This window comes from Capricornis sumatraensis, chromosome 6 (assembly GCF_032405125.1).
Source record: "Capricornis sumatraensis isolate serow.1 chromosome 6, serow.2, whole genome shotgun sequence".
Classification (NCBI taxonomy): Eukaryota; Metazoa; Chordata; class Mammalia; order Artiodactyla; family Bovidae; genus Capricornis; species Capricornis sumatraensis.
This window is the reverse complement of record NC_091074.1, coordinates 18,234,546-18,373,623: the sequence shown is the minus strand read 5'-3', so window position 1 is coordinate 18,373,623 and position 139,078 is coordinate 18,234,546. Positions and strand designations below refer to the sequence as shown.

Here is a 139,078-nt window from a genome sequence, read left to right as displayed (position 1 = left end):
AGAGTTTGCTCAATTCATGTCCACTGAGTTGGTGATGCCATCCAACCATCTCATCCTCTGTTGCCTCCCCTCCCCTCTTGCCCTCAATCTTTCCCAGCATCAGGGTCTTTTCCAAGGAGTCGTCTCTTTGCATCAGGTGGCCAAAGTAGTGGAGCTTCAGCTGCAGCATCAGTCCTTCCAATAAATATTCAGGGTTGATTTCCTTTAGGATTGACTCATTTGATCTCCTTGCTGTCCAAGGGAGTCTCAAAGGTCTTCTCCAGTACCACAATTAAAAAGCATCAATTCTTCAATGCTCAACCTGCTTTATGATCCAATTCTAACCATTGGACAGCCAGGGAAGTCCCTATGTCTGCCTTCATTGGATTAAAGCACTCTAATTTCCATGAGGGGTTATTTTTCCCTCATTGTTCAGGGTCTGCTGTGTTGGTTAATCAAGGTGGCCTCCCCTTGCCCAGTCATGAGACTAAGCTAGGCCAGGTAACTGATCATGGCTTATCCTTGCTTTACAGCCAAGGTGATCATTCAGAGTACCATAGATGCTCTGAGTAGTAGACTGTTAAACTGTTCTTAGACTCTTCTTATAGGGGCTTCCTAGATGGCGCTAGTGGTAAAGAACCTGCCTGCCAATGCTGGGAGACCTAAGATGCAGGTTTGATCCCTGGGTCAGGAAGATCCCCTGGAGGAGGCCATGGCAGCCCACTCAAGTATTCTTGCCTGGAGAATCCCTTGGACAGAGGACCCTGGTGGGCTATAGTCCACAGGGTCACAAAGAATCAGACACGACTGAAGCAACTTGGCACAGCACGCATGTCCTTTTTTATCCATTTTGTGTGCCACCTGATAGCCTTGCAATAAATTTCACCTACATTAGCTAGAAGACTCTTCTTGTAGGGGCTTCCCTGGTGGCTCAGATGGTAAGGAATCTGCCTGCAATGCAGGAGACCTGGATTCGATTGCTGGGCTGGGAAGATTCCCTGGAGGAGGGCATGGCAACCCACTCCAGTATTCTTGCCTGGAGAATCCCCATGGACAGAGGAGGCTGGTGGGCTACAAAGAGTTGGACACAACTGAGTAACTAAGCACACAGCACACACACATTAGCTAGAATCTATTTATATTGTTTGCAACCAAAACTTTTTACATTACACAGCTTGGATCGTGGCTCTAAAACTCATTAGCTTTGTAACTTTTTGCAAGTAGTCACTCGGTCATGTCCGACTCTGCAACCCCATGGACTGCAGAGATGGCCAGGCTTCCCTGTCCTTTACCATCTCCTGGAGGTTACTCAAACTCATGTCCATTGAGTCAGTGATGCCATCCAACCATCTCATCCTCTGTCATCCCTTTCTCCTCCTGCGTTCAATCTTTCCCAGCATCAGGGTCTTTTCTAATGCGTCAGCTCTTTGCATCAAGTGGCCAAAGGATTGGACCTTCAGCTTCAGCATCGGTCCTTCCAATGAATATTAAGGACTGATTTCCTTTAGGATTGACTTGGACAGGTACACACTGCTATATTTAAAATGGATAAGCAACAAGGACCCACGATATAGTACAGGGAACTGTGTTCAGTGGCAGCCTGGCTGGGAGGGGAGTCTGAGGGAGAACGGATACATGTATATGTATGGGTGAGACCCTTCACTCTTCATGTGAAATGACCACAACACTGTTAATTGGTTATACTCCAATACAAAATTAAAAGTTAAAAAAAAAATAGCATTACCACAGACTTTCTTAGAACTTCCTGTTGTTTACAGAATTCTTCAAAGCCTGTCCTTGAAGGGGGCCCAACAAAATATTTTAAGGTGAAAAATATTTAAAACAGATTAATGGCATTTTCAGTATATATCCTCAGTGTTTCTGTTTGTTTGTGCCTTCTTCCTCTCTGAAGGTATGTTTCATATCCAAAGCAGTGGTGCTGAGTTAGGGACTGCACAGGATTTGCCTGACGACCCAGGGCTCCAAAAATTATAGCAGCAAATATAAGACAACTTTTTAAAAATATTTATTTTTATTTATCTGGCTGAGCCAGGTCTTCGTTAGGGCATGTGGGATCTAGTTCCCTGACCAGGGATAGAACCCAGGTCCCCTGGACCACCAGAGAATTCACTTGGACAATTTTTTGATCCCACATGCCACAATTAAGACCTGGCACAGCCAAATGAATAAATAAAAATAAATATTTTTTAAAATTAAAAAACCATTAGTTTTTGACTTACAGAGGATTCCCCCAGATGCTAGATCTGAAATTTTGTGACTCTCTCTTGACATGTAATATTCCCTCTCAGGTTTAAATCAGAGCTGAAGATAAAGTCAATGTTTTAAAACCTCAGGGTTTTAAACCATAGATAATATTTCCTGCAGTTGCCTGCTGATACCACTCCACTGGAATAAGGGGGAATTAAGGAGGTTCAGTGGAGAAGGCAATGGCACCTCACTCCAGCACTCTTGCCTGGAAAATCCCATGGACGGAGGAGCCTGGAAGGCTGCAGTCCATGGGGTTGCTGAGGGTCAGACATGACTGAGAAACTTCACTTTCACTTTTCACTTTCATGCATTGGAGAAGGAAATGGCAACCCACTCCAGTGTTCTTGCCTGGAGAATCCCAGGGATGGGGAAGCCTGGTGGGCTGCCGTTTATGGGGTCGCACAGAGTCAGACACGACTGAAGTGACTTAGCAGCAAGGAGGTTCAGGTGAGCCCTCACATTCTTAGCTCCTAACAGCTAAGTTGCAAAGGTGTACAAAATTATTTCATTACAGTATTATTAATTGGCTGCTATAGAAATACACATGAACAGGTGAATATATAAAGCACGGTCACTGAGTCTAGATCTGCACAGTTAAACATCACATATTTCCTTTTTTATTGCTATTTATGCATGTTTGATCTTTCTTCTATTTAAACTGATTGAAGTTTTGTGTTTTTACTTTTTAAAATTTTATTTATTTGTTTAGGTGAGCCACTCGGCTTGCAGAATCTTAGTTCCCCAACCAGGGATTGACCCTGGCCTTCGGCAATGAATGTACGGAGTCCTAACCACTGGACGGCCAGGGAATTCCTTAAACCAGTTGTTTTTAATCTTTTATTTATTTTTATTCAGGGCCATAAAACTCTTTCAGGATATGATGAAAACTATGAATCTTCTCCCTAGAAAAATGCATATTAGCGTTACATTTTGCTTACACCAGGTTAAAAACTTCTGTTGTAAGCTGCTACTGCTGCTGCAATATTACTGCTGCTACTGCTGCTGCTAAGTCGCTTCAGTCGTGTCCGATCCTGTGTGACCCCATAGATGGCAACCCACCAGGCTCCTCCATCCTTGGGATTCTCCAGGCAAGAATGCTGGAGAGGGTTGCCATTTCTTTCTCCAATGCATGAAAGTGAAAAGTGAAAGTGAAGTCGCTCAGTCGTGTCCAACTCTTCGAGACCCCATGGACTGCAGCCCACCAGGCTCCTCCATCCATGTGAGTTTCCAGGCAAGAGTACTGACTGGAGTGGGTTGCCATTGCCTTCTCCAGTTGTAAGCTGAGAAATTCTCTTCTCCCAGTTTGAGTAGAAAACAATCTGACTGATTCTAAGCACGATTTCTGATTAGGACAAAGTAGCTTTTCCAGGGCCTGTCTAAGGTTTTGCATTGTTTCGGTTTTTTTTTTTTTCTTCTTGGTTCCTCAGAGCTAGAAATTATTTGAATTAGACTTTTTTCAAATCAACTTGAATAAAGTTTGGTTTTCAGGAAATGGGCCTGGCTGAGAAAAAGAGCCCTCTTGGTAACAGTCTTTCTGAAGCAAATGGAAGTATCCTGCCCTGGTTTTTGTCATTATCCTTTTACAGTTTTTTCCTCTGTCCATTCTAGAAGACGGGCAGTGTGCATATCTGCATGCCCACAGTGGTTCACAGAATAGAGCACTCACTTTCATACAACATACAAAATAATAACAAGACAAAGCAAGTTGCCTTCCCTCCTTCTACATACAAAGCTTGCTGTTGTTTTTTCATGACCTCTTTCCCCCTTAATGGCTGTCCTTGCATGTTCCCCTTTAATTTTTCTTTGGATAAAAGGGCTTATGGCCCTTACCCCCAATGTGTGCTTCTAGTGTCATGTTTAAAGGCAAGGATAGGTCCTCTGGTAAAGTTCCAGTGGTTACACACCTCCAATCCCATCTTCAAAGCTATTCTTCACACTGTCACCATTGCACAACTTCACTAAAGACTTATTAGGTCTGTATTAGAGGTATAAAGACAAGTCTTGACTATAATGGAGGTTACAGTCTACTGCAAGAGGGGTTTTTTTTGGTAACAAACAAAAATGTATATATTTAAGGTGATGTTTTAATACATGTACACATTGTGGAATGCTTACCACAATCAAACTATGTAACATATCCATCACCTCCCGTAGTCACTCTGTGTGTGTGCATGTGGGCATGTGTGTGCATGTGTGCGCTTGTGTGTGTGTGATTACCCTTGAGATCTACTCTTCTAGAAAATTTCAAGTATATAATATATTATTCTTAACTATAGTTGCCATGATCCCTGGGCAGGAAGATCCCCTGGAGAAGGAAATGGCAACCCACTCCAGTATTCTTGCCTGGAGACTCCCATGGACAGAAGAACCTGGTGGGTTACAGTCCATGGGGGTGCAAGAGTGGAACACAACTTAGCGACTTAACTACCACCATCACCACCACATGGTCACTGGGCTGTGCATAAGGTCTCTAGAAGTTATTCATTTTATAACTGAAGGTTTGTACCCTTTGATCAATATCTCCACACTTCCCTGCTCCCCAGCTTTGGCTAACCACTACTCTACTCAGGAAGTATTTTTAAAAAGGTATGTTAATCATTTTTCAGCTCGAAAACCTTCAGAGACTTGATAATGGCTACAGAATCCTTAGCATGCTAATCTAGGTACACCGTGAGTTTACCCCCACCTACCTTTTCGGCTCATCCTCCTCTCTCTCCCTTCATGCGCTATCTGTACAGACACACTGAACTTCAGATAAGAGAATGTGGTACAAAAATTGGTGAGTCTTTGCTCATGCAGTTTTCTGAATGTGCTCATCTGAATCCTAAACTCAGTAGTACACAGTAGGTGCTCAATAAATACTTGTCTAAATCAGCCGAATGAATGAACACAATAGTGGAGGTGAGGTGGTTTAAGGATTAAAGCTAGTGGCAAAGAAGGTAAAACTCAACGTTAGGAACTGAGCTTTGGGGTTGCTGCTGCTGCTGCTAAGTCACTTCAATTGTGTCCGACTCTGTGTGACCCCATAGATGGCAGCCCACCAGGCTCCGCCGTCCCTGGGATTCTCCAGGCAAGAACACTGGAGTGGGTCGCCATTTCCTTCTCCAATGCATGAAAGTGAAAAGTGAAAGTGAAGTCACTGAGTCGTGTCCAACACTCAGCAAACCCATGGACTGCAGCCTTCCAGGCTCCTCCGTCCATGGGAGTTTCCAGGCAAGAGTACTGGAGTGGGGTGCCATTGCCTTCTCCGGAGCTTTGGGGTTAGACTCAGGATAATCGGTTTTTTATTTGGCGTTTACAGAGCAGAACAGGGTTGCATTTCTCCTCTAACACACAGCTCACCCATCGTACACTGCAGTATCATCAGAGGAGGAAATAAGAGATTACCAGGAAATGATCAGGAAATAGGGTACGGTTAGATTTAAATATGAATTCATCTTATATTCAACTAGATGGAAACAAAGAGAAACTATAAGACAATGCAAAGAGCTAGTGCTTTGATAGGCATAGAAATAATTATTTGTTGGTTGTTAATTTCACATATATGATGCACCTGGTAATTTAACTGCTAACACAGAGCAAAATGTAATTCCCGGGGCCACTGCCAAGGCTCGTGAGAAGCCCAAGAGGACCTGAGAGAAGTGCTCTCAAAAGAGTCCCCATCTTTCTCATGCAGTCATCACTGCTCTCACCTCTTCAAGGCTTTCTCTTCAGGTCTTCCTCCTCAAGCCTCTAGCGCTGGTGTTGCCATAGCTCCTGTTTCTGTGACTCCGTCTAGCACCCCCCTTCCAGTAGTCCAATCACTACCTATAAATCTTTCCGCTGGCATCCGGGGTCTCTTAGGCAACAATGTGTGGTCTCTTGATTGGCCGGGAGATCCTAGAGGGCTGGTTCCAAAATTGGGCACACGGACAAAATGGAAAAGTGGGAGCGCCCAGAGGGTGGGAAAGGCTGCCATCCCTCAATATAATGCTAGGACGAAGATGCAGTCAATCCTGAAACAAACAGCATTAAATGCCCCCATTCAAGCCATAAGTGTGTTCCAAATCAGGCCAACCTACTGAGCATGCCCAGTTACATCGTTCTGGTCACTCCAGGGTAAACTCCGTTTCTCCGGGTTTTAAGAGTGGCCAACAGGTAAAAGAAGGTTTCAGGAAAAACAATTCTGGAGAGGTTCAATGAAAGAATAGCACCTGCACACAGGAAGTGGAAGAACGTGGGAAAATTGCCCAACACACAAACTCAGCAATGCTTCAACATGATTTTTAATTTATTGGATTAAGGAATTCAGGCCGACCAACAGATACACCAGGGAACCAGCAGATGGCATGCCTGAATAAGGATAACTCCAAATTTGGGATATTTTACGATCTGGTCTAATTTAATTAATTAAATTTATGGAGCATCTACCATGTAATGAGAGGCAGAGTGAGAATGCAAGAATAAAAAAAGAAATCTAATGAGGAGGATTTGAAAATGCAATGTAGAAATAACTACTGTGATAGAACTATAATGCTGGAGAAAAACAACATTTCAAAAGGGATCTCTGGGAAGTGTAAAACAGTTCTTATGGGCACCAGCTAACCAAATTAAAAAAAAGAAGACTTTTCTCATTATCTCATGTTTCCTAAAATAAATAAAAATGTACTCTCTTCCAAGGTAAATAAATGTAAACCCTATGTTTATATTGTCTCATTGTTTTGAAATAGGCAGCATTCGTATATCTCCCATTTAAAAAGAAAATGAAAAGTAAAGCTCACAGAGGTTGCTGCTTTCTTTCGAGCTGACAAAGGATCATTAAGTGGCCAAACTGAAATTAGAACTTATGTTGTCTAAATTCCAGCCTAGTGGTTTTATGTATGTTTCATGATCAGGTTGTATGTAAGATGAATAAACAAAGACTTTTGCAGGGGTGGAGGCCTGGGGGAGGTAAGTAGATGCAATACTAAATTACCATGTATTACCAGTTAAACATTGATGGTTTCAAAACGGGTTCATCCAGAAAGAGACCAGTTTTAACAACTCGCTGGGAGAGTGTTGGGTCTCGGTGAAGTTCCTGCTCATTAAAGACTTTCTATTGGTGGTTATAACATTGAATGAAAGAAAGATGGGATTAAAGAGAGCCTGACACTTTATCCCTCTTAGATCTGAATATTTTTATCCCTGAAAATAAGGTCCCTTTCATTGATCCTCTCAACTAGCATCCTCTGGACCTCTCCTTGTTCAGCCCTTCATCAGTCTGACTGCTGATCCCCCACGTCTGAACACCACCATTCACATTGTGTTCACAGTGAGCACACTGGCTCAGTGTACTTGAAAATTTAACATTGCTTTTATCTAAAATTTTTAAAAGTTCCTTTTAAAAATATTTACCTATTTGGCTGCATGGGATCTTAGTTGCAGCACACAGGATCTTTGATCTTTAGTTGCAGTATATGGGACCTAGTTCCCAGTTGTTCTTCAGTCGCTAAGTCGTGTTTGACTCTGCAACCCCATCAACTGCAGCAGGCCAGGCTTCCCTGTCTTTCACTAGTTCCCAGACCAGGGATTAAACCTAGGTCCCCTGCATTACAAGGGTGGAATCTTAGTTACTGGACCACCAGGGCAGTCCCTCAACATTATTTTTAAAGGAAACATTTCAACCATAAAGAAACGTTTACAGACTTGCCTAAGAAACACTCTTTTCTCCCTGCAGAAATTTTTAAAAATGTTAACATTTTGCTTCCTGTGTGTGGTTAACAGTTGAAGCCTCTTGTACATGCTGCCCAGATCTCATTTTCCACCCTGCCTGCCTAGAGGCATCCACTGTCATGAAATTAGTGTGCTGCCCACTTGTCCACTTTGTATGCTTATTATATATACATGTTTGGCCTCATACAGTGTGACTGTTTTAAAGAGCTGTCATAATTTACATCTTTGCAGTTCGCTTCTTTCAGTCAGTGGTCTATTTCTGAGATGTGATCATGTTGATACATTCAGTGATAATTTCTACACCATTCCCACCTCCCACTAGGAGCCAAGATATGTTCTATGCCTGACAGTTTTCACAAGACCATGTGTAAGTTGCATAAAAATGTGACAGCAGCACATCTCTAGAGGATCTGAAGGTACAAGGGATCTAGAAGTACCTGAAGCAGGTCCACAATGATTTTCATAAACGCTCTTAGATGCTCACTCACCTTCAGGAGAGTCAGTGTTGGCTCCACAGGACACAATGACTTGATAAGAATCAGCTTAAGGATCAACATTACTTTTCTAAAAAAAAGTAGTACTGCATTAGTATTTATTAATGAAATTGAATATGTCCATTTCATATCTCTTTTATGATGCATTTCCCATAGTTCATCTTCTGATGTTAAACGGTATTTATGACTGTCTAAGCTCAGTATTTATTATCATTTAACTAAAGAGCCTCTTGATGAAAGTGAAAGAGGAGAGTGAAAAAGTTGGCTTAAAGCTCAACATTCAGAAAACTAAGATCGTGGCATCCGGTCCCATCACTTCATGGGAAATCGATGGGGAAACAGTGGAAACAGTTGCTTACTTTATTTTCTGGGCTCCAAAATCACCGCAGATGGTGACTGCAGCCAGGAAATTAAAAGACACTTACTGCTTGGAAGGAAAGTTATGACCAACCTAGACAGCATATTATAAATCAGAGACATTACTTTGCCAACAAAGGTCCGTCTAGTCAAGGCTATGGTTTTTCCAGTGGTCATGTATGGCTGTGAAGAGTTGGACTATAAAGAAAGCTGAGCGACGAAAAATTGATGCTTTTGAACTGTGGTGTTGGAGAAGACTCTTGAGAGTCCCTTGGACTGCAAAGAGATCCAACCAGACCATCCTAAAGGAGATCAGTCCTGGGTGTTCATTGGAAGGACTGATGTTGAAGCTGAAACTCCAATACTTTGGCCACCTGATGCGAAGAGCTGACTCATGTGAAGAGACCCTGATGCTGGGAAAGATTGAGAGCAGGAGAAGGGGACGACAGAGGATGAGATGGTTGGATGGCATCAGACTCAATGGACATGGGTTTCGGTAAACTCTGGCAGTTGGCGATGGACAGGGAGGCCTGGAGTGCTGCGGTTCATGGGGTCGCAAAGAGTCGGACACAACTAAGCGACTGAACTGACCTGAACTGAGGGAGCACCTTTGAAAGATTGTTTCACTGGTGGTCAAACAGTAAAGAATCTGCCTGCAATGCAGGAGACCTGGGTTCCATCCCTGGGTCAGGAAGATCCCCTGGAGAAGGGAATGGCAATCCACTCCAGTATTCTTGCCTGGAGAAGTTCATGGACAGAGGAGCCTGGTGGGCTACAGTCCATTGGATTGCAAAAAGACAGAGCTGAGGGACTAACACTTCCACTTTTCTTTGTATAAAATAGTTGGCTATAATTAAAGATGCCACAGAGATGTGTCCCAAGGGTTTGGAGAAACCACAGATTATATGGCTGTTTTTGGTCAGTCTCCTAACATGGGGTGGCAAAGATTCAGACAGAAAATTGTATTCAAATACACCATCTTAACCAAGTGTATAGTTGAATAATGTTAAATACAGTCATACTATTCTCCAAGATCAAAATATTTCTTTAAGTCCTTTGTGCTACCAGAGAACAAAATGATGCCTGTGAAGTCTAGGCTGAAAAGGGAGGAAAAGGAAGAGAAAGGAAGGTAGGTAAAATGATGGAGGCAGAGGTAACAGCTTTGGCTTGGAATGAGTGAATCCAGACTCAGCCCTTAAAACGCTGCCTGGCTTTGGGTAAGTCTTTTTAACCTTTCGGGGCCGTTCTTTTCCGCGCCTGAATAATGAGAGGTTATAGGTTTAGATGATTTCTAAGGACTCTTTTTAAGTTCTGAAATAGCTTATGTAGAAAAAAATAAAATAAAATCACTTATGAAGAAAAAGAAGAAACATTTCCCAAAGAACAGAAGATGGGGACTGCCACCAAAAACCTCATGCCCCACCTGCTCGCTGAAGTGGGTGTTGATAAAGAGAGTATCTGCTCTGCTGCTTCAGCCTGGAGCTCTGCAATATGAAAGCTGACTACCTCCATCTGCACCCAGTACCACCCTCAGCACCCGCCTCTTAACCAATTCCAATCCCCGGGTCCCCAGGGGGCACGCTGGTTCTCGAAACAGGTTTTGGTGGTCTCGCAATAATAGCGTTCCAGGCTTGAGTGATGAGAGCCGCTGCACTGTCTCAGTAGGGAAGGGAGGGAGAGCTTTGCAAAGGGGACTGAGGGCATTTAAGAAAACCTTCCAGAGCTTGGAACGACTCCGTGGGGGCAGGACAGGGCCAGGCATCAGCCTCTGCGCGAGGTAAAGAACAACGAAAGCCGCGGACGCGTATCCAGAAGCTGCGCTCAAAATGGGAGCGCTCGGCCGAGCGTGCCAGCGCGCCTGCGCCGTACGTGCGCGCGCATGCCCCCCCGCCCCCGCCGGGCCGCGCGCCCGGGCGATCGCGAAAGCTCGCGGTCGCTCCGAGGCGCGCACCGGCCGTCCTCGCTGGCTCCGTTTACCTGAGGGACCCGCGGCCGCCCCCGGCCGGCGCCGCAGCCCCCCGGGAGCTGGGCCCCGAGGTGTGAGGTGAGCCCCGCGTCGTGCAGGCCCCTTCCCGTCCGGCTCAGCGGGAAAAGGACTCGGGAGTGGGGACTGAGGAGGTGCCGCCGCGGCTGCCCGCTCCTCGGTCTAACCCTGTGCCGAAGAGCCACCAGCAGCCGCGGCACCTCCTCCTCAGGGATCGTTATTCTCGTCGCCGCCAAAACAAAAGCCTTGGGCGCCGCGCTGTGGAAGGGTGTCTCGGGGCTTTCTCGGGCTGGGCGGCGGGCCGGCGGGGCGCGGGGGAGCCCGAGTTTGGGGCTGGGGGCTGAGGCGGACCGATGCGCGCGGACTGGATTAACCCTCTCGGTCCCGAGCCCGCGCCGAGCAACCTGTTCGAGTGTGGCCCGCGCTCCCTCCGCGCCGCCCCCGGCCCAGCCCAGGGGCTCGGTCGGCGCCGCGGGGGCGTGGGGCGCTCCCGGGCCGCTGGGGGCTGTGGGTGGAGGACGCGGCCGCTGGCTGGGAGGACAATGCACCGAGGGCTGGGCGCGGGGGCGCCGGGGGCCGCCGGGACCCGCCTTGGGGCGTCCCGGGGCCCGGGCGGCGTCGCAGCATCTGGACTGCCTCCTGTTTCTACTCCTGAAAGTTGTCCCCTCTCCTCCCTCCCGTCAGTTTTGCAAAGTCTGCATATTCCTCCTCGAGGCTTCCCCTTCTGTCCCCTTGGACGCTCCGTGTGTTTGCCCTGGGGTACCGCGGGGAGAGGTTCATCCATAGCCTCTGAAATAAGGTGCTGTTAAACATTTCAAGACATTTTAGCATCTTCCTAGAGGCCGTTTTCACAGTTAGGTGCCTTCATCAATAAGAGAATAAAGGGTGTTCTTTCTTTCTTTTTTAAAAGAACAAAAGCATATGCCACTAATTTAGGCAGAGGAGTCAACTTGAAGTTGCAAAATATCTAGGAAGGAGGACGAAAGGTCTGGTTTTTGGCCCAGAATATATGAAATTTTGAATTTTGGTTCCCTTCTGAATGTAGGTAGACAGAGCAGCCGAGCAGACCAGCAGCTATAGAAATAAAGGACTGCTCTATAAGGTTGGTCAAACAAGATCTTATTTTATAAAAGTAGTTTGGCGAGACCTGTAATGTTAATTTACGGCAATTGGGTTACTTGGCAAAGCCAATACCGCAGGAGCAAGTAAACAAAGACTTGACAAGGGGGATGTTACCTCCCTCTTGAGCCTTCTTTTAGCCTTTAGTGGTGTGCTGACAGGCAAAGGGATAGATAAACCCGTAGTTCTGTTATTAAGAACCATTTTCTCCTCAAGATAATGCTTTCCATCCGTACTTTTAAGCAAATCAATATCTTCTTTTTCCTCCAGAAGAAGAAGAAAAAAAGTGTGTGTTTGAAGTACCAAACCACAACATAGAGGTAATAAGATAGGAAAGTGATGTAAAAGCTTAAGTGGGCAGGCTTGCAAGGGGAGAGCTGAAAATGAAAGATAATTGAGTTGCAATTCTTCTTACAGTGTTGCCTTTTATTTAGTGAAATAACAGGTTCCTCCTCTACCCCCCTCCCCCCCAAGTGCTTTGAAACTGTCAAGAAAATAAGGTAATTAGTAAAGCCTACCGTCCTGCCTTCTCTTTCTTCCTTCTCCGTTTTTTTTTTCCTCCCTCATCCACTAATATTCCCTGCCTCTGCATCTCTCCTAAATCTACCAGTGCCCTATTAATAGAAGAAGAAAGGACTATAGGTTCTTTCATTCCTTTTTTTCGTCTTAGGTACTGTATTCCTCTGAGCTTTATTTTGTGCTTTGAACATTTAGGTGGATTTTTCTAGAGAGATCCCCAGCCATAATTGAGATATTTGAAATAGGGAGGCTTGAGGTGAAGATAATAGTAAAGTGCACATTCTTTCTTTGTATAGCACAATGTTGTGAGAGCGTCATCATTGGGCAAAGAGAGGGGGTTTTAAAGTCATGGTAAGTCCTCTGTTGCCCACTTGACAGGAAAAAAATCTCTTTCCCCAACTTAAATTTCGTATGTGTTAGTAAAACTGTGAGATTTCATATTGAAAACTTATTCAGAGCATGTTAGTTTGTTGATGTTAGACTACTGTTGACTTTATTTTCTTCAGGAGACATGTGATAGGAAACAGTTCTTACTGCATCTTTACCTTCTTTCACGGGGAAGAGCAGTGTTGGCCTCAAGTGTTTTTTAACCCCTAAATTTCTAGAGTTAGAGACGTTCAAAGCTGCAGCTGCCCACAAAAAGAGCAGTAGTGCAAATGAAAAGCAAGACTTTGAAATATGTATGAGAGGAATTGTTCAGTATAGATTTGGGAGAAGAAGGGTCACGGCGTACTGAGGAAAGAAATGAAGGTTTTTAATAGTGGCATTTCCAGGTTAGGAATGAATGTTTGAAGAGTAACAACTCCTCTTTGACTAGAAAGCAGTTTTAACTGACTGTTGCATCAGAAATGGTGAATCTATCTTTGAGTTACAATTTGTTATGCTGAGAACTAGCAACAGTTTTGGTGCATCCAAGGAATGCGCTGTGAATGAAGTTTAAGAAAAAACAACTAGGCTAGTAGGCCTAAAAAAAATGCTGGTCCCAAAGTTTATCTCATTAAACTAATTTTGTAGTCAAAACATGCAGCCATGCTAAAGGGGGAAAAAAATCAGGAGCTTGATATTAGAGCATTTTCTGAACACATTTTAATGGAAAAGGGAGACCAGGCTGGAATTTCAACCTGATTTTTTTTTTAAGTCCAGACTCTGGCCATCTTTAACTTTCCAGTTTTGTTTTTAGTTTTAAAAGATCTGCTTCTGCTTTCTCTAGTCTTAAAAGTTATGTATAATTTGTAGGATGGACTGGATTTTGATGCCTACTATTCATTTTAATTTTGAACTTTGTTTTTCCTGTATTTTTTTTAAGCCCCATCACTCAGCACACTGGAAGATAAGATTATCTTTTGTAATCAGTAGATGACTAGACGGACTTTAAAAATTAGATAAAGTAGCAAAGTGATATACCTTGAGATTAGTAAGAATCTAGGCCCTATGAATTAAATATGGAGCTACATAAACTTTAGCAACCAGAAAACAGTATCCTGAAAATGAATTTATTTTTTAACTAAGATATGGAAAACAAAAGGCCAAAACCCACATCAGTTTTAGGAAAAGGAATCTAGCACTTTAAGCAGTGATATGCTTTCAGTGTGTACTTTGCTCTCTAACAAGATGATAATTTCCTTGAGAGAAGAAGCTTCAGAGGTAGTGATGGCTAATCCTTATAATGCAGTCTTGGAAAACTCTGAAAGAAGACAAAAGAATATCCTCCTGTTCCCACTGTAGCCAGTGTGTTTGAGGCAACCTTTAATTTCTGAATTGGAAAAGCAAAATGTTAGGTACATTTATAGTGCGTCAAGATAAGTAAATCTAAGCTGAGAAAGATGAATCGCTTTCTGTACAGAAGGTGTGAATTGGAATAAAATTGCTAGCATCTTTTGTTGCAGGGCCCTGCTGACAAGCCCCCAGGGCCCACTTTTGTCATTGTCTCTTCTGGGATTCAGCCTGCTTTCTTTCCTCTTCACAGTTGCCATCTCCTGATTTTCCCACCTGAGTTCTTTGGGTCTGGCTTTGTAGCCAGCCTCTGAAGACAGTCTTCCAAGATTGCATCCCCTTTATTGCTGTTCTTCAGGATAAATACTCAACTTCTTTTAGAGGCTTTTACTTTTTATCATCAAAAGAGAACTGGTAAATTGGAAAATATCAGATTCCTGATGTTACACATTGATAAAAATTAAAGTGTAGGGTTAAATGTATCTAGTCCTTTTTGTTCTCTGATGAAGTAATCATCAGGTCACTTAATCTGAAATTAGTTTTCCACATATCTTAGATTGCTCTGTAAAGAAGTGAATGTCTCTTTTCTCAGGGTTAGGGCATGAAAAACTATTGCCAGACCCCTCATTTTTTACTGGTCCTTGGTACCCGAGACGGTTCCCTACAGTTAATCTAGCAATTCCCTTTAGTCAGCTGAGATTCTGCAGATGCCTATAGTAAAAGATATAATGTCAAAAAGAAAGCAAAAAAATCTTTTAACCTTTATGTAGTCAGTTGCTGTATTTTGTCAGTATTTCCTGGTTTCCTCAATCATCTGTGTCCTGTTGTCTGAAACTTGCAGCTTCTTCAAGGATGGTTCTCTTAGGAGAAAGGACTGTTGCTGTCCATACTCACGTGATCCTCATTAGAAGCATTTATTTTATCATGTTATTGAAAAGCAATTTAGAATATATACTGAAAGTTTTTTTTTTAACTGTGTAATAGTTGATTCAGCTGAGAGGTGATCGGATTTTTTTTTCAGTATTGAAAATCAATTTTTGACCCATTCTAAGTTATTCATCATTTTTTTTGCTTTTCTTGTTACCTGTAGTAGGGCATTTTTGTGTCCCTTGGCTTGTTACTTTCAACACCCAGTAAATCATTGATTCAAGTAGTATTATTGTCAGCACACATTTATAGATTTAGCAGACTTAATTTTCCCATACACAAATAACATACAACAGATATTAAAATAACATTTCAGCATTTATAATGCTTTACTATTTTGGGGTTTTTTGTTTGTTTTTTGACCATGCTGTGCAGCTTGTGGGATCTTAATTCTCTGACCAGGGATCAAACTCTAGCTCCCTGAAGTAGAAGTGTAGAGTTCTAATCCCTGGATTGCCAGGGAAGTCCCTATTGTATTTTTAAACAATTTAGGTAGTTTTATTCTGTTCCATGTATATGTATTTTTGACAAAAGTGGGAGACTATATGCTGTTTTGTAAACCATTTAAAATTTTATTTTTCACTTATTATATTGTTACTGTCTTTTCAAGTCAGTATATACAGATCCTGCTCATCATTTTTAGTGAGTGTGTAATGTGTTGGTTGTACCCTAGTTTAACCAGTTCCTTGTTGGTAGATTTTCAGATTGTCTCTGGGTTTTTATTGTATAAACAGTATTGTACTAACATTTCAGTTATACATCATGTGTACTTGTGTTTACTTTCTTAGAATAAATTGTAATAGGTTTGCTGAGTCAAAATTTTAAGGACTTTTGATATCCATAGCTATTTTTTTGAAATACCAACTAGTTTGCTTTTCCTCCAATAGTATTTGAAAATGGAGAATTTCCTGCCAGTCTGATGGTTAGACACTTCACTGCCCTGGCCCGGGTTCAGTCCCTGTTTGGGGAACTAAGATTCTGCAAGCCGTGTGGAACAGCCACAAAAAAAAAAAAAGTATTTCCAAGTGTTGGAATGTTGAATATATCCTTTTTTCCACACCCTCTCCTGTACTGTGTTCTGTTATTGTTCCTTTGCTCATCTGTTTGGCAAAAATGTTATATATCATGTTTGTGTGTTTTTATTAGTAAAGTTGAATATCTTTTCATATGTTTGTTGGCCATTTGTATTTCTTTTGTAAATTTATGTCCTTCCATTTTTCTGTTAAAGTAGTATTCTTTATCTGCGTTTAAAAAAATTCATTTTATATATTTCCTTTGCTAAGCACATAATTATGTGCAAATATCCTATACTGTTTTAAATTATTCTATTTTAGGATAGCATTTCTCAAAATATGACTTATAGATCACTTGTAACAGTACTGAGATAATCGTTAGAATACACGTATATCATTCATTTTCCAGAGGCTCAGATTTCTTAGACCTATGGGGTTTCTGTGAATCTGCTGCACATTAAAATTAGGGAACCTCTGATTTGGAGGAAATATAAATTCCTTAATATTTTTGGTGTTCCTATTTTTCTTTTTGTCTCATGGCATTCTACTATTTTTTCTTATTTTATCTTAATAATCATAAACTACAGTCTTAATGTATTAGGTTTTATCCTACCCCAGCCTAACATAATAATTTTACAAAAATGTTTTGATATATGGAAATTTGAATGTCAAAGTACATAAAGGAAAGCACTTTCGTAAGTTTGTGAGAAGCATTGTTTGTAAATGAGGCAAAAGGAATAACTGAGAGAAAAACAAGTAAAATAGGGTAGATGAAAGTGTAAGGGGGTTTCTCATCTAGTTTAAAAAACTCAATATTACTTTGTTTCTTCCTCAAGTTTTGTATGGTAATCTTCTTTGAACCGTAAATTTGGAACCCATACTGCCTGAAAAATAGTCGAAATGAAATTTTTGGAATTCTCATTGTTAGATACATATTCAGTAGGGAGCAATGTTCCCTTAATTTTTTTTAAGTTGCAAGAAGATGAACATGCTGCATAAGCAGCAAACTACAAAAATGGAACTTGTATGGATGTTTTGATACTGTAGCCAAATAAAGCTTTCAGGGCTTATTTGACACATTTAATGATATGCATAATTGTTACTGTGCTGTATGGTAATTAAGCTTAAATATATGTAACTGTGTTTAGTATCACTTTTCCATAGCCAGACATTACATTTCTGGGCCCAGCTTGAAGGAGGAAAAAATATGGCAGGCCAAGAAGCTTTAACAAATATTTCTGATTTAGAGATTTCAGTGTTATAGAGATTAGACGTTTCGGGCAGAGGTTGCTTGTAACTTTGGTGTTCCTAATGCCTAAGGTTGTAGACTTTCCTTTTCCCTTCTCCTACTCAAGACCATATTCTTGGGGGAGAAATTGGGACGATTCAGCCATGGCTTTTCTTTCTCCAGTAGTTTTTTCTGCCCAGTAATTAAAGCTTGGGATGTAGAGGTCCCTCTCGTTGGTAGTGCACAAAGTACAGTTTCTTTCTCTACTTTAGCCAAGCCGGTTCAGGTTCTCAAGGGGGTCTAACCTGTCATGGGTCCTAATATCTATTTGAGTTGTCCTGTTAACCTGGGTCTCTGAGGATTTCTGCACCTGACTTTCTCATGTTTTCCCAGCCGAGGTTGTGTACTTCAAACAGAAATATTTGACATCTGTGAAACGAAAACAAAGTAAAAGCAGACTTAATAACAAAACCAAATGGAAGTCTGATAGTTTTAGAATATCCTTTTTTCCTACCAAACCTGCCTTCCACTCTGCCTACCCCACCAGCCCCAAAAGAGATGCGTAGTTTTGTCCCTAGAAAAAAACGTGAAAGTGAAAGCTGCATCCAGCTCTCTGCACCCCCATGGAGCCTGTCTGGCTCCTCTGTCCCTGGAATTCTCCAGGCAAGAATACTGGAGTGGGTTGCCATTTCCTCCTCCAGGGAATCTTCCCAACCCAGGGATGGAACCCATGTTTCCAGCATTGCAGGCGGATTCTTTACCGTCTGAGCTACCAGGGAAGCCCCCAGGAAAGGCAGTGTCAAATCAGACTCTGAAACTTGGTAGAAACTCTTAACTGGAAATCATTCATATCCCACGCTGTAACTTTCTAGGGTTGACTCTTCTCTGCAGCCTGACTGTGTGTAATGAAGCATTTGTTGGTCAAACGTTTTCTCTATCTGTGTACTAAATTTTTGTACTATCTAAAAGGATGAAGCATTGTTGGGAAAACGTCCTGATACTAGTTTTAGAATCTTCTATTTGCCAGTTCAGTATTGGTTGATAGAAGTAAGTCTTTGTATCTGCTGTAATTCAGCAGTAAAACTACCTAAAGTTTGATGTTGCTTTACCTTTTATAGGGTACATTATTTTATAGTTCACTCATATACCATCTTTGATAGGGAGGTGCAATTTTTAGAAAGGAAAATTCTGAGCTCAGAGAAGTTAAGTGATTCACATAGTTGGGAAGAGGCTTGAATCCATATCTTTTGATTTCTTTATATTTTACACCTTTCACAGATACCATCTGCTGAATCATTTAATGATTAAAACATATATAATAAAATTTAAATAACTTGGTATTAAGTGTGGCAGATATTTAAATAAAATTTAGGACAACAGCTTGCAAGTTTTTCAAAATGAATTAATTATGTCTTGTGGCAAATGAAAAGCTACCATTATAGATGGGAAACTAAACTCTATGTTATATAAACAACTGAGGGAGGAAATAGTGCCTTTAAATGCTGTTTATGGATTCTCTGGTATATCTGTAGCAAGAATGATAAGGTAGAAAAGCTATAGTATTTTTTTAATGAAATACCCATGTATTTTATCTGTAAGGCAGTATTGTATCTCTCAGCAAAGTTTGTGATTGTTGTTGTTGTTAGCCACACGCCCAGCATTTGGAATTTTGGTTCTCCACCAGGGAGTGCACTGGTGCCCCAGCAGTGGATGTGTGCAGTGTTAATCACTGGACCACCAGAAAGTCCCACAGGCAGTATTTTAAAATTTCTCTTTCTAGTAGCTGATTGTTAGTGTGTAGAAATACAACTGATTTTTGTACACTGATTTTGTATCCTGCAGCTTTACTGAGCTAATCAAAGTTTTAATATCAACCCTATAATATTTTAAGAGGAAATTGCTAATTTCTCCCATTTTTTAAAAAAAATTATTTTTCAGATATTTCAATCAAAGGAAGAAATAGCTCTTCTCCTAAGATGGAATCTGTTGTTTGGGAATGTGGTTGATCAACTTGACACGTTGGCCAAATGGTGCCCGATGTAATAAAATGAAAAGAAGAGGCAAGATGATGTCATTTTCCCATGTTGTGAAACCAAAAACAAATGCCTTTTGTGAGACCAAGCTAACAAACATCTGACGGTGCGAAGAGTATTTCTGTTTGAAGAACTTAACAGTAAGATAGAAGAAGTACTTTCAAGCTGAGACCTGCAGGTGTACAGAGATCTAAAATACATATTGAGTAGGCCTGATCATCTGAATCTCGTTCAATCGAGGAAGCATGGCTATGAGTAGGATCGTCTTCTATCTGTGGCCCTTGACTATGTTTGTGGGCCATATAGGTGGGCACAGTTTGTTTTCTTGTGAGCCCATTACCTTGAGGATGTGCCAAGATTTGCCTTATAACACTACCTTCATGCCCAATCTTCTGAATCACTATGACCAACAGACGGCAGCTTTAGCAATGGAGGTAAGACTTCATCTATTATTTGGCATGTCATAGAAAACTACTCTTGTATTGCCCTTTAAATCAGTCTAATGAATGTCTCTGATAAACAATAGGAAAAACTAATATGCTATTTTTAACTGCATCTGGTACATTAAAAAGTTATGTATTTAGGTTCAGACTCTGATAGATTAAAGATTTCATATTTGGGGAATGTTACTCATCTTAGTTTTCAGATATTATTCTTTTGTGAAGAAATTTGAAACATTGGAACTGGGGAAGTAATTGCCTTTCAGAAGTTTAAATTGTCCAAGTTATGGTTACATCTTTTCTGTTATTTGATAATAAGACTTTAAAGAGCAGACTATAATAATAATATTCATAATTCACTTAGTAAAGATTGAAGGTAACATGATTTTGAAAATGGGTTCTTTGGTTCAGCCTTCAGGCTGATGGGTTTACAGTATTTACATTGTCTTAAATACTTAAGATGGTATCCTGGTCTTACTATCTTCACATCAATTTAAGAACAGTAACTCCCAAGCAGTGATAAAGGTTTTGTTGTGTGATTTATCTGTTCTTGACCTCTTAAGACTTCATGAAAATCTGTAGCCTTACTTGAATTTTTCTAATGATAATTCCTTAGGCACTTTTTAATTATTTTACTTTAGAAGCTATGACAAATTAATGAATATAGTTAGTAATAGGTTTAAATAATTTTGTATGTGTTTTAATAATGGTTTTATTTTTTATTTTTATTTATTTATTTATTTGGCTGTGCCAGGTCTTAGTTGCAGTATGTGGGATCTAGTTCCCCAACCAGGGATTGAACCCAGGCCCCCCTGCATTGGGAGGGCAGAGTCTTAGCCACTGGGCCACCAGGGAAGTCCCTAATAATGGTTTTAGAATTGTGGACAAAGATATGTTTACCAGATAGGAATTAGGAGGCAGTTGGAGAAGGAAATGGCAACCCACTCCAGTATTCTTGCCTGGAGAATCCCATGGACGGAGGAGCCTGGTAGGCTATAGTCCACAGGGTCGCAAAGAGTCGGACACGACTGAATGACTTCAGTTCACTTTCTAAACTGACAGTAAGAGTTAAAAGCTTTGGAGTTGTATAAACTGCAGCAGCAGCTACCACTTTCTATCTGTATTACTTAGGGCAAGTTATTTGAACTTTCTTACCATTGTCACTTGTAAAATAGAGTTAACGTTTTGGAAGGTACAAAATGAAGTGTTTATAAAGTACTTGGTACAGCACTTTTGGAGTAAGTTCTCTTAAAGTGATAGTTTTTACCATTTTCCCATATTCTGATATTAATGTAGCTATATCGTACATAGAATTTACAGGTTTTTTTTTTTAATTTTAGTCTTTAATCCTTTGTTACAGTGCTTTCAGCAAATTGAATACTACGTGTTTTGGAATCTTCATTTTATAGTAAAATTCAAAGGTTTAGTACTTCCAAGTAAACTAACAGAAATCTGGGAAATTTTGTAGAAAGATTATTATTCATAGATTTTGAAACGTAGAGGACAACTTGTAGAGTCCAAATACTTGGAAATATTGTAGAGGTTGAATAAAATATTTCTGCTCTCCCACTGACTATACAAAGTCTAATTGGTAAGGAGACATTTGGTATAGACTGTTAAATTGGGTATATGAAAATGGGTATTGGTTTAATATAGGAATTTGGTTCCAGGCATGGTAGTCCCTGTTGGGTATTAAAACTACCCAGTTCTTTCACCAAAAAAATGAAGAAGTAGGAATATCTTTGGTTCTGATATTATTTTAAGTCAGTATAACTCCTTTGGAAAGCAAATAGAGTTGTAAGAAATAAGTCATAAAGGTTTATGTACTGATTTTGGTTTAACTTTTGCCTCTTCCATGTAGCAGCTTTCAGACTTTGAAATTAAGTCACCTAACATCTCTGTGATCTGGAGAAGGAAATGGCACCCCACTCCAGTACTCTTGCCTGGAAAATCCCATGGACGGAGGAGCCCGGTAGGCTACAGTCCATGGGGTCAGTCGGACATGACTGAGCGACTTCACTTAAGCATCTCTGTGAAAATCATTTGTGAAAAGGCACTAATAACAAAAACACTTTGAATGGCTATTAGGATTAAATGAGATATTTAAATGGCTAGTACAATGCATGATGCAGACTAGATGATCCACAAGTGATAATGCTGTTCCAAATTTCATTTGTAAGTGACCCTAGAGAAAGTACTAGAAAGACGATGTATTTGTTTCACATGAACTTGCATCTCTCGTTGTGGGCTCCTGGGGCTTTCATAATGGTGCCATGGTGAGCTGCCTCTGTCCTCTCTTCAGACACACCCATATAGGCTAGACATTTTGCTGGCAGTGAGACTGCATCTTTTTGAATTTCACTCATTCTAGGGAGAGCACCTAGATGAGTAAGAGAAAGCTCTAGTGATATGAAGTGATGCTGGGGATAGTTGGCTTGGTTGTCATACCAGGACAGTGATGTCACTGACAAAGTCTCCTGACAGTCTGAGAGTGTGAAGTTTCTGTAATAGCAAAGGATATGGAAATACAGCAATCAACACAGCACTCTTGCAGATAGCACACTTGCACACTTGCAAATAGAAGTAAGGATTCTTAGATCCTTACAAGGACTTGTCTGCTGATGACACCCTCCTGTCTCTGATCCAGGAACTTTGTATCAGCTTGCCAGCTTTTAGCGGGAGCAGATAATTGGAACAGGTAACCCTAGCACATTTCATGCAAAGATGGGCTTGATAAAGGACAGAAATGGTATGGACCTAACAGAAGCAGATTAAGAAGAGATGGCAAGAATACACAGAAGAACTGTACAAAAAAGATCTTCATGACCCAGATAATCACGATGGTGTGATCACTCACCTAGAGCCAGACATCCTGGAATGTGAAGTCAAGTGGGCCTTAGAAAGCATCCCTACGAACAAAGCTAGTGGAGGTGATGGAATTCCAGTGGAGCTATTTCAAATCCCGAAAGATGCTGCTGTGAAAGTGCTGCACTCAATATGCCAACAAATTTGGAAAACTCAACAGTGGCCACAGGACTGGAAAAGGTCAGTTTTCATTCCAATTCCAAAGAAAGGCAATGCCAAAGAATGCTCAAACTGCCTCACAATTGCACTCATCTCACACGCTAGTAAAGTAATGCTCAAAATTCTCCAAGTCAGGTTTCAGCAATACGTGAACCGTGAACTTCCAGATATTCAAGCTGGTTTTAGAAAAGGCAGAGGAACCAGAGATCAAATTGCCAACATCCACTGGATCATGGAAAAAGCAAGAGAGTTCCAGAAAAACATCTATTGCTGCTTTATTGACTATGCCAAAGCCTTTGACTATGTGGATCACAGTAAACTGGAAAATTCTGAGAGAGATGGGAATATCAGAGCACCTGACCTGCCTCTTGAGAAACCTATACGCAGGTCAGGAAGCAACGGTTAGAACTGGACATGGAACAACAGACTGGTTCCAAATAGGAAAAGGAGTACGTCAAGGCTGTATATTGTCACCCTGCTTATTTAACTTATATGCAGTGTACATCATGAGAAACGCTGGACTGGAAGACGCACAAGCTGGAATCAAGATTGCCGGGAGAAATATCAATAATAATAACCTCAGATGTGCAGATGACACCACCCTTATGGCAGAAAGTGAAGAGGAACTCAAAAGCCTCTTGATGAAAGTGAAAGTGGAGAGTGAAAAAGTTGGGTTAAAGCTCAACATTCAGAAAACAAAGATCATGGCATCCAGTCCTATCACTTCATGGGAAGTAGATGGGGAAACAGTGGAAACAGTGTCAGACTTTATTTTTGGGGGCTCCAGAATCACTGCAGATGGTGACTGCAGCCATGAAATTAAAAGACGCTTACTCCTTGGAAGGAAAGTTATGACCAACCTAGATAGCATATTCAAAAGCAGAGACATTACTTTGCCGACTAAGGTCCATCTAGTCAAGGCTATGGTTTTTCCAGTGGGCATGTATGGATGTGAGAGTTGGACTGTGAAGAAAACTGAGTGCCGAAGAATTGATGCTTTTGAACTGTGGTGTTGGAGAAGACTCTTGAGAGTCCCTTGGACTGCAAGGAGATCCAACCAGTCCATTCTGAAGGAGATCAGCCCTGGGTGTTCATTGGAAGGAGTGATGCTGAGGATGAAGCTCCAGTACTTTGGCCACCTCATGCAAAGAGTTGACTCATTGTAAAAGACCCTGATGGTGGGAGGGATTGAGGGCAGGAGGAGAAGGGGACGACCGAGGATGAGATGGCTGGATGGCATCACGGACTCGATGGACATGAGTCTGAGTGAACTCCGGGAGTTGGTGATGGACAGGGAGGCCTGGCGTGCTGCGATTCATGGGGTCGCAAAGAGTCGGACATGACTGAGCAACTGAAATGAACTGAACCTTCGCACATTCTTGAGTGTTCTTTGTGGGACTGGATGAGTTGAAAGACATTTCCTAAGTATGGTATGTTTCAGCAGACCCAGGGTTCAAGCCTGCCTTGGGTTTATTCCTGTACTGATGTTTGGTGAAATCAAAATGAGTGCTTCGAATGAAATAATATATGATATTGAGCCAAAGATGCCAGGAGAGAAATTGCAGAATTTAGGTTATTTCTAATTTGCTTATTATTGTTCACAGTCAACAAGTTGGGTGTTCTTTCATTGTATATAGAGAATTCCTCCTCAATACTTCCATTGAAATTGAAACATGTTCAAATAAATAGGGTGAATGTCTATTTATTAAATTGGAAAAAAGATGTTTGTTAGTATGTTAGTATGTTTATTTCTCTTACTTTACAAAAGATGCGTTTATATACAAACACACACATTAAATTTTTCTTAAGTTCTTAACTTGATGTCTGTCTTTCCCCCAAGTATTGTGGCTTTTGATAGAAAAAAGATTGCTCATTCCTGAGTTTCCCACACCATTTTGAGCTGTCTGAATTGCCAAGTAAATTTTTAGGAGCTATCCAACATGGACAACAAATTGTCAGTAACTATTTTTAGAAACCTGTGTTACCAGGTATTTATGACTTCCTTGGTAACGAAAGAGATCTGAGCATTTTTTTTTATATTGAATAATTAAGCCCCATTGAATAGAATGGGTACAGTTTATTGGAAGAAGCACTAAAACAGGAATAGAAGGCTTGTATTCTGCCACTACCTAGTCTTGTGACTCGCTTGTGTTGGTTTCTTCTAGGAAGTATTTTCCCTGTCCCTTTTACAAAGTTTTTGTTAAGATCAAATGGTACAATTTATGTGTATTTTAAAGAACTTTAAAAAGTTAAAATGCTCTTCAAATACAGAGCATCATTCTTTGCTGCCTGTCAGTCTGTTTAATTTTAGTTAGATTGTGGAATGAGCAGTCTTTAATTTCTTTGGGAGGTTGATTGCTTTTTTTTTTTAAACTAAACCTGTGTAGGATAATCAGAGGAAAAAGCTCCCAGAATGGTTCCTACTTGCCTCCATTTCCTGTTTTCTTTTGTAATTCTCATTAAAGATTTTGTTACAGCATGAGAAACTGGCAGGTGCATAGATCCTAGTGGAAACAGAAATCTTCAAAGCCTAAACATTTTTTGTATCCTTTATGGCTCATTAAGAACAAAGCATGTTTGAACTAGTTTCCCAGTTATCCAAGCTCAAATTTTAGCCTTTTCTCCCCACAGCTTTTTATTATGGAAGATTTCAATTATGTGGACATATATGGAACACCATATACCCATCATCCAGCTGCAAAAATTATCAACTCATACTAGTCTTGTTTCATTTATGACTGTACTCCCAGCTGGGTTACTTTCAAGCAAATGCCACACACTATAATTTCATCCATAAATATTTCCATATATATCTTTATAACGTAAGGACTCTTTCAAAATATGTAAACATATCACTTCCTCAGTAATTTCAAATATATACTCAAATATATGTTCAAATATATTTTCAAATATATGTTTCATATTAATGTTCAAGTTACCCCTGTGCTGTTCTCAGTCTCTCAGTCGTGTCCAACTCTTTGCAACTCCATTGGCTGTACCCACCAGGCTCTTCTGTCCATGGGATTCTCCAGGCAGGAACACTAGAGTGGATTGCTATGCCCTCCTCCAGGGGATCTTCCCAACTCAGGGATTGAACCCAGGTCTCTCAAATTGTAGGCAGATTCTTTACCATCTGAACCACCAGGGAAGCCCAAATTACGCTTAGAGTTTCAGTTTTTTAATAGTTGGCTTTTCAAATCAGGGTTCGTGCATTACATTCAATTGATATGTCTCTTAGTTTAGTTTCTCCTTCCGTTTTCCTTCTTCCTTTTTTCTTGTAATGCACTTGCCCTACAGATTTTCTCAAATTTTATTTTGCTGTTTGCATCCCTGTGGTGTTACTGACCGTGGTCCTCTGTTTTTGTTTTGCAAGAATACTTCCAAGGCACTGTAACATCCGCTTGTTACTCTGTGTAATGTTAGCAGCCATCAGTCATTCCCTAGGTCAAGAATTTCATGAGGGGTTTGTAAAATGGTAATATTCTGTCATTCTTCATTTCTCAGCTAGAATACTTTATAAACAGAAACTTCCTCATTTTGATTACTGGACTGTTGAGTTACTCTTATGTTCAGTTTATATAAAAAAGACAGTAAATACGCAACTGTTCTCCTTTGTTAGTTTTTAGGATAATAAATTGATTCACAAAAATCTTTCAAAAGTAACTAATGAGATCTTTTCTCCTTTTAAGTTTCGTTGTTCTCCTTTCAAGTATCATTATGAACGCATGGATTTTTACCGTATTTTATGTGTTTCAGTCCATTGCAGTTATGACTTTGTTGTGGCTCAGTCTGTTCTGCCTTGGGTAGTGAGCACCTCTTCAAGATAGCTCCTAAGTGTTTTTGATACTACCCTAGTGATTTCTGATAGCTTCCCTGCTTTCTGGTGTGATCCAACCTCATTTCATAAAATTCTGCCTCAGTACTTGAATTATCACTTTCTTTAGGGAGTGCTGGTTCCTTTTATTTGTAAAGAATTTTCCCAGGTTTTCACAGACTGCTATCTGGGTGCTATGCTTATTGATACTAGGTTAGTAATTTATAGGTCTCTTCAAAGATGGAGCTAGGAAATGCTTTTTTTAAAAAAGGAAGTTCAGCATGAGTTTATACTGATAACTTATAATTAAATAATATTGGAGAGTTTTTATTTAATATTTTTGAATTTTTGTTTCTTCTCATACTGAAACCTTATGATATATAGACATTACATAATTTCCGAATATCAGTATTACTACTAGCAGTATCATTACTGAAAGCGCTGCAAGATTTCTTTGTATTTCTTATGTCCTTAGGATGTATTTCACCAAGGATATCCAGTCAGATTACTGTGTTTTAGAGTTAAGTACTCCTCTATTTGGTTTAACTCAATACACAGTTTAGGTTTGTTTTTCATTTTGATTTTGAGGAACGACTTAAAATTTTTTTTGTTTAAATTTATTTTATAATCATGTTTAGAAACTTGATATATATGACAAGGTACATTCAGAGGAGTCTAGTTTCTGGACTGTGTGCTTAGTCGCTCATTCGTGTCTGACTCTTTGAGACCCAATGGACTGTAGCCTTTTAGGCTCCTCTGTCCACGGGGATTCTCCAGGCAAGAGTGCTGGAGTGGGTAGTCATGCCCTCCTTCAGGGCATCTTTGCAACCCAGGGATCGAACTCAGGTCTTCCGAATTTCAGGCAAATTCTTTACCATCTGAACCACCAGGGAAGCCCATGAATACTGGAGCCTTTCCTTTCTCCAGGGGATCTTCCGGACCCAGGAATCGAACTGGAGTCTTCTGCATTGCAGGTGGATTCTTTACCAGCTGAATCCTAACCTTATTCTTTTCTTCCCTTGAGGGTAGTTGTTTTTTAAAGCTTTTTGTTTATCTTTCCATTAAAAATTATAGTAATTATAGAAAATGTCTGCATAATATCTGTCTATAGCTATGGATTCTTTCACGCCCTTTTGATATAGTGTCATACTGTTTGTTTTCTCTACCTTGTTTTTATACTTAACAGTATATCCTGGCTATTTCATAGTATCACTTATAGATAATATTCCTCAGAATTTTTTTTTAATTGTGGCAAAATATACATGTTGCACTAATGGTAAAGAAACTGCCTGCCAATACAAGAGATATGGGTTTGATCCTAGGGCCAGGGAGATCCCCTGGAGGAGCACATGGCTTCCCAATCAAGTATTCTTGCCTGGAGAATCCAATGGACAGAGGAGTGTGACAGGCTACAATCCATAGTGTTGCAAAGAGTTGGACATGAGTGAAGTGACTTAGCATGCATGTATGCAAAATATATATAACATAAAATTTACCATTTGAACCTTTTCTTGTTTGTTTTTTGGCATACCATGCAGCTTGTGGGATCTTAATTCCTCAACCAGGGATTGAACCCAGTCCCGGCAGTGAAAGTTTGGAGTCCTAACCATGAGACCACCAAGGAATTCCCCCATTCCAATCATTTTTAAGGGTGCAGTTCAGTGGCATTAAGTACAGTCACCTTGGTATGTCATTACCACTGTCCTTCTTCAGCACTTTTTCAGCTTCTGAAACTGAAACACTATACCTATTAAACAATAATACCCTGTTCTCCCCTCCCTCAACCACCATTCTACTTATTTTCTTTCTCTCTGAATTTGACTACTCCAGTACCTCATTTAAATGAAATCATAAAATATTTATCCTTTTGTGTTTGGCTTATTTCACTTAGCACAATGTTTTCAAGATTCATCCACGTTGTAACAAATGTCAGAATTTCATTCCTTTTGGACTTCCCTGGTGGCTCAGACGGTAAAGCATCTGTCTACAATGTGAGAGACCTGGGTTTGATCCCTGGGTTGGGAAGATTCCCTGGAGAAGGAAATGGCAACCCACTCCAGTACTCTTGCCTCGAAAATCCCATGGACGGAGGAGCTTGGTGCAACCTGTTATCCATGGGGTCGCAAAGAGTTGGACACGACTGAGTAACTTCACTTCGCTTGATTGAATAATATTTCACTGTATATTTATGCCCAACATTTAGTTTAATCATTCATTCATCAGACACTTGAGTTCCTTCCACTTTTTGGCTATTATGAATACAGCTGCTATGAAGACAGATATATAAATATTTGTTCCAGTCTTTGCTTTAAATTTTTTTTGGGTATTCCCAGAAGTGAAATTTTAGGATAGCATGATAATTCTGTTTAATTTTTTGAGGAACCGCCAAACTGTTTTGTGTAGCAGCTGCTCTGTTTTACATTTTTGCTAGTGCTGCACAAGGGCTCCAGTATCTATATCCTCACCAACACTAGTTATTTTCTGGGTTTTTGTTTTGGAATAATAGCCATTGTAATGGGTGCGAACTTGGCCTCATTTTTTAGTTCAGGTCCTACCGAAGGACATTTGTTTTTGAAAGCAGAACTTGCTGTTAAGGTCCTTATTAGTCTTTGTAGGGCCAGCAGCTAATATAGTACCTAACACATAATAACTGCTAAATAAATGTTTGAGTGAGTTAATGAACTTTATAAACTGTGAATTCCGGAAGAGGTGATGGTAGTCATGGTGGTGGTTACAGAGCTGGACCTAAGCACATGATCTCCTGGAGTTGTAAATAGTTGTGGGTTTGTTGGGGATAGTAATGGTCGTCCTGACAGGAGTACCAAAGATACCTGAACACTAGTGTTTTACTTTGCTCTTTTTTTTTGGGAGAGGGGGATGGTCAAAGTGACTTGAAGCTTTCAGCATTATGTGTTTACACTTATAAGTGGTATAATAAAGTAAAGGAATAAAACAAACCAGCTTTCTTATCTCTAGACCTCTCATTCTCTGTCTAAATAATCTCATCTCCATCTTTGCCTGTCAAATTCTAATGGTTGTACGTGATACAGCCCGCCAGGCTTCTCTGTCCATGGGATTTCCCAGGCAAGAATACTGGAGTGGATTTGCCGTTTCTTCTCCAGGGAATCTTCCCCAACCCTGGGATTGAATCAGTGTCTCCTGCTTGGCAGGCGGATTCTTTACTACTGAGCCACCAGGGAAGCCAAACTTGATACATTAATTAATAGGACCAAAATAGGAATAGATAATATATGTGGTATCATCCTGTTTTTGTTGAAGAAAAGAAGTATATTCATGTTCATGTAGAGTAAGTGAGTGATCTGGAAAGATTTTTGTCAAGACCGACAGTGATGCACAATTTATTTGTGTTTTCTATGTTTTTCATTTAATGTTTGTGTTTTCTGATTTTTCTGTAAGAAACACATTGTGTTTTTAAAAAGTAAGATTAGTACAGAAACTTTATTTTTAAAAATCCCAGCTGTCCTTTTTCGTCTAGCTCCCAGTTGCAGTGTCTAACACTTAGTATTTATTAAATATGTTTTTATTTGAATGACTGAAACTTAAGGAAGAACTTGGTAAATGCCATAAATAGGCATAAAGTGCTGAGAGGATTCAAAGAGAAAAGGATCATGTGTAGAAAGGACCAGTTGCAGATGATGTTTGAATTGACCTTGAAAGGCAGGGTTTTGTTTTGTTTTTTTAAGAGGATACTATAATTTAATACCCCTTTCTACCAGTGATTAACATTTTGTGGATAAGCATTTGAGGAAATGAAATTTCTTTGATTGTATTTATTCTTTAAATTCATGGCTTATATTTTTAGGATACATGCATTATCCAGCAGACTGACTTACTATCTTCTCTTTAGGTTAGTATTAATAATGTGGTTTCCCCTAAGCAAACAACAGCCTGGTGAAGTAGATTGAAGAGCCTATCGTGTGATAGGGAAACCAGCCAGGAATTAGGAAACTTCTCAATTGAAAAATGTGAAAAATACACAAGTAGTGGAGAATTGATTGCATTTAGTTATTTCTGACTTTAGGAAAAAATAAGCTTTTAAAATTTTAATTGATTTTCTTACATGATAGATCACTTTAAAAGAATGCCTTAAAATGCTTATTTTAAATTAAAGTATTAAGTGTGATGAATTTGGTTTGTGAAGTTTTATCTTTTGAGACAGACTATAATTCACAACCATTCATGATACTTGAAGTGTTAAAAGTTTACTTCCTGAAGAAAAGTCAAATTTTATGTGCTGTTCCAGGAGCTCCCTTTTGACTTAAGATAAATATACTCCTGTGATAAAGTCATATTTCTGAAACTAGCTCACTGAACTAATATTGGAAAGTATTTAATATGCTGCCATAAGACATTAACAAAATAAACTTGTAAAAGAAAAGCAAATCTATGGAACTAAAGGTACTTTACAAATGTAAAATTTTTTTATATATATAAAATAATTCTTAAAGTTTTAGACCTTTTCTCTTTAGAATTTTATTCTTACAAAAAAGTTTTTAAAGGTCTTATTTTACATCACTTAAAATTATTCTAAAAAGTTTGTTGTTGTTTTTTTTAAATAATTTCTTACTCTAATTTGGATCTAAAATAGAATGAATACCAGTTTTGAATTTTCAAGGCTGGTCCACATTTGGTTTCACATTTAGTGAATTTAGTCATAATATTCCCAAACCCAGTAGGATACAGTTTCTATGGTTATCAGACCCTTTGTAGAGTGACAAAGATTGGAATTCTGATTCTCATGAGTCAAATATTGGCCTTTGACTCTGTCCCCCTTTCACACTCCTTGCTAAGCTTGGGCTGTTGCTATGCTTGAAGGCCTGTCAGTGAGCAGGTTCCTATGGTAACAGGAATGGAAATTTCAAAGAAGAAAGAGAATAGGAGCACAAAGGCTTGGTTGATTTGAATTTGAACAAAGAATAGAAGGTTCCCTGTCTTGCATCTTTGCTGAAGAAACCAGAAATTTAATTTTAGAAAGTTATTTTTCAGTTTGTAAACTTCATATACCCTGGTCTTAATTTAGTGAATAAAAGTACTACTGCTTAGGGGAGTACTCAGTAAGAATCTTTAAAAAATTCGATCAGCTGAAGATTCTTTTTTCCTACTTTATAGAGCTTTGATAGTCTATGTTCCTTATATATATTCTCAGCTTGGCGGTATGCTGGCTAACTCATTTAATTTTTACTTTGCTGAAGTTAAAAATTGTTAGAGTTATAATCAGGGCAGCTTGCTTATTTGAAAAATATTAATATTTTTTGTTTTTACATAACTATTGAGGTATGATTTGTATATAGTTAACTGTACCCATTTAACAGTGTTCAGCTTGAGTTTTGACAGAAGTATATATCTGTGAAACCATTATCACTATCAAGATGTCATACATTTTCATCACCTTAAAAGCTTCCTAGGGATCTTCCCTGTAGCTCAGACAGTAAAGAATCTGCCTGCAATGCAGGAGACCCCTGTTTGATCCCTGGATCGGGAAGATACTCTGGAGAAGGGAATGGCAATCCACCAGTATTCTTGTGTGGAGAATCCCATGGACAGAGGAGCCTGGTGGGCCACAGTCTGTGGGGTCGCAAAGAGTCGGACACAACTGAGCGAGTAGCACTGCTATACTACAAAAGCTTCCTTGTGCCCATTGTAGCCCACCCCTCTGAGTTGACTCCCTGCTGTAAGCAACCACTGATCTGCTTTCTGTCACTGTGGATTAGTGTTCATTTTCTAGAGTTTTATATGAATGTAATCATATAGTATCTACTTTTTTATGTCTGGTTTCTTCCACCCAGAATCGTGATTTAGAGATTAGTGCATGTTTTATTTTGCTTTTAAAAAACACCATTCCAGTTGACAGTTGACTTTTTCACTTGGCACTTGAGCATAGGGAATTGAGCAGGGTTCCTGGTGCCCATCAAATAGGCTTTCTGCAGCTTTATTAATTTGTAACTCTTTCCTAATCTCTTTTTAAGCTGTCATTTACTAGGTGCTGTATCCTATTTTATATATTCTTATTTGTATATATTGTTGTTCAGTTGCTTAGTTGTGTCCGACTATTTGCAACCCCATGGACTGCAGCACGCCAGGCTTCCCTGTCCTTCACCATCTCCCGGAATTTGCTCAAACTCATCTCCATTGAGTCTGTGATGCTATCCAACCATCTCATCCTCTGTCACCTCCTCCTCCTCCTCGCCTCAGTCTTTCCCAGCATCAGGGTCTTTTCCAGTGAGTCAGCTCTTCACATCAGGTGGCCAAAGTATTGGAGCTTCAGCTTCAGCATCAGTCCTTGCAGTGAATATTCAGGGTTGATTCCCTTTAGGATTGACTGGACTGGTTTGATCACCTTAATACATCTATATGTATTCAGTTCAGTTCAGTCGCTTAGTCATGTCTAACTCTTTGCGACCCCATGAATCGCAGCACGCCAGGCCTCCCTGTCCATCACCAACTCCCGGAGTTCACTCAGACTCACGTCCATCAAGTCCGTGATACCATCCAGCCATCTTATCCTCTGTCGTCCCCTTCTCTTCCTGCCCCCAATCCCTCCGAGCATCAGAGTCTTTTCCAATGAGTCAACTCTTTGCATGAGGTGGCCGAAGTACTGGAGTTTCAGCTTCAGCATCATTCCTTCCAAAGAAATCCCAGGGTTGATCTCCTTCAGAATGGACTGGTTGGACCTCCTTGCAGTGCAAGGGACTCTCAAGAGTCTTCTCCAACACCACAGTTCAAAAGCATCAATTTTTTGGCGCTCAGCCTTCTTCACAGTCCCAACTCTCACGTCCATACATGACCACAGGAAAAACCATAGCCTTGACTAGACGGACCTTAGTCGGCAAAGTAATGTCTCTGCTTTTGAATATGCTATTTAGATTGGTCATAACTTTTCTTCCAAGGAGTAAGCGTCTTTTAATTTCATGGCTGCACTCACCATCTGCAGTGATTTTGGAGGCCCCCAAAATAAAGTCTGACACTGTTTCCACTGTTTCCCCATCTATTTCCCATGAAGTGATGGGACTGGATGCCATGATCTTTGTTTTCTGAAAGTTGGGCTTTAAGCCAACTTTTTCACTCTCCTCTTTCACTTTCATCAAGAGGCTTTTTAGTTCCTCTTCACTTTCTGCCATAAGGGGGGTATCATCTGCATATCTGAGGTTATTGATATTTCTCCCGGCAATCTTGATTCCAGCTTCTGCTTCTTTTAACACCATTTTATAGAGGAAAAACTGAAATTTAGAGAGGTTACAGAGAACAAACTGGTTAATAAGCTCAAGGGCTCTGGATAAGAATGCCAAGGTTTAACTCTTGGGACTGTCTTTGTAGCTATGTGATCTTCGGCAAGCTACTTAACTTTCTATGTCTTTTTTTCTTCACATTTATTATAAAATGGTATGACTAATAGTGCCTACCTTATGGGATTATTGAAAAGATTAAGTTAGGTTGAAAAGATTAAGCAGCTAAGCACTTACAACACTGCCCAGCCTGTAGTGCGTGTCCATCAATGCTAGCTGAGACACAGCACAAGATACGTACAGCTAGTAAGTGACAGCAGCATCAACTTAAAGCCTTATACTCAGTGCAAGCAGCACAAAATAGTGACTCAAGTCAGGTTTATAATTCATGACGGGGCTCACAGATGGAGGTTTTACTAACATGGTAACGCATCAATATCAGATTGGTATTGTATAGTTGAGGACTAAGCAAGTCTGAGACTTACTTAAGGCATACATATGCTTGTATGTACGGCTATATATACATCAGCATGTGAATATAATGCATTTTCAAGCTTTGAATGTTTTTTTTTGCTTGCACTGAGTCTCTGTTGCTGGGCACAGGCTATCTCTAGCTGTGGTTTAAGAGCTTCTCCGTTGCAGTGGCTTCTCTTGTTTCAGGGCACAGGCTCTGAAGTGCGTGGGCTTCAGTAGTCATGGAATGTGGGCTTAACAGTTGCAACTTGCAGGCTCCAGAGCCCGGGCTCATTAGTTGTGGCCCACTGGCTCAGTTGCCCTGTGGCATCTTCCCAGACCAGGGATTGAACTGGTGTCCCTTGCATTGCAAGATGGATTCTTAACCACTGGACCACCAGGGAAGCCCTAAACTTTAAAATAATTATATTGACTCACAGGAAGTTAAAGTAGTGCAGAGATTCTATATACTGTAGGTAGTTTTACCGGGGATCTTGCTATCTTATGTAGCTATTAGTGTCATCACTGGGACGTTGGACTTCCCTAGTGGTCAAGTGGTTAAGCATCCTCCTGCCAGTGCAGGGGACACCAGTTTGATCCCTGATCCAGGAAGACCCCACATGCCTTGGGACACCTAAGCCCATGTACCACAGCTACTGAAGCCTCTGTGCCGTAGACCCTGTGCCCTGCAACAAGAGAAGCCACTGCAATGAGAAGGCTGCACACCGCAGCTAGAGAGTAGCCCCCACTCACTGCAGCTAGAGAAAGCCTGCACTCAGCAGTGAAGACCCAGCACAGCCAGAGAGATAAGAAAATTCTTTAAAGGCACAGGTGATCTAAAAAAGAAAAGGAAAGTTATCATTGGTATAATCCATAGCCTTTCATCATATCTCACCAGCTTGTACATGCACTCATTTTTGTGTCTGTATGTGCACATGTACATGTATGTTTATTGTCTGCATTTTTATCACATGTATGAGTTCATGTAGCTATCACCTTGGTTAAGATACTGTGGAAATTCCCTGGCAGTCCAGTGGTTAGGATTTTGTGCTTCCACTGCAGGAGGCACGAGTTCAGATCCCTGGCTGGGGAACTGAGATCCCACAAGACCCGCAGCGTGGCAAAAAGAAAACAAAACACCAAAACGATACAGAACTGTTTTTATCACCACATCTTCTTTGTGCTTCCTTTCTCCCTGCCACCCTTTCCTATTTCCAGGCAACCTCTAATTTGTTCTCTGTCCCTATAATTTTGTCATTTCAAGAATGTTATATAAATAGAATCATACAGTATATTATCTTTTGAGATTGACTTTTTTCATTTAGCATAATACCCTTGATATCCACTCAAGTTGCTGCATGTACCATTAGTGACTGTTTTTAATTGCTGAGTAGTATTCCATTATCGGAGAAGGCAATGGCACCCCACTCCAGTACTCTTGCCTGGAAAATCCCATGGACGGAGGAGCCTGGTAGGCTGCAGTCATGGAGTCGCTAAGGGTCAGACATGACTGAGTGACTTCACTTTCACTTTTCACTTTCATGCATTGGAGAAGGAAATGGCAACCCACTCCAGTGTTCTTGCCTGGAGAATCCCAGGGACGGGGGAGCCTGGTGGGCTGCCGTCTGTGGGGTCGCACAGAGTCGGACATGACTGAAGCGACTTAGCAGCAGCAGTATTCCGTTATAGAGATGTTCTGCAGTTTGTTTAATCATCCACTGAAGGATACTGAGTTGTTCCAGCTTTTTGCTATCACAGATAAAGCTGCTGTGAACATTCATGTACAGGTTTTTGTGCAGACATAAATTTTCCTTTCGGGGGAATACATGCCCAGGAGTGTGATTGCTGGGTTATATAATAAGCATGTATTTGAATTTTTAAGAAACTACTCAACTGTTTTCCATAGGAGTTCTACCATTTTACATTCTACCAGCAGTGTATGAGAGACATACGTTCTCAGCATTCTTACCACCATTTGGTATTTTCATTATTTTTCATTCAGATTTTCTCATGTGATGTGATATCTTACATGATTTTAATTTGCATTTCCCTTATGGCTAATAATATTGAACATCTTTTCATGTTCCATTCATATATATTCTTTGATAAAATGTCTGTTCATGTCTATTGTTCATTTTCAATTGAATTATTTTTTACTTTTGAGCTTTGAGAGTTCTTTATATATTCTAGATACAAATCTTTTGTTTGAAATGTAGTTTGTGAATAGTTTATTCTAGTCTATATCTTGCTTTTTCATCCTTTTAACAAAGTCTAGAATAGAAGTCTTAAATTTTAACAAAATCTGGTTTACCAAGTTTTCTTCCTTTTAGGGACTGTGTTTTTGGTGTCATTTATAAGAACTCTTTAGTCGGTCTGCAAATTCTCTGAAGTTTTATAGCTTTATGTCTCACATTTAAATCTGTGATCAATTTTGAGTTAATTTGTATAAAGTAAGTTTCATTTTTTTGCCTGTCAATATCCACTAGCTTCAGCACCATTTGTTGGAAAGGCTGTCTATCCTTGCACTATTGAACTGCTTTTGCTTCTTCCTCAAAAATCAGTTATCTGTCCTTGTACAGATTTATATTTGGGTTGTCTATACTGTCCTGTTGATCTTTGTGTCTATTTCACCACCAATACCACAGTGTCTTGAATTTTATTAGCTATACGGTAAATCTTAAAATTGGATAGTATGATTCCCCCCCTTTTTTTCCCAAAATTATTTCATTTATTCTACTTTTTTTTCGTAGAAAATCTAGAATAAGCTTGTCTTTAACTACTAAAAGTGTTACTGGATTTTGACAGAAATGTTACTAAATCTAGAGATCAGATGTTGAATCTCCAATCCATAAACAGTGTTGTTATGGATATATGGATTGACTTGAGTCCCCCTGAAAAGTGAAAGTGTTAGCCCCTCAGTCGTGTCTGACTCTCTGTGATCACTTCATGGCAAATAGATGGGGAAACAGTGACAGACTTTATTTTTTGGGGCTCCAAAATCACTGCACATGGTGACTGTGGCTATGAAATTAAAAGACGCTTACTCCTTGGAAGAAAAATATGACCAAGCTAGACAGCATATTAAAAAGCAGAGGCATTACTTTGCCAACAAAGGTCCGTCTAGTCAAAGCTATGGTTTTTCCAGTAGTCATGTATAGATGTGAGAGATGGACTATAAAGAAAGCTGAGCGCCGAAGAATTGATGCTTTTGAACTGTGGTGTTAGAGGAGACTCTTGAGAGTCCCTTGGACTGCAAGGAGATCCAACCAGTCCATCCTAAAGGAGATCAGTCCTGGATGTTCATTGGAAGGACTGATGAAGCTGAAACTCCAATACTTCGGCCACCTGATGGGAAGAACTGACTCATTGGAAAAGACCCTGATGCTGGGAAAGGTTGAGGGCAGGAGGAGAAGGGGATGACAGAGGATGAGATGGTTGGATGGCATCACTGATGCAATGGATATGAGTTTAAGTAAACCTCAGGAGTTGGTGATGGACAGGGATACCTGGCTTGCTGCAGTCCATGGGGTCTCAAAGAGTCGGACACGGCTGAGCAACTGAACTAAACTGAATGTTAAGTAATCCGGACTTCATAGAATTTGTTCAGATTAGTTCTCTGCTGTTTTCTGGGAGAGACTGTGTAGAATTGGTATTCTTTTAAAATTGTTAGATTTTACCAATGAAAGCATCAGGCCTGAATATCTTTTTTCAGGTTTTAAACTACAAACTCAATTTGTTGAATAGTTATAGGACTGTTCAGCTTATCAGTTTCATCTTGTGTGAGTTTTGGTAGTCTGACTTCGGAGGAATTGGTCTACTTCATCTAAATTGTCTGGTTTATATGCGTAGAGTTGTTTGTAATATTACTTATATATTTTTTAACATTTTTACTGGAAAGTGAAAGTTAGTTTTGGCTGTTGTGGGTTTTCATTGCTGCGTGTAGTCTTTCCCTAGTTGCAGAGTGTGGGGGCTACTCTTTCCTTTTAGGCTTTTCATTGTGGTAGCTTCTCGTTGCAGAGATGGGCTGTAGAGTGTGTGGGCTTCAGTAGTTGTGGCACACGGGCACGTCACTCAGAAGCATGAGGGATCTTCCTGGGCCAGGGATCGAAGCTTTGTCCCCTGCATTGGCAGGCGGATTCTTAACCACTGGGCCACTAGGGAAGTCCTTCCTTATTATATTTTTAATGTTGGTAGAGTATCTAGTGATACCCTTTTTTTCATTCCTGATATTGGTTAAGTTGTGTTTCTCTCTGTCTTTTTAAGTCATTCTTACTAGAAGCCTATCAATTTTACTGAAGTTTTCAAAGAACCAGCTCTTGGGTTGAGTGATTTTTTTTTTTTTTAATAGTTGATTTTCTGATTTCAGTGTCATTGATTTCTCTTCTTTATTATTTCCTTTCCTTTGCTTGCTTTTACTTTATTTTGCTCTTTTTGGTTATTATGAAAACACTACTCTGTTATGAACATTCATATGCACATTTTTGGTTCAGTTCAGTTCAGTTGCTCAGTCGTGTCTGACCCCATGGACTGTAGCACGCCAGGCCTCCCTGTCTATCACCAACTCCTGGAGCTTGCTCAAACTCCTGTCCATTTAGTCGGTGATGCCATCCAACCATCTCATCCTCTGTCATCCCCTTCTTCTCCCGCCTTCAATCTTTCCCAGCATCAGGGTCTTTTCCAATGAGTCAGTTCTTCCCATCAGGTGGTGAAAGTATTGGAGTTTCAGCTTCAACATCAGTCCTTCCAATGAATATTCAGGAGTGATTTCCTTTAGGATGGACTGGTTGGATCTCCTTGCAGTCCAAGGGACTCGCAAGAGTCTTCTCCAACACCACAGTTCAAAAGCATCAGTTCTTCGGCACTCAGTTTTCTTTATGGTCCATCTCTCACATCCATACATGACTACTGGAAAAACCATAGCTTTGACTAGACGGACCTTTGTTGGCAAAGTAATGTCTCTGCTTTTTAATACACCATCTAGGATGGTCATAACTTTTCTTCCAAGGAGTAAGCGTCTTTTAAATTTCATGGCTGCAGTCACTATCTGCAGTGATTTTGGAGCCCCAAAAATAAAGTCTGATACTGTTTCCATTGTTTCCCTATCTATTTGCCATGAAGTGATGGGACTGGATTCCGTGATCTTAGTTTTCTGAATGTTGAGTTTTAAGCCAACTTTTTCACTCTCCTCTTTCACTTTCATCCAGAGGCTCTTTGGTTCTTCTTTGCTTTCTCCTGTAAGGGTCGTGTAATCTGCATATCTGAGGTTATTGATATTTCTCCCGGCAGTCTTTATTCCGGCTTGTGTTTTGTCCAGCCTGGCATTTCGCATGATGTACTCTACATATAAGTTAAATAAGCAGGATTATTTTTGCTTAAACATGATTTAAAATTATTTGGTGTATATTCCTAGGAGTGGAATTGCTGGATAATGTGGCAGTTTTATGTTTAACTGCTTGAGTAGTTGCCAAACTTTTGCCATTGTGGTTGCCTCATTTTACATTTCTATCAGCAAATTTTTTTGTACTTAGTCCAACAATCTTACTCTCTTATGTAGTTGGTAGTTCATTTATATATAATGCAATTGGTGATGTACTTGGGTTAATATCTACTACCTTATTATTTGATTTCAATTTTTCCAAACTGTTTGCCTTTTTCTCTCTATCTTGACTTCCTTTGTATTATTCTATTCCTCTCTCTATTACCTAGTTAGTTGTGCATTCTTTTATTGCTTACCCCAGAAATTATGACATGTACTGTTGACTTACAGTATTTTAATAAAAATGATAACTTTGATCACCCTCCCATTAATGTTCCTCTGACTCCTGTCTTTATAATTTTATTATCACACATAATTATTTTGTATTTTATATGTCTTTTAAGGCATTGTTTTTTATTTTTACAGAGAATATTCATTTCTATTTTCCCACATATTTACCTCTTTTGTGGATTTTAATTCCTTTTGAATTTTCATCTTAAATTCCTTTTAGCTTTTAGTGTAGGTTTGGGCCAGTCATTTTTATGTTTTTGTCTATCTGAAAATGTCTTTACTTTGCCTTCACTTATTAAAGGGTATTTCTGCTGACCATAGTATTATGGTGAGCGGTTGTTTTCTCTTAGCTCTTTAAATAAATCATTCTGTTGTTTTCTAGTATTCCAAAGTCCAGCAGTAGTTGTTCTGTTGAAGGTAAGGTGTCTTTTTCCCCATTGGTTGTTTTTACTATATTTTCGTTTGGTTTTCCACAGTTTAAATGCGATATGCTTAGGTGTATTTTTTGTAAGTATTATTCTGGGGATTTGCATAACTTTTTGACTCTGTGGATTGTCTTTAATCAGTTTTGACAAATTCTTGACCCTCATCTTGTTATATATTGCCTCTGTTCATTCTTTCTTCCTTCTTTTGAGGTTCCAGTTATGTATATCCTAAACATTTTCACGTGTTTTACACATCTGTTATGCTTTTTTCTGTATTTTTCAGTAGTTTTTGGTCTGTATGCTTCTGGTTTGGATATTTTCTATTGCCTTGTTTTCTATTTTGCCAGTTCTTTCTTCTGATATAGCTAATGAGCTCTTAATTTCATCATTTATGTATTTCACTTAGAGAATTTCCATTTGGTCCCTCTTATGATCGATTCCAATTTCTGGAATCCTTCATCTTTTATTTTCTCAAACATATTTCTCACGTGCAGTCTTGGGACTGAGCTGAGTTGAGGCTGGGTTTCAGTTTTGACAGGTCTCTGCCTCCTTATCATTTGCCCCCACTGCTGAAGTGTGGTCACTCAAGGGAGGGGCTTCCAGCTCCGAGTGAGTTATACTCATGTCCCCTAGTTGGACTTGAGCCTCTAATTTATGTTTCCTCATACTGATAACACTGCCAAAATCTCCACTCTGCTTTTCAGAGGCTTCATGCTTAGCTTTTTAACCTCCTGCCCTGTGCATCTCCAGAATTTTCAAATATCTTGAAGGGAAAATTAGCTCTGCGTCAGGTCCAAACCTAGGAACTTCCGTGTTCACCCATCTGTCACTTTTGAATTTTGTCTGTAGTCTTTTTCTTTTTTCTAATTTTTATTTTATATTGGAGCATCATCGATTAACAGTGTTGTATTAGTTTTAGGGGGTACAGCAAGGTGATTCAGTTATATATATACGTACTGTCTATGGTCTTGCACGACTACCAGAGCCCTGCTGGTTTCTTGGTTCTCTAGCATCACCCTGGGCAAAACTTGCTTCCCAGTCTCTTGCCTTACACCCAGGTTTACCAGATACCTCCTTGGAGAAGTGGCTGCACTTACCAGGCCACCTCTGCATACCTCCCTGCTCTCTGATTCCTGGTCTGTCTAGTTCTTTTCCTTTAGTAGTTCTCTAGTAGCCTTCAATGGAGAAGGCAAAGGCACCCCACTCCAGTACTCTTGCCTGGAAAATCCCGGGGACGGAGGAGCCTGGTGGGCTGCAGTCCATGGGGTCGCTAAGAGTCGGACACGACTGAGCGACTTCCCTTTCACTTTTCACTTTCCTGCATTGGAGAAGGAAATGGCAGCCCACTCCAGTGTTCTTGCCTGGAGAATCCCAGGGACGGGGGAGCTTGGTGGGAGGCCGTCTGTCTATGGGGTCATGCAGAGTTGGACAGACTGAAGCAACTTAACAGCAGCAGCCTTCAATAGATACTTTAAAACTTTTCCTGTATTTTGAAGTTGTTCTTGATGGAAACATTGATTTAATTTAAAGTTATTAATTTAAAATTATTTTTTCTTGCTTGGAAGTGCTGATTGCATATAGTTTGTTTTATGTTATTATATATAAACATATGTTATATTTATTATACATAGTATATATAGATATTATATATAGTGTTATATTTATTAATACATATATAGTGATAGTGATATTAAGTGATAAAGTGATCATCACATACAGTTATGTATCAGTTACACATTTCTGATACAGTTAACTTCTTTTAACACCAGTTTCTCTAAGTGACTCTCGGTTTTTTGACTGCGTTGTGTATAGAAGGCTTCTGGAAAATGTTTTATATCAATGTAGAAATAAATTGATTGAGTCTTAGTGGAAAAGACTTGTGGTGAGAATATGTTATTAGTTAAAAATCAGCAATGACTCTGAAACTGGTTATATAAACATGAAGAAAATATTTGGTAGTCAAAAGTCCAGATGTACATTTCTTGGGATAATTGATCTATTCCTGAGGCTATGATGGTAATTTTAGTATAGTTTTATGTTTGGGGCCACTATTTTTTCTTTTTGTTTCCTTAATATCAGCTTACAGTGTTAGCTGTGTTTACATCATATGATTTCAGAGTTCAAAGAACTCTAGTGTATGTTCTTAAAATTTTCTTTTAATGTAAAAAGAACAGGAAAATATGAGACCAAAGTGATACCACTTCCTCTACCTGCCACCTCAAAACATGTACTTCCTGTGTATAATAACAACTACTCTTTGTCTCCTGTTGGGAAGGGTTGAAAGCAGGAGGAGAACGGTACAGAGTTGGTTAGATGGCATCACAGACTCAATGGACATGAGTTTGGGTAAACTGTGGGATTTGGTGATGGACAGGGAGGCCTGGCGTGCTGTGGTTCATGGGGTCACAAAGAATCAGACACGACTGAGCAACTGAACTGAACTGAACTTCCTCTCCTACCCTTTCCTTTCATTTTTTGTCCTCCTCTCCTATTGATATATGTTAGTTGACAAAAATACAGAAATTGAAGTACATAAGAAAAAGAAAATTGAAATCTCTTGTAATCCCATTACCAAGCCATAATTAGGTTTCTGAGCATTTGACACGTATCTTTTGTGGATTTTTCTTTGTAAAATGGACTGTATTGTTATTTGTTGTTCTCAGCCAGGCCTTTTCATTAATATCACCTGTGATAATTAAAATATCCATATAGATTCTGCAATACACCTCATACTTAACAAAATCAGAATCTCTAGGTGATTCTCTGTGAAGAGGGTTTTGTTGAAAAAAAGAAAAGCTTCCTTCAGAAAATTTTAATTGCCTTCAGAAGGCTTCTAAAACAGAAAAAGCAAGAATATTGCCATATTATATATGAAGAAAGCTTTAACTTGTATACAGCTCTTCATCTAATGATTTGATTTGAACTTTTCCCTAGCCATTCCACCCTATGGTGAATTTGGACTGCTCTCGGGATTTCCGGCCATTTCTCTGTGCACTCTATGCTCCTGTCTGTATGGAATACGGCCGTGTCACACTTCCCTGCCGTAGGCTCTGTCAGCGGGCTCACAGTGAGTGTTCGAAGCTCATGGAGATGTTTGGTGTTCCTTGGCCTGAAGATATGGAATGCAGTAGGTGCGGAAATCATAGATTTTTCATGGACCATTGCTTCTTTTACAGCATGTTTAAAATTGTTTTCTAGTTCGTCAGTTTTTAAGAACTTTTCGAAGTGTGTATATTACTTATAATTTTGAACAGAAGTTTCATGCCTCAGAGCTGTTCATTTCCTTAGGAATTTGGAATGAAATGAAAAAGGTGGAAAAAAAAAACATTTCTGTTTTTAAAAAATTTTTAGAAAATTTTAAAATAATTAAGAAAAACATAATCAAGATATAGATTGTTGATATCTTTCCCTTACAATTTTTTTTCTGATTATAAAAGTAATGCCATTTATAAAAGATTAGAAGATACAGAGAACATAATCATTTGTTGCCTCATTACTAAATATCTTTAATGATGATTTAATGGGACTTGAATATCTTTATAATTTCAGTGTTAATAACTATAGTAGTTCTGTCAATTCTGTTTTTCTTTCTTTTGTTTTTTCAATTTTGTTTTTTTGACCATGCACCATGTGGGATCTTAGTTCCCTGATCAGAGATAGAACCCATGCCCTCTGCACTGGAAGCACGGAGGCTTAACCACTAGACTGCCAGGAAAGTCCCTCAGTTCTGTTTTACTGTCGTGTATTAACATACTTAGACCCAGAAAATGTCAGATACTTTTCAAATCACTTCCAATATATAGACTGTAAGCATTTCCTAAAGGTTTGCGGATATTTACTTGATAGTCTTATAGATTTGTATAAGAGAACATAATTGTTAGTAATAACGTGTATGGTAGTAATACTGAATTTTTTATATTATAATGTTATACCTTTTTGTGTTCTTACATATTTCAAGGATAAAGCATAGATGAATACCTATAAAACTCTTACTGTCTAGCTTTGTCCAATAGTATTTTGCAGTGTTTGCTTCAGGTTTTTTTTTTTTTTTTCCTCTTGGCCATACCCAAGATCCCTATGGCTTGCAGGATCTTAGTTCTCCCAACTAAGGATGGAACCTGGGGCCCTGACAATGAGAATACTGAGTCCTAAGCATTGGACCACCAAGGAATGCCCCAGATTTCTTTTTTAAAGAAATAAAACAGTACAGGTGGAGCTGAAAATTCCTTCATTAGTATCCATCTTGATTTCATTTCCTTCTTTTCTCCCCAGAGATGAGATAATCATTATGTTGAATTTGTTGTTAATTCTTATGTTTGTTTCTATACTCTTACTATACATTACATATATATCCATAAGCAACATTATATACTTTTTTACATTTCATATATATATACACATACATATATAATGTTGTTTATGTATCTGTGTTTATATCTGTATCTGTGTTTATCTTTGTTAGTCTGGTTCATTCCTCTTAATTGCTGTGTAATGGCCAATTTTCTATAGTTATTTAGCCATCTTCTACTGATGGTCATTAAACTTATTTCCAAGAGTTTGCATTTATGGGCAGTGCTGCACAGAATACTTTTTTTCTCCTTCATGTTTAAAATTAATTTTATTTATCATCTATCAATAGCTCTTGGAAATAGGTAAAAAGCCCATGTTGTTACTGTCATTTGATAGATGGGAAAATTTAAAATATGTATTAGTTACTTGTAGTCAGTTCACTGACAATTTGCTTTCTCTTATTTGTCCATGCTTTTTTCCACCTATTTGACATACTCTCTTATCTGGCCCCATCAAACCAGTCATCCACTGTCTCCCCCAAACCTTAGAATACTTATAGTTCCTCTTTTGGAAATCTAAACTTCTTGGTGTTTATACCAACAGTTATGAATTACCTTGGCAGGAACCCTATTTTATGTGTGTGTCTAGCTCCTATTGTTTAGTGGTCTTTTTATTTTAATAGGTTATGTACAGCTATAGAAATGTCATTATGATCTCTGTTTTGATAGTATTAAATCTATTTTATGTCCTCACTATTTTGCCTGGAATTGCCTAACTCTGAATTCTTACTTAAATTCTGACAAACCTGATCTTTCATAATAACCTTTCATTCTTCCACATCTCTCATATCCTTGTTCATACTGTATCTGTTTTTCAGTTTCATGGACACCCCAAAGTTTTGGGGTTTTCCCTCACCTTTCCTAATAGGTCCCTTCCTGATCTGATTTCTTTTCTTACTTAGGTTAAGCTTTGTTGTCCATTACATAAAATAGTACTTTTGCTAACAGTTTCAACTTATTCCTTCTACTGTACTTGTTCAGATCTCTAGCTGGACCAGTTCAACTAATTTCTTACAAATTAATTACGCTGCATATTTAATTATTTAAACCATAGCAACTCCTTTTTTTTTCACTACAGTCCAGATTCTATCATTGTTTTATTATATTTGCTTTATCATATCTGTCCATCTCTCTGCTGATCCACTAATCTACATTATTCTTTGAGTGTATTTCAAAATAAATTAGAGTTATTGTCCTCACAAATATTTTATCAGGTCCTTCACCAAACATTTGTCTTTAGTTTTGTGTTTTTTTTCTGTTTAAAACTTTACAAGGAAATGCACAAATCTAAAGATGTGGTCCACTGGAGAAGGGAATGGCAAACCACTTCAGTATTCTTGCCTTGAGAACCCCATAAACAGTATAAAAAGGCAAAATGATAGGATACTGAAAGAGGAACTCCCCAGGTCAGTAGGTGCCCAGTATGCTCCTGGAGATCAGTGGAGAAATAACTCCAGAAAGAATGAAGGGATGGAGCCAAAGCAAAAACAATACCCAGCTGTGGATGTGACTGGTGATAGAGGCAAGGTCCGATGTTGTAAAGAGCAATATTGCATAGGAACCTGGAGTGTCAGGTCCATGAGTCAAGGCAAATTGGAAGGGGTCAAACAGGAGATGGCAAGGGTGAATGAATGTCGACATTCTAGGAATCAGCGAACTAAAATGGACTGGAATAGATGAATTTAACTCAGATGACCGTTATATCTACTACTGCAGGCAGGAATCCCTTAGAAGAAATGGAGTAGCCATCATGGTCAACAAGAGTCCGAAATGCAGTACTTGGATGCAATCTCAAAAACGACAGAATGATCTCTGTTCGTCTCCAAGGCAAACAAACCATTCAGTATCACAGTAATCCAAGTCTATGCCCCAACCAGTAACGCTGAAGACGCTGAAGTTGAATGGTTCTAGGAAGACCTACAAGACCTTTTAGAACTAACACCCCAAAACGATGTCCTTTTCATTATAGGGACTGGAATGCAAAAGTAGGAAGTCAAGAAGCACCTGGAGTAACAGGTAAATTTGGCTTTGGAATACAGAATGAAGCAGGGGAAAGGCTAATAGAGTTTTGCCAAGAAAATGCACTGGTCATAGCAAACACCCTCTTCCAACAACACAAGAGAAGACTCTACACCAGATGGTCAACACCGAAATCAGATTGATTATATTCTTTGCAGCCAAAGATGGAGAAGCTCTATACAGTCAGCAAAAACAAGACCGGGAGCTGACTGTGGCTCAGATCATGAACTCCTTATTACCAAATTCAGACTTAAATTGAAGAAAATAGGGAAAGCCACTAGACCATTCAGGTATGACCTAAATCAAATCCCTTATGATTATACAGTGGAAGTGAGAAATAGATTTACGGGACTAGATCTGATATATACAGTGCCTGATGAACTATGGAATGAGGTTCATGACATTGTGCAGCAGACAGGGATCAAGACCATCCCCATGGAAAAGAAATGCAAAAAAGCAAAATGGCTGTCTGAGGAGGCCTTACAAATAGCTGTGAAAAGAAGAGAAGCGATAAGCAAAGGAGAAAAGTAAAGTTATAAGCATCTGAATGCAGAGTTCCAAAGAATAGCAAGAAGAGATAAGAAAGCCTTCCTCAGCGATCAATGCAAAGAAATAGAGGAAAACAACAGAATGGGAAAGACTAGAGATCTCTTCAAGAAAATTAGAGATACCAAGGGAACATTTCATGCAAAGATGGGCTTGATAAAGGACAGAAATGGTCTGGACCTAACAGAAGCAGAAGATATTAAGAAGAGATGGCAAGAATACACAGAAGAACTGTACAAGAAAGATCTTCATGACCAAGATCATCACGATGGTGTGACTACTCACCTAGAGCCAGACATCCTGGAATGTGAAGTCAAGTGGGCCTTAGAAAGCATCACTACGAACAAAGCTAGTGGAGGTGATGGAATTCCAGTGGAGCTATTTCAAATCCCGAAAGACACTGCTGTGAAAGTGCTGCACTCAATATGCCAACAAATTTGGAAAACTCAGCAGTGGCCACAGGACTGGAAAAGGTCAGTTTTCATTCCAATCCCAAAGAAAGGCAATGCCAAAGAATGCTTAAACTACCACACAATTGCACTCATCTCACACGCTAGTAAAGTAATGCTCAAAATTCTCCAAGTCAGGTTTCAGCAATACGTGAACCGTGAACTTCCAGATATTCAAGCTGGTTTTAGAAAAGGCAGAGGAACCAAATTGCCAACATCCACTGGATCATGGAAGAAGCAAGAGTGTTTCAGAAAAACATCTATTTCTGTTTATTGACTATGCCAAAGCCTTTGACTGTGTGGATCACAATAAACTGGAAAATTCTGAGAGAGATGGGAATACCAGACCAGCTGACCTGCCTCTTGAGAAACCTATACGCAGGTCAGGAAGCAACAGTTAGAACTGGACATGGAACAACAGACTGGCTCCAAATAGGAAAAGGAGTACGTCAAGGCTGTATTTTGTCACCCTGCTTGTTTAACTTATATGCAGTATACATCATGAGAAACCCTGAGCTGGAAGAAGCACAAGCTTTAATCAAGATTGCCGGGAGAAATATCAATAACCTCCGATATGCAGATGACACCACCCTTATGGCAGAAAATGAAGAGGAACTAAAAAGCCTCATGAGGAAAGTGAAAGAGGAGAGTGAGAAAGTTGGGTTAAGGCTCAACATTGAGAAAACTAAGATCATGGCATCTGGTCCCATCACTTCATGGAAAGTAGATGGGGAAACAGTGGAAACTGTCAGACTTTATTTTTCTGGGCTCCAAAATCACTGCAGATGGTGATTGCAGCCATGAAATTAAAATACGCTTACTTCTTGGAAGAAAAGTTATGACCAACCTAGATAGCATATTGAAAAGCAGAGACATTACTTTGCCAACAAAGGTCCGTCTAGTCAGGGCTATGGTTTTTCCTGTGGTCATGTATGGATCTGAGAGTTGGACTGTGAAGAAAACTGAGTGCCGAAGAATTGATGCTTTTGAACTGTGGTGTTGAAGAAGACTCTTGAGAGTCCCTTGGACTGCAAGGAGATCCAACCAGTTTATTCTAAAGGAGATCAACCCTGGGTGTTCTTTGGAAGGACTGATGCTAAAGCTGAAACTCCAATACTTTGGCCACCTCATGCGAAGAGTTGACTTATTGGAAAAGACTCTGATGCTGGGAGGGATTGGAGGTAGGAAGAAAAGGGGACGACCGAGGATGAGATGGCTGGATGGCATCACAGACTCGATGGACGTGAGTCTGAGTGAACTCCGGGAGTTGGTGATGGACAGGGAGGCCTGGTATGCTGCAGTTCATGGGGTCACAAAGAGTCGGACACGACTTAGCGACTGAACTGAACTGAAAGATAGCACCTGAGTTTTAACAAAAACCTGCAGCTTAGAAAGCCAAATCCTTAGAAGGATATAGAACAGATCATTACCATTACCTCAAGCTCTCATGTACCTTGCTAGTCAGTCCATGTCTATACCATCCCCTGTAAGCAACTACTGTTTAGCATCCTTCCTAGATAATTACTTTGTATATTCTAGAACTTCATACAAATAAAGTCATACGTTGTATAAATCTTACTTTGCTTGAGTTAAGATTGCTCTTTCTTGTTCTGTTTTCAAGACTCAATGTTTGTGTGTTCATTAATAGTTCTTTCCTTTTTCTTGTCTTCTATTGTATAGATTACTGTATTTTGCTTATCTGTTCTTCTATTTATAGACATTTTAAACCATAGCTGCTCTATTTGCTCTTTGTCTTTAGTCAGTTTCCAGTGTGGTCAACAGGACAGTTTCTATTCATTCTCCTCAGCACTTATGCCAAATCTATGTCACTCACTTCAAACCTATATTTCATTTCACGTTCATTCCATATTTGACCCTTACTCCCCTCAACCTCAGTCTGTCCTCCTTTCCTGAAAATCACTTTGGCATTTTGTGCAAACTGTTGTGGTCTGCTACATCTCAGACCAGTCCTTCTCAGTTTCCTTTCTTGCATCGTCTTCTTCCTGGTGCTTCTTAGCAGTCTGTTTCTGTTCTTTTTGATTCTACATGCTTCCCCTGGACAATTTCATCTCACTGATTTTAACTGTTACTCACATGCTGATGACTCCTAAATCCAAATCTATAGCCTTGGCATCTTTCTGGTAAGTTCCAAATCTGTGTAACAAGCAGCCATTGGATATCCTAACCTGAATTTGTTTCAAGTACCTCAACTTCAACATATCTAAAATTGATTTTACTCCTTGCTCACTTTTTTTTAAAATTCCTGGAAGGCATATTCCTCCTTCATTGACCTAAGCTCCCACATCCAGTCAGTTGTAGATTCTGTTGCTTTTATTTAACTAATTTCGTAGCTGTCTCATTCTCACTGCCTTATCTGGTTTTAGTTATGTTTCATCAGATATCTCTGCTCTCAATTTTGTACAGCTCAAATGTCTTCCATACTCCTTCTAGTCATCTTTCTAATTAACTTGTATGTGTGGTGAGCTCTTAGTCATGTACAACTCATTGAGACCCCATGGACTATATATATAGCCCACCAGGCTCCTCTGTCCATGGAATTTTCCAGGCAAGAATATTGGAGTGGGTTGCCATTTCCTTCTCCAGGGGATCTTTCTGACCCCAGGATCAAACCCATGTTTCTTGAGTCTCCTGCATTAGCAGGCAGGTTCTTAACCAGTTGAGCCACCAGGGAAGCTGTTAACTTGGGTAAGGGCTATATGAATATGTTTAGTCAACAGTTATCAATTCAGCAAATATTTAGTCAACAGTCATCCATTCAGCAAATATTAATTGGATGTCTTCCATGTGCTAGACACTATTCCAGATAGTGAAGATGAGTAGTGAACAAAACATGGTCTGTTCTTATGGATCTGCAGTTCTAGTGATGGTTGTAATGGTAGGATATAAATAAATAGATAATGTCAGATAGCAGTGAATGCCAATAAGAAAGAATAGAGCTAGGTGACGTGATACACTGTGGAGACATGAGGGAAGTCCTTTTTAATCAGGAGACAGTGGAATAGGGATGTGACTGAAATGAGAGAACAAATGATACCGATATCTAGGGAAGATCAGTCCAGGCAGAAGAAGCAGAGCAACACGTGCAGAGCCTCTGAAGTGGACGCGTGCTGGTTATATTCACACAACAGCAGGGATGCCACAGAGGCTAGAGCCCTGTGAGTAAGGGAGAAGGGAAGGAAATATGATCAGAAAGCACTGGGGTTGGGGAATGTCTTTAGAGCTCCTTTTGGAATTTGGATTTGATTCTGAGTGAGTTAGAAGATTTTGAGCTGAAGAGACATGATCATGAGCACAGGGGTGGCATGTCTTTAAAGGATCACTCTGGTTCTTATGTACAAATGGAGATGAACTGGAAGCCACTCCAGAAATCCAAGGATGAGGTACTAATAGCTCAAACTGGGTGAATGCTGTGGAGGACGTGGAAAGTGGTCAGATTTTAGATACGTTGCAAAGTCGAATGACAGAAAGTGCTGGTTTCATTTTCTATTATTTTCTCCCATTCTGAGGGCTGTCTTTTCACCTTGCTTATTGTTTCCTTTGCTGTGCAAAAGCTTTCACTTTAATCAGGTCCCACTTGTTTACTTTGTTTTTATTTCCATTACTCTAGGAGGAGGGTAATAGAGGATCGTGCTTTATGTCATCGAGTGTTCTGCCTGTTTTCCTCTAAGAATTTTAATAGTTTCTGGTCTTACATTTAGGTCTTTAATCCATTTTGAGTTTATCTTTGTGTAGGTGTTAGGAAGTGTTCTAATTTCACTCTTTCACATGTAGCTGTCCAGTTTTCCCAGCACCATTTATGGAAGAGCCTATCTTTGCCCCATTGTAAATTCTTGCCTCCTTTGTCAAAAATAAGGTACCCATAGGTGCATGGGTTTATTTCTGGGCTTTCTATCTTGTTCTGTTGGTCTATATTTCTGTTTTTGTGCCAGTACCATACTATCTTGATGACTGTAGCTTTGTAGTATAATCTGAAGTCAGGAAGGTTGCTTCTTCCAGTTCCATTCTTTCTCAAGACTGCTTTGACTATTTGGGATCTTTTGGGTTTCCATATGAATTGTGAATTTTTTTGTTCTAGTTCTGTGAAAAATGCCATTGGTAATTTGATAGGGATCACATTGAATCTGTAGATTGCATTTGGTAGTATAGTCATTTTCACAATTTTGATGCTTCCTACCCAGAAACATGGAATATCTCTCCATCTGTTTATGTCATCTTTGATTTCTTTCATCAGTGTCTTGTAATTTTCTGTGTACATTTCTTTTGTCTCCTTAGGTAAGTTTATTCCTAGATATTTAATTTTTTTTGTTGCAGTGGTGAATGGGATTGATTCCTTAATTTCTCTTTATGAGTTTTCATTGTTAGTTTATAGAAATGACAGTGATTTCTGTGTATTGATTTTGTATCCTGCAACTTTGCTAAATTCGCTGATTAGCTCTACTCATTTTCTGATACTGTCTTTAGGGTTTTCTATGTACAGTATCATGTCATCTGCTAACAGTGAGAGCTTTACTTCTTTTCTGATCTGAATTCCTTTTGGTTTTTTTCTTCTCTGATTGCTATAGCTAGGGCTTCCAGAACTATGTTGAATATAGTGGTGAAATCTTAGGGGGAATGCTTTCAGTTTTTCACCATTGAGAATAATGTTTGCTGTAGGCTTATCATATATGCCCTTTACTATGTTGAGGAAGGTTCCTTCTGTGCCCATTTTTTGAAGAGTTTTAATCATAAATGGGTGCTAAATTTTGTCAAAGGCTTTTTCTGCATCCACTGAGATGATATGATCTTTTTTTCAATTTGTTAATATGGTATATCACATTGATTGATTTGCATATATTGAAGAATCCTTGCATTCCTGGTATGAACCCAACTTGATCATGGTGTATGAGCTTTTTGATGTGTTGCTGAGTTCTGTTAGCTAAAATTTTGTTGAGGATTTTTTGCATCTATGTTCATCAGTGAGATTGGCCTGTAGTTTTCTTTTTTTGTGTTGTCTTTGTCTGATTTTGGTATCAGGTTGATGGTGGCCTTGTAGAATGAGTTTGGAACTGTTCCTTCCTCTGCAATTTTTTGAAAGAGTTTTAGAAGGCTAGGCATTAGATGTTCATCATGAGAAACACTGGGCTGGAAGAAGCACAAGCTGGAATCAAAATTGCTGGGAGAAATATCAATAACCTCAGATATTCAGATGACACCACCCTTATGGCAGAAAGTGAAGAGGAACTAAAAAGCCTCTTGATGAAAGTGAAAGAAAGAGGAGAGTGAAAAAGTTGGCTTAAAGCTCAACATTCAGAAAACGAAGATCGTGGCATCTGGTCCCATCAATTCATTGGAAATAGTGGAAACAGTGTCAGACTTTATTTTTGGGGGCTCCAAAACCACTGCACATGGTGACTGCAGCCATGAAATTAAAAGATGCTTACTCCCTGGAAGGAAAGTTATGACCAACCTAGATAGCATATTCAAAAGCTGAGACATTACCTTGCCAACAAAGGTCTGTCTAGTCAAGGCTATGGTTTTTCCTGTGGTCATGTATGGATGTGAGAGTTGGACTGTGAAGAAAGCTGAGTGCCAAAGAATTGATGCTTTTGAACTGTGTATTGGAGAAGACTCTTGAGAGTCCCTTGGACTGCAAGGAGATCCAACCAGTTTATTCTAAAGGAGATCATTCCTGGGTGTTCATTGGAAGGACTGATGCTGAGGCTGAAACTCCAATACTTTGGCCACCTCATGCGAAGAGTTGACTCATTGGAAAAGACCCTGATGGTGGGAGGGATTGAGGGCAGGAGGAGAAGGGCACAACAGAGGATGAGATGGCTGGATGGCATCACGGACTCGATGGATGTGAGTCTGAGTGAACTCCGGGAGTTGGTGATGGACAGGGAGGCCTGGCGTGCTGAGATTCATAGGGTCGCAGAGTCCGACACGACTGAGCGACTGGACTGAACGGAACTGAACTGAAATAATTGATAGAATTCTCCTTTGAAGCCGTCTGGTCCTGGGCTTTTGTTTTTTGGGAGATTTTTGATCACAGGTTCAATTTCAGTGCTTGCAATTGGGTTGTTCATAATTTCTATTTCTTCCTGGTTCAGTCTTGGAAGATTGAACTTTTCTAAGAATCTGTCAATTTCTTGCAGGTTATCCATTTTATTGCCATATAGTTATTCATAATAGTCTCATAATTGTTTGTATTTCTGCATTGTCTGTTTTAACCTCTCCTTTTCATTTCTAATTTTGTTGATTTGATTCTTCTCTCTTTCTTTCTTGATGAGTCTGGCAAAAGGTTTGTCAATTTTGTTTATCTTCTCAAAGAACCAGCTTGTAGTTTTATTAATCTTTATTATTGTTTCTTTCATTTCTTTTTCATTTATTTCTGCTCAGATCTTTATGATTTCTTTCCTTCTACTAATTTTGGGGTTTTTTGTTCTTTTTTCTTCAGTTGTTTTGGGTGTAAAGTTAGGTCGTCTATTCCATGTTTTTCTTGTTTCTTGAGGTAGGGTTGTATTGTCATAAACTTCCCTCGTAGAGCTGCTTTTGCTGCCTCCCAAAGGTTTTGAGTTGTCGTGTTTTCATTGTTATTTGTTTCTATGAATTTTTTAATTTCCCTTTTAACTTCTTCAGTAACCTGTTGGTTATTTAGAAACATGTTGTTTAATCTCCATGTGTTTGTGTTTCTTAGAGTTTTTTTCTTGTAATTGATACCTAGTCTCATAGCTTTGTGGTCGGAGAAGATGCCTGACACGATTTCGGTTTTCTTAAATTTACTGAGGTTTGATTTGTAACAGAAGATGTGGTGTAGCCTGGAGAATGTTCCATGTACCCTTGAGAAGGAGGTGCATTCTTCTGCATTTGGATGGAATGTCCTGGAGATATCAATGAGATCCATCTCATCTAATGTGTCATTTAAGACTTGTGTTTCCTTATTAATTTTCTGCTTTGATGATCTGTCCATTGGTGTGAGTGGGTTGTTAAAGTTTCCTACTATTATTGTGTTACTGTCAGTTTCTCTTTTTATGTCTGTTAGTGTTTGTCTTATGTATTGAGGTGCTCCTATGTTGGATGCATAGATATTTATAATTGTTATGTCTTCTTCTTGGACTGATCCCTTGATCTAATACTATGTAGTGTCCTTCCTTATCTCTTGTAATTTTCTTTATTTTAAGGTCTACTTTGTCTGATATGACGATTGCTACTCCAGCTTTCTTTTACTTCTCATTTGCATGCAATATATTTTTCCATCCTCTCACTTTCAGTCTATATGTGTCTTTAGGTCTGAAGTGGATTTCTAGTAGACAAGCATATATATGGGTCTTGCTTTTGTATCCATTCAGCCAGTCTGTGTCTTTTGGTTGGAGCATTTAATCCATTTACATTTAAAGTAATTATTGATATATATGTTCCTATTGCCATTTTCTTCTTTGTTTGAGGTTGATTTTTTCGATCTTTTTTCTTCTGTTACATTTCTTGAGTGTATAAGTCCCTTTAACATTTGTTGTAAAGCTGGTTTGGTGGTACTGAATTCTCTTAACTTGCTTGTCTGAAAAGCTTTCTATTTCTCCATCAATTTTGAATGAGATCCTTGCCAGGTACAGTAATCTTGGCTGTAGATTTTTCCCTTTCAGTACTTTAAATATATCATGCCATTCCCTTCTGGCTTGCAGAGTTTCTGCTAAAAGATCAGCTGTTAAGTGTATGGGGTTTCCCTTTTATGTTACTTGTTGCTTCTCCCTTGCTGCTTTTAGTATTCTTTCTTTGTGGTTAGTCTTTGTTAGTTTGATTAGTGTGTCTTGGCGTGTTTCTCCTTGCATTTATCCTGTATGGGACTCTTTGAGCCTCTTGGACTTGATTGACTATTTCCTTTTCCACGTTGGGGAAGGTTTCATCTATAATATCTTCAAAAATTTTCTCATACCCTTTCTTTTTCTCTTATTCTTCTGGGGCTCCTGTAATTTGAATGTTGGTGCATTTGCTACTGGCCCAGAGGTCTCTGAGACTGTCCTCAGTTCTTTTCATTCTTTTAATTCTTCTAGGTCTCTGTTAATTGATTCTTGCATTTTCTCCATTTTGTTTTCAAGGTTTTTGATTATCTTTACTATCATTGTTCTGAATTGTATTTCAGGTAGTTTGTCTATTTCCTCTTTATTTATTTGGAATTCTGTTTCTAGTTTGCTTCTTCATTTGTGTAGTATTACTCTGCCTTTTCATAATTTTTTTAACTTGTTGTGTTTGGAGTCTCCATTTCCCAGGCTTCAAGCAAAGTTGGAATTCTTTCCTTGAAGAAAGTTGAATTCTTTCTTTTGGTTTCTGCCCTCCAAAAGACTGATGCTAAAGCTGAAACTCCAGTACTTTGGCCACTTCATGTGAAGAGTTGACTCATTGGAAAAGACTCTGATGCTGGGAGGGATTGGGGGCAGGAGGAGAAGGGGACGACCGAGGATGAGCTGTCTGGATGACATCACTGACTCGATGGACATGAGTTTCAGTGAACTCTGGGAGTTGGTAATGAACAGGGAGGCCTGGCGTGCTGCGATTCATGGGGTCGCAAAGAGTCAGACACAACTGAGCGGCTGAACTGAACTGAAGGCTGGTCCAGTGGTTTCCGTAAGCTTCGTGTAGAGTGAGATTTGTGCTGAGTTTTTGTTTGTTTTTCCTCTGATGGGTAAGGCTGAGTGAGGTGGTAATCCTATCTGCTGCTGATTGAATTCGTATTTTTGTTCTGTTTGTTGCTTAGATGAGGCGTCCTGCACAGGATGCTACTGGTGGTTGGGTGACGCTGGGTCTTGTGTTCAAGTGGTTTCCTTTGTGTGAGTTCTCACTATTTGATACTCCCTAGGGTTGGTTCTCTGGTGGTCTAGGGTCTTGGAGTCAATGCTCCCACTCCAGAGGTTCAGGGCTTGATCTCTGGTCAGAAACAAAGATTCCACAAGTGGTGTGTTATGGCATTAAGTGAGATTAAAACAAATATCCAAAAATGAGAAACCAACGATGAACCCCAGACAAATGGCAGTTACAAAATCAGGCAAATAATAATTAAAATAATGGAATATACACATATACACCCATGAGCAAAGTCAAAACAGTCCAACAAAAATACAGTAGATTGATCCGGCAAACAAAGGAAATCAAAAGTTATATTTACCAGTTAAGAACAAAACTAACTAAAGCACAAACTGGAAAACAAAACTAAAGCAAGGTGCCAAGTGGGGAATAAAGCAGTGAAAGCAAAACTAACAAATATGTTGAGAGGAAAGGAAGGAAAGAAAAGAAATAATGGATATGCAAATTTAAATAGAGATTTTATAACATTGAAGATTAACTGCAAGGGGAAAAAAACAGGAAAGGTGAAGAAAGGGCTAAATGTACAAAAATACAATGAGTTTTAAAAAATTAAAATTATAAAAAGAAAAGAGAAAAAAAAAAGGAAGAAGAAAGAAAAAAGGAAAACTCCAAGGGACTGCAAAAGCCCAATGTAGAGGCAGAGGTTTATAACAACATTAAAAAGTGTGACTGAATATACACATATATACCCATAGGCAAAACCAGAAAAGTCCAACAAAAATAAAGTACAATAGATTGACCCAGTGAACAAAAGAAACCAAAAATTATATCTACCAGAACAAAACTAGCCAAAGCACAAACTGGAAAACAAAACTAAAGCAAGGTGCCCACTGGGGAATAAAGCATTGAAAATAAAACTAACGAATATGTTGAGAGGAAGGGAGAGAAAGATACAAAAGGAAGAATAGATATGCACAGTCAGATAGAGGTAGATAAAGAAGATTTATATACGTTAAAGATTAACTGCAAGGGGAAAGGAACCGTAGGAAAAGCAAACAAAGGAGTAAATGTAGAAAAAATAAAAATAAGTTTAAAAAATTAAAAATTAAAATTTAAAAAAGAGAAAAGAAAAAAGGAAAACTCCACAGAACTGCAAAAGCCCAATGCAGAGGCAGAGGTTTATAACAACAATAAAAAATGTAACTAAGGAAAAAATAAAGCTCAAAAGCTTAATTGATTCCATAGTGCCAATAAAATTGACAGCTACAACAGAGGGGAAAAAGCGGGGGGGGAGGAAAAAAAATCCAAAAGAATCTACAGAACATGTCAAAAAATAAGAATAATAAATGTATTTCTTGAGTCATTGCTGTCAGTGTCCTTTCCCTCGCTGGGAGTCATAGTCCACGTTACCTCCCTAGGATGCCCTCCAACACTGCTGATCTCTGGACCTGCTGTGTGAGCACCTCAGATCCTAATCTGGTCCTACTCTTGTATGTTCTTGCCTCCAGTGTCCACAGCTATCAGAACTAGTGATTTTTCTTTTGTGGGAGCTCTCAATGGCCTTTTATATATTCCATAGACACAGAGTCTGCCTAGTTGATCGTGTGGATTTAATCTGCAGCTTGTACAGCTGGTGGTAAGGTTTTAGGTCTTCTTCCTTAGCCACACTGCCACTGGGTTTCAACTGTGGTTTTATTTCCACCTATACATGTGGGTCCTCCACTGGGGTTTGCTCCTGCAGCTGCCCTGGAGGACTTGGGTTTGCCCCTGTGAGGGCCAGGAGTGGAGGTGATGCAGCTGCTTGGGTTGCAGGGGTTCTGGCAGCACCAGGTACTTAGGGGAGTTGGTGGCTAGGGCAGCAGGAAATACAGTGCTCTAGAAGGGTATGGCCACCAGTATTGGCCAGTATGCTCCAGTGTTCTTGCCTGGGGAGCCCCACTCCCTGACAGAGAAGCCTGGCAGGCCACAGTCTACAGGGCAGCAAAGAGTTGGACATGACTGAAGCGACCCTGTGGGCATAGATGCAAGACTTTTTTTGCCTGTGGCAGCTCTGCCCCAGTGAGAATTGAGCGTGAAGGTGGCGCAGCTGCTTGGCTTGCAGGGACCCTGGCAGCGCCAAATGTGCAAGGACACGGACTGCCTCCGCTATAGGAGTTATGTCCCTATCAGAGTCTTTTTTCGAGCCTCTTGTAGCTGGCAATCAAAAAGCCTCTTTGGCCAGTCTGTCTCTGTAGCTCCACCTGTTCAGGCACTTAGAGGGCTACCTTGCCTGGGGTCCTTCTCTGTTGTTCGGTGTATCAGGCACATAGAGGGGGCCCCCTGGCTGGGATCCTAGTTTGTAAGTTGGCGCCTCTGGCACTTAAAGTGGCACCCTGGGTGGGGTCCTACTCTGTAGTTAAGTGTGTCAGGCGTTTGATGGGCCAGCCTCTCTATTGTTGAGCTGCTGATGCTGGCATGTGGGGAGAGAGAGGCTATGGTGATGGCTGCAGCCCCTACCTGTGAGTCAGCAATATCGCCTTGCTTCCATGGCTGCCTAGCTTTCCTCCACAGGCATTTCCCACCATGATCTCCTCCCTCATTTGCCCTCAGTCTGTCTCTTCTCCCTCACATCCCCTTAATCCATCTCTCTGCAGTCAACAGCAGCTTTCGCCCTGGGATTGCTTCACAATCCCTAAGCTCCACCTCCCAGCTGCTGCGCCTTCCAGGGGACCAGCATTCCTTCCCCGGGGTATGTATGGCTGCTGCAAGGACTGTCTGATTCTCATTCCATTTAGGCTGCCACAGATCAACTGTTTCACTCTCAGCCTTAAACGTTTCTCCTCTGACTCAGACAATTGCCCCCATGTAGGGATCAGACCCCTGCTTCAGTTCCCCCACCAGCCGAGGGCAGGTCCAGTCCTACTAACACTCCTGTTTTTCCCTGTAGTTCCTTCATCCTACCAAGTTTTGTGTGGTTCTATATATTCTTTTCCACTGGTCAGGTACTCTTGTCCACTGTTAGCTGGTGTTCTTCATGCACTTCCGTGTCTGAAGGTGTATTCCTGATGTATCCTTGGAGAGAGATGTACTCCATGTCCACCGACTCCTCCGCCATCTTGTTCTCCTAGAGAAGATTTTTACCTCTTATTTTTAAGAAAGTTCTATTTGAGTCTAGGGTAAATTGAGGACTATCTTGTAATTAAACATTAAAAAAAATAACTTGTAGCTACTATTCTACTGGTGCTTTTTATTTATGTATGTTTATTTTATATATATATACTTATTTATAGTTTGAAATCTTACTGTAAACTGTGTGTCCTAAATAAATAGTATTAATTACATTATTAATGGCTATACCTGTTTTAATAAAGAGTAGTATTTTTGAAGCCAAAACAAAATTAAGTATACATTTTTCGTTTTTTTGCCAACTGTGGAATATCTCATTGTATGACCCACAAGCAAGATATTTGCATTATTTCTTCGACATATCGTAATGTTCTCCAAGGACATAAGCATAAATAAGCCACAACTGCTGAATGTGGAAATCCAAATCATTAGGTTCCCGGTAAGTAAAGATCCTTGTCTTGTGTTTTCAGGTTCCCTGATTGTGATGAGCCGTATCCTCGGCTGGTGGACCTGAACTTAGCTGGTGATCCTACTGAAGGAGCCTCAGTGGCAGTGCAGAGGGACTATGGCTTTTGGTGTCCCCGAGAGCTGAAAATCGATCCTGATCTTGGCTATTCCTTTTTGCACGTGCGTGATTGTTCACCTCCTTGTCCAAATATGTACTTTAGGAGAGAAGAGCTTTCATTTGCTCGGTATTTCATAGGATTGATTTCAATCATTTGCCTCTCTGCCACGTTGTTTACTTTTTTAACTTTTTTGATTGATGTGACAAGATTCCGTTATCCTGAAAGACCCATTATATTTTATGCCGTCTGCTACATGATGGTGTCATTAATTTTCTTTATTGGGTTTTTGCTTGAGGACCGAGTTGCCTGCAATGCATCCAGCCCTGCACAGTATAAGGCTTCCACAGTGACCCAAGGATCTCATAACAAAGCCTGTACCATGCTTTTTATGGTACTCTATTTTTTTACTATGGCTGGCAGCGTTTGGTGGGTGATTCTTACCATTACGTGGTTCTTGGCAGCTGTGCCAAAGTGGGGTAGTGAAGCTATTGAGAAGAAAGCCTTGCTGTTTCACGCCAGTGCGTGGGGCATCCCTGGAACTCTAACCATCATCCTTTTAGCGATGAATAAAATTGAAGGTGACAATATCAGTGGCGTGTGTTTTGTTGGCCTCTACGATGTTGATGCCTTGAGGTATTTTGTTCTTGCACCCCTCTGCCTGTATGTGGTAGTTGGGGTTTCACTCCTTTTAGCTGGCATTATATCCCTAAACAGAGTGCGAATTGAGATTCCATTAGAAAAGGAGAACCAGGATAAACTGGTGAAGTTTATGATCCGGATTGGTGTTTTCAGCATTCTGTATCTTGTACCACTCTTGGTTGTAATCGGATGCTACTTTTATGAGCAAGCTTACCGCAGCATCTGGGAAACAACGTGGATACAAGAACGCTGCAGAGAATATCACATTCCATGTCCATATCAGGTAAGGGAAACCTTGTTCTAAATTTCAGAGTATTTAACAGTGTAAAGAGCTAATCTTAGCTGTTTTGTTTTGTTTTTTTTTTAACTCTTCATAAAAAACCTGAACATTAAAATTTTGAAGTGAAGTTAATGAACAAATTTATTGTAGTAAGAATGTCATACACACATTTCTGTTAACATCTTCCTTTTAAAAGATCACTTTTGTGAGTCCAGGCCGTGGGCTTTTAAGCACTTTACTTCTGTTATCACAAAATAGTTGCTTGTTGTTTGAGGGGAAGATGTTGATTAAAATACAGTGTCTGTGAAAATTTTACTGATACTTAGAATGGGAGTTTAACAGTTTTGAAAAAAATTAGAATGCATTTGTACAAACAGTTTCATCTTTTAGTTGGTCTTAGTTTTCTTTTTTGCATACTGAATATTTTGTGATTTACCTTTTAATTTAAAGAGATCGGATAATCATAGAATTTTAGATCTAGAGAGGACCTTAGAGATGATTTATTCAAGTTCCCTCTATAATTTAGAGTTCTTAAACATCTATCTCATTTGAGGGTTAGAAATGTTAAGTGACTTACTCGCTTTATTAAAGTACTTATGCATTATAGATTACTTCCGTTTACTTGGCTCTTTCCCCTCATAGACAGTGAACTCTAAACGTAAGAACATCTTTTTAATATTTTTTCAAAGCATGTTCTATAGGTTAGTAGATGATGGCATTGAGAATGGGAATGTGTAGACTGAGAAGAAAAGACATTTTTAAGAAATGATCCAGTTTTACTGGAAACAAGGAGTGTGTGATTAGCACATAGTCAATTCTCATAAATACTTGATGACTGAAAATGCCATTTCCTTTTTTATTTTGTGGTATAAATAATTCTACACAAAATTAAATTTTTATTATATAAATATTAGCTACTGGCTTTTAAAAAACCAACCTATAATTGAGAGACCAGAAAAAATGAATAATTGAAATTTTATTACACTTCTTGATAGAATTGCTTATTAAAAACTCTTGAGTTTTCAGGCTTGAAACTAAGTAATCAAATTTTGCCTCTAATGAGAGAGAATGAGATGATTGAATTACATCATATGCTTCTTTATGTAAGGTTTCTAGGATTCCAAATATATATTATCTTAGGACTATAAAAGAAATAATGTTTGGCTCTGAAAAATACCAGACCTCAAACACGTAAATTAGTAAATTGAGTAGTTGGGACACCACTATTTTCAAGACATTCCTAAGAATCTTTTAGCATCTTGAGAACCAGTTTGAGCTATACAAAAATGTGTGTGTGTATTCATTTCTTTATAGTCATAGGTTCTCTTAAGTGTTTTTTATTTCCAACTTACAGAAATAATGTTGGATTTCTAAAAAGAATAGAAAATGGTATAGTAACTGACATAGTTATTAAGCTATAAAGTCTGGGTCAGGAATCCTGGCTTCATATCTAACTCTTATTATTTACTAGTTTTATAGCTTTTGATCAACTTCACCTCTTTCTACTTCCAATTCCTCATCTGTAGAATGAGTAATGGAATCTCACAGAAATTTAAAGAGTAATTGTGTTAGATAGAAATAGTAGAATCTATCTTCTAGGACTGTCTTTAGTCATCTACATGCAGTTAGAAGTGTGCCTTCTGTATAATAAGTGCCCGAATGTTAGTTCTGCTACTCATTTTTTCATTTCTTGTTGCTGCTGTTACTGTTATTTACACACACACATACATACACTTTTTAAAAAAAAAAAAACCGTTCAGTACCAAACTTTAGTAAATGCCATGTTTAAGTTATTGAGAATATACATGACAGTATGTGTACCACGAACTTGTTCATTTTAACTGCAGTAGAGAGATTTAATGTACAAATATTTTAATTCATTTACTCATTATTTTGCTGATGGATATAGAGTTCCCAAGTGTTTTACTATTGTAATACCTATCTTCCTTGTACGTGACCAAGAATGTTCATGGGGTTTGTGCCCAAAAGTGTAGTTGTGGTATTTCAAGTGGTTATTTTAATTTACACTCGCAGTATGGAGTTGGAATTCCCCATTTCACGCCATCTTGGTGTTGTCAGGCTTTAGGTTTTTGTCAACCTTTGAAACAATATCTCAAGCCTGCCTTGATTTTTGTTTTTATTTCCCTTGCGCCTCCGGTGTTTCCATATGCTTATTGGCTGTTCGGGGTTTCTCTTCTGTGATTTGCCTCTTTGTTGCCTTTGTCCACTGCTCTGTCAGGTTATTTGCCTTTTGTTGTTATTCTTGTTTTAATTCTTCTTCAGTTACTTGGATTGCAGATATCTTATCCTGCTCTCTAGCTTGTCTTTTCACTTTGTGTTTTCTTTGCCTCTTGTGTTTTAAGAAATCCCTCCCTACCTCTCAAAATCATAAAAATGGTCTGCTGTTTTTTTTCTAGCAGTTTTTTAAATTTGATTTTTTAATTCACAGCTCTAATCTTTTGAAATTCATTTTTATCTATGTTATGAGTGACAATTTTAGTTTTTCATATGAATGGTGCTTTTTGTACCATTTATCAAATAGCCCATGTGAATAGTAATGAACAAAGTTCCATTTTTAGGCTCTCTTATTTACTGCTCTGTTTGAACAACCTTGTTTCAGTCCCACGTTTCCTCTACCTTATGCTTCTTCAAACTTATTTTAACTGTTCCTGGCACTCTTCTGTTTGAATTTTAGAATAATTTCTTCAGGAGAAACAGTTTGCATTTTGTTGAAATTTTTTCAGGTTTTAAATGAATCCAGGGAAAATTGCTGTCTTTGTGATACTAAGTTTTAGTATCATTTTGTTTCTTTATGTATTCATTAATTTGTTCCTAGGTACCTTACAGTTTTTGTTTCAGTTGTGAATGAGATCTTTTCTCTGTTACATTTTTCAATTGGTTATTGCTGATCTACAAGAATGCCACTGATTTTTATATATTGACCTTATATTGAGCATCCCTGCTGAACTCTTCTGTTAGTGCTAATTGTGTATAAATTCTCTTATATATTCTTTGTAGAAATCCTGTTGCTGCAAGTAAGGCCAAGTTCATATCTCACATTCCAGTTCTTATGTTTTATTTAAGATTTTTGTGTCTATACTCATGAGAGATATAGACTGTGATATTAATAGTTTTTCTTTTCTTGCCGTATATTTTTCCTTTTTGGTGTCAAGGATGTAATAGCTTCATAAAGTGAGGTCTTTTCCTCCTGTTCTTTGAAACAGTTTTTACAATGAATAGGTACTCTCTGCTCTTTGAAAGAGTTGGTATATCATCCTGTAAAATCCTCTGTCATGGTATCTTTGAAGGAAAGAGAAATTTCATCTTTCCAAACTGAAATTCTGCAGTTCTCCACTCCTCCCTGTCTCCTGGCCTTTGGCAGCCATTGTTCTACTTTATTTCTCTATGAATTTAACTGCTCTGGGTACTTCGTATTAATGAAACTCAAACGCTAGAATTTTAATATTAGTTTTCATTCATGATTTTACTTCAGAGGAATTTTATACAGACTTGTAAATTGAGCACTAGAGCTATTGAATGCCTATTTGAAGTAATATCCATACATAATTGTATAACATTTACTATTACTGAGCATGCCTAAAAGAATGCTTGTTAAGTTTTGATGATAATACCTAATGAGAGGTTTTTAAAATGTATTAAGCAATGATATTATCCTTGAGGTAGCCTCTGCACGTATCTTGGAGAACGTAATATTTGAATATATATTCACATGAATATCAGTGCAGTTGCTTTGTAGTCATTTCTCAAATTAATGAAACTTTCAAATATTTGAAAAATCAGAATATAAGGTCGTTGATCACATTGTTTCGAAGTACCCAGTTGGTACTTTTTAAAGTAAATTGCATGTATTTAAGTCCATGATTTGAAGAAAAGTGGGCTTGTGTAAAGTATTTTAAAATATTTAAAATGAACGTCCTTGCTGAAAACAGGAATACACTGCTTGGATTTTAAAATACTTTACACCAACTGTTTTTTGCAAGAACACTTTTTAAAAATGTGTATTAAATAATTCTTGAAAAAGTAATACCTGAAAAGAGTTGGTTGTGAAATATAGCTGAGTTTTCAGAATTATATATATTTTACAGTTTAAAATCAGTAAAGTTTATTCCTAGAATATGTTTCATATTATATATTATTTAAATAGCACAGTAATTTTCCAGGTACTTAGTGTTTTTTCTTTTAAAGTATTTCCTTCTATTTATTTAGGCACTTCTAAGAGGCTCAAAGCGTTTTATGAGAGAGTTACACATTTCAAAGTTTGTTGATATTTCTAGAAATCCATTTACATGTAACATATTTATTAAAAACATGGGGTTTAAAGTCCTGTCTGTAACACTTTGAGTCTCAGTTTCCTCATGTAAAATGCAAGGAATAATATGTTAAATATAGTAATATCTACCTCATAGGTGGCTGTGAAGATTAAATGAGAAAATAAAGTTAAGCCTCTTACTAGAACGCCTTGCACAAAGAAAAATTTCATTATTCTGTTGTTGCAAGTACATAATTCCTGAGGTTTAGAAAAGAATTGTTCTTATATTCTGTATTAGAATCATCATTTTGTCTTTTAAACATTGATTTTCAAAAGAAACTGTTTCCTTTCCTAAAGTTTCCCCTTTCATTTTTTTTCTCTTTCATCCATCTAGTCCAATGATGTAAGCCCAAGGAATTTTGATACTAGAACCTGTGTTTCAATAATAGACATGTTTCACTGTAATAGAAGCAGCTAAGACTGTCAAGTTCACATTAGAGCCATTTGTAGAATTAAAAAAAATTATTTGTGTAGAAAACAAACAAAAAACCCATTATTTCTATTTTTAGCCACAGAAGGCAGCCCGTCTGTTGTTTATCTAATCTTGATTCAGAAACATACAAAAATAGAAGAATAACATATCTAACTTACGACTTTAGATTCATTTTCTGATAAGAGTGTTTCCCCTTTACCCGACAATACCAAAAGGAATCAACATTGTTTATCAAAGGACCATAAGGAAATGGGTATGTTTTGCCCTTCCAACATTAGTGACAGCAAATAATTCTCAATAAATATATAATAAGTACTACTAATCTTTTCTTTTTTCCTGCTACTAATCTTTAAAGTGGTAAGTATACTGCCTGTGACTTCCTAGCACCAAACTGATTTTTCCTCAAAATTGTTCAGTGCCTGTAATAGAGAGAAAGATGGAGAGTTACTGAACAAATATTCTAAGTCTCTTAAAGGAAAATATTTTGAAATATTATATTTTAGAAGTATAGAATATTAAATTTATTTTTAAAGTATTCATACTGTTATGTACAGGCTGTAAAATGCTATCAAGGGGCACTTTTGGATAAATACTTTAAAATATACAAGTTATTTTGGCCTCTGCTGAACAGACTAAATAGCCTAAGCCATGAGTTCCGTTTTAGTCTTAACTGCAGATACATCTGGTGGTGGTGGTGGTGTTCATTCGTTAAGTCGTGTCCGACTCTTTGTGACCCCGAATAAACTGCAGCACGCCAGGCTTCCCTGTCCTTCACTATCTTCCGATGTATACTATCTAGTGTACAAATGGTTTATACATCTTTAGGAAAAAATTCAGTGTTCTTGCCACAGTCTACAGCAGGACACAGCAAACTTTCTCTGTGAGGTCACATAGTAGATATTTTAGGCTTTGCCAGCCATGTGGTTTTTGTTGCAACAACTCAGCTCTGCTGGTGTAGTGCAAAAGCAGCTATCAGTCAGTTCAGTCGCTCAGTCGGGTCCGACTCTTTGCAACCCCATGGACTGCAGCACATCAGGCTTCCCTGTCCTTCCCCAACTCCCGGAGCTTACTCAAACTTAGGTCTATCGCATCAGTGATGCCATCCAGCCATCTCATTCTCTGTCGTCCCCTTCTCCTCCCGCCTTCAGTCTTGCCCAGCATCAGGGTCTTTTCCAATGAATCAGTTCTTCTCATCAAGTGGCCAAAGTATTGGAGCTTCAGCTTCAGCATCAGTCCTTCCAATATATATTCAGGACTGATTTTCTTTAGGATGGACTGGTTTGATCTCCTTGCAGTCCAAGGGACTCTCAAGAGTCTTCTCCAACAGCACAGTTCAAAAGCATCAATTCTTTGGCGCTCAGCTTTCTTTATAGTCCAACTTGCACACCCATACATGACTACAGGAAAAACCATAGCTTTGAGCAAGAGAGTTGACCCAGACTTGCCTGTGAGTGTCCAGGAGTCTCTGGCGGATGTGTGGGTCGGCAGTGGCCTGCTGCAGGATGGGGGGGGCACCGAGTGTCCCAGGGCATGTGTGAGACCTTTTGAAGGAGGTCGCCATTATCTTCATTACCTCCACCATGGTTTGGTCTCAGGTGAAACAACAGGGAGGGAAACACAGCCCCACCCATGAACAGAAAATTGGATTAAAGATTTACTGAGTATGGCCCCACCCATCAGAACAAGACCCAGTTTCCCCCGCAGTCAGTCTCTCCCATCAGGAAGCTTCCATAAGCCTCTTATCCTTATCTGTCAGAGGCTGGACTTAATGGAAACCGCAATCTCAGAAATGCAGCCACAGACAATACATAAACAGGTGAAAGTGTTTCAGTAAGACTTTGTTTGCAGTGACATAATTGGGGCAGATTTGCTCTGTAGGTTATAGTTTGCCAGCTTCTGAACTACAGCAAGCATTATTCTCTATCACCTTGACTAATTCTTTCATTACAGTGGTTGGTGACCTATGGCACATTTCTTTCCCATGGAAATTGTCACGTTTGATTCTCGTTACTGCTTTTGAGGATCATCATTTTACTCTGTTCAGTTCAGTTCAGTCGCTTAGTCGTGTCCGACTCTTTGCGACCCTATGAATCGCAGCACGCCAGGCCTCCCTGTCCATCACCACCTCCCGCAGTTCACTCAAACTCATGTCCATTGAGTCAGTGATGCCATCCAGCCATTTCATCCTCGGTCGTCCCCTTCTCCTCCTGCCCCTAATCCCTCCCAGCATCAGAGTCTTTTCCAATGAGTCAACTCTTCGCATGAGGTAGCCAAAGTATTGGAGTTTCAGCTTTAGCATCATTCCTTCCAAGGAAATCCCAGGACTGATCTCCTTCAGAATGGACTGGTTGGATCTCCTTGCAGTCCAAGGGACTCTCAAGAGTCTTCTCCAACACCACAGTTCAAACGCATCAATTCTTCAGCACTCAGCTTTCTTCACAGTCCAACTCTCACATCCATACATGACCACAGGAAAAACCGTAGCCTTGACAGACCTTTGTTGGCAAAGTAATGTCTCTGCTTTTGAATCTGCTATCTAAGTTGGTCATAACTTTCCCTCTAAGGAGTAAGTGTCTTTTAATTTCATGGCTGCAGTCACCATCTGCAGTGATTTTGGAGCCTCCAAAAATAAAGTCTGACATTTTTTCCACTGTTTCCCCATCTATTTCCCATGAAGTGATGGGACCAGATGCCGTGATCTTCATTTTCTGAATGTTGAGCTTTAAGCCAACTTTTTCACTCTCCTCTTTCACTTTCATCAGGAGGCTTTTTAGTTGCTCTTCACTTTCTGCCATAAGGGTGGTGTCATCTGCATATCTGAGGTTATTGATATTTCTCCTGGCAGTCTTGATTCCAGCTTGTGCTTCTTCCAACCTAACGTTTCTCATGATGTACTCTGCATGTAAGTTAAATAAGCAGGGTGACAATATACAGCCTTGACGTACTCCTTTTCCTATTTGGAGCCAGTCTGTTGTTCCATGTCCAGTTCTAACTGTTGCTTCCTGACCTACATAGAGGTTTCTCAAGAGGCAGTTCAGGTGGTCTGATATTCCCATCTTCTCAGAATTTTCCACAGTTTATTGTGATCCACACAGTCAAAGGCTTTGGCACAGTCAATAAAGCAGAGATAGATGTTTTTCTGGAACTCTTTTGCTTTTTCCATGATCCAGCGGATGTTGGCAATTTGATCTCTGGTTCCTCTGCCTTTTCTAAAACCAGCTTGAACATCTGAAAGTTTACGGTTCATGTATTGCTGAAACCTGGCTTGGAGAATTTTGAGCATTACTTTACTAGCATGTGAGATGAGTGCAATTATGCAGTAGTTTGAGCATTCTTTGGCTTTGCCTTTCTTTGGAATTGGAATGAAAACTGACCTTTCCCAGTCCTGTGGCCACTGCTGAGTTTTCCAAATTTGCTGGCATATTGAGTGTAGCACCTTCACAGCATCATCTTTCAGGATTTAAATAGCTCTACTGGAATGCCATCACCTCCACTAGCTTTTTTTGTAGGGATGCTTTCTAAGGCCCACTTGACTTCACATTCCAGGATATCTGGCTCTAGGTGAGTAATCACACCATCGTGATTATCTTGGTCTTGAAGATCTTTCTTGTACAGTTCTTCTGTGTATTCTTGCCATTTCTTCTTAAAATCTGCTTCTGTTAGGTCCATACCATTTCTGTCCTTTATCAAGCCCATCTTTGCATGAAATATTCCCTTGGTATCTCTAATTTTCGTGAAGAGATCTCTAGTCTTTCCCATTCTGTTGTTTTCCTCTATTTCTTTGCATTGATCACTGAGGATGGCTTTCTTATCTCTTCTTGCTATCCTTTGGAACTCTGCATTCAGATGCTTATATCTTTCCTTTTCTCCTTTGCTTTTTGCAAAGCTATTTGTATGGCCTCCTCAGACAGCCATTTTGCTTTTTTGCATTTCTTTTCCATGGGGATGGTCTTGATCCCTGTCTCCTGTACAGTGTCATGAACCTCAGTCCATGGTTCATCAGGCACTGTTATCTATCAGATCTAGGCCCTTAAATCTATTTCTCACTTCCACTGTTTAATCATAAGGGATTTGATTTAGGTCATACCTGAATGGTCTAGTGGTTTTCCCTATTTTCTTCAATTTAAGTCTGAATTTGGCAATAAGAAGTTCATGATCTGAGCCACAGTCAGCTCCTGGTCTTGTTTTTGTTGACTGTATAGAGCTTCTCCATCTTTGGCTGAAAAGAGTATAGTCAGTCTGATTTCAGTGTTGACCATCTGATGATGTCCATGTGTAGAGTCTTCTCTTGTGTTGTTGGAAGAGGGTGTTTGCTATGACCAGTGCATTTTCTTGGCAAAACTCTATTAGTCTTTGCCCTGCTTCATTCCGTATTCCAAGGACAAATTTGCCTGTTACTCCAGGTGTTTCTTGACTTCTTCTTTTTGCATTCCAGTCCCCTATAATGAAAAGGACATCTTTTTTGGGTGTTAGTTCTAAAAGGTCTTGTAGGTCTTCATAGAACTGTTCAACTTCAGCGTCTTCAGCGTTACTGGTTGGGGTATAGACTTGGATTACTCTGATATTGAATGGTTTTGCCTTGAAAACGAACAGAGATCATTCCGTTGTTTTTGAGATTGCATCCAAGTACTGCATTTTGGACTCTTTTGTTGACCATGATGGCTACTCCATTTCTTCTGAGGGATTCCTGCCCACAGTAGTAGATATAATGGTCATCTGAGTTAAATTAACCCATTCCAGTCCATTTTAGTTCGCTGATTCCTAGAATGTCAACGTTCACTCTTGCCATCTCCTGTTTGACCACTTCCAATTTGCCTTGATTCATGGACCTGACACTCCAGGTTCATATGCAATATTGCTCTTTACAGCATCAGACCTTGCCTCTATCACCAGTCACATCCACAACTGGGTATTGTTTTTGCTTTCGCTCCATCCCTTCATTCTTTCTGGAGTTATTTCTCCACTGATCTCGAGGAGCATATTGGGCACCTACTGACCTGGGAAGTTCCTCTTTCAGTATCCTATCATTTTGCCTTTTCATACTGTTCATGGGGTTCTCAAGGCAAGAATACTGAAGTGGTTTGCCATTCCCTTCTCCAGTGGACCACATTCTGTCAGACCTCTCCACCATGACCCGCCCGTCTTGGTTGCCCCACGGGCATGGCTTAGTTTCATTGAGTTAGACAAGGCTGTGGTCCTAGTGTGATTAGATTGACTAGTTTTCTGTGATTATGGTTTCAGTGTGTCTGCCCTCTGATGCCCTCTTGCAACACCTACCGTCTTACTTGGGTTTGTCTTACCTTGGATGTGGGGTATCTCTTCACGGCTGCTCCAGCAAAGTGCAGCCGCTGCTCCTTACATTGGACGAGGGGTATCTCCTCATTGCCGCCCCTCCTGACCTTCAACGTGGAATAGCTCCACTAGGCCCTCCTGCGCCTGTGTAGCCACCACTCCTTGGACGTGGGGCAGCTCCTCCCGGCCGCCGCCCCTGACCTCGGATGCGGGGTAGTTCCTCTTGGTTGTTCCTGCACCGTCACAGCCTGGCACTCTCGGCTGCTCCCCCAACCTCAGATGTGGAGTAACTCCTCTTGGCCGCCATCCCTCGGACATGGGGTCCTTCCAGCTTCTGCCTCTAACCTCAGACATGGGGTAGCTCCTCTCAGCCATGCTGTGTGTGGCGTTGCATTACATAATGGTATTAAAAATACTCAAATTCTAGTACATCACTATAATAAAGATATGACAATAAATCTTATTTCCAGTTGCCTTTGAAGTCATACCACACCAGAAAAATTTGAGTCAAGGAAAAATTTGAGTAGTTTATGGGAATAGTAAAATAGAAACAACATAATGTAATGATCATAGAAGCTTCTAGTTACTAAGTATGTACTGTGCATCAGGTTCTGTACTCAGTGAATTTATACACATTATCTCCTTTAATTCTCACAGTAGCACAATAAGATTGTATTCTGCTTTACAAATGAGGAGCTGAGTCTTATAATTAAATACAACTTATCTGGATTCTTAAAGTAAGTGATAAAGCTAAGGTGTGAATTGCATTTCTGATTCCAACGACTACTAACCACCTACCTGATCATGTTGAATATGAAGTCTTCCATTTTATTTCCTCTGCCTGCCTGCCTGCTCAGTCGCTTGAGTTATGTCTGACTCTTTGCAACCCCATGAACTGCAGCCCGCCAGGCTCCTCTTTCCATGGAAGTCTTCAGGCAAGAATGCTGGAGTGGGTTGGGGATCTCCCCAAACCAGGGATTCAACCTGGGCATCCTGTGTCTTCTGCATTGCAGGCAGATTCTTTACTGCTGAGCCACCGGGGAGACCCCTCCAGTCAATCATGTATATTTTATCAGTGATTTTATAAAATGTGTTAAGGTAATTTGGCTTCCCAGGTGGCACTAGTGGTAAAGAATCCACTTGCAGTGCAGGAGATGCAAGGGATATGGGTTTAATTCCTGGGTTGGGAAGATTTCCTGGAAGAGGAAATGGCAACTCACTCCAGTATTCTTTCCTGAAAAATTCTATGGGCAGAGGAGCCTGACAGGCTACAGTCCATGGGGTGGCAAAGAGCTTGACATGACTGTGTGCACTGTAACTGGTTAAGGTCATTGAGTTCATTAATGTTGTTAAGTTTGTTAAAGAGCTAAGAAGCTTGTCTTAAAGTAGAGCATTAGGAAAATAATTAAATATACTCAGGTTTCCTCAGACAGTATCATTTCTGACAATATGTCTTGAGTAGGAGCATCAGCAGTCTGAACCAGTTAAATCTGGAAAGAACTCACTATTTTAGATGTCATAGATCTTGCATGATTGAGGGGAGATCTCCAAAGCGTCCGCCACTTCAAAAATTGTTATGAATTGGGACCAGCCCAGTAAGGAGCTATAGGGCTGGCTCGTCAAGCAGGGGCTATTATGTGGATGAGATGGGAAAGGTCACACAAGTGTGGTTGCTATTTATTGATGAAAGGTGAGCCTTGGGCCAGTTGGTAAGTTGAGAAAGAGAGCCAATAACTCCCTTGCTAGCCTAAATCTCCAGGGCCATAGGCTGAAGTATTTGCAGGTTAGTTGTGACTCCTATCAATCAGCTAGAACAATACTTTCTCCAGGATTCTCACTGATTGATTGACCAAATAGCTCAAAATATAAAGCCACCAAACACATGAGAAAAGCCACTATGACTATGAGTCACAGCATCAAACTTAGAACTGCAGATGCTGAAATTGTCAAACGCTGATAGAATAGGTAAGTATGTAATGTTTATAGAAATCGGAAATATAGTCACAGGTTACCAGTCTACAAGAAATTACTTGAGATAATAGATTTTTTAAAAATCTAGAAACTTAATTTTTGAAATGGAAGCTCGTTTGATAGAATTCCTGAGATATTTAATATGAAACAGCAATTTAAGCTGCTGTTTGAAGAGAAATTTAATGAACTGGTATTAGGTGAAAATAAAACTATCCAGAATGTCATAAGAGAGAAAAGGAAAATGTGAAAGTGATGTTAAGAGAAATGTAGGGCAGAGTGAGAAGGTCGAATAGGAGTTTATTGGGTTGGTCAAAAGATGATATGGGCTTTCTGTATCTGAATGAACTTTTTGGCCAACCCAATAATTAGATTCCCAGGAGGGAGGGAATTGAGAGAGTCTAGGAGAGACAATATTTAAAGAGATAGTGACTACACATTTTCCACAACTGCCAAACACATGAATTCAAAGACCAAGGAGGAACTGTGTACCACCAGCAGGATAAGTAAAAAGAAATCCACACTTCAATGAAACTGCAGAACTCCAAAGACAGGAGTCATAAAAAACAGTCTCAGAAAAGGGGACAGATCTTCTAAAAAAGACCAACAATTAGAATAACAGCAGAGTCCTTAACAATAACAAAAGCCAGAAAACGATATATTTTAAATGTTAAAAGAGAAAAAAACCTTTTCAACCAGAATTTTGCATGGCCAGATCACTTTCACAGAAGGACCAGCCTTTCAGCTGCAGGGAGTGGGGTCAGTAGACATCCTTCAGGTGGAAAGCTGCCTTATTTGAGGTGGGCCTGCAACCAGCGATTCTTAGGTAGGCTAAGAAGGCTTGGCCGTTGGCCCAGCATAGGACCCTCTGATGGTCCTTATTTGCTCTGGAACTCCCTACCAGTTTGGCTGAGGCTTTTCTGAGAATGCATGGCCGGTCACTTTCTTCTGTCCAATTGTAGATACTGTTCCCGAATAAATATCTCGCACCCCAAACTTCCATCTCTGCATGTTCTGGAAAACGCCGATTTGTTCTCAAGCATAGACTTCATCTCTGCATGTTCTGGGAAATGCCGATTTGTTCTCAAGAATAGAGATGAAATAAAGCCATTTACATATAAACAAAAACTGTGAGTTTACCACCAAAAGATTTGTACGGACTTCTAAAGGTTATATTTCAAGAAGAATGAAAATAATCTCATAGATAGTAGGAGGCGCAAGAAGAAACGAAGTAAAGTTGTAAACATACATGTAAAGCTAAATAAATGTTTCTATAAAATGCCAACAACAGTGTGTACTTTGGGGGTTTAAAGAAACATCTAAAGACCTATAGAGAAAAAAATACACCAAAAAAACCCATATATAGACCAGAATCAGCTGTATCAGATGATCTAGGACCCCTGACAAATGGCTGTTCCCCACCCTCTTTTTTTTTTTTTTTTTTCTCTTTTCATAGGCCTCTTGTTCTTAAGGGTTTTAAAATTTTTTTCATGTTTTTTTTAATTTAATTTTTTGGATAGGTGATTTGTAATGTTTAGAACGTTAAAAAATAGTAAACATATATTAAGAAGCATTGTTCCTACTCTTGTTTCTCATGTTCTCAATTTTTGCCCTCTCTCCATCTCTTACCAGTAACCACCATATATATCAATGATTTCTTGTATGTATTTCCAGAGTTTCTTTTTCCACATGGTTGTTTTGAAAAGTAAGTCATAATTATAAGAGCCTGTCACACATTAAGACGTCACTAAATTTAGTTCCCTTCTCTCCATAACCTTCTTAGGACCTTAAGACCCTGAAAGAATAATTTTCCATAATTTGCTACTGAATATCACATTTTTTGCTTTATAACATAAATTGGAACCATAAAACCATGTTTCATGCATGTCATATTCTTAATAAAAAGTTCATGTAGCTTTCCTAGCCTTAGCCTAGAACTAATTGAAAAGACAAAGTATACTTTAAAGATGTGAATATGATTAATAGAACCTTGCATGTTTTCTGGAAAGTGATTCTGGTGTTTCACAATATGATATCATAAAACTAGAAAGGTTAGTTGTGCCTAATTTTTCCAAGATGCAAATTGTTTTTTATTTCAAATATTATAAAATGTGAGATTAGATTTTTTCTTTTTATGGAGGAGAAAGAAAGAGTGGCTTTATTACTTTGCCAGGCAAAGAGAGAACACAATAGGCTAATCCCCCAAGAACTATGCACCACTCTCTGGAGATTAGTTTTGTTTTTTTGATTGAGGTGTAATTTACATATTACTAGTTTCAGGTGTGCAGCATAATGATTTGATATTTGTATATATTACAAGTGATCACTGTAATAAATCTAACATCCATCACCATACATAGTTTAAAAGTTTTTTTTCTTGTGATAAGAACTTTTAAAATCTACTCTTAGCAACTTTCAAAACTGTAGTACAGTATTATTAACTACAGACACCAAGCTGCACATTACATTCTTATGCCTTATTTCTCTTATGACTTAAAATATGTACCTTTTGATCACCTTCACCCATTTCATCCATTGCCCACCCTTTGCCTCTGGCAACCACCAGTCTTCTCTTTTTAAGTTGGGTGGGTTTTTTGAGGTGGGTGGGGGTTGTTTCCTTTTTAAGATTCTATATATAAATGAGATCATGAGGTATTTGCTTTTCTCTGCCTTCATTTCCCTTAGCACAAACCTTCAGGGCCAATCCATATTGTCACAAAATGGCAAAATGACATCTTTTATGGTTGAATAGTATTCCATTGTATATGTATACCACATTTTCTTTTATCTGTTCAGCCATCACTGGACACTTAGGTTGATTCCAACTCTTGGCTGTTGTGACTAATGCTGCAGAGAACATGAGGTGCGGATATCTTTCCAAGTTTGTGTTTTTGTTTTCTTACATACCCCAAAGTGGAATTGTTGGGTCATATGGTGGTTCTATTTTTTATTATTTGAGAATCGCCATACTCTTTTTCCATAGTGGCTATACCACTCTTCATTCCCACCAGCAGTGCACAATGGTTCACTTTTTTCCACATCCTCATCAATGCTTGTTATTGCTTATCTTTTTGGTAATAGCCATTCTGTCAGTTGTGAGGTGATATTGTGGTTTTGATTTGTGTTTCCCTGAAGATTAAAGATACTGAGCACCTTTTCCTGTGTGTGTTGACCATCTGTATGTCTTCTTTGGAAAAATGTCTATTCAGAACTTTTGCCCATTTTTTAATTGGATTGTTTGGGTTTTTTTAATTGAAATTGTATGAGTTCTTTGTATCTTTTGAAAATAACTCCTTAACATATATATGATTCACAGATATTTTCTCCCAATCGGTTAGTTGCCTTTTCATTGGGTTGATGATTTTCTTTGCTGTGCAGCAGCTTTTTAATTTGATATAGTCCTACTTGTTTATTTTTACTTTTGTTAACTTTTTGTATCCAAAAAAATTTTTTTAAATCATTGCTAAGACTGATGTCAAGGAGCTTGGTATTTGTTTTCTTCTGGGTGTTCAAGTCTTTAATCCATTTTGAATTAATTTTTGTGTATGGTGGTCCAGTTTCATTCTTTGACATGTGGTGTCCAATTTTTCCAACATCATTTATTGAAAAGACTGTTCTTTCCTTATTGTGTATTCTTGGCTCTTTTATCAGAAATTAATTGACCATATATGCATGTGTTTATTTTTGGACTGTCATGTTGTTTGATTACTATAGCTTTGCAATATAGTTCGAAATCAAGGAGCATGAATGATACCTCCAGCTTTGTTCTTTTTTCTCAAGATTGCTTTGGCTGTTTGGATCTTTTGTTGTTCCATATAAATTTTAGGATTTGTCCTATTTCTGTGAAAAATGCTGTTGGAATTTTGATAACAGTGCAAAGAATCTGTAGATTGCTTTGGATAGTACAGATATTTTAACAATATTGATTTTTCCAGTCTTTAAGAATGGAATATCTTTCCATTTATTTGTCTTCAGTTTTTTTCCACTAATGCCTTATTTTCTTATTGTAAATCATGAGATTATAGGACAGTTTTATGGAGTTTCAAAGAACTCATTTCTGAACATAATCTTCCCTCTAACATGGGCTTTCCATAGTTTTTTCAGGGCTGAGGAAGTTGATCTATTATTGTAATGTTTAGGAAAGTCTAAGCTATGCTTTCTGTTTCATTATTCTATACTTAGTAACAAGCTAATTTAAATTTTTTCCTGGTTAATTTTCAGTTCATATTTAGAAAAGAGAATGGGAATTTTCAAAATTATTCACCTTCAGTTTGATTTGTTTTGAGAAAATAGCAGTTTGTTACTTTAATCCAAAAAAGAAAGGTTATGCTTTTCACTTGATGAATGAGCATCATTATACTGTGAATTCCGATTAATAGTTCTTTATGTACATCAAGTTTGAGTGAACTCCGGGAATTGGTGATGGACAGGGAGGCCTGGCGTGCTGCAATTCATGGGGTCGCAAAGAGTGGGACACGACTGAACTGAACTGAACTGATGTACATCAAGATTAAGTGTAAATTCTGCAGTTTTTAATTATTTGTTTTCCAGTTATTGCATCCATTATTGTAAAGTATATATGTACAGAATAGTGTTCTGTTTTCTAGCTATTTCTAGTTCATAAGATTAAAGTGACATAAGACTAATGATCATTTTCCCCTCACTAAAATTAGGATAAAAGTTCAAGATGTCCTTTGCTTAATCAAATGTAACTTCTGAAGAAGTAATAGTTTTTATTTTGAAATGTCATCAAAGCAAAGGAATAGAATTGAGGTAATCATTATTTTTGTTTTCATTTTAACTTCTTGAGTGAACTTTGGCTTTAAGCCTTTTCTTACCTAATTTGTGAGTTTTCCATGAGGTTCATTAAATAATAGGCACAGTATATCCAGATGTCATAATAAATCTTTGTGATGTTGATAACCTGTGGTGAATATTAACACTCTGAGAATGTGTGCTGTGTACCAGTCAGTTCTTCCTAATCAGGCATGCTCCCTTTTATTTCCTCTCAATTTACTGAAACCATTTTCTCCTCTGTTTCCCTGGCTAGTCTTTCGCTTGGAAAGTTGTCTGTTCCTTAGATAATGGGAATAAAAAGTTATTCTTTAATCATTAAATTTTATCTTATTTATCTAAAAGTTGACATCACCCACAGTTTACAGCAGTCACTGGTAAAGTCAATTAGGATCTAAATTAACTTTCCTCATTGCTGTTAGCCATTCTTGAATTTAGAAGACAACATTCTTTTAAGGTAGTCTCAGTGCTTGGAAAAGAAAATGAGATTATTTGCAAAATATCTGTAGTGTGGAGTTTATATTTTGTCATTTCTTCTGTTGATCAAAGAAAAGCTTGGAAATTGAAATCCCAGCTTGCTATACCTATTTTTCACTGGGTTACAAATAAATTGGTGGTCCAATAATGGGAGAAGGTAAACTTAGAATAAAAGGAAGATAGATTGATAGATACAGATCTGGTTAAAGAAGTGAATTACTAATTAGTTCTCTATTTACCTTACCTAGTGATGCTTAATTTCAAAACTGCTGCCTCTCTGAAAGTAGCAAGGTATATTGAAATTATAGGAGCCTTGACCGCCTTTTTGTCCTTTATTTTTTTTAAATTATAACTTTCTGACATACACGTATTTATACACACACACATATATATGCATGTATATATTGGATTGATCATAAAGTTCATTTGAATTTTCCATGAAAAGGTACTGAAAAATCTGACTCAGATAATCACAATGGTGTGACCACCAACCTAGAGCCAAACATCCTGGAATGCGAAGTCAAGTGGGCCTTAGCAAGCATCACTATGAACAAACCTAGTGGAGGTGATGGAATTCCAGTTGAGCTATTTCAAATCCTAAAAGATGATGCTGTGAAAGTGCTGCACTCAGTATGCCAGCAAATTTGGAAAACTCAGCAGTGGCCCCAGGACTGGAAAAGATCAGTTTTCATTCCAATCCCAAAGAAAGGCAATGCCAAAGAATGCTCAAACTACCACACAGTTGCACTCATCACACGCTAGTAAAGTAATGCTCAAAATTCTCCAAGCCAGGCTTCAACAGTACATGAACATGAACTTCCAGATGTTCAAGCTAGATTTAGAAAATGTAGAGGAACCAGAGATCAAATTGCCAATATTCGCTGGATCATCGAAAAAGCAAGAGAGTTCTAGAAAAACATCCATTTCTACTTTATTGACTATGCCAAAGCCTTTGACTATGTAGATCACAAGAAACTGTGGAAAATTCTGAAAGAGATGGGAATACCAGACCACCTGACCTGCCTCTTGAGAAACCTATATGCCGGTCAGGAAGCAACAGTTAGAACTGAACATGGAGCAACAGACTGGTTCCAAATCAGGAAAGGAGTACGTCAGGGCTGTATATTGTCACCCTGCTTATTTAACTTCTATGCAGTGTACATCATGAGAAACACTGGGCTGGAAGAAGCACAGGCTGAAATCAAGATTGCCAGGAGAAATATCAATAACCTCAGATATGCAGATGACACCACCCTTATGGCAGAAAGTGAAGAGGAACTAAAGAGCCTCTTGATGAAAGTGAAAGGGGAGAGTGAAAAAGTTGGCTTAAAGCTCAACATTCAGAAAGCGAAGATCATGGCATCTGGTCCCATCACTTCATGGGAAATAGATGGGGAAACAGTGGAAACAGTGTCAGACTATTTTTCTGGGCTCCAAAATCACTGCAGATGATGACTGCAACCATGAAATTAAAAGACGCTTGCTCCTTGGAAGAAAAGTTATGACCATCCTAGATGGCATATTAAAAAGCAGATATTACTTTGCCAACAAAAATCCATCTAGTCAAGGCTATGATTTTTCCAGTGGTCATGTCATGTATGGATGTGAGAGTTGGACTATAAAGAATGCTAAGCGTTGAACAATTGATGCTTTTGAACTGTGGTGTTGGAGAAGACACTTGAGAGTCCCTTGGACAGCAAAGAGATCATATCAGTACATCCTAAAGGAGATCAGTCCTGAATATTCATTGGAAGTACTGAAACTGAAGCTGAAACTGAAGCTACAATACTTCAGCCACCTATGATGTGAAGAACGGACTCATTGGAAAAGACCCTGATGCTGGGAAAGATTGAAGGCAGGAGAAGATGGGGATGACAGAGGATGAGATGGTTAGATGGCATCACCAACTCAATGGACATGCATTTGAGTAAACTCTGAGAGTTGGTGATGGACAGGGAGGCCTGGCATGCTGCAGTCCATGGGGTCACAGAGAGTCGGACCCGACTGAGCAACTGAACTGAAATGAAAAATCTAAATGAATTTTTTGGCCAACCCAATATGTCATATACACATACATGTATAGTATAAAGAATAATATATTGAACAACAATGGATATATCACTGTTTTAATGAATGAAATACAAAACACCAGATCCCACTCCCTGGTTGAATCTCCTTTGTAAACTGTCATTATCCAGAACTTGGTGTTATTGTGTATTTACACTTATATGTATTTACCTAGACAATATATTGTATTAGTTGAAGTCTTTTAAAAACTTTGCAGTGTCAAAACTGTATGTATTTTTGTAGCTTGCTTTTGCCATTCATTATTTTTATGATATTTATCTATGGTAATACGTACAGTGTATGTTTATTTGCGGTCTTTGCTGTTCAGTGTTCTGTTGTATGAATATATCAAATTTGTTTATGTGTTTTACTGTTAATGGATATTTAGGTTACACATTGTTTTTACTCTGTTATAAATAATGCTGCAGTGAATATTGTACATCTATGTGAGCTTCTCTAGAATATATAACTAAAAATGGAACTGTTAGATCTTGTGAATCTTCAGCATTGCCAGATGTTGCCAAATTGTTTTCCAAAGTTGCTGTACAATTTAGAACCTCATATGAAAGTGCAGAGAGTTCTCATTGTTCTACATGCTCACTATCACCTTTAAAATTTTGCCAGTCTTGTGGACAATCCTCATTGCTATTTTAATTTGTATTTCCCTGATTACTAGTGAAATTGAACTTCCTTTTTCTTACATATATAACTTACAATAGCTAAATAACTTATTATTTAGATTTCCTCTTCTGTGAAGTGCTTGTGTATATACACAATATATTCTGGTAAATATATTCTGGTATAATTTCTTAATCAGTTTTATGCATTACAGATAAAGTCTGACTGGTTTTTCATTGTTTTAATGGTGTCCTTTGACGAGCAGAAGTTTAAATTTTTAATATATATTATTCTTTTTCTTTGTTTTTTTTTTTTAAATCGTTTAACAAATCTCTACTCAAAGACTGCAAATAATATTCTCCTTTGTTTTCTTTAGACAGTTATAAAGTTTTGCTTCTCAGATTTGGATTTTTTTTATCTATAGAGTTTATTTTTAAATCTGGAATGAGGAGGTGATATTTTAAAACTGCTTAGATGTCTAGCTAGCACCGTTCATGAGTAGTCCGTCCTTTCTCCACTGATTTGTGATGCTGCCTCTGTCATACAGTATCTGCTTCTCACTTGTGCAACTTATTTTGCTATTCTTCTCTGCGGTCCATTTTCTATCCTTGTCTTGATCTGCCGTTGTCCTAATTCTGATAGGGCGAGTAAGTGAGTTTTCAAGGCAGAATAAAAGTAAAGGCAGACAAAGCTATGCAGTGTGGTAGGGCACAAAATTTGAAATCAGAAGACTTAATTCCAGAACTGTAGTCCCTTATCAACATGGATGAGCCTGATCAGAAGTTTATTTTTATGTGGGCTTTCGATGCCCGTAAACCAACATTTTGTAATGATTTTTTTTTTAATGAAAGCAAATCTGATACAATGTAGGTCTCATTAGTAAAGAATAGATGCTACTTGATCGGGGAAGAAGCCAAAGACTCTACCTATCTGATTCAAAGCCAAAGTCTCAGAAACAATAATTGAATTTAGGCCACCACAATAACCATACATATGTCCTTGGTGTTCTTCTTCTGTGAGGCGTTTTTCCCCCCCTTTAGCATGAATAATTTTTTCTATTTAATTAAAAAGAATTTAAGCTCCAGGGTCTTTGGTAGATGATGGATCTAAATTGGGAAAATATTTTCCATATTTTGATCAAATAAATTCACATTGCAAAATTCTGTTGATTGAAATTAGAGTGATGTTAGTGGAGATTGGTTGTTGAAAAGATAGTCAAAGTAGGCTATTCACAGCAAGGCAGGCAGTTGTAGAAAAAGGACAATGACCAAGATATAGGGATAGCAGTGGAGGCTGATTGTCTGCCTTTTCTGCTGGGGATTCTCCTTCAGTTCCCAGTAAAAAGACCAAAGAAATATATCAGATGAGGCTTTTCAGCTGTTAAGGTGGTGTTTTTTTAATTCAACTTTATTTTATATTGGAGTAATGTTGATTTATAACATTGTGTTAGTTTCAGGTGTACAGCAAGGCTATTCAGTTATGCATATACATATATCCCTTTTTTTTCATATTCTTTTCCCATATAGGTTATTACAGAATATTGAGTACAGTTCCCTGTACAGTAGGTCCTTGTTGATTATCTGTTTTATATATAGTAATGTGTATATGTTAATCCCAAACCCAATTTATCCCTCCTTTCCACCTTTCCCTTTTTGTAACTGTTTTCAAAGTCAATGAGTCTGTTTCTGTTTAGCTTGAGTTGCTTTTTCATTGTATCGATATCATGGCAGATACTGACTTGTCTTCCCTGGGGATTTGTCTTTAACCAGAACCTTATAATACAAAATATCCCATGGTACAACCCTCTGTCCTCCAGTTCTCCTCTTTACAGTCTTGCCTAATTGAAGGTTTTGGTTGTTGCTATTATTACTGATTTTGTTTTTAGCACTCCTTTATTTCAAGCATTTGTGATATATGGACAGTATTTCTAATTTATGAAGGATAATACAGTGCAGTTTAAAAGTACTGTAGGAGTCATCAGATGTGGTTTCTCTCCCAGGTTCCCTTTTTCTCCTCTCCTCCTTTTCTGGGTAAACTTATTCAGTCCCATATTTTGTATTATATAGGTCAACTTTTCTTCTGAACTCCAGACATGTTAACTGTTTATATGACATTTCCAACTTAACATGTCTAGAATACAATTCTTAATTTTTCTTCTTAAACCCTGTTCCTGCTTTCTATCCCCAGTTCTTTCCATTCAGTAAATGGTATTGTCATCTGTGAGTAGTTGTTGTTCATTTGCTAAGTCATGTCTGACTCTGTGCAACCCCATGGACTGTAGCACACCAGGCTCCCCGTCCTCCACTATCTCATAGAGTTTGCTCAGCTTCATGTCCATTAAGTCAGTGATGCTATCTAACCATCTCATCCTCTGCCACCCGCTTCTCCTTTTTTCTTCAGTCTTTTTCAGCATCAGGGTCTTTTCCAGTGAGTCGGTTCTTCACATCAAGTGTCCAAAGTATTGGAGCTTCAGCTTCAGCATCAGTCCTTCCAATGAATATTCAGGACTGACTTCCTTTAGGATTGACTGGTTTGATGTCCTTGGAGTCCAAGGGACTCTCAAGAGTCTTCTTCAACACCACAGCGAACTAAAGCATCAATTCTTCACTGCTCAGGCTTCTGTGTGGTCCAACTCTCACAGCTGTACATGAGTACTGGGAAGACCATATCTTTGACTGTATGGACCAATCCAGCTATAATCATGTGCCAGTTAGAGCTAAAGTGTAATAAGGGAATTTTTAAACAGAGTCAGCCTAAAAGACAAAATAAGCTAATTTGTAGAATAGAAATGCAAAATAATGACTGGAGATAAAACCGTGGGCTACTAGAATCCAGGTCTGAAGTGGCTGGGGTGGCTAGGGCCTTCAGTCTCTCTGGGCATACAGAAGTACAAGTGTTACGTGGGAGTCAGAGGACTAGAGCTAGACTTAGCAGTTTAAAGGAGGAGTTGGAAATGGGACTCTCCTGCTCCTAAAAGTTTACATAAAAGGTGCAACCAGCTCTTTCCTGAAGCTGCATTTAGCATTAAAAATACTTAAAATACTCATCTAAAGATATGAGAAGGCCAAACTGTAATGACTCAGTAGCTGAGTCTATGTTAGCTGATAATGTCTGGAGTGTGCAGTCATAATACTAGACCTGGTTTTTAACTAGGGCCCCATAAAGTAAAGTAAAGTGAATTTGCTTAGTCATGTCCAGTTCTGCGATCCCATGGATTGTAGCCCACCAGGATCCTCTGTCCATGGGATTTTCCAGGCAAGGGTACTGGAGTGGATTGCCATTTCCTTCTCCAGAGGATCTTCCTGACCCAGGGGTCAAACCCAGGTCTACCACATTGTAGGCATACACTTTACCATCTGAGCCACCAGGGAAGTCCAGGGCCCCATGGGTACTGGTAAAGACAAAAATGAATGAAACATGGTGGATAAATAGGGGGAGTCAGGGAGAGAGAACAAGAGAGAGAGAAAACTCTCTTACTCAAGATCTGTAAACAAAAATTCCAAAGCATAATTAAAGAAAAAAGCTAAACCTAAAAAGTCATTCAATAAAATCAACAGTCAGGAGATGGGTTCACTCTCAAATGTAATAAAAGCAATAAATAGAAAGTAATAATTTTCTAAAAACTTATTTTTAAAATATGTATGTTTAGGATGCTTCAATAGATAAATAATAAAAAGCACTTTAAAAGAATAAGAACTTATGATAAATTAGCAGATGTGAAATAAGAATAGGCAAACATAAAAGCCAGTTTGCCTAGAAATGTAGTTATAGGAATTAAGTCAATAGATGGAGTGAATTCTAAAGTAGACATGTTAAAGAGAACTAGCGAAGTTCTAACTCTTTAGATCACCCAGAATGCATAATAGAGACATAAGATGCTCAAAATTATCTAATTATGCCATTAAGAGATATTAAAAATAGGTTGAGAAACTTCAGTATACATCTAATGGGAGTTCTAGAACAAGGGGCTGTAAGAATGACTAAGAAGTGATAACTAAAGAACTACATCCTGAATTTTTCAGAACTGAAAACTTGAAACCTTACATTGAAAGTACGCTCTGCATACTAAGCAGGACAAGTAAAAACCAATCACAATGAGAAACACTCTTTGCAACTATAAGACAGAAGGCTAGAGACATTTATAAGCTACCAGAGAGGAGAAATCTCCAAAAGATTATCAACTGTGCAGGCTTCTCAACAGCAACAGTAACAGCTAGAAGATAAGGAACTAATGTCTTTAAAATGCTGAGTAATGCTAACTTTATCCATCTAAAACACCACTCAAGATTGAGGACAAGAGGAAGACATTTTGGGACAGACTAAAATAATCTATCTCTAGCATACCCTATCTATAAGAATTTCTAAAGAGCATCCTTTAGCAGAAGGAAAAGAGAACCCCAAGATAGGATGAGGGTGTACTTTTTGACAAAGTCACTTAACAATGATAATAACAAGACCAGTTATTTTTGTAAAGGTTTTTCTGAGTCTCTGGAAAATAATAACAAGGAGTATTAGGTAGCTAAAATGTACTAGGAGCATAGTCTTGTTCAAGAAGATGGAAGTGCTGAATACTTTTAACTATAACTTTTTCTCATAAAGCCAAGTAAAAGTATATATTGTAAATGTATGTATGTATTTTTTGAGCACCTTCTATGTGCCAGACATTGATCTAGGCTCTGGGAATAAGACCACTGTGGGGGAAAACTCCTCATTGAGTTGGTACTTCAGTAGGAGGAAACTGTATATTGTTTAAAAACAGTAGTATAGCACAAACAGGCTTGAAAGAAATACATTGGTAAATGGGAAAAGATACACTTGAAAAATGTGATGGTATGATGAAGAAAAAAAAATCTGGTGTGGCAATATTAAAGTCAGATAAAATACTGTTTAAAGTGAGTACTAAATTATATTGTTCAGCTAGAGCATTTATGTAACACCTAACACAGACTTAAAAGTGAACGATGACAGGAGTAGGAGGAAAACTGATGAGCCCACAGTTTTGCATATCTCTATTGAAACAGATAGGTAGGGACTTACCTGGCGGTCCAGTAGTTAGGAATCGCCTTGCAGTGCAGGGGACATGGGTTTGATCCTTGGTCAGGGAACTAGGATTCCACATGCTGCAGGGCAACCAAGTCCACACACCACAGCTAAGACTCGGTGGAGCCAAATAAATACATATCCTTAAAAAAAAAAAAAAAGAATAGGTAAACAGAAAATTCGTCAGGAAAACACATTTACCTGGTTTTATTGCACTTCCTTTTATTGTGCTTTGCTGACAACAGTTCAGTCTCTCAGTCATGTCCGACTCTTTGCCACCCCATGGACTGCAGCACGCCAGGCCTCCCTGTCCATCACCAACTCCCGGAGTTTACTCAAACTCATGTCCATTGAGTTGGTGATGGCATCCAGCCATTTCATCCTCTGTCATCCCCTTTTCCTCCTGCCCCCAGTCCCTCCCAGCATCAGAGTCTTTTCCAATGAGTCAGTTCTTTACATCAGGTACCCAAAGTATTAGAGCTTTAGCTTTAGCATCACTCTTTCCAATGAATATTCAGGACTGATTTCCTTTAGGATGGATTGATTTGATCTCCTTGCTGCCCAAGGGACACTCAAGAGTCTTCTCCATCACCACAGTTCAAAAGCATCAATTCTTCAATGCTTAACTTTCTTTATAGTCTAATTCTCACATCCATGCATGACTACTGGAAAAACCATAGCCTTGACTAGACGGACCTTTGTTAGCAAAGTAATGTCTCTGCTTTTTAATATGCTGTCTAGGTTGGTCATAACTTTTCTTCCAAGGAGTAAGTATTTTTAATTTCATGGCTACAGTCAACATCTGCAGTGATTTTGGAGCCCCAAAAAATGAAGTCTGTCACTGTTTCCATTGTTTCCCCATCTATTTGCAGTGAAGTGATGGGACCAGATGCCATGATCTTAATTTTCTGAATGTTGAGCATCAAGCCAACTTTTTCACTCTCCTCTTTCACTTTCATCAAGAGCCTCTTTAGTTCTTTGCTTTCTGCCATAAAGTTGGTGTCATCTGCATATCTGAGATTATTGATATTTCTCCTGGCAATCTTGATTCCAGCTTGTGCTTCATCCAGCCCAGTATTTCTCATGATGTACTCTGCATATAAGTTAAATAAGCAGGGTGACAATATACAGCCTTGACGAACTCCTTTTCCTATTTGGAACCAGTCTGTTGTTCCATGTCCAGTTCTAACTGTTGCTTCCTGACCTGCATATAGGTTTCTCAAGAGGCAGGTCAGGTGGTCTGGTATTCCTATCTCTTTAAGAATTTTCCACAGTTTGTGATGATCCATACAAAGGCTTTGACGTAGTCAATAAAGTAGGAATAGATGTTTTTCTGGAACTCTCTTGCTTTTTCAGTGATCCAACAGATGTTGGCAGTTTGATCTCTGGTTCCTCTACCTTTTCTAAATCCAACTTGAGGATCTGAGAGTTCTCAGTTCAAGTACTGCTGAAGCCTGGCTTGGAGAATTTTCAGCATTACTTTACTAGTGTGTGAGATGAGTGCAATTGTGCGATAGTTTGAGCATTCTTTGGTATTGCCTTTCTTTGGGATTGGAATGAAAACTGACCGTTTCCAGTCCTGTGGCCATTGCTGAGTTTTCCAGATTTGCTGGCATATTGAGTGCAGCACTTTCACAACATCATCTTTTAGAATTTGAAATAGCTCAACTGGAATTTCATTACCTCCACTAGGTTTGTTCATTGTGATGCTTCCTAAGGCCCACTTGGCTTCAGATTTCAAGATGTCTGGTTCTAGGTGAGTGATCATACCATCATGATTATCTGGGTCTTGAAGATTTTTTTTTTATAGTTCTTCTGTGTATTCTTGCCAACTCTTCTTAGTATCTTCTGCTTCTGTTAGGACATACCATTTCTGTCCTTTATTGAGTCCATCTTTGCATGAAAAGTTCCCTTGGTATCTCTAATTTTCTTGAAGAGATCTCTAGTCTTTTCTATCCTATTGTTTTCCTCTATTTCTTTGCACTGATCACTGAAGAAGACTTTCTTATCTCCCCTTGGTATTCTTTGGAACTCTGCATTCAAATAGGTATATCTTTCCTTTTCTCATTTGCTTTTCGCTTCTCTTCTTTTCACAGCTATTTGTAAGCCCTCCTCAGACAGCCATTTTGCTTTCTTGCATTTCTTTTTCTTTTGGATGGTCTTGATCCCTGTCTCCTGTATAGTGTCACGAACTTCCATTGATAGTTGATTCCATCAGGCACTCTGTCTATCAGATCTAATCCCTTGAATCTATTTGTCACTTCCACAATATAATTGTAAGGGATTTGATTTAGGTCATACCTGAATGGTCTAGTGGTTTTCCCTACTTTCTTCAATTTAAGTCTGAATTTGGCACTAAGGAGTTCATGATCTGAGCCACAGTCAGTTCCCAGTCTTGTTTTTGCTGACTGTATAGAGGTTCTCCATCTTAGGCTGCAAGGAATATAATCCATCTGATTTTGGTATGGACCATCTGGTGATGGTCCATGTGTAGAGTCTTCTCTTGTGTTGATGGAGGAGGGTGTTTGCTATGACCAGTGCATTCTCTTGCAAAACTCTGTTAGCCTTTGCCCTGCTTCATTCTGTACTACTAGGTCAAATTTGCCTGTTACTCCAGATGTTTCTTGACTTCCTACTTTTGCATTCCAGTCCCCTATAATGAAAAGGACATCTTTTTTGGGTGTTAGTTCTAGAAGGTCTTGTAAGTCTTCCTAGAACCATTCAACTTCAGCTTCTTCAGAATTACTGCTCAGGGCATAGACTTGGATTACTGTGATATTGAATGGTTTGCCTTGGAAACGAACAGATCATTCTGTCATTTTTGAGACTGCATCCAAGTACTGCATTTCGGACTCTTGTTTTGCAGACACCACAGTTTTTACAAATTGAAGGTTCGTGGCAACCTGTGTTGAGCAAATCTGTTGGTGCCTTTTTTTCCAAAAGCATTTGCTCACTTCATATCCTTGTGTCACATTTTGGTAACACTTGCATAACAGGCATTTCTCTGAGATATTGCAGATTTGGTTCCAGGCCACTACAGTAAAGCAAATATCACAATAAAGCAAGTCACACAATTTTGGGGGGTGGGTTTACGTATAAAAGGCTCTCCATGGGCCTCCCTGTTCACTTAGGCACAACAATCTTGAAATCAGGCCAACTAACCTCACAGTGGCTGCTAAGGCTTCAAGTGAAAGGAGTTGCATACCTCTCACTTTAAATCAAAAGCTAGAAATGATTAAGCTTAGTGAGAAAGTCATGTTGAAAGTTGAAACAGGCCAAAAGTTATGCTTTTTGAGCCCAACAGTCAAGTTGCGAATCCAAAGGGAAGGTTTTTAAAGTAAATTAAAAATGATACTCCAGTGAATTCATGAATAAGAAAACAAAATATCCTTATTACTGATATTGAGAAGGTTTTGGGATCTGCATAGATCAGCCAGCCATGGCATTCCCTTAAGCCCAAGCCTAATCTAAGACAAGGCCCTAACTAATTCTGTGAGGGCTGAGAGAGGTGAGGAAGCTGCAGAAGAAAGGTTTGAAGCTAGCTGGGGTCGATTTCGTGAAGTTTAAGGGAAGACGTCATCTCTGTAGCATCAGAGTTCATGGCAGAGCAGCAAGTGGCGATGTCGAAGCTGCAGCAAGTTATCCAGAAGATCTAGCTAAGATCATTCATGAAGGTGGTGGTTCTAAACAACAGATTTTCACTGGAGACAGAACAGTCTTCTATTGGAAGAAGATGTCACCAGGACTTTCGTAGCTGGAGAGGAGACGTCAGTGTCTGGCTTGAGAGCTTCACAGGGCAGGATGACTCTCTTGTTAGGGGCTAATGCAGCTGGTCTGGTGGCTCAGTGGTAAACAATCTACCTGCCAATCCAGGAGACATGGGTTTGATCCCTGAGTCAGGAAATCCCCTGGAGAAGGAAATGGCAACCCACTCCAGTATTCTTGCCTGGGAAATTCCATGGACAGAGGAGCCTGGTGGGCTACAGTCCATGAGGTTTCAGAAGAGTAGGATACGACTTGGCGACTGAACAGCAACAAAATGAATGCTCGTTTGCCATTTGAATTACACTGAATCTTCCCTTCCTGTACTCTGTAAATGGAACAGCAAAGCGTGGGTGACAGCACATCTGTTTACCTCATGGTTTCCTAAGTATTTGAAGCCCACTGTTGAGACCTACTGCTCGGAAAAGAGAGAGTCCTTTGAACATATACTGCTTATTGACAATGCATTTGGTCACCCAGGCATTCTGATGGGGATGTACAAGATTAATGTTGTTTAATGCCTCCCTTCTCCACATCCATCCTGCAGCCCACAGATCAAGGAGTAATTTCAACTTTCAAGACTTTATTATTTAAGAAATATATTTTGGGAGTGGCATACCTCACAGCTTGCAGGATCTTAGTTTCCTGATCAAGGATTGAACCTAGGCCACCACAGTGAAAGTGCCAAATTCTATCCACTGGACTGCCAGAGCAGTCCCATAAGAAGCACATTTTTAGGCTATAACTACCATAGTGATTCCTCTGATGGATTTGGGTGGTTTAATGAAAACCTGGAAAGGGTTCACCATTCTAGATGCCATTGAGAATATTCATGATTCAAAGGAAGAGGTCAAAATATAAATATTAGTAGGTTTTTGAAAGAAGTTAATTCCAACCCTCCTGCTGCCTCGAGGGGCTTTAAGACTTTGATGGAGGAAGTAACACCCAGTGTGGCAGAAAAATAGCAAGAGAACTAGAATTAGAAGTGGAACATGAAATGTGACTAAATTGCTCCAATCCCATGATAAAACTTTAATGAAGAGGAGTTGCTTCTCATGGGTAAGCATTCAGAGAATGATTTCTTGACATGGAATCTACTCCCGGTGAAGATGCTGTGAGGATTGATGAAATGACAACAGAGGGTTTAGAATATTACGTAAACTTAGTTGATAAAGCAGAAGCAGGGTTTGAGAGGATTGACTTCAGTTTTGAAAGACATTCTACTTTGGGTAAAGTGTTACCAAACAGTAATTCATGCTACAGAGACATTTTTCATGAAAGGAAGAGTCAATGGATGTGGCAAACTTCAGTATTATTTTAAGAAATTGCCACAGACATCCTATCCTACAGAAACCATCCCGGTCAGCCAGCAGCCTTCAGCATGAAGGCAAGACCCTCCACAACAAAAAGAGTATGACTCACGTGAAGCCTCAAGTGATGGTTAGCATTTTTTAGCAATAAAATACTTTTTAATTTAGATATGAGCATTGTTGTTTAGACTCTTATAAGTAGATACTATATTCTACATTATAATATAAACATAAGTCTTATATGTACTGGGAAACAAAATAATCCCCATGACTCACATTATTGTGGTATTTGTTTATTGTGGTGGTATGGAACCAGACTTACAATATCTTTGAGAATTCCTATATAGAAGATTTGAACAACACAACTAATAAAGTTGGTCTAAGACATAAAGAAAATTTTGTACCTAAAAATAGAGAGTAAGTATTATTTCTGAGCACACAAGGAGTACTTTAAAAAATGGACTATGTCCTAAATCACAAAAGAAGTTTCCAAAATATAAGGTAGCCAGAATCAAATAGACTACATTCTGTGACTATAATAATTTAACTTGAAATCAACAATAAAAAGAAATCTTAAAAAAAACTCACCTGAATAGAAACTAAAAAATGTACTTATAAATAACTCATAGGTTAAAGAGGAAGCTTGAAAACAGCCAGCAAAGCAGACATGAAAGGAGGCGCGTATTAAATAAAAGAACAGAAACTAATAAGATGGGGGAAATGATTAACACTTTCCTAATTGTATACTGTGATAACCAATGATAGGATGAGCAAAATTGGCCAAGAAGAATATAGGTATTATTTGAGCCTCTATTCCTATTCATGGTTTATTTTCTATATTAGTAACCTTTTTCTTTAGACAGTATCTAATATGGGCTAGCAAGAAAATTATAGAAGTCAGGCTATAGAGTATATAGTCATTGTCAAATTTTCAGCAGTATATCTTTTCCATATAATGAGAAAATTATAGGACTATGTAAGTGCAAACATAAGACTTGTATAATTATTTTACTATTTATTTAAAAGATTTTAAAGTGGTCTTTAAGAGAAATTTCTATTTATATATTTAAGATATTCTTCTTTCCCTTCTTGTAGGTTACTCAGATGAGTCGTCCAGATCTGATTCTCTTTCTGATGAAATACCTGATGGCTCTCATAGTTGGTATTCCTTCCATTTTTTGGGTTGGAAGCAAAAAGACTTGCTTTGAATGGGCCAGTTTTTTCCACGGTCGTAGGAAAAAAGAGTAAGTTGAATTAAATTATCATGGTGTTCACAGGCTTCACACTTACATAATTTTGTGTGTGTGTGTTTACTGTGTTGAAACAATTTGGATTTGGAGGAAATATTCCAACAAGATTATAACCTCAGCTGCCACCAGGTATGATTAAATATTAAACCTAAAAACTGAACTCGGAAAAGATAGCCAAGTAGAACCAAGCTTAAGGCCTGTTCCTTACTAATTCAGAGTATTTGAGGGAAAGCCAATCTTTTTGTTTTTAAAAACTCCAAATTATAATCTTCTTAAAAACAAATGAATGCTTATATATGTATATTCTTATTTGATCTTTTAGACATTTCTGTGACGACTGGTCTTATCATCTCTGTGTTAAAGATATGAAAACTGATGCACAGAGGGGCTCAGTGCCTTGGCTAAAGTCACACGGTGTTAGACGTCCATTTCCAATTGTCCATTGTTCTTCCAGGTTACACCATAAATTATTTAAAGGGATAGCATGTTATTTTATTCTGAGTCATACACATTAAAGCCAAAATAGTAAAATATTAGCAGATAAAATGAACTATGTTAAAGATGTTATTTTAATTCATAGTTGGCCAAATTGCATATTAGAGAGTCATGGTAAAATATAAGATTTGGGCATATTTGAGGACTCTTTCATTTTTTAACCCCTGAATTAATAGAACAAAATAAGACCCTACAGTATTCACAAAGAAACAGATGACTTCAAGCTTTTTACTAAGTATAAGCTAATATTTATACTGTGTTTGGATCGTCACAAACTCTTAAGTTAGTGGAATCCATATTCTTATGATTTTATTTAACCTAAGTTACATGGAAAATAAATTTTGGGAAAATGAATTTCTATAAAAGTCTTAAGATTATATGTAAAATGTCATTGTGTTTTGTATGGGTTAATGTACTTTTAAAATACATCTTAAATTACCACATTATCAGAATCTTGTGTTTTCTCAATTATCAGTAATTAGCAGCTTCTGTTACACAGATTAGATTGAAATCTATAAAAATCACAATTTTAAAATATACATTCCTAATTACCATATCTGAGACTACTGCTAGTGATATCAGACAATGCATTTCTCCTTTAAATGCAATTTCATTGGGTAGAGAAGGAAAGAAGGGGAAAGGTTAATTCAACAATGACAAAAATGTATTTTCTGGGAATTCATCCTCTGAGAAAGACATTAATGAGTAGTTACTATGGACCATCAACTATTCAGTGATGGCACAGGTTCAGTAGCAAACAAAACAGACCAATTCCTTGATTTCTGTGGAACAGCCTACTTGGGATATTTATGTGTGTATTCTTTGAAATTTTTAAATGTATTTTAATCACAGTAAAACATAATTCTAAGGAGAGGGTTTGAATTAGCATTCCTGGTCACCTCTGGGCCACACACAAGCCATTCTGTCACATAGTAATTCTGTTGTGTTAGAAACTCCAGATGGGGCTAAACTAAACCAACGCTGCCCTTTTGGGGACTCATCCCAGTTATTTGGGGGATCCTGACTGGGCCAGAATCCTTTTGAAACTGGCAACCCACTCCAGTGTTCTTGCCTGGAGAATCCCAAGGACGGAGGAGCCTGGTAGGCTGCCGTCTATGGGGTCTCACAGAGTCGGACATGGCTGAAGCGACTTAGCAGCAGCAGCAGCAGCAGACCTCCCCAAAATCCTTCCATTCGGTTTTCTGGAACCATGGACCATCCACTTCCCTGACTCAGCAAAGTCATTGTGACCCTCCCAGCTGGGACTGTGCTCTGGGCTAGAGTGTCACTCCTCCAAGAGTGTGAGCAGCCTATAGTCATTTCTAGCTTTTGTCTGGTTGAGCCTTTGAGATATGACTAGAGAGTAACCATAATAATGGTTTCCAATCAACTGAGCCCACTTAATACTCCAAGCACTGTTCTAAGCATTAAATCATTTAATCCTCTAGACAACCTTGTGAGGAAGATTGTCATTTTACAGATCAGAACACAGAACCAAGGTTCGATAGCTAGTGAGTGGCAGAACTGAGATTCAGACTCAAGCAGTCTGATCCTAGCCTCTAGTCTTTGCTGTTAACCCCTCTGTTATACTGTGCTGTCGAAAGACTGGCTTCTAAAATTATGCAAATCAAATTAGTGTTCTTTCTCTCAGTGAAGCCACATTTAAGCTTGCTTATGCTAATAATTCTGACACTGGTTGAAATATTTTTAGAAATCTTGTTTTGGAGTTATCTGGGTCACATCACTTCATTTTTCTGGACCCCTGGTTTCTTATTTGTAAAATGAGGAGACAGATCTTCACCATTTGAAGGTAGATTAAATTTTTGGAATGACCAGAAGTCAGTTTGAACCAATTTTTAAAAATAGGTGTAGAAAATAAATTCGGCAGTCCAGAGCAACTTTGGATGTGTGTACATGTGCACAGGGCCATTGATGACAGAAGAATAAATGTTGTAATAACTATGTTTGAGTTGTGCTTTATTCTATCTAGCTTTTGATACTTTCAGGATATCTGTAAACATTATGTTTTATCATTACTTTATGATTCACTTTGAAACATTTAAACTTAAGTTTGATCCCCAACTGTTGTTTTGCTGTATGACTTTTGAAAAGTTCTTTAATCCCTTGTGACTTCAGTTTCTTCATCTATAAAATGGGGATCACAGTGTTTACTCTTGATGGATATCTTCCCTATAGAAGTGTCTGTTTAGAAGTTAATCTCCATAATAAAAATGTTATTAAGAAAGATTAACAGAGAATATATGTAAGACACCTGGCACTATGCAGGTATTCAACAAATATTAGTCTTCTTTGAGTCCTTCTACCCCAGCAAAATAACAATGGCAATAACAGCAGTGATTCTTTTCTAATTTGAAAACTTAGAATATATGCACTTTGTCAATTTATGATCTAATCTTCACATGTCAGAACTTTAAAAAAAAATAATATTGTATAACTTTAAGTTTATGATTCTTATAGTCACTTATTTACCCAAACTGATACACTGACCTTTGCACCTGTTTAATTGGCTCTTTAATTACCATTTTGTTCATCAATGTAAACACCTATCTGCTTTTAGCCTTTTCATAGCAGTTAAAAACTTTAGCTCTGGACATAATTCATCCCCTTATTTTTTTCCTAAGCCTTTATTATGCCTGGGACTTCATTGTATGTTTGCTTAAATTAATTTTTCATACGTTTTGTTCTAGTTATGGTCATTCATGTTTATTCAAGCACTAGACAGCAGCTTCTGTCGTAAAATCAACTTGTAACCTAAAAACAACTGCTCTTACAAATTAAAAAAATGAGTCCATGTCATGATGAGGCCTCCATTACTTCAGTAAACCATGCAAGAAAATAATATTTTTACTTTATAGTAGTACCTTTGCAATATTTCAGTGACCTCGAGAATGATAAATTTCTTTAGCCGGAAGGGACTTTTTAAAAATGATGAAATTGTATGCCTTCATTTTATATGAGGAAAATTAAGAAAAGGGGATAGTGACTTGCCCAAGATCACATGTTTATTGATAGAGTTGGAACTAAAATCCTGATTTCCTTATTCTAAGATAAACCTCTTTCCGTCATACCAGTTTAGGGGACAGATTGACACAGATTTTTGTTTTAGTCTCTCTTCTCTCGACAGTGTTACCTTACATATGTCCTAAAGACATCGTTTGGAGAGCTTTTTCTCTGAAGAATAATGTCAGTCTGTCAAAGTACTTATTGTTTTTGGTCTGTAGGGTTCTTATCTTACACTTAGTATTTTGTTATCTAGGATAGTGAACGAGAGCCGACAGGTACTCCAGGAACCTGATTTTGCTCAGTCCCTCCTGAGGGATCCCAATACTCCTATCATAAGGAAATCAAGAGGAACTTCCACTCAAGGGACATCCACACATGCTTCCTCAACGCAGCTGGCCATGGTGGATGACCAGAGGAGCAAAGCAGGGAGTGTCCACAGCAAAGTGAGCAGCTACCACGGCAGCCTGCACAGGTCCCGTGACGGCAGGTGAGTCTCACCGGCAGCTTAGTTTATTTCACGTGCTGAGTTAGAGTCACATGGCATCCGAGGAAGAGCAGCCAGTTCTGAAACAGAAGTTGATCATTATTACCCTTTCTGAACTTTGCTAGGTTCAGTTGTCCCAGATTATGGTCAGACTTAATGCCAATCAGAGGAGTTTAGATGTGATGCGGTGAGCAATGTGGACTCATTGCACCTCGGAGAGAAGGCAGAGTAAAAGTGGTTATTCTAGTAAGATTAACTTAGCAAACAATTCTGGAATACCTACCATGTCAGACATTGTGTGAGTCTCTGGGAATACAGAACTGATTGAAGCATGATCTTTGTTCTTAATAAGCTCAAGAAAAATAGGGTAGTCACTATTTATGTTGTAGTTGAAAGCATGGGGTCTAGAATAATAAGCCTCAGTTTCCTCATCTGTAAAATGGAAATAGTAATAGTATCTATCCCTTTAGCAATGTTGTAAAAAAGAGATAATATACCTAATTGCTCAGAACAGTGCCCATCTCAGTAAGTGCCTGTTATCAACTTTTATTATCAATATAAGGTAATAATTAAAGTAAAATGCAAATACAATCGTATAGTCCAGAGGCTGTCAAATTTTTCTATAAAGTGAAAAATAACTAGTATAATAAATATTGTATTATAAATGAAATAACATCTAAATACCTTTAGGCTTTGTAGGTCACATGGTCTTTGTTGGCACCGTTCATTTCTGCTGTTAATACCTTGAAAGCAGCCATAGACAGCATGCAGTCAAAATAGGAGTGGCTGTGTTCCAGGAAAACTGTTTACAGAAATAGGAAGGGGCCCAGGTTGACCAGCAGGCCGCAGTTGGCCAGCCCCTGTTTGGTAGCATGGACAAGGGGGTGATTAAATCTGGTGGGGAGGAGGTGGGAGAGAGCTTCGCAGAGAATGTCTGAGAGTGGGCAGGATGTGCTTTCTTGTTTTATTTGATGGTAGAGACACTAGAATTAGCAACCTCTTAGGAGCTCTGCAGTAATTCAGTTAAGAGATGATGGAAGTTTATGAAAGAACAGTGACAGTGCCAAGAGAGTAAGAACTGATATGAAAGATATTTAAAAAGAAGAAATGATAGGATGGTGATGGATTAAAAGCAGTCGGGGAGAAGGAATGCGCCAAAAGAAATTTTTTTAAGGTTTCTAAGCTTGGGAAACTGAAAGAATGAAAGTCATGATGCCTGAAATTCTCTGTCTCCATGGCGGTCCTGTATTCTTCCAGTCTCACTCCAGCCTTTCTTGCAGTCTTCCCTGTCCTTGGCATGTAGGATATGATCCCTAGACGTACCCTCTTTTTAGACCTTGTTTGTCCCCTCAGCTTGCTTGCTTTTGCCGTCTAACTTGGTCAGCTACTTAGGTTTTGAAAAGGAGCAGCCTTTCTTTAACTTTGACATGTTTTCTCTCTTGTATCCATTTATTTTTATTTTCCTTGCCAGATTTTTGAAATATTTTGAATATTTCCTTTCTACCAGTTCCATCCTTCTTTCCTTGTATTTCTGGTCTTTTTCACCTTCTTACCCAACTTCTAACATAACCAATGACCTGTTTTTAAACCACCACTTAAGATCCTTTCCCTTTCCTGCCTTTTCCTTTCATTCAGCACTCCTAAGTGAAAAGCATTCTTCTAGGTGCTAGGAACGCAGAGATGGAAGACAAAAGAGTAGTAGGTAGGATAAAATCATATACGATGTGCTTTGCGATTCCAGAGAAGAAAGCCTTTTAAGTCACTGTGGAAAGTCTCGTCCACAAACAAGGTAGTACTTTAATCTGACTAGGGTACAGAGGAGGCAGCTGGAAATCTCAGACGAGGAAACAGCACATGCAGAGGCAAGGAGGACGAAAAGGCATTTAGGTATCAGGCCTGCTGTAGGAGATGCTGAGGAGTTCGGGGTTTTTTCCCCTAGAGCAATGAGAAACTATTAAAAGACTTTGAGCATTGGGGTGGTAAAATCAGATTTGTGATTTAGGAAGATGACTTTGACAACAGCATGGGATAGGAGGTTGTAAGTAAGCCCAGTTGGGAAGTTTCTAGAGTAAAAGTAGAGCTCTTAACTTAAAACACTCATAGAAAGAGAGGAAACCAGAGAATCTTTCAGAATATCTGCCTGCATGAACTGCTAGCTCCAGTTGGCGCTAGTGGTAAAGAACCCACCTGCCAGTGCAGGGGACATAAGAGACATGAGTTTGATCCCTGGGTTGAGAAGATTCCCTGGAAGAAGAAATGGCAATGCATTCTTGCCTAGAGAATCCTATGGACAGAGGAGCCTGCCATGGGGTCACAGAGAATTGGACATGACTGACGTGATAGCATAGCATGGCTCCATGAACTGACTTTCAGCAGTATTTGATATTTGACATTATTAGCCTCATCCTTTTCAATAAGGAATGAACAGTTATACTACAGCTCTTATGCATGTGGCATTCTGTGTATTAAGAGATACACAGAAGAAAGCTGAAGTATAATTTCTGCTTTCCAGCAGAAGAGAACCTTACAGGAAAGGCACCACATGTACATAATAACCAGTTAAAAATAGTCCAGGCTGCTGCTGCTCAGTCGTTTCAGTCGTGTCTGACTCTGTGCGACCCCATAGACCGCAGCCCACCATGTAATTGAAACTGTGAGTGTTAGTGTTAGTGTCAGTGTTATAGAGCTTCAAATGATCAGATTGGCCTCTCTGAAAATATCTCAGAGGAGATAAATAGGGTGAGCAAATGGTAATACAAGTAATGAGTTCATACTGAGCAGAGAATTTCTGAAGGGAGTTAAATATAGGAGAATTTTAGCTTCTGTAATCTAAACGAAATTAAAGTTTAGATAAGAAAGCTTATAATCTTTAATATAAGGTAGTGGTAATTAAAAAGCTGTGAGATGGAATTCCTTAAAGCTTAATAAAAAAGGACATACCAAGAACAAGATCATCAGTCATTGTCAGTTCAGTCACTCAGTCGTGTCCGATTCTTTGCGACCCCATGGACTGTAGCACGCCAAGCTTCTCTGTCCATCACCAACTCCCGGAACTTGCTCAAACTCATGTCCATTGAGTAGGTGATGCCATCCAACCATCTCATCCTCCATCGTCCCCTTCTAGGAGAACATGATACGGTAATGAAAACAATGCAGTAAGAATAGCCTAGCATGCTTATAAACACACGAAGGTCTCTATGAAAGTTTAGTGTCATGGAAATTAGGGGATAGCGCATGACCTCCTGTGATGGCCTTTCTTATCTCTCTGCTTAATTAAAATCACACTCATCCTTTAAGTTCTGCTTAATTCCCATACCATGGCAGCTAATTAATTGCTTTTTAAACACTCTTTGAGTGTGACCTATTTTCAGTACAGTTTTTTTTCCTCAGCTAAGTTTGCAGTTTCTGGAGAATGTGAACTTGCTGACAGATACCTGTATATCCCTTGACAGTATCTAGCCCTGTGTTGTTCTTTAGTTGCTAAGTCAGGTCCGACTCTTTGCAACCCCATGGACTGTAGCCTGCGAGGCTCCTTTGTCTATGGGATTTTCCAGGCAAGAATACTGGAGTGGGTTGCCATTTCCTTCTCCAGAGTATATTCCCAACCCGGGGATCGAACCCATGTCTCCTGCATTGGCAGGCAGATGTTTTATCACTGAGCTACGAAGGAGGAAACAAGTAAATCTGTCAAACAACTTTAGAAATAATTTGGGCATGCCATCTCATGGATATTTCTTTCTGCATCAGTCAGTTTTTAAGTTTACACGTTAGCACTATATTTTGGCCATGGTTTTCTCATCATCTCGTGTTATCTTGGCTGTGAGATTACACATATTATCTGCTTCTCAGTACTCACTCTAGTCCAGATTCCTTGACGGATAATTACTGATCTCAGTGCTATGTAAAATAAAATAGACTTAGGTTAATATACCTACACATATATATCGACTTCAAAGAATAAGTAATTGGCAGTTAGATGAGAGGATATAGAAAGGGAAATGGACGAGTCGCTGGGTGGGATTTGAGAATGAGTGGTTAGTTTGGTAAGTGGGTGGCATTTTACTGTGTAGTTGAGTCTTGATTATCCATGGGCAGGTGGTTCATATACTAGAATTTTGTGAATAACCATATATTTCACTTAAATAGACATAATTCAGTTTTTTCTATGAAAAAGGTATTCTTTGAGTCTTATTCACTAAATTAAACTTAAAGATTTAGGTTTCAGTTTTAGAAAATGTGATTCATATTTTTAATTGCTTTGATATCATTACATTTTGCTTTTTTCATTTGCCATATTTACATGAATTAGATACTTATGAAGTCATTGAGAGGTGAAAGTTCTCCAAATTAGCTAGCAAGTCATAGAAAAATTTTCAGTTTAGGGCAATAATTATGTAAAATAATTATTAACTAGAATAACATGCTTATTCTATTTTCATTATTTTAATTTGCAACATTGTAATTATTTAATCAAAACATACAAATCAAATTTAAAACCTTTATGTTCTGAATGTGAAGTCTTTTAATAAATAAAAATTAAATGCTCTTTTATCCATTAACTTGAGGAATTAAAAAAATATTTTAAAGGTAGTTGTTCATTCTTAAATTTTCTTTTTTGCTTTATTCAAACAGGAGAAGAAAGACATGCTTTCTTTTATCATTTTAAAAGGACTTAATTTTTAAACTTTGTGATTTAATGAAAACATTGTTTGATAAGCACTGCTATATAAGACTAGATCACTTCAGTAGTATATGTCTTTAAAATCTTTAAATTTTACAAATGATTCACAATGAGTCATGAAATTTGTTATAATCATTAACTGAGGGAAATGATAAATTGGTATTTTCTGAATACCAGTAGGCGGTCTTCAGCTGTTCATGGCTAGTTCTTTTGATGACTTTAAAAAAGGAAAAACCTGCTACCTCCTTTTTATTTTTAGAAATGCTACTAAAACTTAATTTATTAATTATATTTGGTTGTTGTCTTTGATTGTTGTTATTCTAAATTAAATGCTTTTTACAAAACTGTGTATAGTTATATAGGGGCTTTCCCGGTGGCTCAGTGGTTAATAATCCACCTGCAATACAGGAGCCACAGGAAACACAGGTTCAGTCCCTGGGTCAAGAAGATCCACTGGAGGAGGGCATGGCAACACACTCCAGTCCTCTTGCTTAGAGAATCCCGTGGACAGAGCAGCCTGGAGGGCTACAGTCCACAGGGTCACACAAAGAGTTGGACATGACTGAGCGACTTAGCACGCACACACATATAGTATATATGACTGGGAGTTTTCTTAGCTCTAATGGGGACTCAGTGAATCAGAATTGCAACAAAAGAAAATTTTAACAGGTCACCCTGCTGCCTTTCAAGATAAATAGAGTGATGGAGAGGACAGCCTGCGATGAGCAATGGAACCCAGTTGACACACATCTTGGGGAAGGGATAAGGAGAGAATTTGCTTCTGAGGAAACATGGGTTACAAAGTGTTAGGAGGTTGTTAGTTGTGTTTAAGTTGATGTAGCTTTTATGAACTAGCATCCTGACAGCCTCAAGCCCTAATGAAAAGTAAGACCATTTACATGTACTTAATTGAGCTATTAACTGGGCTCTCTGGAAGGAAGCTGTCCACACTTAGCATCATCATTGCTTGCCAACTCCCTCACCTTTTTAATTTCTCCTCTAATTTCATATGTTCCCTTTTCCACTCCCAGGGTTGTAGTGAAATTGGGGTTTGCTATACCATGACTATCACCATTCTTCTAGGTTGCCTGGGACAATGCCATATTTCTTCTGTTCTTGTTCTTCCTCTCTCGGGACCCACCTCCCAACCCAAAACTTATTTGAATGAGAAAAGTATCCTTACTTAGCATAGTTCTAGATCAGTTGGTTCTGCTTAACTTCAGCTTCTGTCTTTTTGCAAGGCAGCTCTTAACTCTGAGCCTAATTAGTAGATTTTTTCTCCCTTTTGTTTGGCCACTTGAATAATTCAGCAGTGTAAATCATGAAATTATTTTGTAAATCAGTGTTATTTTCTAGTGTGTTCTGTTGCCCCAAACATTAGGTACACTCCCTGCAGTTACAGAGGAGTGGAGGAGAGACTACCTCATGGCAGCATGTCACGGCTTACAGATCACTCCAGGCACAGCAGTTCCCATCGGCTCAATGAACAGTCACGACATAGCAGCATCAGAGATCTCAGTAACAATCCTATGACTCACATCACACATGGTACCAGCATGAATCGGGTTATTGAAGAAGATGGAACCAGTGCTTAAATTGTCCTGTCTACGGTGGAAAATTTGTGCTGTTTAAAAAGCAGATTTTATTCTTTGCCTTTGCATGACTGATTGCTGTAACTCACTGTTATGATGCTTTCAGTCAGGTGCAGATTGTGTCCATTGAAAAGTAAATTTTTGCTTTTTATATTGCATCAAACTTGGAACCTCAAGGCATCCAAAATGCTAAGAATGATATCATCACATAAATAATTCTTATTTCTAGGTTATGAAAAATAATTATTTGTCTGGTAAGCATTTTTATAAACCCACTTGTTTTATATTTGGAGAAATCCTAAATGTATGATGACTGCTTTATAGTGAACTTTCGTATATCAACTAGTTGTGAGGCAAAATTCTGGTAGTTCTGTTAATAAAACAAAATTTCAGAATTAAAGAAATTTTCTATGCAAGGTTTATTTCTCAGATGAATAGTAGGACTTTGTAGATTTCTTTCCACTAAGTGAAAAAGAACTGTGTTTTTAAACTGTAGGAGAATTTGATAAATCAGCAAGGGACTTTTAGCTAATAGAATATAAAATCAACTGAAGAATCTGATTAGTCTACTGAAGACTCTTTTGAAATTCTGTCAAAATAGTCTTTATCCAGAGAAATACAGGAGTAGGATTAGCAACAAAGTAAAAGCGGAGATGGGCATTTTTTTCTCAGTAATTGTGCTGTTTTTATTACTTTTGTAAATATTACTTTTACTGGCTGTGTTTTTATATTGATAACTTATCCATGTGCATGATGGAAAATTTTTACTTTTAGCCATTTTTTCCCATGTAGTAGTACTGATTTGTAGAGAACTTCATGTTCAGATATGTTCTATGGAAGCATGTAATAAGATAAGCATCACACACTGTAAGCCTTTTTGTAGTAACCATAGTTACAAAACAGCAAAGTGTTTCCTCACAGAGTGTTTCCTCTGTATCTGTTATTGTGTTTTTTGCAGTGAGATGTAATCTTGCCAAAGCCGCCAGATGTTGGTATCCAGGCCCCTCCTATCAGTGGACTTGTTCGCACTCGCATTGCCCAGTAGCCAATAAGCTACAGCTTTTGCCCCACACCTTTATCTTCAGGTTCTGGGTCATTCTTGTTTACAGCTGAAATATATATATAACCCGAGTCCACAGTGATGATTCATTTGGGATATTTGAAATTCATTGTAGCTTAATAAAGCATGATTAGTCCTGCTGTGAAGTATCTTTTTAAAAATATCAACTCAAAAATCTTTGACATTTTGTCTTGTAGTATTTAAATAACATAATAAAAATTTTAAACTTTATTAGGCATGATAATGATCGGAAGGGAAAGAAAAATTCTGGAAAATGCTGAATGTGTTATGTAGACAAGCATATTTAAACAAGCCATCCTCAACGCTGACTACAGATAAGAATCACTCGGGCATTGCCCAACACCTTCCTCTCATTGAGATGAGGACTGGTAGTTTTGTAAAAAGCTTCCCCAGTGATTCTGATCTGCTGCAGGCCTCACTGCAGGCTGTTTGAAACTAACTTGCTCCTGCTGATAATATGATGGCATCATATTATATCATGTGAAAACCTAGCTGGACTCAACGTTAGGCTTTTATATCTATTACCTGGTTGATCTACAACTGGAATTCTGGACCCCACTCCTAAAAATTAGTACTCAGTAAGTCAAAAGGTGATAGTAGGACTTTAAAAATCTGTCATCGTAAAAATATTAATATCATAGGTGATTCTTATGCAGATATCCAAGAATCAGACTTTAAAAAATATTCTAGACTCCAGAGAGGTCTGGCTTTGCCATGTGCTAGTTTTTGACCTTTTACAAGTTAATATCTCTGAGCCTCAGTTCCCTTGTTTTTGAATGAAGATAGAAAATAAGTACCTACCTCACAAAGTTGTCAATAGGTATCAGATGAAAAATCATGAAAGCTGAAAGCTCTTTGAAAACTTTAGTGTTATGAACTAGAAGGGATTAAGATTATTGAAGATTTAAGATATTTGTTTGAGGGCTACCATAGTACAATCTTTGACATGTGTTTGAATTCATGTGGACTTTTTCCTCTCCTTTTTTAAAACAAAATGTACCAAGAAATTTGGTGTTGGAAAAGCTTTCATCAGGCACAGAAGTCAGTTTTCTGATAATAGTTTGTTTGCCTGTCATGTTTTTTTCTTTCAAAGTACATATTTCTTAATATTTATTATTAATTCTTCATGAGATATTTGAACATTTGGCTCAGATGCTTTACTTTTTCCTCCATCTTCATTGTCTTTATCCTTGAAACTGGAATTAATACTCAGGACAAGTAGCGTCTGAATTCCCTCACATCTGACAGTAGACCTTAACTCTGAAGATCAAATTGGTAACAACTCATTTATAAATAAATCAGCCATTCATGAGGCTTTTGTCTGAGAATTTCTCCTGAGAACAGCATGAAAGACCCAAAACAAACATTCAGACACAAAAATAAGTTACCATCAAAGGTACCAGTTTGAGCTCAAAGATGCTGTCATTCATTGCCATCTGCAGTAGATCATCAATTGCCAGAATGTTAATTGGTTTCTTTGTGGGCCAAGTATAGACAGTTAAGTGAACATCAATATGAAAATCTTAACCCTGTGCTTCCTGATTTTTAAATATTCATTTGTATCTTCTCTGTTAAACTGTTGATATATTTGTAAATGCTTTATTGGCCTTTCAGTTACTTTCACTATCTTAGTTTTGCTTCACAGAATTTACTTAATATTGTTAATCTGTCATTTTAAATAACAGTATTTAGTTTGGGTTGTGTTATTTATCCAACTAGTGCTCCAAATTACGACTTTTTTCTCTAAAGAGACAGTTGAAGAACTACAGCAAAACAGTTTCAAGTCTCAACTAGCTTAAACCAACTTGAACAAGTATGGACAGCTTTCTTACCATATGTTTCAATTTGTGTTGTGATTGGCAGATGATAATGTTTAGTATTTTATTTGTTCAGTTGACAACTGAGAAAATAATAGTTCTCTCTAAAATGTTAACATATAACCAAAAAGTTTTCAAAAAGTACTCTGATTTCAGCAATATTGTATTGAATTTTTTCAGTGATTAAAGCAAACAACTCAAAACAATATTAAGCTCAAAACAATTTTTAGTTTCAAAGAACAGTGAATAACTCAGCAGCTAGAAGAGGGCATGGTAGGTTTTCAATTAAAATATTTAAATAAATGAATGTTATGCAGCTCACTTTAGTCATGATAGTCTCAGTTCAAAGAAATTTGAAGAGTCTAAATTTAAGCTAAGTGAAATGAGTCTCTGCTTTACTGGAATAATATGTGGCGAGTAATAATCGATGAATCACACCAGATAAAGTATTTCTCCTAGAGTAACGGCTCATATTACTATTTTAATTAAATGTATATGCAAACTTATGCTAACACTTTATAGTAATTTTAAAAGGTGAACAGCAGTTTTTAGAAGTAAGTAGGTTCTTGTTGGTTTTATGTGAAATTAGATCTTTGTATACTAGTTGGGTGAATGAATATTCAAGTAAACCTTTATTAATGATGCTTTTCTTTTTCTAAAACTGTTTCTTGGAGCAGATTTAAGAAAATTCTAAGAATCTCTTCAAATGAGGAAAATTAACTACATTTTAACCTACCTCATTAGTTTCTTCATGATAATAGCTGGAAATAACTGAAGTTGTAACTTCACTGGTGTAGACTATATCCCCATGAAATAAAAGGAACTACTTAAAAGTTTTTTGATACAGTAGTGGATCATTGGCTGGAGCTTAGAAAATGTCAACATACCAAATTTTCACCATGATGATATTTATATTGCTTTTGACATGCCAAAGGTATATTTGTATATTATCATACTTGGATGACTAACATAGTCTAGTGTAATGAAAATTGCCCTGGGCTTGGAATTCAGAAGACCCATAATAATGATGTTAACTGAACAGGTCATTTAATTTCTCTTTGTCTCAATTTCTTTGATGTAAAATGAGGATAAGGTAATTTGGGGCTCTGAGACCTGCTTTACAGGACATTGTGAGGATCAAATGAGCTAACAAGAATTATAGTACTCTTTAAAAAACACTGATAGTATTTGTTTTTGTTAGAATTTGGAGGTTACAGAAAGCAAGCATAGTGGTATTGAGCAGTAAAAACAGAACAGGCGGTTAGGCCAGTATTCATTTGCCACAGTCTTCAAATCAGCAATCCAATTGACCCTTTAAAAATGAGATTCTTTTCGAGAATGATTGTGCCCTTAGTTTGTATTGGCCCTTTATGTTATACCAGAATATACTCTGAAAGTTTATATGGTTGAATTTATAGGTCACTTTCAAAAGAAATTTGGGGATATCCATTATATGTCTGCTTTGATATGGAATGATATAGCTACATTAGTTTGGCAAGAAAAATATAAAGAGAAGTGTAGCCCCTGTTACTTTTTGAGGTAATTCTTTATAAGTGATTACTGTAACTTATTGGTTTTCATCATGGCAAAACTTTAAATTTTAAGTGATACTATTATATTTGTATATATAATTTTTTAACCTGCATAAAGTAAGGATTTCTCCATTCTTTTCCACACATAAACACACAAAAGGGCATTTTTATAGAACCTAGATGTACAAAGGAACTCACGATTCTTTTAAACTGCTTTTATGCCTTTTTACAACTGAGTAAGAAAAGGTGTTTATGTTTAATTCAGCTATGTTTCTTAGTAGCTGTATGATTTTATACATTATTCTTGTGTCATTTTTGTTTTTTATTGAAAAATTATGTTGACATTTCTTCATATTTTAACTCACTTCAATTCTGTTTTGCTCCAAGTACATGATTTTTGAGAAAGGAATGGGAAAACTAAGCAACCTTTACCTGCCATCTTATTGTAATTACTTTCCTGGATTTTTTCCTCATTTAAATTCTATACTTCCTTAATAGCCAAATTGATAGGATTATAATAATTTCTCTCAAGATCTGAAGTCTTCTGGGAAAGAGAATATTAAGGTTTATCCAGAACCAGCCATCTTTGTAGACATTCCTATTTGGTTGATTTATAAAGATTTAATGCAATAAGTTAATAAGCATATTTCTTATTCTGTAATCTCTAATTGGTAACATTTTTGTTGCCATAAAGATAAAAGAAAGTCAATTTTCACTTACATTTTAGTCAAATCCCATGCCAGTACAACATTACCTCCTAGAAAAGAGAGTAGTTCAATCTACTTAAATGTATTAAGAATGGTTTCCTTCAGAATTTTTTTTGTTTTTAATAATCACTTTTCTCAGAAAATCTGTTTGTCCTTTCTTGGACATTTTCACTGTTGTGATAGCATTGTTTAGAATTTTTTTAAAAAATCATTTCATTGGTCACTGTCAGCAGTTTTCCCTGATCAAGAGAAGCAAGTATTTACCTTAGAGTAATTCAGATCTTGAAAATTCAGTGTTTTGTTATTTTCATAATTACTGTTCATTAATAAAATTAATTTTTATGACAGTGATATTTTTCAATCTTTTTATCATATTTACTGCAGTAGGATGAACTGTATTTTTATTATAGCCCTGGGATTTTTGTTACATAAGTCAGCTTGTTTGTATTGCTAACTTGCAAGTATTACTTTAATTGTGTTGACATGTTATTGACATAAAAGAAAGAACTTTGGAGGTTAATAGTTTCTTTTTTCTAAATTGGCAGATTTTTTGAATGCTTAGTAAAAATACATTATGTTAGTTTTTAAATCTGACAGCTTTGTGTCAGAGGGCTGATTTGTAGTGTTGCCTCTATTTTCAATGAGCTGTGGAACTTTGCAATTTTATCTCTTGGGACCTCAGTTTAACCATCTGTAAATGAAAGAAAAAGGGGATTAGACCAGGTCATGTCTCAGATTCCACCTGTCTCTGGTTTGGTTATCCCTTGACTATTTTATAATCATTATCTTATTCTTGTTATTCCTCCCATGAACTCTATATACTAGATCAGCCTGCAGTGTTAATGCAAGTTGCACTTAAATTGATAGGATTCAGCTATGTTGCTGATTTTGTTTTTCAGTCTTGATTTTAGGTAATTTTAAAGGAGGAAAATTATATTACAGATTGTAAAAGTAAAAAAAAAAAAGGTTACAAATAATTGACATGACCTTTTTTCCTCCCAAGGGAAATATCTCCTGAGGAACCAATATAAGCACCTTAAAACTGATGTACAGAAAAAAATAACATCTAAAATTTTGTGGTCTTTGTTCTATTAATATGAGCATAGCTACTTAGACTAAACTTTTAAACAAAATGTATTAAGGTAAAATTAGTAACAAAGCATATAACAGTTATATGGCCGATATAACTAATTAAAAAGCTATTAGGTTTGCTGACATGAAAATAATTATAAAATACAAAAATAATTGAGGACTGGATTAAAATGTGTCTGTTCATTAATTACCCATGAGCTGAAATCTTAGATTCTTTGCATAGCTACAGTTGCCAGACTGCCACGAGCAAGTGAATCTCCTGCTTTAAAATATCCTTAGAGATAAATGTGGTTTCTTTGTTTTATTTTTTTCAGCTCTGCAGAAGTTGTTTCTGTAAAGCTTCCTTGGGTAATAAAATGTAGAGATTCTGTCACTTCCGTCTCTCGACAGAGTTCTCTTGTAGATTTATTGATAATTATGTTCTCTGAGAACCAGGCCATAGAGGTTCCTGTTACACTGAAAGATCATTGTCTTTGTTCTAATTGTCTTCACTAACTCCTATCAATCTCTTGAACCCCTGGTCTGTAGATTTACAATCTAGGTACTGGGTTTGGTGTCTGGTGGGTAGAGAAGAATAATGGAAATGGATACAGGAAGGTGCACTGGTTTCTGATGTAATTTGTTTGGCTGTGCTTGATTCCTTGTCTTTGGTCAGTTCACTGAATCAGGCAGCTCTCCTGACATCCAAAAGTTAAATTAGATGCCCAGCGTCTCTCATTCACACATTGCTATATTACAGTGTTATATTAACCACCTGTTAAGAACAACCACCATGACTTTCTTTTCAGTTCTCTGACTCTGTGTGTTTTGCTATAATATTTGTTAAACCTTGAGTCTGAGGTCTAAACTTTCTGGGTCTGAGTACTTTCTGGGTTTTGATAATGGGATATTCTGTAAGGTAAAACAGATAATCCTAGGGTGGTTTAATTTATATTTATCCATCCACCATTTTTGTGTTTTTCTAACTGACTCCTCCTCAGTTTTGAAAATTAAGTTTATAAATATCTTCCATCTCTCCCTTAGCCCTGCCTCAGATAATTTTTCTTTGAACTACTCTTGCTGGCAGAAAGGTTTAATATGAAATAATTCTGTGTTTCTGAGACAAGATCAACACAGTAATTCTTTACATTGAGCTGAGCTGAACATGTATTTGAAAATGTTGCAGTTTCTTTATATGTGAACTTAAAATTAATTTTTTTAATCATGAAGAGGACTCTCTGATTTGAAAACATTAGTTTGGAAGTTCTCTTGTTATCAGGTGCTATTTCTACCTTAGCTGTGAATTATCATAATAAATCTGAATTCTTTATCTTTCATCTTTTTAAAAAAGTTAATGCCTCTAGAATGATCCCATTTCACAAATTTTTTTTTCCACAAATCTTTAATACCAACTTCAAACAACTTTTCTGCTTTTATTTTCAAATGCCAGACTCTGTTTTTAAGTTTTATTTTTTCATTGAAGTTTAAACATATTGCCTATGTGAAGGAGTGACTGCAGTTTAAACATTTACTTTGGCATGATAAAGAGAGCTACACCATCCATAATCGCTTTCTGCCATTACCAGAAAGAAAAGTTCGTTTGACACTTAAAAGCTGTTAAATTGTCTTGTTTTTATTTGAAAGAGCTATGGAAGCTGTTTCTTCTCATTTAAACTTTTTAAGAAAATGCCAACTTTGCTGTATTTTAACCTGATAGTGAATTGGGATTATTTATGTAAGTATATATGTCTACAGTTTATCAGAAAAGTGAAGTGAAAAGTGAAGTCGCTCAGTCTTTGTGACCCCATGGACGGTAGCCCACCAAGCTCCTCCATCCATGGAATTTTCTAGGCAAGAGTACTGGAGTGGGTTGCCATTTCCTTCTCCAGGGGATCTTCCCAACCCAGGAATCAAACCTGGGTCTCCCACATTGTGGGCAGATGCTTTACCGTCTGAGACACCAGGGAATCCCACAGTTTATCATAGTTAATAGTTATTTCACTTTCTCTAATATACGATACCTGAAGCTCACATTTATTTAATTTGAGTGGGGTTTTTTTTGAGCCCCTTTTTTTTGTTTTGTCTTTTATTTTCTTAGTGTTGTACATTATTGTATATGTTAGGTTATCATGGTCATCTCAGTAGAAGGCTCTTGAGTAGATGTTTTTTTTGTTTGTTTTTGAGAATCAGCCCAAGGAGATTCATATTATGTGGCCATAGCTGGGTAATATTATTCTGAGCTATGTGAAGTTGCTGGTCTTGTTGATCAAATGTTAGCAGTTTCATAATACATATTCAAGAAACAACCAAACAAAAGATCTTTTAGAAGAGGTATTTCAACTTCCCAATTCAACTCTTTTAACCGACCTACCAGAGGCTTTATGAAGATTCAAGCTACAGATAACTAGAGGCCTACCAAGAAAATTCTGCTTTGTTTTGCTGTTAAATTGCCCACTTTTTAAAGGTATTTAATCAAAATGACTTCAGTAATTGAAGCAAATCTTTTGGGAATGCTTAAGTTATGTAAGCTTTTTCATTAAATCTGTGTATAGTTTTTCAGCTTTCATTCACTGAGATATTGTCATGTATCAAAGGAATAGTCTGTAAATATCATTTGAAGGCAAAATAACTACCCCCTGCCAATATCTAATATGGACTCAATTTTGCCAGCTATAGAATTTTGTCTTCTTAGTATGCATTCTAAAATAATAATATTATGTTACAGATATGCCTAAACATGCCATTTTAAAGATTTTCTTTATACCTGTGTTTCAAGTTATAAGAATTAAAATGTATGAGTATAAAAAAGGATATAAAAATGAGAAGCTCCTACATAGGAAATCCCCAATTTTAAACAGAACTGTGTTTTGAAAGGTTGCAGATTGGGTTGTTCCAAAGTCAGACTACATCTCCTCATATATATAATATTATAAACAATAAGGGTAGCAGATAGCCAACAAGAGCTGACCTAATTAATGCTCTCCAAAATTAACCTAGGGGTCTTGGTTTGGAATAAAGTGTTCGTGACTATAGCCCTTTCACCTGTTTTAAAAAAACAAATACATTGTTATTAGCACAGATGACTATCAATTAGTAGAATAAATATTTAGCTTTTAAACAAAAGTGGAAATAGTTCAGTCAGTGTTGGTGAAACTATTTTGAGACAAGAGATTTCACTTAGGTGACTTAAGTTGGGAATCTGCTCCTCTTTGAAGAGCCCATGTGATGACTGAAAGTGCTGTGTGTTTTCAGTGACCTTGAGGAAGGGAGCCAGTCATTTCTTCTTAAGGGTCGTAAGAACTAGGGGCCTTGCTGATCTCATGCTTTTCAGTTCAAAAACTGTGTCTGGAACATCTTAGATATCGTTCACCCACAGTGTTCAAAGGCTGGCTATTTCAGGCTCAGTCTGCCCTACCTTCAGCTGAGCCTGTCTTCCAGCTCTGCTCCCTTATACTGAATTTACAGGTGGGCAGTCTCCATTCTTTTTTTTTTTTTTTTAAAGTCTTTACTCATTTTACTGTTATGAGAAATGACCACCACCTTCTCCCTTTTTCAAGAAATATAAAGGTAGAAGAGATATTCCTTTCCCATTAGTTTTAAAAGCTACTGTTTTTGAACTGCTGGCACTTGGCAGTTTAGTTTTTAGACCCTAATCTGAATTACGCTGATGGAGGTGATCCTGAAATTGATCTAAAGTTGTAATCTTGCTTTACCATATAAGCATCTGGTTGGAAACTGTGCTGATGAAGATTTGTATTTTGTGGCATTGGTTCTTCATGTTTCTTTATGTGTTTAAAATCGATCGTTAATTTCCAGGCGAGTGGGGAATTTACCGTTGTTGAGCTGTGTAGAGGGCAAGTGTGCCTGGCTAGAGCATGAACTGTACTTTCACGCTAGCTGATGCGCTTTGCACTCTGCTCTTGTAGATTTGTTTTGTTTACAGTAGACTGATGTCAAGTTTTTGTAAGTGTTTTTACTTAGCACTTTAACTGTGAGTGTACAAACTGATTTTAAATGTAGTGGTTGTATATTTTGGTTATAAATTGGAAATTTGTAATAAAAATGAAATGATTTGTTCTCTATTTTGTCATCAGTACCTGATTGAGTGTAATTTTCTACATCATTTACACTGCTATTTTTAAATTAGGTTTGTTTTAAATAGTTTGTTTTTCTAATTAATAATTTTTTCATTCACAATAGCATAGACTCCACAGTAATCTGAAATATAGATAACATCATTCTGAATGCTATCCCATCTCTATTCATTATTATATCCCCATGCATACCACTACCAGGTACACAACAGAAAAAGATGATTTTAAGTACCTATATCAATATCCCCAATAGGAAGTCCTACCCATGTAAGCAAATCAGTTTTTTTTTTTTTTTCCATACACAGGACAGCCGATTAAGACTTAAACTGATACTAGAGTGTTTTTTGCCGAGATCATGCATTCTTTAGTTGGAAGGGACCTTAGAAGTCATAAGGTTCAACTTCCAACCCAGTACCAACATCCTCCAAAACCAGCTTGTATAAGCCTCTGCTTGAATAATTTCAGTAACGGGAAGGCCTTCCATTCCATTTTGAAGTCAGCCAACAACCAAAATGAGCAAAGTGAGCAAGGAAATTAACACTCTTCGTAAAGGAGCTGCTGGCATCTTCATTTCAGCCCCGTGAGACCCATGTCAGACTTCTAACTTACAGAAGGTGATAAGTTGCTTAAGTGTTGCTTAAGCCCATAAATTTAGGGTAATTTATTAGAGCAGCAGTAGAACACTAAAATATTCAGCCTCACACTTGCACATCTGCAAAGCGTGGGCAATGAACAAGCGAGGAGTGGAAAATGGCCCAAGGAATCCATTAAAGAACGGAAACATTGCATAGAACTGGCCTGTTGCCATGAAACAGATTGTTGAGGTGGCTTGGAGAAGTTGGAGGTACTGAGATTAATAAGAGCAATCAATCTCTGGTGCCCGTCTTCCAATGTTATCCTTCAGTTTTCTTCACCATTATTGTCCAGTTTTCTTTTTATTCCCACTTCTTTATCTTCTCCTCCATCATACTTTCCTCCTTTTTTAAACAATGCTGTTTATTTTTCTCTGCTAATCAAGTGTATGTTTTTATCAACATCACACTCCCACTAGCATACCCATCCAATTTGTTGAAGGAGATAAGGAGCAGAATATGAGAGGAGGCTTGAGAGAAGGTTGAGATTTTCCAGCGTGCCAAGAATTAAAAAGGTAAGGAACGTAGCTTTACCGCCTGGTCTCTGAGTACTCCAGTGCAGCACACGAATTCACAAATGAGGGTTATATACAAATCCATTTATTAGGAGAAAAAAAAACAACTAAGCAGGCACTCAAAAGTATTTTGAAAATAATAAAAGGTTTTTGCTAAGGTACTGATTAGTGACTGTCTTCTATTTTGCTGCTGAAAAATTATTTTGAGCCCTTTTCACTATCTCTTAGCTGAAAATTAAGGCCGCCTTAAGGAGCTAAGGGAAGGTTTTCATCAACTTCAAGTAACATTAGATGAGCTGCTGAACAATAGTAAATACAACAGAAGCATCTAAACACTTATGTGAATCAATGAAGCATGTACATTTTTATTTTAAGAATTGTTTGGCACCAGATTTTTTTAGGAAAGTGTTTGCTGAGTATGATGACTAAGATCCATGCACTACTATCTATGTACAACCTTCTGATTTCCCACATGGCCTGTTGGCTACAAGGGCAGAAAAGACATTGTTCTCTGGCAACAGATTGGGCTTTGGTGGAGCCAGTTTAAGGGCACTATTGGTAATAATCCCAAGGGCACGGGTGTTACCTCAGTCATCAATTTAATGGATTCCATATGAACCCTTAGTGGAACGACAAGGAGAGAAGTCTCTTTCATTTCCAATGTGATGATAAGCATTTCTGAAATTTCCAAAAACGATGTGGGCCCCATGACCGTCAGAAATTGGCTTGTTTCTAGAGCCATTGCTGCAGCACTGAAATTGATGAGCAAATACAGAGGAGAACAAAGCCATTTAACCGGAAAGTCCTTTTCTTCCTCTCCTCTGTCCTGATCCTTGTTAGGAGTTCTTTTGCAGAAGCATGACATATGTAATTAGAGGCTTGTTTTGTCACGGTTTTAGTTGTTTCTCCAGAACCAAAGGTTATGTTCATATTGTTTTTCTCGTCTGTTGATGAAAGTAATTTTAGAAAATGATTTTTCAAGTCTCTGTGACTGTTCATTAGCATTCATTCATTTATTCAGTAAACATGCATTTGTTTACCTACTCCTTATCAGGTAGTGAATAAGACCCTAGAAATTCAAAGAAGAAAATGTCATGATTTATACTCCTACAAAATGCACACTCTAGTAAGGTGATAAGCTTGTAGACACCTGAGTACTATAATGGTGGTGCGTTCAAAGTGTTATTTGAGCACAAATGTGGAAGTAGTTACTTTTGCCTTGAAGACTGGGTGTTCAGAGAACTATTAGAATGTGAAAGCTCCAATCAATAGGAATTTATTAATCACCTAATAATTGCTGAGGTTATGGTAGGGAACAAATAGACAGTTGTCCTGTTGTAGTTCTATAGTTGAGATTTTGAGTCTAAAGAGAGGAAGCAGACAATAAGTAAAGACATTAACAGATTAGTTTCGGATAGTAATAAGTGTTATGAGATACAACTAAGTGTCCTGTAGGGAAAGGCTTAAGGGTCTTAGTTAAACAATATGGATTTTATTCAAAATGCAAAGGTGTGCCATTGAAGCATTTTAATTAAGGGGTTAACATGACTAATTTTCCTTTTTAAAAAATTATTCTGCTGGCTCTATGAAAATGGATTATGAAAATCAAGAATGCACACAGGGAAACCAATAAAAAAGCAATTGCATTAGTACAGGTTAGAGATAATAATGACTAGGACTCAGGATGGAGAAGGCAATGGCACCTCACTCCAGTACTCTTGCCTGGAAAATGCTATGGACAGGGGAGCCTGGTAGGCTGCAGTCCATGGGGTCGTGAACAGCCGGACACGACTGAGCGACTTCACTTTCACTTTTCACTTTCATGCATTGGAGAAGGAAATGGCAACCCGCTCCAGTGTTCTTGCCTGGAGAATCCCGGGGACGGGGGAGCCTGGTGGGCTGCCGTCTATGGGGTCGCACAGAGTCCGACACGACTGAAGCGACTTAGCAGCAGCAGCACTCAGGTGGCAGTTGTAGAGATGGACAGGAAAGGGAAAATTCAGGATGTCTTAAAAGTACAGGCAGTACCACACACTTAGAAAATGAACTCATGGTTGCCAGAGGGAAGAGATAGTTAAGGACTTTGGGAATGCCATGCACACACTGCTATATTTAAAATGGATAACCAACAAGGATCTACTGTACAGAGCATGGAACTCTGCTCAATGTTATGTACTAGTCTGGATGGGAGGGGGGTTTGGGGGAGAATGGATACATGTATATGTATGACTGAGTCCCTTCACTGTTCACTTGAAGCTATCACAACATTGTTAATTGTTAATTTATATCCCAATAAAAAATGCTTTTGGTGTTAAAATTTTATAAATAAATACTTCAAGATAAAAATAGAATCAGTAAGATTGACATACTGGAGGTGATAGTGACAGGAAGGGGGTGAATGAAAGGTGACTCCTAGTTCTTTGGTTAGAGCCACATGGTGGAGTCAGGGCCACTTACTACGGTGGAGAAAACGGGAGGAAGAATAGATGCTGGAGGCGAAAACCAAGAGTTCTGTTTTGGACAGGTTTAAAGTGAACGTTACCCAAGTGAAGATGCCAGGTAAGCAGCTGGATATAAGTCTAGGGCTCAGTTCAAGAGTTTGGCCTGAGACCGAAATGTGAGAATCATCGAGATGTAGGTAGGATATAAAGCCAGCAGGTTATAGATCACCTTGGGAAGACTGGATAGAGAGAAGCTGTGTAGAAGACAAAAGAAAAGGAGACTCAGAAGGAGAGGCCAGTGATCCAGAATATCCGGGGAATGTGTTGAAGAAGCAAGAGATGCTGTGTAAAGGAAGGAGTCCTTAAGCCAGTCAAACGATGCTTAAAGGTCAAATAAGATGATGACTAAGGAAGACCATTGGATTGGACAACGTGGAGGATACTGAAAAGAACCACTTAAGGGGAATTCCCAGGCCATCCAGTGGGTGGGACTCCATGTTTTCACTGCCAGGGGCCCAGTTTCAATTCCTGGTCAAGGGACTAGCGTGGTGTAGCAAAAGCAAAAAACCACCACCACCACCACGAAATGGAGTGGGAGGGGAGGCAGCCTGGAGAGGACTGGAGAGAGAATTGGGAACTTGCGTTTCTAGCAGCTGGAAGATTGGATACTTTCAATGACCCTCCCAATGTAAACAGTCAGAAATCATCTTTGTGGTTGTATTGCTAAACTGGCATGATCTTAACAAAGGTCAAACCAGTGGAAGCAAGAAACACTGGTGATAGGTAGCACCAACATCAGCTTCTCTCGAGTTTTTTGCTGAACCCTAGAGACAGTACCATATTTGGGGGGCAAGAAATTAAGCTTAAGCTTAAGAAATTAAGCTCCAATATCAATTGGAGACTGTGATAAATCTCTTTAGAAAGCTGGGACTTCAATGGATTATACCTTCAATGTAAAGGAGATGGAAGAAAAGAAACACGGAACGAGACATCAAAGAAATCTGAATCCGAGTTTAGTGCTGGTTGGCAGAAGTGTGGTGGAATTTCCCCCTGAGAACGTGTAACGGTCCTCACAATACATTTTTTGGTCCAAATATATGCTGCATGTGACCTGAACCTTAAGCCAAGAATATAACTCAAAGTGTCCTGGATTGCTTATTACTCCAGGCAGTTGTCAGAAGCAAATGCACATCTTTGGAGGAAAGCAGTCTAATGTTGGGAAAGACTGGGGGCAGGAGAAGGGAGCGACAGAGGATGAGATGGTTGGAGGGCATCACTGACTTGATGGACACAAGCAAACTCCAAGAGATGGTGGAGGACAGGGACGCCCGGTGTGCTACGGTCTGTGGGGTTTCAAAGAGTTGGACATAACTTAATGACTGAGCAACAACAACAACGTTAATTTAGGTGCCGAAGAATTTCCACAGAGAAATTTCCAAGGGAAAGGAGCAGATCACAGTCAAAGCTAGCAACACACACACTAAAGAGCAAGACCTCAGGAGTGAGAGTCTATTCTCCAAAGACTGAAGATTTTCAGTTAGCACACAGCATAAAATAACGATCTAACATGCTTAAAGAAATGAAAGAAGGTATAACGCAATACTGTGAAAAATCACTAGGCAGGTCTGAAAAAAAGAGGGCTAGCTGGATGTCTGGATATGAATGTTGTAGTAACTGAAATTAGAAACAACGGATCAAACACAACCGATGAGAGACTACTGAACTGGAGTATGCATGCTCAGTCGTTCAGTCAAGCCCGACTCTTTGCAACCCTAGGGACTGCAGCCCACCAGGCTCCTCTGTCCATGGGGAAATTTATGTGGTGATTTTTAAAAATTTGTATTTTGGCTATGCTGCTAATCCCATGTGGGATCTTACTTCCCCATCCAAGGGTGGAACCTCTGCCTGCTGCAGTGTAAGCGTGGATTCTTAACCACTGGACTGCCAGGGAAGCCCTGTGTGGTGATTTTTAAGTGTTTAGAATTCTTCGATAGTCTCCTCTTCAGGAGGTGGAGCTTCATTCCCCTTTCCTTAAGCATAGATCAGCCTTCCTGATTGCTTCTAAGAAACTGAATAAAGCGGAACTGAAGGTGTGCTTCGGGGACTGGGTCATAAAGGACGCTGTGGCTTCCTGCTGCTTCTTCCCCTCTCTCTTACCTCAGCCTGGGGAAGCCAGCTGGTCTGTCAGAGACTACTCAGGCAGCCCTGAGGGAGGCCCCTATGGGGAGGAATGGACGTGAGCCAACCTGGAAGCAGCTTTCTCTCCAGCCCTGGTCCCACCCTCCGTACTTGACCTTCACCTTGTGAAAGACACTGAGCCCAAACCACCCAACTAAGTCATTCCTGGATTTCTGTCCCCAAGAAACTGTGAAGTAATACATGTTTGCTGCTTCCAGCAGCTAGGTGTGTGGGTAATTTATTATACAGCAATAAATAAGTAATACAAGATTAATTTGAAGAAATTACCCTAAAGGCAGCACAGGGATGGAAAGCAATAGAAAACATGAAATGAGATTAACCATTCCAGAAAGAATAATGGGAACAAAGAAATATTTGAAGTATTAATTGCTAGGAAATCTTTAGAATTGTTGAAAGACAATGATCGTTAGGTACATGGAGCCCAGTGAATCCTAAGATGAATACTTTTTTTTTTTTTTTAACCAGCACTTAGACTCATAGGAAAACTGATGAATACCAGACAGGGAAAACATTCTTTAATAACACAGCCAGAGAGGAAAAAGCTCAGTCTCAAAGGGATGGCAATTACACTGAAAGCTGATTTCTCTATAGCATAATGGAAGTCAGGAGCCAGGAATATATCTTGATTTACCGACTGCAAGACAACTGTAGTTTGAACGTTCTTTGAACATTGCCTTTCTTTGGGATTGGAAGGAAAATGGACTTTTCCAGTCCGGTGGCCGATGCTGAGTTTTCCAAAGTTGCTGGCATATTGAGTGCAGCACTTTCATAGCATCATCTTTTAGGATTTGAAATAGCTCAGCTGAAATTCCATCACCTCCACTAGCTTTGTTAGTAGTGATGCTTCCTAAGGCCCACTTGACTTTGGACTCCAGGATGTCTGGCTCTAGGTGAGTGATCACACCATCGTGGTTATCTGGGTCGTGAAGACCTTTTTTGCATAGTTCTGTGTATTCTTGCCACCTTAATACCTTCTGCTTCTGTTAGGTCCATATCATTTCTGTCCTTTATTGTGCCCATCTTTGCATGAAATGTTCCCTTTGTATCTCTAATTTTCTTGAAGAGATCTCTAGTCTTTCCCATTCTATTATTTTCCTCTATTTCTTTGCATTGTTCACTCAGGAAGGCTTTCTTAACTCTCCCTGCTATTCCTTGGAACTCTGCATTCAGATGGGTGTATCTTTCCTTTTCTCCTTTCCCTTTAGCTTCTCTTCTTTTCTAAGCTATTTGTAAGGCCTTGTCAGACAACTATTTTGCCTTTTTGCATTTCTTTTTCTTGGGGATGGTCTTGATCACTGCCTGTATAATGTTATGAACCTCTGTCCATAGTTCTTCAGGCACTCTGTCTATCAGATCTAATCCCTTGAATCTATTTGTCACTTCTACTGTATAATCGTAAGGGACTTAATTTAGGTCATACCTGAATGACCTAGTGGTTTTCCCTACTTTCTTCAATTTAAGTCTGAATTTTGCAATAAGGATGTCATGATCTGAGCCACAGCTCCTGGTCTTGTTTCTGCTGACTGTATAGTCATCAGTCCATCTTTGACTGCAAAGAATATTATCAATCTGATTTCGGTATTAACCATCTGGTGATGTCCACATGTAGAGTCATTTCTTGTGTTGTTGGAAGAAGGTGTTTGCTATGACCAGTGTGTTCTCTTAACAAAACTCTATTAGCCTTTGCCATGCTTCATTCTGTACTCTAGACCAAACTTGCCTGTTACTCCAGCTATCTCTTGACTTCCTACTTTTGCATGTCAGTCACTTATGATGAAAAGGACATCTTTTTGGTATTAATTCTAGAAGGTCTTGCAGGTCCTCATAGAACCACTCAGCTTCTTTGGCATTAGTGGTTGGGACATAGACTTGAATTACTGTGATACTGAATGGTTTGCCTTGGAAATGAACAGAGATCATTCTATCAATATGCCAGCAAATTTGGAAAACTCAGCAGTGGCCACAGGACTGGAAAAGGTCAGTTTTCATTCCAATCCCAAAGACTGCTCAAACAGTATACTGCACAAGTGCACTCATTTCACATACTAGCAAAGTAATGGTCAAAATTCTTCTAGCTAGGCTTTAACAGTACATGAACTGAGACCTTCTAGATGTTCAAGCTGGATTAAGAAAAGGCAGGGGAACCAGAGATCAAATTGCCAACCTCTGTTGGGTCATAGAAAAAGCAAGAGAATTCCATAAAAACATCTACTTCTGGTTCATTGACTACAATATAGCCTTTGACTATGTGAATCACAACAAACTGTGGAGAATTCTTAAAGAGATGGGAATACCAGAGCACCTGACCTGCCTTCTGAGAAACCTGTGTGCAGGTCAAGAAGCAACAGTTAGAACTGAATATGGAACAACAGACTGGTTCCAAATTGGGAAAGGAGTACGTCAAGCCTGTATATTGTCACCCTGCTTATTTAACTTATATGCAGAATACATCATGAGAAACCCTGGGCTGGATATAGCACACATGAAATCAACATTGCAGGGAGAAATATTAATAACCTCAGATATGCAGATGATACCACCCTTATGGTAGAAAGTGAAGAGAAACTAAAGAGCCTCTTGATGAAAGTGAAAGAGGAGAGTGAAAAAGCTGGCTTGAAACTCAGCATTCAAAAACCTATGATCATGACATCTGATCCCATCACTTGGCAAATAGATGGGGAAACAATGGAAACAGTGACAGACTTTATTTTCTTGGGCTCCAAAATCACTACAAATGGTGACTGTAGCCATGAATTAAAAGATGCTTGCTGCTTGGAAGAAAAGCTATGATAAACCTAGACAGCATATTAAAAAGCAGAGACATTACTTTGCCAACAAAATTCCATCTAGTGAAAGCTATGGCTTTTCCAGTCATGTATGGATGTGAGAGTTGGACTATAAGGAAAGCTGAGCACCAAAGAACTGATGCTTTTGAACTGTGGTATTGAAGAAGATTCTTATGAGTCCCTTGGACTGCAAGGAGATCAAGATGGATTCTAGCAAAGAGACTCCTGAGTAGGTTGACATCACCTACTAAGGGGTGGCGCCCCCTCCCTTTCTGACCCTGGAGGAGCCTTTCGGTGCGTGTGCAGTTGGGAAGGTCGCCTTGACTTCCAGAGTGAGAGCCATACGGTTTATTCACCTCTTATCTGGGCAGGCTCAGCTCCTTCTCACTCCTGCTATTGCCTTCATCTTAGAGTCTCTGTCCACGGGGGGACAGACTCCAGCTCTCAGCTTGGGGCCCACTGCCTCAGAGTGGCATGCGTGGAGGGGTGTGGAAGCTCCATGCTGTCTCCCCACACCTTGCTCTGGGCATCTCACCCATCTGGCTCCTCCTGCGTTACCTCGTTCCTCATTTTATATACTAAACCGGTGATCTGGAGGCTCCATATGAAGACAGTGACATCAGACAATGGAAGAGGACCCTTGATGTGCACTTCCCTGACAATTAGTGATGTTGAGCATCTGTTCAGGTACCTGTTGGCCATCTGAATATCTTCTTTGGAAATATGTCAGTTCGGGTCCCAGACCACCCAGCACCACAGGGTGCGCTCTGCTGCTGCCCAGCGTTCTCCAGTCAGACTCCCCGGATGGGCAGGAACCGAGGCCGAGTTATTTGCTTTCCTGCTGAAATGAGCTGGTGGGGCCCCTTGACTGGAGACTCAGGTCAGGTGGAACTGCCAAACAACTGTATTCCCTGGCCAGATGGGACGCCCAGCAAAGCCACTGGCTGGGATGTCTGCTCCCGCACATGGTAAGTGGGAACATGGTTCACAGAGGGCTGCAAGCAGGTCCCTGCAAGCCTGGCACCCTGTGTCTATTTGATCCCTGATGGTGGAGCCCTGCCACTCCCCCAGGTAATTTCTTTGAGGCAAGACCCAAACAGACCTCCCTGGAAGCACATTTCACAATGCTGGGAAAGCGGGGTGTCCATTTGGGGTTCTCTTTTTGCCTGCCAGAGAAACTAGGTGAGGGGTGGGGATGGGGGCTCTTCAGGCAGTGCTACGCCAGCCTGGGGGAGGAACAACGTGGTCAGGCTCTAACTGCTCCTTCTGCCTTCGAATGTGGTCCTCCTCAGTCCCTGGTCCAGATGGGTGCTTCAGCTCACCCCTGCGTCCTCTGATTTTCTCTGTGGAAAGATGCTGGTTGATCCTCTTGAGAGGGGGGCTGAAGAGGCTTGAGGCATGGCTCCATCCTTATGAGCTTACCTTGGGGAAGATGCTGCTGCAGGCCCAGCTGGTGCACTGGGACATGCTCTTAATGGCCCAGAAAGTTCAGCTGGTGATGGCAGGATCTGCTAGTATTGGAGGGTCTCCTCTCAGGTGGTGGGGCGGGGCCTGTGGCTCACGAGGGGGAAAAGGCCACTGGCGGCAGTAGCTGTGGGGAGCACTCAGTGGTGTGAGCCGTCCTGGAGACCACCGTTTTCTGCCTCACCCAGCAGCCTTGTTGTTGTTTAGTCACTAAGTTGTGTCTGATTCTTTACAACCTCACGGACGCAGCACGCCAGGCTCCCCTGTCCTTCACTATCTCCCGGAGTTGGCTCAAATTCATGTCCACTGAATCGGTGATGCCATCCAACCGTCTCATCCTCTGCTGCCCGCTTCTCCCCCTGCCTTCAGTCTTTCCCAGCATCAGGGTCTTTTATAATGAGTCAGTTCTTTGCATCAGGTGGCCATGTATGGGAGCTTCAGCTTCAGCATCAGTCCTTCCAATGAATATTCTGGGTTGATTTCCTCTAGGATTGACTGGTTTGAGTATCTCCTTGCAGCCCAAGAGACTCTCAAGAGTCTTCTCTGGCACCACAACTTGAAAGCATCAGTTTTGTAGCCCCTCAGAGATGTAGACTCAGTAGGTCTGAGGTGGGGCCCAGGAGCCTGACTCTGGAAACACACATGATTCTGAAGCCTGTGGCCTGAGGACCACACTTAGAAAAACATTCCTACACATTATAGATTCTCAAACCCACAGGCAGCAAGCACATCCTCTGTATCACAGAAGGGCAAATAAGCAGGTGATGATGAGTTGTTTTGAATACTTCTTGAGGTTTTTTTCCCTTTCCCCTTTGTCCCCGAATCCTTGGCTCTGCAGCAGCTTGCCTATGCTGTGGGGTGGGCACGTGGGAAGTGTGGACACCTGCCAGGCAGCCTGGTGGGTGCAGCGCAGCTCCAGGGAGGGACAGGGCAGTTCTGAGTCACCTTTCCTAATGAGCATCGCTTGTTGACTGACTGGAGGGGAGGAGCTCATTATTCATGTTTGGCCCAGGGCCTTCTCTCTTGATTGCAAAGCAACAGAGGCCCCGCGGCTTCCACCATGTTCACCTCTGTGGAAAAAGAAGTGGAAAGATCATCAAAGCAACACTTTAGTTCACCCTTCTCATTGAAAAGAGTTAGATTAGCTGGAAGGAAGCTTATGAGGCTGTTTGGCAGAGAATTTTCACACTTGATCTATTCCTTTCTTCCTTCATCCATTACCCCTTGCCCAGCCCACCTTGATCCCTTGAATAGGGACATTGTCTGCTCCAAGTCATCCAAAACAAAGCCTCTGTTCTTTTGAGCAATTCCTGTCCACCCCCCAACTCCAGTCCCCAGATGCTTCAGAAACATAACCCCTAAGAAAACAACATGAGGTTAAAGAATATCGTGTCAGTATCCCTATTCCTGTAAAAGGGCTGGCCTAATCCAGAAACTTTGTCCTTGTTTCAAAATCCTACAACACCTTTTTTTTTTTTGTCTCCTGGTAGAACTCTCAAATAAAGCCCCTAGAGTCAAATATATTTGGAGTTAAAAATTAAGTTGGGAAACAGGGTGGAATTTGTGGAGTTCAACTCCAAAGTGCCTTCCTGGACCAGCCACAGCCAACACTTCAGGGTGATGGTTTCAAAGTAAACAGCCTTCTTTAATCATGAGATGGCTCTGTGCAAAGGCGTAAGGGGAGGTTCTTCCCTCCCCAGAAGAGGAAGGTTCACTTCATCCTGGCCCCCGGGTCTGTAGCCCACAGGGACTGGAAAGGAGGGAAGCCTTAGCTCCTCTTCCTGCAGCCTTGACTTCCGTTCTCCATCCATGGCACCCAGGCCTACTGACCCCAGACAGCTTCTGGGCTAACCTTGTATAGGTAAAAAAATGTCCGCTTTCATCTGTGGGCCTCCCTTCACTAGGTCTTGAGAGGCGAGTGATTTGCTAAGATAACAGTGCTCAGAGGGGTGGCTCCCATCTGACGTCATTCTAGAATGGCTCCTATCATCAAGTTTGAAGACCACGGTGCTCCCTTTGAACGTGGGGCCTAAGTTTAGATGAGAGAGAAGCTGGGGTGGCGAGGGGAACGCCCATCTTCCTTTCTTTCCTTGCGGCTCTTCTTGCCCACTTCTCCATGCTTCTGCCTCGTGGCATCTTTCTCTCGCTTTTGCTCCTCTTAGCTCTGTTTAAAGCTTCCTTGGTGGCTCAGTGGTAAAGAATCCACCTGCCAAGCAGGAGACTCAGGTTTGATCCCTGGGTTGGGAAGATCCCCAGAAGGAAATGGCAACCCACACCCGTATTTTTGCCTGGAAAATCCCATGGATAGAGTAACCTGGTGGGCTGCAGCCCACGGGGTCACAAAAGAGTCGGACACAACTGAGTGACTAAGCAACAACAGTCTTGTTTAAACCAGGAGCTCTTTTTTGGCTGCGCCACTCAGCTTGTGGGATCTTAATTCCCTCAGCAGGGATCGAACCCGGGATATGGCAGTGAAAACCCAGAATCCTAACCACTAGGCCACCAGGGAACTCCATTAAACCAGGAGTTCTGAACCTATGGTTCATGGATCCCTTGAATAAAGAAGAATATGTCTATTTTATGGGGAAAAGCCCACAATTTTCACACTGTCAAAGTGGACTGAGAAAAAAGGACGATCATTCTAAACTACCCCCCCGCCGCCCCCCGCCTTGCTTTCTGTGACACTGTGGCTGCCCCCTTAGGATTCTGACTCCTGTTCTGTTCCGACTCTTCCTCCCTGATCCGCGTCTCTCCCGTTTCTCCCCTCGTGCTCATGTGCTAAGTCGCTCAGTCATGTCTGACTCTTTGAGGCCCCATGGACTGTAGCCCGCCAGGCTCCTCTGTCCATGGGATTCTCCAGGCAAGAATACTGGAGTGGGTTGCCACGCCCTCCTCCAGGGGATGTTCCTGACCCAGGGATCAAATCCCTGTCTCTTCTGTCCCCTGCTTTGGCAGGCAGGTTCTTTACCACTAGAGCCGTCTGGAAAGCCCTTCTCTCCTGCCTTCTCTCTTTCTCCTTCCGTCTTTGGCTTATTGCCCCATGCCATCTTTTTTTTTTTTTTTTTTCCCCTGAAAATAGGGTATATAAAAAGTGCATACTAATAATTGTTACACATTGGACAATGTTCAGTAAATGAAGATTTAGTTTCCCTAGTTACGTTCTTAATTTTAAAAGCCACTGAACTGGATATTTTTCTCTAAAAAAAAATTCACGAGGGGTAATTGCTAGCTACTTTTTTTTAAAACTCATCTGTGACGGTCCATTTTACCCAGCCCTCAGCTTTGAATGAGAGCATAGCTTCCTGACCGCGGTCTAATCAGACATCGGGAGGGCAATCGCGCCCCCTCGTGTCACAGTTTTAGATTGCATGTTGCGTTAGATGAGGAAGGTCCCTCCAAAGGCAAGAAATCTAATTATTTAACAGAATTTGAATCCATGAACAGGATTGCTTTCAGCAGCTTGCTGGTCTACCCGAATGGGGCGCTTCAGAGAGAAAGAGGCAGAGGGAACAGGGAAGGGTCTGACTCTTTGTCATCGGAGCAATACAAGACTCCTCAACCATTACATAGAGTGGATCTTTGTCCTTAAAGAGTACAGACTGCAATCCCACCTTCTGGTGTTTCAATGTTTTGATATATTAATATTCCAGGATTTTGCTGGCATAATTCTACCATTATGGTAATTTTAAAAATCTGAAATGCATCTTGAGGTACATTTAGAGAGTTAGACACTGCACTAATTTTCAAATGGTAAAGTTTATTCATCTGGAAAGTGTTATTTTATGCCTGTATAACATTTGAGAAAAAAAATCAACTGACAGAGAATCTCTTGCAAGAATGACTCTCTATTTTCAGACTTTAGAAACTTCATTTCTCGTATTATCCCAGGAGAAGGAAATGGCAACCTACTCCAGTATTCTTGCCTGGGAAACCCCATGGACAGAGAAGCCTGGCGGGCTACAGTCCATGGGGTGGCAAAGAGTCAGATATGATTTAGTGACTATCCCTGCTTCAAACCCTCTAAAGTACCTTTTTCTTGGAACTCTTTATCTCTTGGTCGAACCCTAGAATAAAAACCCAAGAGCCATGCTTATCTCTTTGGAGTTAAAAATTAAGTTGGAAGATAAGGTGGAATTTGTGGAGCTTAATTCCAAAGTACCTTTCTTGGACCAGCCCCAGATGCCACCCCAAAGAAAGGGAAGAAGCCTGGGGCAAAGGTCAGCATTAGACACTTCAGGTGGAAGGTTTCAGCACAGATATCCACCTTCTTTAACCATGAGACCGGTCTACACAGAAGTGCAAAGGGAGGTTCCTCCCTCCCCAGAATTCTGCAGTGTCCAAATGTAAAATCGTTGTTGTTCCCTGGGCATTCATCTTATTCCTATGTAATGTGCAAAACTGACATCCATCCGGGGATGGGAGAAGGGCAGCATCCATGGGAGCCTCAGAGACCAAGGGAGGAGACAGTTCTGGAGGTGAGGAATCAACGATGGTGTTAGAGGCTGTTGTCAAAATGCTCCTACGTCAAAGCATCTGCACCGAACTCTCAGGAACCTAGTAAAACACGCAGTTACCAGGCGCCGGGAGGGAACCATGTAGGGGCAGTTTATACTGATTGCAGGCCAAGCAGTGGGAAGAAATGAGCTTGCCATCTCATCTTTTTTAAGGGACATGGGATGAGGTGGTGTGAGATGGGAGTGGGAACCAACAATTACCAAGCTCCTACTGTATGCCACTCGCTGCCTCTCGTTTAACCTTCAAAACAGCTCTGGGTGGTAGGTAGTATTAGCCCTAGTTTTCAAGCATCGAGAACTGAGAATCAGGTTAAATGGCATGATTTTTTCATGTTCTTACAATGAATTTTCTGAAGTATCCCACAGTAACTCCCTGCAAAGCTGAATCAAAGGTGCGGTCAGCTGTAGTTGCCCAGACATCACTCTCTAAGGACTCTCCATCCTTGCTGGAATGTAGCAATGTGGAGAATGTTAATTCCACTTCCACCCCCGTCCCCGTCCAGCACTTTCTCTTAGGGAGAATAGAATAAAAAGCTGTAAGAAATAGTCGATGGGCTTCTGGGGGTGAAGTGGAGTTATAACCCCTGGCTCCTAGCTGTGCTTCTGGAATGTGGAGAAGGCAGTGATTAATTCATGACTCTGGTTTGCTGAGGTGGTATGCAACGTTAGAGAGAGCCGAAGGTTTGGGACCACGCAGGAAAGGCGATCCCATCACTTCATGGGAAATAGATGGGGAAACAGTGGAAACAGTGTCAGACTTTATTTTTGGGGAGCTCCAAAATCACTGCAGGTGGTGATTGCAGCCATGAAATTAAAAGATGCTTACTCCTCGGAAGAAAAGTTATGACCAACCTAGATAGCATATTCAAAAGCAGAGACATTACTTTGCCGACTAAGGTCCATCTAGTCAAGGCTATGGTTTTTCCTGTGGTCATGTATGGATGTGAGAGTTGGATTGTGAAGAAGGCTGAGCGCCGAAGAATTGATGCTTTTGAACTGTGGTGTTGGAGAAGACTATTGAGAGTCCCTTGCACTGCAAGGAGATCCAACCAGTCCATTCTGAAGGAGATCAGCCCTTGGATTTCTTTGGAGGGAATGATGCTAAAGCTGAAGCTCCAGTACTTTGGCCACTTCATGCGAAGAGTTGACTCATTGGAGAAGACTCTGATGCTGGGAGGGATTAGGGGCAGGAGGAGAAGGGGACGACAGAGGATGAAATGGCTGGATGGCATCACGGACTCGATGGACGTGAGTCTGAGTGAACTCCGGGAGTTGGTGGTGGACAGGGAGGCCTGGCGTGCTGCGATTCATGGGGTCGCAAAAGAGTCGGACACGACTAAGCGATTGAACTGAACTGAGGAAAGGCGGAGCGGCTGCCACCAGAGGGCGCGCTTCGCTCCTGCCTGCACCCCAGACCCGTTCACCCCCACCGCGCAGCTCTAGCCCCAGCCCGGTCTCCACCCGCGTCTCTTTCATTTCTCCAGTCTTTTTCTTTCTCCTCGCCCTCCTCCCTTCACGCTCACCCGCTCCCGCTCTTCTCTCTGAGGATCATAAGGTAGCAATGAAGGAAACCTCTTGTAACTGCTTTTCCCCTGCTAGGCACTTTGTTGTTGTGTCTATCCATGGAGGTCGTTTGACAATTTTATGTGACCTTCACTTTGGGTAAATCTTTTCAGTCCTTAATAACAACGTTGCAGGAAAATTGTTTTACCAGGGGAAAACAGCAAGCCCACCATGCTAGAATTACAACAGGTCTTGCTTTTTAACTTTTAGAGTGACAGCTAGTTAAAAAGCCAGTTTCCGGGTGATCACGTAAATTCACTTCAGTTCAGTCGCTCAGTCGTATCCAACTCTTTGCGACCCCATGAATCACAGCACGCCAGGCCTCCCTGTCCACCACCAACCCCGGAGTTCACTCAGACTCACATCCATCGAGTCCGTGATGCCATCCAGCCATCTCATCCTCAGTCGTCCCCTTCTCCTCCTGCCCCCAATCCCTCCCAGCATCAGAGTCTTTTCCAATGATTCAACTCTTCACATGAGGTGGCCAAAGCACTGGAGTTTCAGCTTCAGCGTCATTCCCTCCAAAGAAATCCAAGGGCTGATCTCCTTCAGAATGGACTGGGTGGATCTCCTTGCAGTGCAAGGGACTCTCAAGTGTCTTCTCCAACACCACAGTTCAAAAGCATCAATTCTTCGGCACTCAGCTCTCTTCACAATCCAACTCTCACATCCATACATGACCACTGGAAATGGTCACGTAAATGTGTGTCTAAATGGGAAAGGTGTTTCATAAAACAAAATCTAGCCTTTTTCCAAATTCCTTTTAAAAACGAAATAATCCAGAATGTTGTAGAAAATAGTTGGGTCTTTTCCCCACATGGTAAGAGGAAAGGCATAAGTGGGAAGACTGGGAAGAGAGAGGGGTTCACACAGAGGGATGGGGTAGAAAAAGAAGGAGGACGATAAGGAAGATACAGTGGGAGAGGGGCACAGAGTTTGACTTGAGGAAAAGAGGGTGAAAAAGTGATGAAGAGAAAAGGGAAAGAAAAGAGGCATACTGGTTCCCGTATCACGTGCCCGGAATGACTTAAGTGGGCAGAATTAAAGCTTGGGTGTTAGCACCTTAAGTTTTCCTTGCCTATGAGGTGGAAGGGAAGGGGGAAATCCAGGGAAAAGAGTCCTAGAGAAACTGCTAACCCCACCGTCTTTCTCAGAGCATGTGCTCATCTTCTATACCCACAGCAGAGGAAACTGCAGAAGAAAGTCCAAAGCTGTTCCCCTCGCAAGGTGAGTGTGCTTCCATCTGCCAGGCTGTCTGCTTGCTTTGCATGTCTCCCCAGATCATATGCTAACAGCACCCGTCGTCTGCTATCCTGGCACGAGCCCAAGAAGACGCAGCTAAATTAGAACTTGGGGGAGAGGAGGGGAGCACGGCTTGTTTTCTGCTCTGGAATTTGTGGTAATTCATGACTCACTGCTGCTGTTTAGTCGCTCAGTCGTGTCCGACTCTTTGAGACCTCATGGACTGTAGCCCGCCAGGCTCCTCTGTCCGCCAGGCTCCTCTGTCCATGGGATTCTTCAGGCAAGAATACTGGAGTGGGTTGCCCTTTCCTTCTCCAGGGGATCTTGAGGCCTTTGGAGGTCCGGACAATTGGGATCCTTTAGAAAAGGATTCAGGGTTTTGTGCTGAGCTTGCCCAGTCTCTCCTCATCCCCTTTGACCTGGTTAGTGCACTTCTGAACATTAGCAGATTTTTGTGGGTCAGTCTTGGGATTCAGTTGAAATGAACACTCCTCCAATATAAGGCTCTTTAGTTCATTTTTGGTGGTTTGGACTTCATTCGTTTTTCCACTCAAACAACAAGTATTTGTTGCATGACATCTACATGCCAGAACAGGAAATAGGGTGGATTGAAAGATCCCTGCTGTCTCACAGAGATTCTGTTCTCACAGAACAGGACAGGCAGTAACCAAAGAAATAAACAAGAAATCTATCAATAAGTAACATGAGCTACACAGAGAATTATAGTAAGTCTCCATAATAGCAAGTGAATGGGTGGGCTTCTGGCACGGGTTGTCTGAGCTAGTGACATCACTCAGAGTACCAGAGGCCCCTGCCCTGCCAAGATATGAGGGGACACATTGCAGGCAGAGGCACGGCTGGTGCAAAGGGCCCAGCCCAGGACTAACCTTGGAACATTTGAGGAACCGAGACAAGGCTAACGTCCTGAGCCCAGTGAATGAACAGAGTGGTGTGGGATGAGTTGGAAAGACAGTGGAGGGTAGGGGGGATCATTGAGGCTTTTCTGACTCAAAAGAAGGAATCTGGAATTTTTTTCCAAGTGCAGTGGTAAATCATCGGAAAGCTTTAAGCTTAGGGGTAATTTGATCTGGTCTATATTGGCTCAGATGGTAAAGAATTTGCCTGCAGTGCAAATTCGATCCCTGGGTTGGGAAGATCCCCTGGAGGAGGGCAAGCCACTCACTCCAGAATTCTTGCATGGGAAATCCCACGGACAGGGGAGCCTGAAAGGCTACAGTCCATAGGGTTGCCAAAGAGCTGGACATGACTGAGTGACTAACACACGCACACACATATTTTTAAAAGGTCACTGGTGGGTTTGTGAAGAGGGAACAAGTCTGGGATCAGGGTGGATACCACAGTGGTAAAACAGAAATTCATGGTGGCCCAGACTTGATGGTGGTGGAGCTGTAGAAGTAGAGATGTGAAGAAGAGAATGGAGTGGGGTGCACTGTGAATGTAGCATCGAAGGCTCTGGGAAGACGAAAGAAAGAGACCCGGGAACGTCCCTAGATCTTTGGCTTAAGTAACCAAGTGGATTGCGTTGCCCTTTTCTGAGTCTAGGTGCTTGAAAGAGGAGCCCGTCTGGATGTGGGAAGGTAGAGTCAAGAGTTCTCTTCTGAGTAAGTCCATTTGAGATGCCTGTGAGACCATTCAAGTCTTCATCTAGAGTTCTGGGCAGAGGTCAGGGCTGAAAATACCAATCTGGGGAGCCATTGGGCTGTAGGGAGAATCCCCTAGTGCTGTTCTTAAATTGCTATTGCGTTTGTCTTCCGCTGCTTCCTTGGTGGCTCAGATGGTAAAGAATCTGCTTGCAATTCAGGAGACCTGGGTTCGATCCCTGGGTCTGGAAGATGCCCTGGAGGAGGAAATGGCAACCCACTCCAGTATTCTTGCCTGGAGAATTCCAAGGATAGAGGAGCCTGGCAGAGGAGCCATAGGGTCGCAAAGAGCTCGATACAATTGAACAACTAATTCTTTCCTTCCTTTTTGTCTTCCTCTGCCCACATTCTCTTCTCCTAAGACCGTGCAGCCTTCTTTTCTTGACCTACTGGCTCTTTTTCTTTGTATGTATGATGACCTAGGCTGACCAAAGTCGTTATTGACCCTGATCATTTTTCCATGTTGGAAATATGGGAATTGGATCACGTTCCCATCTATTCCCATCACCCTCCACTATCCCCAGTTATACAAACACACACACACACAAACACACACACACACACTTCTGGATCTTACAGCATATATATGTAAATACAGGTTAAGGAAAGCTCATGGAATTGAGCAGTTGGGGAGGCTTCCCAAATATCAATATCAAAAGATAATATCAATTTTTAATGACCTTTACTGGTGGCTCAGAGGTAAAGAATCTGCCTACAATGTAGGAGACTCACATTCGACCCCTGGGTAGGGAAGATGCCCTGGAGAAGGGAATGGCAACCCACTCTAATATTCTTGCCCGAAGAACTCCATGGACAGAGAAGCCTGATAGGCTACAGTCCATGAGGTCACAAAGAGTCAGACCTGCCTGAGCAACTAACAGACCCACACCCTATTTCTCTGATGGAAAATCTTATCTGCAGGTGGATCTAGGTGTTCATGCACAGCTTATCAGGGTAGAGGCGGAAACTAAGCCCCGTTCTCTATCTCAGTTGCTGGGGAGCCCAGCTACAGAGACGTGGTAACACACCTAGGGGTCCCTTCATCCCCAGCCTGAACTTGATACCTGCAAATACTCTGCCTGTTGCTGTCATTGGGACCAGAGGAAACATGAATGAGCTGTGACTCCAGAGCCCAGCACTGAGCTCTAGCTCTGACCCTGAGATCCGAAAGAAAGAAGGAAAATGCTTATTGGGGATTCTTATGTGGCAAAACTGTGCCAGTGCTCTTCAGGTTTCAGTCTGAATTTTAACAGCAACCCTGTGCAGTGATTCCTATTATGCCCATTTTACAGATGAAGAAAAAGGGCTCAGACGGGTGCAATGACTTCTTGGTGTTTGTGTCTGGGAATCAAGCCCTGATCTACTGGAAGTTATTGTCCTGTATTGCTCCACCTTGTCATGTACCTAAGGGCCAGATTTTTAACCTCTCTGGTCCAGAGTGTCTCCATTTATTAAATGGAACATGACATTTTTTATTTGTATGGGTTCATCTAACTCTGATATTCTGGATTCTAAATGCATTTGAATTTTCCACTTTTCCAAGCAAGAGTTTTGAATCATACTGTGAGTGACATGCTTTAGGCAGAGTGTGACTTTCACCCTTTCACTGCAAGAGGGGATAATTGGGGATAATTGACCTTGCTTGTGGAGTGGATTTGTTACCCTGACACCCAGGAGTGAAAGGCCACTTAGACACAGAAAGGATACTGACATAGCTTCTTTGTTCCCCTTGTTTATAGCTCTTGGTTTCTTCTTTTTCTTTGTCTCTGGAAAATGCTTCTCATTTTCTGAATCCTTGTGCTTTGAAGACCAATTTTGCCAGAGAAATGTCAAAGGAGACACGGGGTTAAATATGGAATTGATTCTGTTCACTTTGAGCTGCAGTAGCCTGACTGTCACCCCAGACCTCGTCATCCTGGTGAGAGCAGAGGTGTGGCATTCTGGGATCACCACTTCCTTTGCCAACAGCAAAGGGCAAAGGGTTCCTTCTTAATTGATGCTTGCCTGTCTGGATCCTGAAGAGCATTCTGGTGGTAGAAAGGAAAGGCAGCACCCGCCTGGCAGCATGATGTTTTGGTCAAAATCTGTCTTCACTGCAGAAATTCTCAGGGTGTTTTAATCTCATCCCTTTGGGTGGTTGTCCATTTATAACATGTTTTAAGACTTTAGCAAGGCAAATCTTCTTAGGTTCTTGACAATTATCTATTCATGAAGAATTGTTATTATTAATTTTGTATAAAATGTATCATGAATGGGGGTTGGATTTTGTAAAGTACCTTTGCTGTATCTATTAGTATGTTCAAATAATTTTCCTTCTCTAGATTGATATGCTGGGTTCCTTCCATTCATTGATTTTGGAGGGTATGCAAGGCTAGAGTTTTGAACTAGCCTTGTATAGCCAGGATAAATTCCATTATAAAAGAATGGTATACAATTCTTTTCATATAGTGTTGGCTTCAGCTTACTAATGATTCTTTAAAGATTTTTGCTTCTGTGTTCATGGGAGATACTAGTTTTGGTTTCTTTTCTTGTGAAGTCTTCGTCTGGTTTTGGTCTTGAGATAGTGCTGCCCTCATGGAATGAGTTAGGAAGTGTTCCCCATGCCTCTCTTTTCTGGGAAAGATGCTAAAGGAATCAATACAATTTCTTCCTTAAATGTTTGTTAAAAGTCATCAGTGAAACCCTCTGGGCCTAATGCTTTCAGTTTTAGAAGCTTATTAATTATTGATCCACTTACTTTCTTTAATAGAGAAAAGCCTGTACATATTATATATTCTGTTTGTGTGAGTATTAGCAGAAAAGAATTTCGGGGAAAGAGACCTGCATCTTCAAGGAACTGACCCATTTCAACTAAGTTATCAAATTTGTAGACATAGGTTTGTTCATTATATTTCTTTATTACTCACAGCATCCATGGGAGGTGTGGTGATAGCCCCGCTTTCATTTCTGATATTAGTCATTTCTATTTTATTTCTTTTTCTCTTTATTAGCTTGGCCAGAGGTGTATCCATTTTATTGATCTTCTCAAAGAACTGGCTTTCGGTTTTGCTGATTTTCTCTGTTGCTTTCCTGCTTTCAATTTCATTTATTTTTATTCTAATTGCAATCTGCCTCCCAATGCAGGAAACTTAAGAGATATGGGGTTGATCCCTGGGTCGGGAAGATCCCCTGGAGGAGGACATGGCAACCCACTCCAGTATTCTTGCCTGGAGAATCCCATGGGCAGAGAATCCTGGTGGGCCACAGTCCGTAGGGCCGTAAAGAGTTGGACACGACTGAAGTCACTGAGCACGCATGCATGCACAGTATAAGCTTAGGTTACTGGTTTTAGATCTTTCTTCTTTTGTAATAAATGTATTAAATGCTATAAATTTCCCTTTTTGCACTGCTTTCTCTGTATATGATACATTTTGATAAGTTGTGTTTTCAATTAGTTTAAATTTTTAAAATCTTCTCTTGAGACTTCTTTGACCCATGTGGTATTTAGAAGTGTATTGTTTAGTCTCCAAATATTTTAGAATTTTTCAGCAATCTTTTTGTTGTTGGTTTCTAGTTTATGTCCACTGTGGTTTGAGAGCTACTTTGGTTTCTCTCTTTTTTTTTTTTTAAATTTGTTAAGGTATGACATGGAAGCAACCTGTGTCCATCGACAGATGAATGGGTAAAGAAGATGTGGCATATATATACCCAATGGAATACTGCTGCTGCTGCTAAGTACTCAGTCATAAAAAGAATGAAATAATGCCATTTGCAGCAATGGACCTAGAGATTATCATACTAAGTGAAGTAGGTCAGATAAAGACAAATATTGTATGATACTGCTTATATGTGGAATCTGAAAAAAAATGATACAAGAGAACTTATTTATAAAACAGAAATAAACTCATGGACATAGAAAACAAATTTATGGTACCGAAGGGGAAAGGGAGGTGAAAGGATAAATTAGGGGCTTTGAGATTAACATAGAAAACAAATTTATGGTACCGAAGCGGAAAGGGAGGTGAAAGGATAAATTAGGACTTTGAGATTAACATTAACTATTGTATATAAAATAGGTAACAAGGATGTACTGTATAGCACAGGGAATTATACTCAATATCTTGTAATAATGTATAATGGAAAAAGAATCTTAAAAAGAATATATAGTTTTCTCTTGATTAGTATTGATGTGGTGTATCTCTCTCCATTTCTTGGATTTAAAAAACTATTGTATCAAACCTATCACTAGTGAAATTATTACTTTGAAGAATGTAACCACTCTTGCAAAAGGCAGGATAGTAAGCCATTTTCAGTCATTCACACCTTAGTATAAATCAGTGTATAAGCTCCTTTCAGCAAACAGATAAGGACAATTTTATGTGGAGGGAAATGGAGAAGCTGTAAGAGATGATGAGTCAGTAGCTGAGAAAGGGAGATAGAAGCCCTACAGAGAGAAAGGAGAGGTAGGCAGAGGTAAAAGGCAAATCTTGTGCTCCTTAAGATTTTTGCTCAAGGCTGATAGTGCCTGAATGTGTAGGAGCTTTCCTTTCTAGGTGAATTCATCAGTAGCTGTGTCCTGAGTGTGGACCTGGATATGGAGCAGGAGCTAGGAACACACGAGGGCTCCCAGGAACAGCCTAGTGACCACCTGGAGACCACCTAGAGACCACCTAGTGGCTCCATACAGTCTGTCTTAGAACTTGCTGTGGTTTCGCTCTCTAGGTATATGAAATTGAAGGGAAATCAAAATTAATTTACAGGCTTCTTCCTTAAGCCACATCATCTCAAACTCTTTTTGCTTGGCCTGCATCAGCGTAGCCTAGTGTTCCCGGTTATGCTCAACTCCAGGAAGTGGGATGTTCTTTCAAAGCCCACTTCCTGTCAGAGAGTCTCAGTCTTGAGAGGATCTGTGCAGGCAGGACCAGCCCTTCAGCCAAGCTGAGTATGTGCTGCGTCTTGATGGTGTGATTTGAGGAGCACCTACAGGGTTCCCACATTCAAAAAATTTCTTCCCTACTCATGCCTAAAATCCTATCCTTGATGATTCATACCTGTTGTTAACACCTGGTGCCTGGAAGGGAAAGACACCTGGCTGTTTACTTCCTAATTTTACCTGGCAGGGGCCCAGGATTAGGATCATAAAGGGACTTCTGAGTGTACGAATTGGAATGTCTTGCAATTTCTCATAAATGCTGACAAAATTCAGTATGAGGCCTCAAGGCTTTGGGGCAGGGGGAGAAAATCAAAGAGGCTTTCGGTGATTATTTCTTAGGAAGCAGGTTAACACCATGGGCTAGGTTTGACCAAACTCAGGCTAGATCATGGCGTTCAACACATGACCCATTGTATGCCCTTGTTTGTATTCAGGTCATGTAAAAGGATGTGAAATAAGGTTGCATGTTGGCATCTATGCCACTCTGTCTTTATTGGACCCCATTTATCATATGGTAGTGATTTGGTAGCTTGACTAAAGCTCTGCTGAATATTCAAATGACCACTTACTCTAATCTCCCTTCTTTCCATTTATATCCCATTCTTAGTTTCTATTTATTTATTTATTTGTCTTTTGGCTGTACCAAGTGGCACACAGAATCTTAGTTCCCCGACCGGGAATTTAACTCATGCCCGCTGCATTGGCACAGACTCTTAATTACTGGATTGTCGGGGAAGTCCCTTAAAAATCTTTTTTTTTATCTTATCTGCCATTCTTTTCCGCTCTTCTCTCAGCCAGTTAATATCCACATACCCACAGCGGTCTCCACATCATTTTACTTTCTGAGCATGACTGCATGTGGACATTTATGGGCATCAAACGTGGACCCATTTTTACCTCCCTTGGGTAAAGCCCCACCTCTAACTGGAGGCTTACTGGAGCCTCCTAAGTAACCTCTTCAGGCTCTGCTCCCTTCAGTCCTCCCACTTCCACGTGATAGTCCATCCGAGAAGGTCTGTAACTCAGTGGGGCAAATGGAAACATCCCTGGACGCAGGCCAGAGGTTTGAGCCTGAACACCTGATCCATCATTTTCCACTTGTAGGTGATTCTGTAAGATAAATGACACTTAGCCAGTTCTACCTTAGTAATAAGATCTGACTATGCGGAGGCAAAAACGTGACGTGTTAACCAATGTCCAGAGCAGAATTATTCACAATAACCCAAAGGTGGAAACAACCCGGATGTGTATTAACATATGAATGGATAAACAAAATGTGGTATATTCACACAGTGGAATATTACTCAGCCATGAAAAGGAATAGAATTCTGACACACACCACAACATGGATGAACCTTGGAAATAAGCTAAGTAGAAGACACCAGATACAAAAGGACAATTATTGTATGATTGCGTTTATAGACAATACCTAGAATAGGCAAACTCCTGGAGACAGAGTAAATTAGACATTAGATGTTAGTGGAGATTGGGTAAAGTAGAGAGTGGGGAGTTATTGCTTAATAGGCTCAGAGTTTCTATTTAGGGTGATGAAAAATTATGGAAGTAATGGTGATGGTTGTATAATTTGTGACTGTCACTAATGCCACCAAATTCTGCACTTAAAAATGGTTCAAATGGCACACTTTATATTGCATGTATTTTGCCACAATAAAAGATAGTGAAAAGAACAAACCCCAAACCTGGGGGTTTAATAATAAAACTATCAATGTGACTCAAGATTCCTGGCATGGGAAGAGACCCATAGAGCTAGGAAAAGAGTAAAAACTCAGGAAAAACAAGTATTAAGACCTAAAATCAAGCAAACATGGGTTGTTTGGGAATGGCAACTTACATAAAGTGAAGTTACCAGGAGTGGGGAGGCAGATACAGCTGGTGAGTCGATGTCAGATCAGGAAAAGCCTGTGTCTTGTGCAAAAGAGAGTCAACCTGAGCCAGGGAAGGGTTTTTAAGCAGAAAGGAACATACATG

The 139,078-nt window shown here is 39.4% G+C and overlaps 1 protein-coding gene across 2 annotated transcripts; it reads left to right on the top strand.

Moving 5' to 3' along the window:
• Positions 1 to 19,570: 19,570 nt before the first annotated feature.
• FZD3 (frizzled class receptor 3) lies at positions 19,571 to 102,861 on the top strand. Of its 2 annotated transcripts, none has more exons than XM_068974205.1 (6): positions 19,571 to 19,759; positions 43,427 to 43,559; positions 60,994 to 61,244; positions 92,428 to 92,576; positions 96,355 to 96,588; positions 102,648 to 102,861. In XM_068974205.1, exons 1-6 carry the CDS (start codon positions 19,571 to 19,573, stop codon positions 102,859 to 102,861), a joined length of 1,170 nt encoding a protein of 389 aa, XP_068830306.1. The 2 variants fall into 2 exon arrangements, with proteins under 2 accessions (XP_068830306.1, XP_068830305.1); XM_068974204.1 differs by having other exon boundaries at positions 43,427 to 43,623; positions 60,227 to 61,244.
• Positions 102,862 to 139,078: the final 36,217 nt, after the last annotated feature.

Coding starts and splice junctions, on each gene's coding strand:
- FZD3 (XM_068974204.1), top strand. CDS start 19,571: ATGGCTATGAGTAGGATCGTCTTCTATCTGTGGCCCTTGACTATGTTT. Junction 43,624..60,226: donor GAAGATATGGAATGCAGTAG/GTGCGGAAATCA, acceptor TTGTGTTTTCAG/GTTCCCTGATTGTGATGAGC. Junction 61,245..92,427: donor ACATTCCATGTCCATATCAG/GTAAGGGAAACC, acceptor CCCTTCTTGTAG/GTTACTCAGATGAGTCGTCC.